General features: G+C 41.1%; 12 protein-coding genes across 21 annotated transcripts; 9 read left to right on the top strand and 3 right to left on the bottom strand.

Moving 5' to 3' along the window:
- Positions 1–19180: 19180 nt before the first annotated feature.
- On the top strand, positions 19181–24448 carry LOC6624411 (probable serine/threonine-protein kinase dyrk1). Its single transcript, XM_070208421.1, is given in 4 exon segments — positions 19181–19263; positions 20586–20897; positions 23063–23185; positions 23344–24448. Coding segments are annotated over 3 exon segments (1215 nt in total). The 5' UTR covers positions 19181–19263; positions 20586–20672; the 3' UTR covers positions 24211–24448.
- A 231-nt stretch (positions 24449–24679) lies between these two features.
- LOC6624416 (uncharacterized) lies at positions 24680–29068 on the top strand. Its single transcript, XM_002046890.4, has 2 exons — positions 24680–24792; positions 27842–29068. Exon 2 carries the CDS (start codon positions 28526–28528, stop codon positions 28763–28765), a length of 240 nt encoding a protein of 79 aa, XP_002046926.1. The 5' UTR covers positions 24680–24792; positions 27842–28525; the 3' UTR covers positions 28766–29068.
- A 2666-nt stretch (positions 29069–31734) lies between these two features.
- LOC6624418 (proteoglycan 4) lies at positions 31735–42719 on the top strand. Of its 4 annotated transcripts, none has more exons than XR_011416348.1 (9): positions 31735–31839; positions 38150–38240; positions 38527–38702; positions 38759–38853; positions 38917–39031; positions 39706–39839; positions 39903–41370; positions 42056–42221; positions 42296–42719. XR_011416348.1 is itself a non-coding variant. In XM_032434672.2 (9 exons), the coding sequence occupies exons 1-8, from the start codon at positions 31753–31755 to the stop codon at positions 42190–42192; spliced, it is 2790 nt and encodes a 929-aa protein (XP_032290563.2). In that variant the 5' UTR covers positions 31735–31752; the 3' UTR covers positions 42193–42221; positions 42296–42719. The 4 variants fall into 4 exon arrangements, 3 of the variants coding, with proteins under 3 accessions (XP_032290563.2, XP_015030820.2, XP_070064066.1); XM_032434672.2 differs by having other exon boundaries at positions 39903–41857; XM_070207965.1 differs by adding an exon at positions 32529–32615 and having other exon boundaries at positions 31806–31839; positions 39903–42221.
- On the bottom strand, positions 40521–46452 carry mus301 (mutagen-sensitive 301). The gene is made up of 7 exons (XM_002046888.4): positions 45575–46452; positions 45062–45514; positions 44797–45002; positions 44140–44742; positions 43205–44083; positions 43011–43145; positions 40521–42943 (listed from the first exon to the last, which is right to left on the bottom strand). Exons 1-7 carry the CDS (start codon positions 46392–46394, stop codon positions 42854–42856), a joined length of 3186 nt encoding a protein of 1061 aa, XP_002046924.2. The 5' UTR covers positions 46395–46452; the 3' UTR covers positions 40521–42853.
- A 259-nt stretch (positions 46453–46711) lies between these two features.
- On the top strand, positions 46712–53778 carry Setx (probable helicase senataxin). Its single transcript, XM_002046887.4, has 7 exons — positions 46712–47011; positions 47083–48178; positions 48232–50491; positions 50549–50694; positions 50757–50858; positions 50914–52535; positions 52594–53778. Exons 1-7 carry the CDS (start codon positions 46823–46825, stop codon positions 52753–52755), a joined length of 5577 nt encoding a protein of 1858 aa, XP_002046923.1. The 5' UTR covers positions 46712–46822; the 3' UTR covers positions 52756–53778.
- Positions 53553–57056, bottom strand: Cds (CDP-diacylglycerol synthase). The gene is made up of 8 exons (XM_002046886.4): positions 56795–57056; positions 55865–55989; positions 55425–55521; positions 55183–55359; positions 54626–55114; positions 54387–54518; positions 54187–54321; positions 53553–54123 (listed from the first exon to the last, which is right to left on the bottom strand). Exons 1-8 carry the CDS (start codon positions 56885–56887, stop codon positions 54046–54048), a joined length of 1326 nt encoding a protein of 441 aa, XP_002046922.1. The 5' UTR covers positions 56888–57056; the 3' UTR covers positions 53553–54045.
- A 136-nt stretch (positions 57057–57192) lies between these two features.
- Positions 57193–59626, top strand: Uba2 (Ubiquitin-like activating enzyme 2). The gene is made up of 4 exons (XM_002046885.4): positions 57193–57430; positions 57495–57649; positions 57708–57995; positions 58052–59626. The coding sequence occupies exons 1-4, from the start codon at positions 57287–57289 to the stop codon at positions 59556–59558; spliced, it is 2094 nt and encodes a 697-aa protein (XP_002046921.1). The 5' UTR covers positions 57193–57286; the 3' UTR covers positions 59559–59626.
- A 671-nt stretch (positions 59627–60297) lies between these two features.
- Positions 60298–71902, top strand: SCaMC (Short Calcium-binding Mitochondrial Carrier). Of its 4 annotated transcripts, none has more exons than XM_015175337.3 (9): positions 60298–60444; positions 61214–62061; positions 62566–62680; positions 62739–62826; positions 62903–63014; positions 69296–69370; positions 69546–69704; positions 69778–70351; positions 70418–71902. In XM_015175337.3, exons 2-9 carry the CDS (start codon positions 61528–61530, stop codon positions 70651–70653), a joined length of 1893 nt encoding a protein of 630 aa, XP_015030823.1. In that variant the 5' UTR covers positions 60298–60444; positions 61214–61527; the 3' UTR covers positions 70654–71902. The 4 variants fall into 4 exon arrangements, with proteins under 4 accessions (XP_015030823.1, XP_015030821.1, XP_015030824.1 ...); XM_015175335.3 differs by having other exon boundaries at positions 62554–62680; XM_015175338.3 differs by lacking the exon at positions 69296–69370 and having other exon boundaries at positions 60299–60444; positions 62554–62680.
- Positions 71903–72741: 839 nt separating this feature from the next.
- On the top strand, positions 72742–75260 carry Smyd4-2 (SET and MYND domain containing, class 4, member 2). The gene is made up of 4 exons (XM_002046883.4): positions 72742–73622; positions 73682–74024; positions 74081–74839; positions 74896–75260. The coding sequence occupies exons 1-4, from the start codon at positions 73040–73042 to the stop codon at positions 75203–75205; spliced, it is 1995 nt and encodes a 664-aa protein (XP_002046919.2). The 5' UTR covers positions 72742–73039; the 3' UTR covers positions 75206–75260.
- Positions 75261–75647: 387 nt separating this feature from the next.
- LOC6622221 (RNA polymerase II-associated protein 1) lies at positions 75648–81476 on the top strand. 2 transcript variants are annotated; one of them, XM_002046881.4, is made up of 14 exons: positions 75648–75840; positions 75900–76174; positions 76233–76470; positions 76527–76929; positions 76989–77471; positions 77527–77693; positions 77750–77916; positions 77979–78064; positions 78942–79176; positions 79234–79391; positions 79461–79998; positions 80057–80195; positions 80257–80669; positions 80732–81476. In XM_002046881.4, the coding sequence occupies exons 1-14, from the start codon at positions 75714–75716 to the stop codon at positions 80903–80905; spliced, it is 3603 nt and encodes a 1200-aa protein (XP_002046917.2). In that variant the 5' UTR covers positions 75648–75713; the 3' UTR covers positions 80906–81476. The 2 variants fall into 2 exon arrangements, with proteins under 2 accessions (XP_002046917.2, XP_015030825.1); XM_015175339.3 differs by having other exon boundaries at positions 76230–76470.
- On the bottom strand, positions 77695–78857 carry Obp69a (Odorant-binding protein 69a). The gene is made up of 5 exons (XM_002046882.4): positions 78698–78857; positions 78560–78638; positions 78409–78497; positions 78246–78348; positions 77695–78177 (listed from the first exon to the last, which is right to left on the bottom strand). Exons 1-5 carry the CDS (start codon positions 78767–78769, stop codon positions 78077–78079), a joined length of 444 nt encoding a protein of 147 aa, XP_002046918.1. The 5' UTR covers positions 78770–78857; the 3' UTR covers positions 77695–78076.
- A 1804-nt stretch (positions 81477–83280) lies between the features above and the next one.
- On the top strand, positions 83281–103128 carry Ncc69 (sodium chloride cotransporter 69). Of its 3 annotated transcripts, XM_015175340.3 has the most exons (21): positions 83281–83393; positions 83981–84150; positions 92834–93331; positions 95757–95936; positions 96002–96116; positions 97202–97460; positions 97535–97788; positions 97881–97995; positions 98052–98191; positions 98252–98417; positions 98478–98629; positions 98692–98801; positions 98875–99010; positions 99064–99657; positions 99718–99946; positions 100130–100180; positions 100349–100402; positions 101153–101250; positions 101327–101556; positions 102375–102604; positions 102669–103128. In XM_015175340.3, the coding sequence occupies exons 3-21, from the start codon at positions 93102–93104 to the stop codon at positions 102917–102919; spliced, it is 3594 nt and encodes a 1197-aa protein (XP_015030826.1). In that variant the 5' UTR covers positions 83281–83393; positions 83981–84150; positions 92834–93101; the 3' UTR covers positions 102920–103128. The 3 variants fall into 3 exon arrangements, with proteins under 3 accessions (XP_015030826.1, XP_032290583.1, XP_032290584.1); XM_032434692.2 differs by lacking the exon at positions 100349–100402 and having other exon boundaries at positions 83282–83393; XM_032434693.2 differs by lacking the exons at positions 100130–100180; positions 100349–100402 and having other exon boundaries at positions 83282–83393.
- Positions 103129–112646: the final 9518 nt, after the last annotated feature.

The following is a 112646-nucleotide window of genomic DNA, read 5'->3' as shown; positions in this document are numbered from 1 at the left end:
AGGAAATTCACAAAGGCATTTACGATTGCTAATAAATGTCATACTGGAAAATTTAATGGGCGAAGCTGACGCTCGAACTGTTTGAGAATTATAAGCATTCGATCTCCTTGGGAATTTTTCCCATAAACGTCTCGTTCTTTGCCCATTCAAAACCATTTAAAGGCTAAGGCCCAAGTTTTTGCCCTTTGACTGATTGTCATAGATCATTTGACAAAGTGACAATGAGTTTCGGGAGTTTGAAAGTGGTCAAGAATGCGGCGAGTCGCAAATCTCTGTACACTGTGCACAATTCTCATGCCCATTTCATGATGTTGCAGGCACTTGAACGGGGGCCGCCGTCTAGTGTCTAAATGTCACGTTGAAATTTATGTAGCAACAAAAATAACAATAACAAAGCTCGCAGTACACATATGAGTAGATTCTACCAACACGCTGGAAAAACAAAAAAGAAATCACAAAAAAAACGAGAAAAAAAATGCAGAATAAACAAAAAACAGTTATGACAACAATAGAAAAACAAACAGCAGAGAGTTGCGAATACAACAACATCAGAAGCAACAACAGCAAAAACAACAATTCTGACACTGCACAGAAGGCAACTTGTCGCCATGTGTGCATCGAGTGAGGGGGACAGGATAGGGGGATGCAGGGGGGGGCTTCGCTTCGCAACTGTCAACAAAACATTTTTAACAAAATGGGGCGAAAATAAAGAAACCGAAAACCAAAATTGTGATTGGAATACATTAGAAATTGTCTACGACTGAATGATGGAATGGAAATCGATGATGCAACGTAGGGCAGATTAAATGGATAGTGTGAAAAAAAAGTGAGTAAAGAAATGAATGTTGAATGAATTGCGAGGCGCTTTAGCTATTGAAGGTTGCACATGTCAGGATTGTAGTTAGTAGAACAAACATTTCAGATTTCATATACATCAACTAGAGATTGACAATTGCAAATATCCTCAATTCAATTGATAATGACACAATTGAGGTATTGACAACTGAAGCATAAAAGAGCTTCAGATAAGTACAGCAAATATTTTACAGGCTATTTTTGTTAGCCCTTCATTTGTAGTTACCTTGGCTAATAAACAATGAATAAAGTTATGCCGAATATAGGTGTTTAAGTATTCATTTGCAGCGCGGTGCTGGCTACGGCTAAAGCAAATCAGCTATGTGCAGGACAGCCAAATGAAAAGACAGCTGGACAGACAGACAGACAGACAGTTGGACAGACGGACAGGCAGAAAGCAGAGCGGCAACAAAATGAATATAGCTGCAACTGCGAGTATCTTTTAGTGCGGTGTCTGCTGGCATCAAATTGTTGTTGTTGTTGTTGCTGCTGTTGCTGCTGTTGTTGTCATTGCGTTTTACATGTGGCATGCAACAATGTTGTTGTTAGCGTTGTAGATGCTACACAACAATACAACGGGGTCTAGCCATTATTATTTTTGCTTTCAACTTTGCTGGTGCTGTTGCTGCTGCTGCGTTGTTTGTGTTTCAACTGCCATTGTTGTTGGCATATTATTTTGCACGCTCGTTGAGGCACGCTGCAGCAACGAGCAACAGCAACTCGCAGGCTAACTGCAACGAGAAAAAAGGTTTTCATATTTATTTGCCGCGTTCTGTGCGCCTCAGCCTCTCAGCCCCAACCCCAACCCCAGGCACAGCCCAAGCTCGCAGCATCTCATCCTTGACACGCCTCCGCCCACGCCCTCGCATAACTCTACTCAAGTATGCAACTTTATCATTTTGATTTAAATGTTTTGTTCTTGTTGTTGTTCCTGTTGTTGTTGCTGCCCCTGTTTGCCGCATTGTGACATGCATGCCACAGCTTCTGAGAGTGTGTGTGTGTGTGTGTGCGGGTGTGGTTCAAGAGGCTGCAACAAACAGCGCAACGCATTTTTGTTTAGGCAACAACATTGCAGTCAACGCGGCGTATGCGTGTTGTGTTTTAAAGCCTTTTGTTTTCTCCCAAAGAACTGTGCAAATTGCTAACAAAAACTTGCTGTAAAAAGTGTAGCCCAAAAAAGTAGGCAAGACAATTAATGCACAATAATAACGAAAAAACACAGCTTGGAATAAATTAGTTTTAGGATTGAGTAAATAAAGCAACTATTATAGACAGATGACGTACGTCTTGCAGTAGTCTTAAGATCTGAAGCTCTGAGTTATTACCTGCTCCCAGCCTCAATTAAGAGTCCTGTTTGGTTTAGTTCTGTTTTAAATCTTAGCCTATATTTTTTGCTGGCCAGCTAGCTCTTAGTTGGGTATCTATCAATTTGCAGCATTTTCTAGGCCAGCTTTGATTTAAATCTTTATTTTTTATTTATTACCCAGCATCCGCTAATTGGCTGCTGTTTAATTAGCTAAAGAAATTGCTCAGGCATTGACATGCCATAAATTATCCGCATTTGTCATCATTTTTTTATGTCACATCATTTGCCTCTTATTCTGTCTCGCCCACACACACTCTCACGCACACAAGCACACACAGACACACACTCGCCACACACTTTTCATGCTGTGCGCAGTCCAAAAATTAATTTAATTAAGTAATTTCACACATGTCATGCCACATATGATTTATGCGCTGCTTCTATTTGAGTTAATTTCACAATTTTTTTTTCTTTATTATTTAATGCTTGACTTTTTTTTCTGGTTTTGGTTCATTATATTATTTGTTTCATTTCTTGCTGTCACGCGTTTGTTTGTGCGTGTTTTTTGAAATTGTTTTGACGCTTCACTGATTTCCAGGGAAATGATCGGTTTTCCTTTTTATTTTTTTTTGAATTTGTATTCTGCTGATTATTTTGTTGCAAATATTTACAAAATTAATTTGCAAAAATATTCGTAAAAATTGGCTGGGAAAATAACTGACTGCACAAAATAATTTAATAATATTTTCGTTAGGAATTATACAGCGAGATTCGAATGATTGAGTAATCCAATAAAACAAATATACAAAAAGCTTATAAATATTTTGATTATTTTACCACAACTGTATTTAGTTTTCCTTTGAAATTGCAAAATTCGATTATAATTCGGGTTACAATTGAGGTTTTTATTTAATTGTTTGGACGCGAAAAATATGCCCAACACATTCCAATGATGCCGACATGAAACTGGCATCTCAATTCCCTTTCTGCACTATTCCAGCCCATCCTAAGCACGAACAGCTAACAATTAGATCCTTCGGCCAATTAGTGTATTGATCCCCACTTCGTGTTCCATCCTTCAACAGAGTTTAGTGCAGTATTTGCAGCAAGAGATTCGCACACCCACCCCCTCAGCCGCCCGCGCATTGCGTCCGTCTGGCGCCATTGCGAGACAATGTTCTTGCCAGGCAATCGCCAGGACATTTCCGGTTTGCAACGACAATAATGACATACGAACAATGCGCACATTCAAGTGATTCGACTGACAATAACAAGTTAGTTGTTAGCTGTTGGTTGTTAGCTCTTGGCCCTTGGCTGTTCGCTGTTGGCAGTTACCTCTCGGTTGTTTGTTGTTGGTCGGGTTGTTAGTTACATAGGTGCAACATGTTTGTCCGTGGTGTTGCTCGTCCCAAGTACATAAATTTCAACTCATTTATCCTGCAATGGGGCTCTTTGCCAAAGTGTGCAGAACCAGCAACACTCAAATAAAACAAGTTAAATAAGAGAAAACAATTAAATTCAAATTGCCGGAGATTAAATACTCTTTCCGACATAAAGCAGCTTTGCACTAGACTTTAATACTTAACATAAGTTTCAAATAAGATAATAATAGTACCTACATTTTATGTTTAACTATACATTTATGTACGTGTTTTACACCTCAGTTTACTTTCAACTACACTAGACAGTGCCTTACTATGCGATTCTCATGAACTCAAAAAGGCTTTGCAGATAATTTTCTTTAAATAATAGACACAATTTTCGTTTGACTCTGATCGTCAAAACGATTAAGAATCTGTATGAATGCCTCCTGCTCGACAAAGTTATAATACCCTGTACAAGTGCCTAATGACTAGTCATTTACTATAGCTTGAACAACAGCAAAGTTAGTAACTGCATGCAACTCCTCTTAACTGTCCCTCTTTACCATCCGGCCTGGCGTCACGCCTGCAGCTTGTTGGCATTGTTTATGGCCAGACTTTTTAGTGGACGCATTCGCGCTACTTTGTCAGCCAAACTGTCCGCTCTATCGGCCTGCGCTGCTTTTATGCAATTAACTAATTCGATGTGGACGCTTCTTGTTGCTCTCCTGCAGCACTTGCGCCAGTACGAAGTGCAAAAAGTTCAGGCAACACGAATTTATGTTGCCCAGGGTCAGGGTTCGGCTACGCCAGCTGCAAGTTGAAGCAAAGAGCGCGATTGACTGCAGATTGAATCAAAGAGCGCAGCAGTTGAAATCGGCAGCAGCGCAGCTCTCGCTCTTAGACGCTCTTCAGCTGAGTGGAATGCAATGGAATGGAACGGCAGAGCAAAGTGCAGCGTTCGCTCTTACTGGAAGTGTGCGGCGCAGAGTAATTGCAGTTGTTGTCGTTGTTGTTGTTATAGTTGTGTCAATCAGCACAGCTTGGCGAAAGTGAGCAACAAATGGGAAATGGCGCATAAAAAGCCGTTGCCTACTTTACGGCATTTGTCGAAATTCGTGTGTGTTGCCTACTTGCAGGCGGCGCCATTGAAGTCAAACAGCAACAAGTACAACAGAACAGCAACAGAAGCAACTAAATGGTTGTTTGGCTGTGTGTGTGTATTTGTGTGTAAATGTGTGAGTGTTTTGAGTGCTTGAATAACTGTCTGCTTGCTAACAGCAAAGACAGCCTGACAAAACACATGCAAACTCATTAAATTCCATTTTAAATGGGCCCTCAATTCGTTTTCCAACTCGGCAGCTTGCGCTACTTTCAGATAGAATTTCACTTGCGCCTCGCACACCCTCTCCCTCCATTGCCAACGCCAGAAAGTATGCAGATAATTGCATTTGCTTGGCAGCAACAGGAACAGCAGCACTTTCCTGGCTCATTGTAATTCCCAACACGTTAACGCACACAGACAATTGTGAGTTGGCTCTCGGCTAGCTTGACAAACTTGTCCACAACTGAGCCTCTGCAGCAGCTGTCAATTGTTAGTATTGATGATGACAGTTTATTATTATTAAAGCAAACCCAAATTATGTGGCCTGGCACAAGCGCAGTGGGCGTGGAACTGGCTCAGTCTGTTGCTAGCGTGTGAAATGTGCCTGCAACGGAAATGAGGTTTCAATTATGATTTATGCAGGCAACAATGCATCGAGCAAGAAGACCGACCGCACAGACGTAGACATTAACATTTGCCGACTGCCAAGGCAGTTATTAGCCAGCCGCACACCCACGCACACTTACACACGCTCATATAACACGCATAGCAAGTGCATTTAGAACTTGACACGCATATTTAGTGGCAACAACAAACCTAATTACGCATGTCCGAAAGCGACCACTGCAGTCGAGTCGAGTCGAGTAGAGCTCTTGTTCTCCCCCCTTGGGCTGCATTCATGAGTTGCACTTTGCCAAGCTTGTCTCTGTGTGTGAGAGTGTGTGTTTGCGCCTGGCAGTGCATTTCAATAAGAATAAGTGACCGATGCAGTTGCAACTGCTGTTGCAACTTGAGCTGACCCACGCCTGACCAGCTGCCAACTGCCAACTGCAATTCCAAAACAGTTGCAACATTTGTCATCAGCAAAGATTTGGCTGCGCCCCAATCCTGGCTCTTCTCTGAATGCTAACTTGGTTGTGCGGCGCACAGATTTTATGATTGCGTCTCCTGTCTCGCTGCCTCTTGCCGCATGCCACAGTAACGCCCCAAACGTTTCGTGCACATATGCTATTCCCTGTGTGTGTGTGTGTCTATGTGTGTTAGCTGAATTAGCTTTGATTAGGCCTAATAGAGCTGCTGCTGCGGTGCATTGCATCGGGTTTTAGCTTGCCCCCAAATTTTGGGACATGCGGCAGCTGAAATTGTTAAATGCCTGTTGCTGATTTACTGATGGTAACTCGTTTGCAGCTGTTTTGGAAATCTTATTTGGCAAACTGGGTTGCAAATGGAGCTCTGTAGAGTGGCCAATATGCAAAAGCGCTTTTGGATATGGTGTGTAGTTCGTCCTTTGCATTGCTCTTTACATTTTAATTATATTTTTAATATATATAACATAACTCACTCAAACCATGGTCTGCTATATTTATAAGAAGATATTCATGGGGAATAACATTTATAACAAATATTCCAAAAGCCCTTATGGTTTCAAAATCAGAGCTCTATTTTAAAATGTCTGAACTATAAAAATTATAAATAAATAAGCTTTGTTTAAAAATAAGATATATTTTCTCTTAAATGCTTGTAAAAATGTATATTTAGATCGTTATATATATTTGTATATACATATTTCTATCTATATATAATCGTTTAAGTTGTTTAAGACAGGCAGACAGGCAGAAAAAAACAGTTTTAGCGTAAAAAATGCTTATTTTGCAGTATATATGCATGTATGTGGGTGTGTATATGTATGTATGTGTGTGTAGGAATGTTTGTATGTATGTATGTGTGTGTATGTATAGTTGTGAACGCACACACACACACACACGAATGTTCTTTTTAACTCAACGCAGTCCAAGTCAAATTAAAACTAAACATTCTTTTAAGGGCCCTCCTCCTCGATTCTCAAAAATTTAAGTAGGCTCTGCTGATATTAAGCAAGGCAGGCAACGTTGGCTCCAACGACCGGTGGAGGAGCAACCTGCGGCGGTGGAGCAGAAGGCGGTGGAGCGGGTAAGTGGTGATGTATGTAGATGTAGATGTTGATGTAAATGTAGATGTTGATGTAGATGTTGATGTAGATGTTGATGTAGATGTTGATGTAAATGTAGATGTAGATGTATGTATGTATGTATGTATGTATGTATGTATGTATGTATGTATGTATGTATGTATGTATGTATGTATGTATGTATGTATGTATGTATGTATGTATGTATGTATGTATGTATGTATGTATGTATGTATGTATGTATGTATGTATGTATGTATGTATGTATGTATGTATGTATGTATGTATGTATGTATGTATGTATGTATGTATGTATGTATGTATGTATGTATGTATGTATGTATGTATGTATGTATGTATGTATGTATGTATGTATGTATGTATGTATGTATGTATGTATGTATGTATGTATGTATGTATGTATGCATGCATGCATGATGGTAGTTATATGTAAATATGTGCGCATGCGTATGCGCTTAAAAAAACATATTTTATCAAATGCTCTATTCTTCTCATAAATTCAAGTAGACCCCGCCGAAATTCAACAACGTTGGTTCCAAAGGCCGGTGAAGGAGCAACTTGTGTTGGTAGAGCAGGAGGGGGAGATGCTGGTAAGTTGATAAGTGGAGATGTATATATGTATATATGAGTGTATGTGCGTATGTATGATTATGCATATGTATGGATTTATATATATATAAGAAAATTTTAAATCAATTTTACTTATAAACTTAAATTCTTTTTTTCCAGAGATTTATACATAGAAACACTAATAGAAGGAAATAAGCTGACCTGCGTGGATGTGATTTTCAGGTAAGTACATATATTTAAATTTTATATATACACATAATAATCTATGTTCAGGCAACTGAGAGCTGGCTATTGACGAATTTTTTATAAATCAAAGGTTAAAGCTGCTACTAAGTAGTTTGATTATAAAAGCATTTTAAAGTGGTTTCCATTTACATGCTGTTATTTTGGGTCTGTTTTCTGTTACTTAAATTTGACTGAAAAACCTCTGTTACTTATGCATATATATATATATTACCTCATTAACCAATATTATTCAAAGTTACATTCCTCTTCTTGGGGTACTTGGCAAATAAATCTAATTATGTGACAGCTCTCACAGTTTGCATGACGTTGAGAGAGGCCGCAATGCATGTCAATAGGAAATTATGTTTGCAGCCTGTTTACGGCACTTACACTTGAGCACACAGTTGTCCCCATGGTGCCCATGGTTCCTACATAAAATCAAATATTGTGGTTGCAGCCACTTGAGTCACAGCTACAGTGACAGCAGTAACAGCAGTAACTTACTTTGCCCCGCTGGTCGGAGCAACTGTCAAGCTTTCAGTTTGGTCTTGCTGTCACATGCTGCCACACCCACTAAAACACTTGTCAATTTGGGGCACAATTCATACTCGCCGCATTGCTGTAGAACAAGCAAATGCATAAAATGACCATAACATGGCTAACAACGCAAACACACACCCCCGCAAACACACACACGCACACACATAGGCACGTAGAGCGTAGGTTCTGTGTCGTGTCACCAATTTCAAGGCGGCACCTACAACAATCCTCTAGCCAGATGTGGGTGGGGGGCACAGGCAGGCTGAATTCCAATTGGAATACAGCTGAATTAATTATTTAATTTAATTTATTGACTTATTTAACTCGATTTAGTACCATCTCCTTGACAATCATTTGATTTACCACAATGAAATGCAAAAATTATGACCAGCGTTGCCAGGCTGCCGCATAGAAGCTGAGTACGCAATTTCCGCTGTGTGTGTGTTTTTGGGAAAACACAAAAACAATTGCCTGGCCCGCCCAACAACAATAGTTGGCAAAATCCTATTAGCTAAGAGCCCGAATATTGACCACGCCAGGGGGGGGGGGAGGGGTGACGGCCACTTTCCACTCAACGACTGACAAAATATTGGTTTAGTTTGGCTGCCTACAGAATAATGAAATGTTTGTTTGATTGAGTGCCCAAACAAAAAAAAAAAAAACAATAACAAAAACAACAAGGCAACAAGGATCAAATTGGCAGAAATCTAGTTGGATTTTTCATATATAACCCTAATAAGTTGTATTTGTAAATTTGTTGGTTTGTGAAGGGCCGGCAGCAGGAAATTGTTGCATGGCGTTGCCATATTATGCAAATCAGAGCTATTGAGCTGAGTTAAGCACAGTCAACAACCACAACAGCAACAACAACAGCAACAACAAGTGCCACAGCAACACTGGCAAAGTGCAGTAACAAGCAAAAACCGAAAACCAAAAACCGAAAACCACTTTGCCAACTTATTTGTGGCAAGCAACATTTGCATGCATTGACGCATCATCATCGACACTGTGCATGCCTCTCGATATGTGCGTGTGTGTGTGCGCATGTGTGTGCATCTGCATGTGTGTGAGTGTGTGTTCGAGAGTGCGTGTGTGTCCTTGTGAAAAGTAGAATTACATGTGTGCTGGATTGTTGCTGCTGCTGCTGCTGTCCACTTTTTGGCTGTGGTTTTTTTTATTGTTGTGTTTGTGTGGAAATGCGGCTCTTGACACACACACACACACACACACACAAGCCGGGGATAACAGATGAACACTACATGCCAGCAAATTCATCCGCACAAATCAATTGAAGTTTGCCAAAGGGCGTGGCAGACCCCAAATGTGTCAGCTCATATGTCAATTTGCCATGCATCCTCCATCCACATGCCGCACAGTCCGCTGCACGATTGAAAAGTAATAAAAAGACTCAAATTTGCCATCGTTTAAGCGGCTCAACTAAAAGCTGAACATGGCAAGCGCACATAAATATATAGTGCAACTCACACATATATATATATATTCATATTTATCATTAGTCAAGTGGTTGTGCGTGTGTAATTTTATAAAACTGCAGCTCTAGCGTATATTCTGGTTATGCAACCATATGAAAAAGTTACTTCAATTTCATATTCGAGCTGGCTTTAATTGAAAATTGTGCTTGGCCATGGAATAGCATTGCAATAAGTGTGTAAGAATGGATATGGGCAAAATGAGTTACAAGAAATCAAGAGGTATTAATTAGAAATCTGTTGAAATTGAGCAGGCAAAAGATTACAAGAGCTTATTATTAGAAATGCATTCGATATTTTATGTATGTATATTACTGGTTGTTTTTTTTATTGAAAGAGATGTTTTCTTAAGTTGTAAGCCCCACTTTAACCTTTTTTCTAAGCAGACATCTTCTCCAGCAGCAACCAGCCGCTAGCTTCTGTTTCTCTCTCTCTCTCTTTTTCCCTCTTGCCCTTATATTAAAATATTAATGCTATGGATATATTGAGCACATGTGCCTCGATTTGGCCAACAGTTTATTAACAATTTAAGCGGCTTTTCGCCTCTTTATTTGCCCAGTTAACAAATTTGAAGCTACTTCAAAGCGCCGCTCTTAACACGGCTAACACACTCAAAGGTGCGCATACGTGTGTGTGTGTGTGTGTGAGTGTGTCTGATAATCAACGCATCCATTTTGAGCGATTATATTTCACAGTTGGCAGACAGAGACACAGAGCGAAATTTTCAGGCTATCCTTGAGTGCTTGGTGAGGATCATTTTACAATTTGTGTGCCAACACTGCGGCATGTGGTTAGGTTTTACAGGATGAGGCCGTGGCCAGTGCTCAAAGTATTGGCACATTAAGCTGCGCAACAATACACACACACACACACACACACACACACTGACAGTCACAGCAGCTGTTGTGTCGAGTAGTCGAGTATTTGGGGTCTAATTACAAAACACAAATGCTCCATAATTTCAAAATCAAACCCCTGATTGTTGGCATTCTAGTGCCTGTCATTGACATGCATGATTTCGTAATTTAAACGGCAATCAGGTTTAGCTACCCCACCCTCCCCACTCATCCCTTCCAGCACCCCATCCCCTGCACCACATGTCAACAGTCAGCAAACTTCTATGTCAGCAAAATCATGCAAAATGTCGCATTGGAGCAAACTCGTTGCGCATACGACTGGATTTCCATGGATGAATTGGCGGGGCGTGGGGTGGGGCAGCATGGCTGTCTGCCTGATTGCACCTACTGTCCGTCCGTCCGTCCGTCTGTCCGTCCGTCCGTCCGTCTGTGTGTCTGTCTATCAGTTGTTCAATGCCCCATTCAAAGTTTATTGATTTCGTTCGAAACTGACACTTGCTTTTTTGTGCGTTGCGCTTTTGTTGCCCCTTGTCACCAAATTGGCCAATTGATAATTTGGCTAATACCCAAATGCTAAACATATGCGGCCCAATTGACAGCCGCAACTTCAACAGCCGCCAAGTGCAACCAAATGATATTTCATTATCTGTGCTCTTTATGAGCACCCGAAGGGGAGCAGTGTCGAGGGGGGGAGGGTCAACTGCTAAGCGGGCATCTAACAAACGCTGCTTTTCCCTCATTTAGACAAACCACTTAACAAGCAACTGCATTGCAAAGGGACTTGAGTTTGTGAAGCTGTTGGTGCAAGATATTTCCAAATATATCGCAGCACAAATGCCAAGCGATTTACTCACAATTTATTATTCATTTGTTTTGATACCCTGTACCCACTGTCAACGACTTGGGGTTGTTATGTAACAGATGTGGACCTAAGAAAAATACATGCATGTACATCATCTCTACCAGCATCAGTGTTCGACTTGTTCTTGCCAAACCCGTCTGTCAGTCTGTCTATTTCAGAGCCTATAAGAGGTAGAAGTTAAATTATCGATAGCTCCTGCCATTTGCGTGCTATCGATAACGGTCTAAGTTCTCATATAGATACTCATATCCAAAAAATATCCTTTTCTTTTTCAAAATTCAAACGGTTTCAAAGGTTTCTGTTTATTTTTTGTAATTGAAAAAGTTTGCCAGAGTTTACAGGGTATTTGCAAATCAATCTTAACTAGATGAATCTAACTTGTTTTTGTTTATCAAATCGACAGATGTGAATTTTTCATTTGATTTGAGCTGTCAACAGCAAAAGGCCAGCTGACACATGCACACACAGACACGCACACACTTACACACACACACACACTCATGCACACAAAATTATAGGTGTCAATGGCAAGTAGAAAGAAACAAAGATATATGGTTAGCAGCGCGGGGGTGGAGGGAAACACATTGTCATACAATTTATTGCAATTGAAATCTGAGCAGCTTGTGTGACCCTTGAACTCTGCCGCAGGGCTTCGGCTGGGCGTGACAAATGCAAGCACAGGTCAAATGCCAATTGCTCTTTGGCTACGCTTGCTGTTTACATAAAAATATGAAATAACAACTATTGTAAAGTGGGCGAATATGAGATAAATATAATTTATAACTCCTGAACGGCATAATAAAAACAATTACTGGGCGGTGCATTCCTGAAAAAGTTCTACGTTTATTTTCTGATTTTAATTAAATATTCAGGTTAGTCAAAGAAAAGTGCATGAAACTTAAAAAAGAAAATCCTTTCGGTTTTTTTTTATATTTTTTGGTAATATGATATGATATTCGAGCTTTAAGTCCGGCGCTAAAAACCTACTGTTATCGATTAAATAGTAATCTGCGATAATTTGCAACACACGATAACATTAAACATCTCTAGCAGTTATCGAGGAAGCTCAGTTCGATAATGTTAAGCAGTTGATGCTGATCAACATTATAAAATATCCTTTTGCACGTCACATATTTTTCCACAAAGCAGATTTATTTTCATGGAGGACTAGGTAAATGTGTATTATATACTTTCTATTCGAAGACTCTTTATGTATTCGACGCTATTTGGTTTCTGTTTCTGCAGACAAATTTTAAAATATTTTCTGATATTTTCAAAATACCCCAATATTGTTAAATTCCCTTTACAATTCATTTGCAGTAAAATTACCCTTTTAATTTAAAATCTCAAACGGTTGTAGCAACTGGTTTAAAAATGAACTATTAAAGCTTTTCTTTAGCCAAGTTGCAAACTAAAGCTTTGAAGCAAAGTTGATGCTGCAGCAATTATGGCAACGAAACTTGGTAATTCATAGTCATCAAATTATAGCACAAGCGTTTATAATTAGCTCAGCTATAACGGACTTAAGGCTATCTAAGGACTAAATATAATTGGAGAGTTCTAAAATGGAGCTGCTGTATTAAATTTTATAGAACGGTGTTCAACAATGTTCAACAACAAATTAGCAAAGACTTTAACCTCGCAGCCATTGTTGGTGTAAATCAACTCAACAATTTATCAGCTTAATATTTAAATAAATAAATAAATATTGTTGTGCTAATTATCCCACGGCAATAAAACAAAAACAAATCGAATGCCATTGCCAAAATAAGGGGAAATACAATAATAATAAGCAGACAAATGGCAGTTCAATAAAAGGGACGCAGACCAAGCAGCAAAAGGCCGCATTCGACTGAAAGTTGTTTATGGCCAAAACAAACGCAGGCAACAAAAAATGGGCAACAACAACAATGGCCAGTTGCAACATCGCTGGCTGAGTCATGCAACAACAACAACAACAACAACAATGCGAGTGGATAAACTGAAGGTGTCATCTTCGATCAGCGCTCGTGATTGGGAGGCGTCCAAGTCCAACGTCAAAGGTCGCGTATCCATTGCACCTCGGGAAGCTGACGGCACAGCCACCAGATTCGAGCTGGCGATTCACACGAAACTCGCTGCTCATTGAAGCGTTTGCCTTATGACGGGCCGCTGCTTAGGCTGTTTAAGGTCTTTTATGAGTCTTACATAAATTTACAACCCAATTAACGAGTGCTCCGCGTTCTGAGGCATCATCGAAAATCGGGCTGCCTGGTCAGCTGACCTTGTCGGAATTTTAATGTGCTTCGAACTGGCTACGAATTTTGAATGCAGGCCACAACAAATCGTGGCTAAGACGTTGACCAACTATGCTGTGCACCACATGGCGTATGCTGTATATTTAGCAAGTGCCACAAGTGCTGCAGACACAGCTACAGCTGCCGTTCTTATACCCTTGGTTAGGGTATTACGGCTTTGTCGTGAAATATGTAAAGCAGAGATAACCACCACATTGGATAGTTTCTCATACATTCCATAATTTCGAATATTTATGATTAGTATTTATATATTTTATATATATACTTTAAATTTAACTTGCTTTTTGTGAGTTCTTAAGACCGCGGTTCTTCTATGGGAGGGATCCGCTTCAAGTCAAAACCTTGATTGAAACATATTCAAATAGCTTTTAAATATAGCCCAAAATTGAATATTGTTCACGCAAGGGTACATAATATTCGGCGCGCCGCAGTTAGCTGTTCTTATTTTTTTATTTTTGTCGCCAACAATTTATTGAGTGCCGCACTGAAGAGCTGGCCAATAGTTTTTTGGCCAACTCGTTGCTGCATTGACCCTGTTCGCGCCTCGTTATAGTTTCAGTTGACCGCCCCCCTCCCCCTCTCTCTCTCTCTGCTTGCCCCGCCGCGCTGCCCAGCTGTGGATCGGCTGGCATTTTCAATATTCCGGCTGAGCTCAATTTAAGCTGTAATCATTTTTTGTCTTCCCTGGCTTTTGGCTGGCATTTTGTGTTAAATTTCGCCGAAAGCGTTTGTCTATCATCGTCTGCTCTAAAGCGTCATGATTATCATTTGTACTTGTCCAACTTATTTTGCTTGTTTTTCAATTTCTGTTGTGCCTTCTTTTGTTGTATCTGAATCTTTTTCAATGGAATTGGTAGCCGCACGGCCCGCACAGCCTGCCTGCAATTGTTTTTCGGTACTCTTTGGCCTTCTAACTCGATGTTCGAGTCGTTTCAATCATCTTCAATCTGATTGTTGTTGTTGTTGTTGTTGCTATTGTTGTCACAGCTGTCCATCAGCGCAGCATTCATCAACTGTTGTTCAATAAATTTTTATGGCATTCTTCTTGATTTTTTGTTCGACTTGCAGTTCATAATTCATGCTTGGCTTTTACAATTTTGAAAAATTTGTCAAATTTGTTAACGAAAATAATGTTTTATTGAAAACAGTTAATGACAGCTTGAAACAGAATAGTAATTGGGCATGGATAGATCTATGAAAAGCACCAAAAAGCGGTGTGAACAAAATTAAATGTGGTAGTTGTGGCTGAATGTGAGATTGAAAGGCTTGAGGAGACTTGGCCAGATCTTTTCAGCTGTAAATGGAAACTAAGTATGAATAACCTTTCTGGGTTCAGAGCAACCTGCTCGTCATCATGTTCCATTTGCCAAAGGCACATGCTATAGAATTAATCAAGATCAATTATTTAAGTTTTGTAATATTCAATGCTATGTGATTAGGTAATAGATAGCTTGGCAAAGCTGTCAAGTCCTAACCAAGCAATCTCTTGCAGAAAAAACCCCCAGCATGACACACTCAACCCAATTTGGGAGCTTGACATAATTTAATTGTCACTTGAACTAATGACTGCAATTGTCGGCAACTGAAAATCAATCAAGGTACAAAATTGCAAGAGCTCCAGTGACCCACTCCCCCGCATCCCGACTTCCATTCCTATTGCTCGATTTGGTTTGTCAACACTTTCGCCTAATCCGCGGCAAATGGCGCAAACAAATGTGACAAATTATTTGGCAAACGCTTTAAATTCAATTCGAGCTGGCGCTCAATTTCAAGTAGAAGCAAATGAAATAGCAGAAGTTCAGTTTAGCGAAAAGTCAGCGTGTGTGAAATAGCTGGGCCGCAAAGAAGATGGGTGAAAAAAAAGAAAAAAACAATAAGCGAGTTTGATTACAAAACTTCGACAATTTGCCACAATTTGAATGAGCGAGTGAGAGGAGGAGAAGCGGCGATCCGATATAATTTGGCAACCTTTGCGATGATGTATGATATTTGGTTTGATTTCGGTTTCGGTTTTGAGCTTGGGTTTGGGCTTGGGTTTGGCGCATTGCGCAAATGGCTACCTGAGAGTTTTGGGGCTGAAGCTGATGTTGATGATGCCCCCAACTCGTTTGTTGTTTGGGGCGGATGTGGCATGTGCCACGTTTGTGGCACCATAGGATGTTCTCCGCTCGACTGTTTAGCATATTCATTGTTGATTGCAGCCCCATGATAATTATAATTCCTCGTTTCATTCTCGTTTTCTATTTAATTGCCTTCCTCTTTTTTCGGTTACTGCTGCTGCTGCTGTTGCTGTTGTTGCTTTGCATAATTGCATTGTTGTTGCCGAAATCATCATTAGAACTTTTATTTGCACAATAATCAACTAACTGCAGCTGCATTGTGTTTGTGCAACGCCAAAACCATTGAAAGGAGCAAAAAACGGCCAAAAATGGAAAAACGCAAAAACGGAAAATACAAAAATTAGCTCTAAAACCAGAACAATGAGAACTTAAAACGGCTGCTCAAGTGCGTTTATCAAGTTGCGGTCTGTTTAGGAAATGGTTTTTATTTCTTCTCGTTTTTTATAAGCAGGATTTTAGCTTGAATAATGTGCGCTCCAAGCAAATTAATGATGTGGCATGCATGAGCAACAGGAACTAGCTGAAAGTTGCAGCAACAGCGAGAAGCTTAAATAATTATATAAAGTGCTTGAAATTGGAAGAGTTGAGCTTAAGAGCTACTGTCTAAAGAGTCTTTAGTACCGTTTCTTTCTGCAGAAGTTATTCTTAATATGTATAAAATATTTGGTTTCCTTAAAGTTCCCATTTGTTTTAAGCTTGTAATTAGACTTGCCTATAAATATACTTAAATGTCTTTAGATGGCTCTTAAAAGGGAAGTACATGACACCCAAGCCTGATGAGCTCACTCGCCTGCCTAAATTAAAAAGCCATTTCATAGCTAATTTAATAAATTATTGTATTCGAATAGATGGTCGCCTCTTGGCCGCATTAGCAAATGGCCAAAACAAAAACCCAGCATAGCAAGGAAAAAACCATTTAAAATGCGCTAATGCTCCATAAAGCTGACAGCAGAATAAAAAACGACGCACACAGAAAATGGTTTTTGCGGCACAACAAGTGTCAACCACAATGAAAGTCAAACCAAGTCGGCCCCATATATACATATATACATATATATTTGTATGCATGTGTGTAGATAATTACTTTATTATTGTTTTCGTCACGTATTTGAAACAATTTTCAAGAAGCAGCTGCCGCTGTTGGTGCCACCTCCGCTTGGTTAAAAGTCAAGGTTAATGCGGCCAGCCAAATTATCCGGACGTTCGAGATGATGGCACATGTTGTGTCGGCTACAGTCCATGCCCCATTCAAGGGCAGCCCCCCGTCAATTATCAACGGGTATTCAAGAGAAAAAATAACACACAAATATAATCTGCGGCAGCGTGTGAAACAAGTGTTAAACTCCAATAAAATATGGCCACAAGTCATCAGGCCTATAGAGCTATATTAATTACAGCTCACATCAGCTCAGTTGAGTCGAGTTGAGTTCAGTTCAGTTCAGTCCGTTTGGGGTCCATTATGAAATGACAGCAACCAACGCCTAATGATAATAGGTATTTGAAATCAAGCCAGACGTACCTGCTGCCATTTTCAGCTGCCAGTCGCAGCAAATTTAGACTTTTCTTGTTTGCAACCGCTGTGGCAGTTGCAATGACTGCGCTGATTAAGGGAATTTCTCACAGACATATAAAAAAATATATAAATAACTGGAAAACTAAGCCAACAGCAGCAGCAGCAGCAGCAGCCGAAGCAGCAGCCGCATTGCCAAACGTTTCTTGTTGCTGTTATTAGTTGTAGCTGCCGCAATGCTTTTCTCGAAGGTGAACCAGAATGAGTCTCAGTCTCAGACTCCGGTCGCACTCTCAGTCTGCATCTCAGTCACAAGATTCGTCTCTGCATGAGCTTCAATTGAAGCGCACTGAAAGCCATCTGCAGTCGGCAGTGGCCGTCGATATATTCCTTGGCTCAATTGCCTCAACCGGATTGCCACTGCACATCTTTTGAAAGTGAGCGGCTGTCGCTGGCTGACGCTGCTGGCTGCTGGCGGCTGGCTGCATCAATTCTAGAGCGAATGTCTGCTGTAAATTTATTGCCGCGATTTGATTTTAATTAGTTTAATTTATGGTAATTTAAAATGGAAATTGCGCTGCGGCGTGGGTTTTTAACATCAGGGATTTGCGTAATTAAAACGCTTAGCAGCATTAAACGGCATCCGGTCGATGGTTAAGTTGCTCAAGATCTTACATGGAATTAAATCCGAGAACACGTTAAAAATTGCAAACTCTTTGGTGGCTTTAATATTGTCTTTTTCACTAATTTAAGTACATTTAATACATGAGAGCGCTTGCCATGATTTCCTTTATCAAGTTCGTGCCTGCGTCTTTTCTTTTCTTAATAATATCCTGTTTGCCAACTATCCAATTTTATCTCCTGTTCTTATTCTCATATTTACTCGATAACAGATAAGAAATAAACTAACATGTTTCCTTCAATGAGAAATTGATATGATATCCCCATATTCATATTATATTCGTTTTCTTATCAAACTGCATGTTCGTTGCCTAAGTCTTTTGTTTTCATCATTACTTCTGCTGTTTTCCAAGAATCTCATGTAATCATGGGTTCTATTTATACATTAAGTCATTTACAGATAAGAAATCAGCAACTATATTCGAAATTCATATTATATCCGTTTGCCTATCAGCTTGCAAGTTCGTTGCCTAAGTCTTTTATTTTTCCCTATTAATTCCGAATATCGCGCTGTAAGCCTTTTGTATGTTTTAGTTGCTAATCATTCATTTAACTAGCAATTAATAATGTCAATTTTCTAATAGCTATCAACTGGCCAGTTCGTTGCCTAAGTCTTTCGTTTTTATCACATTTAAATGCTGCTAATTGCAATCATTTCGGTGCAATGCCGCAATTAAACACTGTTACAGTCTTACAAGTTCGTTGCCTAAGTCTTTTGTTTGGCTTTCATCAATGGCTCACAGGCCGAAATGAAAAATTTGCACTAATTTTATTTATTTATTTAATTTTTTTTTTGCGACACAAAATATGCCAAAAACATAAACAAACAAAAGCCGCAAGCAAAACAAAACCCCCCAACAATGCTGCAATGCGGCGAGGCCGCGAGGCTGCGGCATCTGCCACAGCGCCAACTATTTAGCGATGAATGAGACGAACGAGCCAAGAGGCGAACCAACTCGAGAGCCGAATAAGCGCCAATTGCACGATGATTTAGTTTCAGTTTCGGCTGCTGCTCGCAGAGCTGACGATGACGATGACGACGCCGATGTCGACGATGACGATGAGTTTGCTCTTTGGCAATTGCGGCGGCGGCGACGGCGGCACCAGCAATGACGATGACGCTGTGCATTTTCTGTGTGGAGCTGCGCTCATCTATTGGCCCCCAGCCGATGGTAACGGCGCCGCGCTCGACCTGCTCTTGAGTATAAAACTAAAATTGATGCGAAATTTTTTCTAACTTTTGCATCAACTCCAAACGCGGCAACACGTGCAGCTAGCAGCTCGCGACCCAAAAACGTACGAACAGCAAAAAAAAACCTAAAAATAATAACAACAACTATCAACAAACATATCAAGAGTTTTTTAAGTGTGCGGTTAAGTGCGTGGCTCTTAAGTTGAGAGATTAATTACGTAAAATTTAAATGAAAATATTTATAAACCTATAAAAACGAACGGCAGAGAATTATTAAATAAATAATATAAATAATTAAACACTAATACATTGATTACGAAGAAATTCCCTCACAATTTTTAATTGAACTATAATGATAAATAATTCAATTTGGTTTAGTTTGATTAACAATGTTTATCAATTGAATCTGGTTTAATTGAAAAACAATACCTATTGAATTGTACTTGGATGAGTTTAATTTGAAAAGATTTAAGAGACACAAGTAATAAATCCATTCATAATATAGCTTAAAGATTAATGTTGTTGTATGAAAACGTAGGAATACTAAAGCAACAAAAACGAAACGGAGTATATTCGGTTTCAAGAACATGATCGAAACGCTTTTAGATAACTAATATATGAATTTATACAACTAAAGTAAAGTATTTATGATGAGCTGCGAATATAGCTGAAGGATACTTACATATATGCTTCTTATATATATATAGAAATGCCCACTCATCACTCCAGTCTTTTTGAGATCAAAACTGAACTGCTATTAGGACTACGAAAAGAATAGTTATCTTTTCATTAACTTCATAGTTAAAACAAGTCATCTGACCTTATTTCAAGATACTTAGACACTGCTAAATGCATCTTCAAATGAACATCTTTTCAATTTGTCTATTTCTTAACGAATACAATCTCTCCATTAAATAAAATTGACTCTGTGTAATTATCACCCACAATCGCTGCGCATGCCAAGTTAATCAACCATTAAACGTAATCAAAAAACTATACAAACTGTATTCAAAAGGCTAACGCCAAGTGGCAAGAAGTGAATGTTGTTGTCTTCAACGGCAGCTCCTGGCAATTCAACCACAAAAACAACAAAAAAAAAAAAAAACACCGCAACCACAAATGCCCATTACCATTTGCGGCAAGCATAAAATTCCAAAAGAGCCGTGCCATGCCATGCATCAGAAAATAATAAAAATATAAAAATGAAATCTAATTACATGCCAAACCAAAGAAATAACACTACTGAAGACATCGCTTCTGCCTGGGCCGAATGCAATTTTCCAATTGCAGCTTCCTTTCTAAAAATGCGCGCACACACACACACACACACACACACACACACAAAGTGGATGTTGTGCATGTATATAAGATCTAATAGCACTTAGCTTAGCTCGTCTTTTTTCTCTCTTTCGATTTTGTATTTTAGATAGCAACAACAACAGCGAAACAAACACAAAATCACATTTAAATTACGTATACGCCGCGTAGCCGTAAACCCAAAATCACAGACATCATGGCAGCCGCAACAACAGCGAACAAATCACCACAACAACAACAACAGCAACATCGGCAACAACAACAACAACTACAACTAGATAGCAGTCAGCAGCATCTTCATCTGGCTGCCAGCAACGGCAGCAACTACGCCGCCTCCTCCAGCAACATCTTTGCCTCCTGCATGTCCATCGCTTTTGTTGTCGTGTTCGCTGTGCTGCTGGCAGGAAACTGTGTCAATGGGGTAAGTTCGGGTGAACCCGGAGCTGCAACTACCTTAGCCCTAGCCAGACTAGCCCGTCCGTCTGGCTTTGTCGATTTGTCTATTTATTGCGCTTTGTCAATTATCTTTGCATTTATCGCCGAAATATTTTCCCGCTCATAAAACTTTATAAGCCTGGGAATGAAGGCGCATTGCAATTGAAATTTGATCGCTTCATTAGCTCTATATACACACGATATCAGCCCAGAACAGACATATCATGAGCAGCAGTAGCAGCAGCATTAGCAGCAGCTGCAATTGCTGTGGCAAAAAAAAAAGTGTCATCTTAGATAATTTCTATACTCATTCAAAGTAAAAGATTGCGCACACCATTTGTCTCTTGTCTGATAGCGATCTACACACAGTTAACAACAACAACAACAACAACAACAACAAACTCCCACGCAAAGTTGCAGCCGCAGTCGCCTCAGTGGCAACAGCAACAACAACAATGCAATTGTTGCCGCAAACCCAAAAAAAAAGTGGACCAAAAAGTCACCTTTTTTTCTAGACATGGCTGCATGCGATTTTGCAAGTGCAACGACAACGACGCCGACGTCGACGTCGACCTGTCTGCAAAGTGTTAGACATCTTCTCACGTCCGCAAACGCCACACCAGCAACAACATACACGAGCCCGCGGCTCTTAACTCCCCCTAAATCCCCATTGCCCAGGCCACATTTCCCATTGCTCAAGGTGTCGTCATCGTTTGCTTTTTACCGTCTTCTTCTGCTGCTGCTGCTGCGGCTGCTGCGTTTGCCTTGTTGCCTCTTTTCTTGTTGTTGTCTTTTATCAATTAGCCTTGGTGCCCTGCTCTAGACAGCAACAACGACAACAACGAGGGCAATAACAAAAGCACAAAAACAACAACAACAACACAAAAGAAAGGAAAATTGCCCGCTTTGCTGTTGTTGCTTTGGAGTCTTCGTCGTCTGGTATTTAAAGAGTCCAAGTACTTGCTGCCTGTCGGCTGAGGGGGTTGTGGGGTCGGTTGCCCATTGCAGCTGGGTTACTGAGGCACTAGGCGCTTGTTGTTGTTGTTGCAGTTGAAAATGTTAAGAGCTCATGAAAGTTATTAGCGTGCTGCAGGAAATCGCAGAGGTAATACAAAAAGCGCTGTTGAATTGTTTGGTAAGAGCAGAAAATAGTTATCGAATAGTTAGCAACTAGCAAATGAATAGTTATCGAAAAGTAAGTGTAATCGTACAGTTATCGATCGTTTATGAGACAATATTTAACTATTTGATTATCTTAAAACCGAATTCTCGTTTTCGTGCCTCCCTTTTGTTAAAAAAAGAGATCCATTCCAAACGATTTTCGTCACACGCCCTGCAAATAAATTTATTTAAGCGTAACAAACAACAACAAAAAAAAAAAACAACAATGAAATGTTGGTGTGGAAAAATCGTATTTAGATTGGAATTGACGCAAGATCAAGATAAGTGAAAGACGGACCTGTGACATGCAACATGCAACATGCGACTGCGACAGGAATGGATATGAAAATGGAATGGCATCATTTTGCCGCGAGATATGGAATGTTCACCTGGTTAAACAAAAGAACACAGTGCCTAGCTCGGCTGTCGAATGTCGAGTCATGGGAATGTCATCATGTGTCTGTGTGCGATGTGGCTGCCACTTGGCCACGCTTTGTGACTGTGTCGGCTTTTCATGGTTTCATACGCATGAGATTGACAGTTCTCTGTTGTTTTTTAAAGAGGTTTTATTGTCGCACACACACACACACACACACGCACACGAAGGCAGCCACCCACAATTGCACATTTTCAACACTCAATGATTCTTTTGTTGATCTCTACCCAGATTTTTTTCTAAATATATTTTGCTGGCTTTTCGACAGATTTTTCGGTTGATGCATTTGCATTTCAAATTTCGGTTGTGTTTTTCGCGTGTACCAAAATTGTGTGTGGCAATTGTTTCAGGCTCGTAATTTGTTATTGTTTAGACAACATTTTGCTTGTTGTTTTGCCATGATTTAAATGTGCCCTGCTTGAGCAATCAGCGGTTTCCAAATGAGACACCCAAACGAAGGTCACATGCAGCTCGGTTGCACTCGATGAGATAATTCACATTCCCATGCAATATTTGTACTTGAAAGCCGCATCTCATTTTTGTTTCGATTGCAGCAAATTGATGGCTACATAGCTGGCGAGGATTATCCAATCTACGATGCGGTGCCCAAGGGCCTGTCATTCAACTGCCAAGGACGTCAGCCGGGCTACTATGCGGATACCGAGACCAGGTGCCAGGTGAGTTAAAGAGGAAAGCCAACCCTTACAAGAGGCAGAAAGTATTCAAGGGATCCTTAGATGAATGTCTTGATTATTCGTTAAGAAACCCGACTTGGATTATGTACTAAACATAAAGCAAAAGAATTACGAATCATGTTGATATACACTTTTCTAAGGTCTGGCATTGGTGTTTGCACTCTGGACATCAGTACTCCTTTCTCTGTCCCAATGGAACCGTCTTTAATCAGGCCGTACGCGTCTGCGATTGGTGGTCAAACGTCAACTGCGCCGGCTCCGAGCAGCTGTATCAGAACAACGATGAGCTGTATCGCATACCAGAGCGCAGCCAGCAGCTGCAGCAGCAGGATGAGGTATGATATAAGGCTGATGATGAGTATAAGATTGGGACAGCACACACAACGGCGCCGGCAGCGGAGGCAGTGAATCGGCAACGAGGCGGCAGACAGCGACAGTTTCTGGCACAAAACAAAAGCAACATCAACAGCAGCAGCAGCAGCAGCAGCAACATAGATAAAAGCAAGCACATCAACAACAACAACAGAATCGTAGATAGCACCGCACCAACCAATTACAATAAAATGACCAAAAATAGTTTTAGAGGCAGCATGAGATACACAAACAATCAATCTCAATCGTCATACTCATCATCACAGCAGCAACAGCAACAGCAACAGCAGCAGCAACAGCAACAATATAATTCTAGTAAAAATAGCGAATATCAAAGTAGACACAATAGTAGCAGTAGCCGTAAGCAGAGCAATAGAAATAAAAGTAAACAATTTAGGATAGGCAACACGTCCTCTAGGCATAGCAATCGCACCTCAAGCACCCAACCCAGCGGCAACAGCAGCAGCAGCAACAACTACAACAGCAAGCAACGCGGCGCAATGCGCTATAATTTGAATAAATTTGAAAACGACGAAGAGCTCAAGGATTATAAAAGTAAAATCAAAAATAAATACAACATCGATTATGATCATTCTTTGGATGAAGAATATGAAATAATTGAGGCCATTGAGTGAGTCCGCAGAGACGTTAGAAATTCAAAAAATCTTAAACCAATTAAGAGCATCTCTCAAAAGCTTTGTAGTTGTTGTTGTTGTTGTCAAGTGAATGTGCTGAAAATTGGCGCTACTTGGTTTAATCCTCCACACAGTTGGCAACTTTCCCAAATTCACTTTTGTATATATATTATTTCTTGCACATTTCATTTTTTAAATCGTATGTACCTGCAACAAAATTGTAAAATAAAATGTATATAAAATAATTGTGCGCCTCTGTGGCATACTCTTAAGCGTTCGACTAAGATATTTTATGTAAAAGTTTCGACTTTGTGAGCCGCCTTAAGGCTTGCTGCTATGTAACTCTAGCTTTCCGCTGCTCATGCACCAGGCGCACACTAGTGCCATCTCGTTCGCGCACACGTTGCTGTCGCTGTTTACTTTCAAAGCTCTGCTTGTTGATCAGCTGCTGATCATATGGCTATAAGCTTTGGAATTGTATACGCTTCCAGTTTCCAGTTGTCAAAGTTAGCTGCTGGTATTTGGTCTTTGCTTTTTTTTGTTTACGCCTCAGCAAAATGTGCACGAATAGATAACAATAAGGTAAATATTAAATTTAGATTAAGCGTGCGCAAAAAGATGCTTAAATAGTTATAATTTGGAAATAATATTTCACCATGATGGATCTTTGTCTTTGGACAACAAATTTCAATGGTAAAAGGTTTTGTATGAAACAGCAAGAAGAAGCAGGCCGTAAATGTGTTCAGAATTTTTTAAGTAGCTAACTGAAACAAAATCTACAGAGAGCATCGATAGTAAAGTAGTAGGAATCAGAAATCAAAGATTCCATTGAGAAAAAACATGAGTGCGAATCAAGTTCTTTCAAGAACATATATTTATTTGTTGACAAAGATTAAGTATTTTCTATCAGTTATTAACTAACAATTTATACAACCTCCCAACAACAAACAGCTATCAGCATGCGGAAACACATAGATTAAGACCAGGAGAAAAAACTGTTTATGTACTCAAACCTCAGGCCTACCTAATTATAAGTCAATTGTCAAGTTTTGGTCATTAGGCGGCCAGGTGACACAATTTGTGCAATTAGCGAGTAGAAATGCGTGTCAGCCTGCCCCCGATTCGCCCCACACTCCACACTCCACACTCTATAATCCAAGCAGACCCTAGACAAGCCCCGACCTATCTATACCAAAATATCTATGGTCGTGTCTACTTAAATGTTGGCACTGTCCGCGTGCGTTTCGGATTTATTTTTATTTTTTATTTTTACACGTTTTCGACTCGTTTGCCTGGCCCCTGCTCGCTCGTTGGTCACCCACATTTTAATGGGTTACTGTCAAGTAGCCAAAGCAAATAAAATAACAACAAATTTATGCCTCGTACATTATATAAGTGCGTATTATTTATAAAACAAAAGCCGAATAATGTTATGGAACTGCTCACTAATTAATATGCAGGCAAATAATTTACTATGTGACGCAAATGTCATGTAGCGCAGAAAAAAAGGAAATAATTATATTACTATATAAGTATGAGATACAAGCAACATTTCAAGTATCAAACGCGTAAGAATTTTATAGGCAAAAGAGCTGAACTAAAAGATACCCTGTAGCCAAAAAACGAATAAGAAAAATGCTGTATTCTAATTGTTTTACAGAATATATATATACATATATATTATATAGTAGGATATATTTGGAATGTGTCTTAGAATTATATGCAGAAAAGAAGTCGCTGGTTCAGTGCAAAGTTCGAACTAACTTCCTGCCTTTAGGCTCGGCTTGTGATAGTAATTCTCCACATTCTTAACTCCAGGTTTTGGAATAAACCTTTGTTCCTCATATGTGTACAATATTTTTGTAAAGAATTTATTTTGTATTTTGTGTTTGGTGTATTTGCCCGTTGCACTGAAAATATGGCAAGTCCTACATATTTTCTTATGCAAAATACGGGCTATATTTGTTTTACACCCAAAATAGGCACTTACCAAATATGGTACAGATGCATTGATTGGGTCTTAAGTTATTTTTGCTTTAAGCCAGGGTCTTACTCAAAAGAGTTTTATGTTAAGATAGCCAAGCGAATCTACATTTGATAATAGTTCCCAACATCTACCTGCTTTCCACATCAATATGCCCCTTTTAAACATTTCTATGACTGCAGGGTATTGAAAAGTAAACCAAAACTGAGTATTTTTTCGAATAAGGTGAGAATGTCAGAGGGTCTACAAGCTGGCGCAGAAACCGGTAAGCGCAGATATATAGACGCGTACTCGAACTTATCAGAGACTGAAGCAACTGCCTTCGCGAACAAGATACAAAATACAGTGCCTGCGTTTCTGCGAATCTTGAATGTCTGAAGTCTCAGGTTTTTCAGTTTCACATCTTGAATCTAGTGTCTAGTTTGGCTCGGGTCTGCCGGTTGACAAGTTGACAGCTTGAACTGGGGGCTGGGATGCGTCTTTGCCTCAGCGACTGTGGCTCAGTTTATGAGACAGTTCAACTTCAGCATTTGCATATTTTGTTTATTTTTTTGTGCACAGTCAGGAAGAATTCGAATTGCCAGTCGATGCACAACAGTCCGCCAAGTGCCAAGTCCCAAGGCAATGAAGGCAATCCACCTTTGTCCATTTGTGAGACTGGTTTCTGTTTTTTTCAAAATTGTCTTTATTTTTTTATTTTTTGCTTAGTGCATTGCAGCAACTGCGGGTTTTTTTGCGCGTGCATTTTTAAATTAATGTAATATACTTTGTTTGGCTTTTTTTTACGCCGCTTTTTCGTAACTGCCAAAGACGACTGCCTCACCGGTCAGCCGTAGACCCATCCAAGTTGAAGTTGATTTGTGTGCTTTAAATAATTGCTGCATTTATCAACCCAGCTCAGATGCAACTCAAGTTGGAGGCGCTGTCCGGCAAAAGATACAAATCGTAGGTTAAGCTGATTTTGTGTAAGCGCTTGTCAAGTGTATTGAAGATGCAATCGAGTTTTTGACTCGCACTTTGTGACTCTCAACACGCTTTGATTTGTCAAACTTGGCCAAGAGCCATCGGTGTGGCTCAAAGGGGGCGGGGGCACTGAATGCCAATTGGTCTAGGAAGGTTGCTGTCAAGGTCAATCGAGGAGTTTAAGTGTGCCCTCTGTTGACTATAAATAAATAGCCAAAGAGATTACTTACGCTCAATCAAAAGTTTATAGACTTTTATGATCAATTGATATTTCTTGTATTCAAATATATAGATCACATAAAAGTCAAGTTTTTTAAAGCTCAATTATGTTTTTATTAAAAGCTTACTTGGCTGCTTACAAAAAGCCAATTTATCTTTAACAGCTCCATTTATCACACATATTAATCAAAACTTTTACAACATTACGGCCTGCTATCATAATTTTTGTTGTCGAAAAACCTGCCCCCACACGCCCTCTGCTCCAGTTTTGCTAATAAACAAATAACACAGCCTCATTTTCGCAATCCAATTTGTTTATTGATGCCGTTATTTATGGCCCGAATCATTTAGCTTCATCGATATTAGTTGCCCGGCTCGAAACAAATTAATTTACAATCGCATTAAAAGGCGCTGAATATTTCTTTGTTGTCATTTTTGTTGTTTGTTTCTAATATTTTTTTACAGGGCGCGCAAATAAAAGCAAGTTTAATGCAACAGCAGCCACAATGGAGCTTAGCCTTAACGAAAACTGACGAAAATATAAAAGAAAATTGTCACACAAATTAACATAATTAAGGTGCGCGCATAATGTTCAAATGACAACGTGAGAGATACCGAAAAGAAAAGAAACAAAAACAAGACTCTTTAAAAACTGAAAGCGGCTGCCGAGCAACAACAACAATTATTACGAGTGTAACAGGCCGAAATAGCGACAGACGAAAAATCGAAGCGAGGGATCATCAACACTATAAAATTTAAATGAGGCGACAACAACAACAACTGGGACGGAGGCAACAGTGAGGCACAAAAGCGAAATGTGCATCTTTAACGCTATACTAATGCGCTGCTCCACACAATCAATACAAGGCAACAACAACAACAACAACAACAACAAGACGACAGCTACAACAACAATAACCACAAGAATTGCATAAGCAACAAAGCGACTCCAAAGCGACGCCTCAAGCGACCTCATTTCAGCAAATCGCAATCTTTGCCCAGCTTGTCGACCCTACGCGCAGTCACTCGACCGGCACGGGGGTTGCGGGTGTGCTGAGACCATTTTCTTCTTCTGTTTTTTTTTTTTTTTTTGGTATTTTTTCGCCACAGACATATTTGCATTGCGCATACGCAACGTTGGCCAACGGCATGGATGCAATGGAGCTACTGCATCAGCTATGCGTCAATATTGTTTGGATATTCAAGATCTATCTGAAATTTGCGTTCATCACAGTGATCATATATTTAGTAGCCGAATGGTATATTGTGCGCTATGGCATCGAACTGGAGGATCAGCTGGATGGGAATGTGGCGGCCAACGATCGTCCGGCCTCGAATAGCACGCTGAGTAAGGTGTTTCGTTTCGTATTGAACTTCTTTATCATTTGAGAACTAGATTAACCACCTGATACACGCCTTAGCCATAGCCAAGCAAGGTCAAATCACAGCTCGTAATTCGAACTCGAATTCGTATTCGAATTCGGATTCGCGTTCGAAGTGATTGCGGAATTGCAAATTCGCTTCGCGCGCTTTGTTTTGTTTTCGCCGCAACCGTCAAGGCCTGCAAGAGAATGTAAAGCCCAACCAGTTAGCATTATTAAAAAACAACAAAAAAAAAAATAATCACAAAAATCAAGAAAAATAAAAACAACAAATACATTCTTTTCCATGTAATTACGTAGCAACAACAAACAAACGGGTTGAACGACTTTTCGCTTCTAAAAATAACAATAAAAAACCTTTATGCATGCATTTTGTTCTTTCAGCTCCTTACAAATGAAGTAAAACGTTCAGTTTTTTGGGTGGGGTTTTTTGTAATTCCACGAAAATTGGGTCTTAACACAAACATAACGGTACTTCTCTCATTGTTTTTATTTGATGTGCTCAGATATAGGTTAATTGAAAATCGAATGAATTATCTCTTGCAGGCAGTCAGTTCTGTCAATTTCCTTTACATATTGCAAGAGGCCTTAATTTGTCATATATATTTTTAATTCATAGTATTATCTGTTGGCTTAATAAATTAGTTTTGATTGCCTAACAGCTAAGCCAAAAAATTAGCTGATTAAAAAGCTGCCGACAATTGCCACACAAAATTTGACTTGCAAACGCGGTGCCGAAAATACAACAAAAAAAATCTATAAAAAAATAAAATAAATAAACTAAGTTTTTAGGAGTTGGCGAAAACTAAAATAAGTTATTAAGTAAATCTGCCATAAACGTGCTCGACTAACACGTACCCTACAAAACAGTTCGCAAATGTCTTACCAACTGTTTGATGATTAAACAAATTTAATTGGCAAGTTGCAACTGCAAGATACAGATCTAATCTAATGAAAATAACATAATTTAAAGAAAACAATCCAGCACTTAGTTAAAATAAACAGTAAAGTTAGCAACAGCTTCTTGATATTAGCCATAAAACAAGTGAGCTTGAGTTTCCTATTAAACCTGCTATCGCATCAAATGTGATTTGCAACTATTTTTTTTTCTTGCACGCCAAAATGCTACACATTTTTATCAGACCAAATAAAACAGCTGGCAATTGGCAGCTGGCAACTGGCGACCAGTTGAGAGCTGCCTAACAGTTACAACATGTACTAAAAGCTGCAACTTGGATAGTATGCGGCATACCGGTTCGGCTAGGCGACCCACACACTCACACACGCACACGCGCACACACAGAGGCGCCTCGACACATTGCTCCCGTTCTCAGCAGCAGGCCCACAAGCACACAAATACATAGATGGATAATGGAGCATAGGAAACAATTGTATGAATATGAGTGGGTGCTATTAATGTAGCTCAGATGTGAGGCACACGCCGTTTGCGATAAACACTCGACGATTTGTGGCTGTGTGTGAATGCATGTGTGTGTGTGTGTGTGTGTGTGTGTGTTAACTGTGAATGTGCCTGCTGTTGCTGCTGCTGCTGCTGTTGCTCCAATTTGAATACAGGCAACGACAGTCGCCGTCAAATTCAACTTTCACATGCGCAGATGCAGTGCAACACACTCCAAGTACTTTAGCTCTGTGACGTAATAAAAACACACACACACGCACGCACACACACACAAACAGACAAGCAAGCTGCAGACACAGCCTCAAGTCGCATATGCCATAATCCGCAGCAGGCGCAACAACAACAACAACAATAATAATGGGGAGCATTTGCTTTGACCGCTGATTGATTTCATTACGAGCCGCTTGAAATGCTTCACATTATTTTGCATTCAGTTGATTTTAGATTTAGTCATTTAATGTGCATCTGTATGTGTGCGTGCAACTTGTATGGAAAATGCCTAACTAAAATTTAATTGTGATCCGCACCACGCGGCGTATGCGCAATAATTCATGAGCCGTTTAAGCAATTTATGTGTCTTCGGACAACGTCCACAGCTTATTGTGTTACGGTTGTTTTGCTCTGTGTGTGTGCGTGTGTGCCTCTGTGTGTGTGTGTGTGTGATTGTGACTAATGGCAGATGGTTTTGGCCTACGTTGGTTCATTAATTGAAATGCGATGTTTTTGTTGTTGCTGCAGCAATTTGTTGTGTTATTGTTATTATGTCATTGCGGTCAGTCAGCAAATCAAGCGCTAAATATTCAAAACAAATTAACGAGCACATGAATATCAATTGTGAATCGATAATAGATCAGTCACAATGATATAAATGCATAGAAAACGTATAGAGCAATGCGGAAATGGGGTATATTGAATGAAAGTAAGTAAGTGAAATAAATTTAACAAAATAATTTAAAATAAAAATAAAATATATATGTATAAGTCGTAAAGCTCTTCTCATTTTCTAAGTAATTTTCTAGTAAAATTAATCACAGGTAGTAGAATAACCGATTATAAAATCAAGAAAAACTTGAGCAACTTTTATATGAAACAGTATACTTTGAGCACAGCATACACCTTATATATTTTTCAATTTTGTTTAAAACATTTTGCAAGAAATTCATTAAATAAATTGAAAATAAAAGTCTAAAATAATCAGCAAACCTGTTAAGCTACTTTATAAGATTGAAGCCAGCGACTAAACAGCAAATGCGGCAAAGTCAGAGCAAAAGCAAAATGCAACAATAACAAAACACACAAAAAACCAAAAACAAAGTCAAACTATTGCAGAATGTTGACGGCGGAAAAACTGTAACAAAAAGTGCTACACAAAGAAAAGCTCAAGCTTAAGCTCGCAAAGACAACTGCTCTTCCTCTCTCTCTGTCTCTCTCGCAACTCTCTTGCGCTCTTTATGTCAGAGCGCAAGCGCAAAGCCGTTTGCGGCGAAGCGGCAAGAAACCAGTTTCCAAGACATGCGACTGGAAACCAAATTAGCGAGCTAAAGCTTCGAGATACGTTACCAAAAGACGATTTTATGCCAACGCAAAGTTGGCCAACAATCTGCAATTTCAGTCTGCAAACGGTCAGCCAGGTGAACGGCAGCCAAGACAGGTTGGCAACAGTAAGTGGGTGTGGTTATATTCCACGAACGAAAAACAAAAAAAAAAAATTAAACGCTGCGCATGCGCTGCGTTCGCACAAGTGTATATACACATATATATATATATATACATCTATGTATATGTAATGTGTGTGCGTGTGTGTGTGTGCGCGCGTTTGGCATTGTGTTGTAAAAAAATTATATAAAATTTATAAGGCAAACAAAAATTTTGCATGCAAATTGTTTATGTTAATGTTAATTTGTGGCCAAAAATCAAGCGCAATCGAAAATCTTGCCAAATTGCCTGGCCAAAAGGTGTTGAATGCGCCAATCTGTGCAGCTGTATTTGTGTGAAAAACTAATGCTCAAGTGTCGTAATAGCCCCAAAGAGTTTCCAATCAATGCTTCGTTTAAGCTTTGCAAGCTGTGCAAATTATGCTTAAATAAAGCACATAAGCAAACGCGTGTGCTAGACATTAAGCATAAGAAAAAAGTAAAAACATACAAAGTACATAAAAACAACAATACAAATTTTCACAAGTGCACGCACACAATGCAACAAGCTGCAACACACACGCACACATAGGCAGCATATTATGCCTCTCTCTCTCTCTCTCTCTCGCTCGCTCTGGCCTGTCTGCGCATGTGTGCGCGTGTGTGTGTGTGTGCAGTTTATTGTATTCATTTTGCTTTTGCTAATGCATTTTCAGCTGCATTTAAGCAAAATATTGAAAAATATATTGAACAACTTTTGAGGATTATTCAAAAAATATAGAAATTTGATTGCTGCTTTTAAGGTAAGCCATGTTTTTCTTTTGTTTGCTTTTTTGAATACGCTGCAAAGTTATCTTTGTTGCAGCATCTGACACTGTTAACTCTTCAAAACTCAGGGCCAAAACTCTTGGCAAAACTTTGCAAAATTATCTCAAGCGTTGCTAATTATTTGCCATGTACTACATGTTGTTGCTGAAATCAGTTGTTGTTTTTCTTGTTGCCTGGCATTACTTGCTGAAAAAAAAAAAAAAACAAACAAACAATTGCCATAATTTGTTTATACATAATTTGTTGCTTTGTATCTTTGTATCTTGTATCTTTTGGCGTGCGCATCTTTGCAAGGCGCCCAAAACAAAACAGCAAGCTGCGCCATTTTACTTTCATCACCAGCCACAGTAAACACAACAACAACAGTAACAACAACAACAACAACGGTTACAGCAAAATTTTTCAAATTTTACTTTCATTCATCTGCGACGAACGTATGTGCATTTTATTTTTACTTTAGTTTTATTATTTTTTAATTTCTTCGAAACATTTTACTGCTCATTTCTTCATTTTGGCCGTTTACGTTGAGTTTTCCTCACGCCCAAAGAAAACATTTAAATTTGTTAATTACTGGGAAACACCAAAAAAAAAACCTATTTGATGCGTGTGAAACAGAGATTTCTCACACAGATGCTGCTCTCCTTTTGCATATTAGCTGTGACTACTCACGGCTTGCCAAAGCGAGCCGAACTCAAATGAATCGCAACCGGAATCGGCGATTAACTTATTTGCCGCACTGTAAACGGCTATAACAAAAAGTAAAAACAGCAACTAACAAGCACACAAATTGAAACTGAAAACGATTTTCCAAAAGGAAACTTAGTTTTCACTTGCCATTCAAGCGATGCCTCAGAAAAAGGCAGCCAAAGCTGTGAAGATGCGAGCTGTGGAAAATTTATAAAATAAATGCAAGCAATGAAAATGAAAATGAATACGAAGATGTATAGGAGTAGTTATAAGGGATAAAATTTTAAATATATTTTTAGCTCAATTTATTTTAAATATTAGATGACAAAAGATGCAGAAAAGTACATAAAAGGGTAGACATAGACAGACATAAACATAAGACGATATCGTAAGTACTTTAACTATCTCAATTTGGAACGTTTGAAATAGAGCCAAAGATACTTAATTTCCCTATTAAGTGCTTAAGAAAAAACATAGAAATAGTTAATACATAGGAAGAAAATTATGACAAGAATGCCCAGCAATGAGCATTAGTCACGCTACAAGTGCTTAAGGCCAGAGTTCTATAAGCGACAAGGTCAAGAAAACTCTTGGCTAGGCATATTATAATATGTGCTCTATTGTGCAGATGACTTCATTAATAACAATCAAGATAGCAATTTTTTTTATAATTTATGGAATTATTACTCGTTCTGCGCCCACGCAGCAGCAACAACAAACAGAAATAAAACAAATGACAGCTGAGCGACTTTAATAATTGGCAACATAATCTGCAAAATCTCACAAAATCAATTAAAAACTGACAAATGACACTACAAAGGGCAATTAGCTAAGCCCACATTAGATTGTATAATAACATGCTAAACACAACAGACATAAAATTTAAAAAAAAAACTGCACCATAAAATTCAGCAGAAACTCAAAACCACAACAGCTGGGGCGACCTTGAAAGAGCACCGAAAAAATATAATAAAAAATCGGAAAAAATATCTAAAAAAGAAGCGAAAGAAAAGTCCAAAATCGAACGGCTGTGCCCCAGAGATGCTAATTTTTTGTGACAACGGAGCTAGTCGAGTCTTGGAACCGGCATCTGCATATTGAAGATCGGCAACGGTCCTCGGCCGGGCCGGGCCACAGAGGCAACCGGTTGATGCTTCGCTTCGTGTATAAATTAAAATATTATCAAGTCAAAATAAAAAGGAAAAACTATCCGGCGTAACCAGTTGCTGACGTCGGTGCGACGACACATTTCACAGAAATTCGACTGCTCGCATTTGAAATGTAAATGAAATCGAGAGTTTTAATATCGTATTTTATTTATTTATTTTTTTTTCGAATATAGCATCAATTTAAACTGGTTACCAAGTGTGCACTCGAGACACGACGACCTTTTCGAATGAAATGCAAAATTTAATCAAAACGTTTTCAAACTTTATTCGAATTGTGCATTGTCTAGAGTTCTATGACTGTCGGCTGCCGTCGACCTTAGGCTACAGCCAACTGATTCTAAATGCTTACTGCTCATTGTCTGGGGCTGGCTAATTTTATTTTAATTAGCCAACGTCATTTGACAAAATCAACTTGGAAAAAAAAAACACAAAACCATACACAACGATTTTATCGCAAAATTATGTGAAAAATTCAACAAATTTGTGATTCGCGTTGTTTTTTTTTTGCTTCTACTACAAATTTGCACAATTTCAAGGCACTTGAGCTCATAAAACGCATAGAGAACTATTAAATTTGCAAATGAACTTAACATGAGAATCGAAAACTTCCTTTTATAAATTTTTGAAAGATTTTTAACAGAACTGTGACTGCGACTGCGATAAAAACTGTGACTGTGACTCGCTTGCCCATCATTGATAGTAATTTTTATAAAGACGACAACAAACAAATACAAAAACAAAACCAACTCGAACAGCAACAACAATTTACCGGTATTCGTGTGCTTGTAAGCCGTCGTGCTTAGCCTTGAATTTGAACTTGGCTAAAAGGCAATTTAACATCGAAACTTCGAGGCACATCGATACGTGTCAGCGACATGTAGACAGCCAGACAGACAGCCAGCACATCTCCGGCTCCGGATAATGGTGGGCCGTAAAAAATTAGATGCTTTTATTATTATATGGTCATATGGGCGAACGAGCAACAGCAAAATTAATATTAATATTATGAATATTATTGCTTATGACAATGCAAAATGCACCAAAATAAGCGAAACAATACATAAAGCTCAGCCATAAATTTCAACTGTTTAGCATAGTCATATGTCATAAAAGCCAAAAACAAAACAATAGGCGACCTTAGATATTTAAAAAAAAAAGGCTAAGAAATGGAGAAGAATAAGCACCAAGAGCACTTATTACATATATGGAACATTGTGTGCTAGATTTATGGCAGAGGGCATTAATCATAAATGATATTCAAGAGAGGGTAAGGAAGAAGATATGCTCAACTAAATATTTATATTCCCATTTATTATGTTTATTGCCTAATATATCTATCAGCTGCGCAGTAGTTAGAACCCTTTGACATTTGAGAGCCTGCATTTGAGGCCGCATGAATAGAACCAGTTGGCTGCAGCTCAACAAACTATCATCATATATTTTGTCACATATTTTATCCAAAGCCAGGCACTCAAATGTCAGAAACCGCACACAGCTTGAGACAAGCTACATCACATAAGCGCACACGCTTTATAACATTTATAAATTTCAAAAAAAAAATGAAGTTAAATATCCACTTAAAATGCGCGACACACATTTTTGCTTTGTGGAGCGGGGTGTGAACGGCGAATCTTTGAACTCCGTCAGATTGGTAAAGCCCACAAAGACGAGACGCCTTCGTCATACAAAATGCAGCTAACAGAGTCTAACAGAGGCAACAAAAATTGTGCCATGAATAAATGAAAGGCAGACGAACAGCTGCTCGGCGCTGGGCATAAATTTGAGCCCAAAATCCATTACCAAGAGCCAATCAATTGAAGCTTCCTCTTTGGCAAAATACGAATAAAAATAAGAAAAGACCAAACAACGAGACGTCGCGCCGTCTGACATTTCGAAATGCGCATACGCCCCGTTGTACGAGTGAAGTGTGTGGATGGATGGCTGGATGGATGGATAATCGAATTGAAGGCAAACCAATAAACAATGCATAATAAAACTGTTATCTGATGTATATATTGATGTATCCATAAACAATGCCAAGCTGCCGAATTACAATGCTCCAATGAACCTTTTGCATTTGCATCTTTCAACTTTGTTCAATCAACACAACTTAAGCGCTTCTCAAAGCTCTCTCTAAATCTATCTCTCTCCCTGTCTCTCAATCTCCCCCTCTCTCTCTCTCTCTCTCTCTCTCTCTTTCGCTGTCTGTCTTTGTTTTGCAATAAATCAACTGCAAGTGTTTGGCAGCTTGGAATTTGCAGCCACGCCAATATCGTATACTATATGCTTAAATGATATCAATATAAATAATTAAAGCACTTACTTTTTATGGCAGCTGCCGCTTTTGAAATTTGATTTTGTTTTTTTGATTTTGTGTTTGGTTTTTGCTTTTGCGTTTGCCTTCGCTTTTCATATATTTGCACAGCCAATTAAAACGCATTGAAAATGAAAGTGTTGCCGCAATGTAATTGTAATCTATTGTTCACTTTTCAATTTGATATAGTTATGCATTCGGACCGACCGCCTCTCTGTATGTGTGTGTGTGTGTGTGTGTGTGTGTGTATAAGTATGCTTTTGTTGTTGCCCTTTCGCTGCGCTTTACGCTTTACGTAAGTGACATTGAAGGCAGCGGCTAATTATGCAATTACCGCTTCAACTGAATCAAGTCTTTAAATTAACGGAAACTCAACGGAAATTGTACAAAACTGTTGCACATACATTAAAACATGGCACAACATTAAAAGCTTTTATCATTATCATTTTCTATATTAATATATCGAGCTGCAAATTATGCACACATTCATTTTTTATTTATTCAACATCAATTTCATATAGGAAGCGCATTTTTTGTCAAAAAATTGCCCATTGTTACAAATGGTACAAATAGTTTATTTTTTAACAAAAATAACTAACAACTGAGCTATTATCAATTATGGAAAGAAAGAGAAAACTTCCATTATTCAAGCCCAGCTTTTCGAACAAGAATATTGTAGAATAAAATCGCCCTCTTCTAATATCATATCATTATGATAATCTTCTTGCACACAAGTTAAACCCATATTTGAAAAAGAACTACAATTTTTATGATATATTAGCCAAAGTTTTATTATTATTTAGTGACACTAAAATAAGGCCTAACTTAACTTGGCAAAAGTTTCAGTTTCACTTTTTCCATATTTATGAATAAGTCATAGCAAATCAGACGAATCTATGTCTAGAACACTTTCTACGACCATAACTAGATATAGTACACTCACACACACACTCACACACACACAAACACACACACACCTGTTGTGCATTTCTTTTCCGCCACAAACTGTCAGCTAAAAAAAAAATAACGTTAATCGAGACATGTGCGAGTTGCAGTTAGGTGTAGCTCCAAAAAACAGAAAAGACAAAAAAATACTTGTGGATTGCGTGCCGAAAATGTTAAGTGAAGAACTCAACGGAACGGACACCAGAGACATTTCTTTGGAGCGTTCGTTCAGTGACTTCTTCACTTGGCACAAGGAGCATTAATCTTGGCCTGTGCTCGTCGGGGTGTGTTTATTGGCGAATTCTTGCATTTCTTACAACATTTTTGTTTGGTTTCTTTCTTTTGTGAAATTTACATAATTTTGTTATTATTTCTTTGTTTTTTTTCCTTCAAGCAAACCAAAACGGGAAATAAAATATTCAACAGCAACTGCAGAGACGTCATAATGAAAAGAGCCAAACGCTGGCTGTTCATGACAGCGACAGGTGAGTTTACTCCCCCCCGCCCTCTCTCCCGATCTACCCACGTATATGAGGAAAGGTTATTCAGGTGCTGCAATAACTTAATCGCTGCTTTGCACTTGCAACGAACTGGATTATGCTGTACAGCGAAAACTCCCGAAAAATAAATGCTACCAGTCGCTGCATGTGCTGTGATATAATGCGGGCAGTCGAGCGCAAAAACTGCTCCGATTATGCAATTAAACAAAAACCAGCTACAGTTTTTAAACATTTTTATATAAATACCTTCCCTCCTTTTTCAACCAAACAGTGCTGTTGTTGGGTCTGATTGGCTCCGCGGATGCTGCGCTGCCCTTCAAGAAGGTATCCATCGCCAAAACACCTGCCTCTACAACCAGCACAAGCACAACGACTACCGAAAGCTCAGAACCTGCCACAGAAAAACCTGAGTTGCCACAGCCCACCGGCGAGGGGGAGGAGAGCAAGGTGAGTGCTTAATTAGTTTTAGTTGGAGTTAGGATTTCCAATCTCTGCTTTTATAGTCGGACAATGTGACGCTGTCGAAAAATTCCAAATTGACGGGCATACCGCAAATTGATTATATCTGGGATCCGAATTTGCCACGAGAGCTGAGAGGGTAAGTCGAACTTCGAACTTCGTTTAACACCTCCTTATCAATTGTCTCTTATCTTCTTTGCAGCTACAATCTCTCGAGCTATCCTTTCTTGTCTACCGTTCCACCCATGGATGAGATTCACTTCAAGTGCGAGGGTCTCCACGACGGTTTTTATGCATCCATTGAGTACAAATGCCAGGTGAGTAAATAAGTGAAAAACAGACCAGAGGGCTTTGACTCCTACTAATGCGATTTTCAAGGAATACTTAAGCTATATAAAGAATAGTTCCTCTGCTGTAGCTATCGTTTTTATCTTCCCTTCCGTCTCGCTGACATAAAAAACCTAAAGGGTTGTACTTCAGTTAATGCAAATCGCTAAGAAAGGATTATTCCCTACTTGTATTTATGAAAATCGCATAGAAAGGCTTTTTTCTGATGATGCTTTCAAACGGTGTTACCTCCCTCCCTGTTGCATGATCAAAGGGAGCGTCACTAGAGCCAGACAAATTATATGTTTTACCTTTTGTATGTTGACCTTGTGCCCAACAGCGCAACGGGAATATTGTGGGTGGGAGAGGCGAAGGGGTCGTTATCCAATTGGTCAAGTTGAACAGCGCGCAATATGAGCTACCACGTAATTCATGTCCAGTAATTTCTCTTTTTGCCGCCGTCTTGCGGCTTACGTGCCCAAAGGCGAAGCCAAAACGAAAAACATTAAAAAAAAAACTTGTCTGCGTGTCGATCTTGACCTCAAATTGGATTTTGTTTGCCTGGCGAAGAGACGTTAAACAGACGATATTCACACCTCCGTCTGGCCAAGACTTTAGTTAGTTATTTACGAATTTTACTAACTGCCGCTTTTATCATTTGCAGATCTATCATCATTGCGTCTACGGCATACGACACGATTTCCTCTGCGCCAATTTCACGGCCTTCGATCAGCGCACCTTCATCTGTCACTTTGCCTCCGATGTGGACTGTGAGGGCTCACAAAAGTACTGGAACAGGTGAGAGCAAGTCGAACCTGACCTAGATAATTGAATGTAACTCACTTAAATTCTTGCCCATAGAAATGATGAGCTATACATGGCCACTACGACGTCGTCGACAAGCACGACCACAACGGAACCACCCCCAACCCCGCCCAGACGTCGAGCGCAGCGACCCTATCATCGACCCTATAACCGCCGCCCCGTGGATGACTACTATTATGATGAGTCGGAGGATGAGTATTATGAGGACCGCTACAGTCGTCGCAATCCACGTCCGCGTCCCCGCAAACCGCAACTGCAACTGGACTACGACGATGAGTACGAGGATAAACAAGTGGCGGAAAAGCCGCTGCGACGCAACCGAAATCGCTACAGGGACGAGGATGAGCTCGTCGACGAGGACTACGATGATAGGCGCAATCGACCTGGCGCCCGTCGTGGCAAGCCCCAGCCGACAGCTGGCGGTCGTGGTAAGGCATCACCCCGCAAGCCGGGACGCGTTGAGGAGCGTCGCAGCTTCAATGAGGAACGCGTTGCTGACGAACCACGTCGTGCGGGTGGCAGACGGCGCAGCAGCGAGAAGCGCACCACACCATCTACAGTTGCGGTGCTGGACGAGCTCGATGAGTATGAGAAGCCCTACGGGCTGGACCAGGAGGAGGCAGCCGAAGAGCAAACACCGCAGAAAGTAAAAACAACGCCCAAGCCATTGACTGAGTTTATTACGCCCAAAGCTGCGGCTGCCTCCGTCTATGCCCGTCCCCGTGCTCCGCCGCGCATAGCTCGTCCCGTGCCCGTCAACGAGAAGAAAAAGTATTCCTATCCTGTGCAGAAGAACACGGCTACCACACACGCACCGGCAGGTGGCGAGCAGGAGGATGACGATTACTACCAAGACCGTGAGCAGCAGGAGGAGGACTACGAGCAGCCGGCACAGCCAGCACGCAATGCGCCACGCAGACGCACTGCAGCCCCCAAAGAACAGAAGCCCACGCGCTCAACTCTGCGCAAGCCAGTGACAGACAAGAAGGCGCTGCTGGACGAGGAGGATGACTATGAGGCCGAGCGACAGGAAACGCCACGCCGCAAGCGTCCACAGGCCAGCAGAGCTCGTGCGCCGGCTGCCGATGTGGACTTCGTGGACGATGTGGATTACGAGGAGCGGCCAGCGCCTGCACGAGCGCAGCGTGTGCGCCCCAAGCCAGCTGCTCCCGCACCACGTAAGCCTGCAGCACGCCCCAGACAACCCATTGTGCAAGAGGATGAAGAGGAGCATGTCGAGCCCGCCAGTGAAGAGCAGCCGGCGCAGCCGCGTGTGCCACCGGCGCGCACGAAATCCAACTCCTTGGTGGGCATAACCCCGGCGCGACGCAATCAAAAACTGGCGCTGGCCAATCGGCAACGTGCGCTGCCCACGTCCAAGACAACAGCAGCGCCCGCACTGGAAGAGGAACTGCCCGAAGAGGAGCCAGAGCACGCCGAGCCAGATGAGGTGGATGAGCCGCTGGCGCCAGCTGCACCAGCCAAACCGCTACGACCCGCTTCGGTACGTGTGGTCAAGCGACCCTTCCTGCCCTCGCGTGGTGGCAGCCCATATTTGCCGCGAGGCCTTCAGCCGGTGGGCGTGGCAGTGCGGCCGCAACTGACCAGCAATACGCGCACCACAGACAGCACGCCCATCGACATGGGCTCAACCATATCGGGCGTGCGCCTGCTGGAGCATGGAGCGCCGCTGCTGCGCGGCGAACAGCCGAGCAGCGACAGTGACGGTGACAGTGAGGCTGACAGCGATGAGCTGCCGGCACCGTCGCCCAACCCACCGCGCACCACATTGCCGCCACGCAGTGCACTGCCCACATCGGTAACGCCCAGGCGGCCAGAGCCACAGCCGGTCAAGCTCAATCTGGACGAACTCTATGAGAACGACTACGATGTGACGCTGAACGATGCGCTCGATCCCACGCTTAAACCGCTTACGCCACTGCATCCACATCAGCATCAGCATGCCAACTATCAGAGCCGGGCCTATGCTAGTGCGTATGTCGCACCCGCTGCTAGCGGGGCGTACAATCCATTTGCCGGTCATGGCAATAGCAACTATCAGCAGCAGGCATCCATCTATCAGAATCATGCGCCGTCATCATCCCATGCATCCGCTTCGCAGTCACAGCCTCAGTCTCAGTCACATTCGCCACCGAACTATCATAGTGATTCCTATTTCTCATCGACAGATATACGCCGGCGAGCGATTGTCCCGGCGCAGGTCTCGCGTGCACATAGACACGAATACGCTGCCGGAGGAGCAGTGAGCAGCACCCAAACGGGCGCACGACTTGCCCAGCATTACTACGATGAGTTTGCATATTAGTCGCGGTTACAAGTCTGTGAAAAATCAAGGTAAATATTATGATACACAGATAAAATTGATTTAACGATTCCTGTTGTAATATATCCATGTTGTTTCCTTTCAGTTTATTCAGCTGTAAATAACTAGAAGGCGCACCAGGTGCCTAGGCAACTGCTATTCTACACTATCTATTTCTCTTTTATATATTTTAGTCTTCTAGCCACAAGCTAATTATAATATTTTTTTCTATAGTTAAAGTTAAAGCAGGCGGAATTTCCAACACACAATTTGCGCTTAACTTTTACGTGAAACAGAGAAGCAAAAAAAAATTATTAATATATACATTGTATAATACTCAATTGTCGTGATAGTAGCCGAGACAAAAGTAACTTTCAAGTTTTGTCTGCTAATTTTTATTTAGTACACAAACAACAACAATAACAACCATCAACAGCCGCTGCGCTTAGCAAAATACTTGAGTGCGGTAAACAAATTGAACAACAACAAAAACAAAAAACAAATTAATTTAAATTTAGTATGCAAAAACATTTTGTGTGCGCGTATTATTTAAGCTGTATTCTAGGCTCAAGTCGAGTGCTTAAACAAAATTAAAACTATGATACAAAACAACTAAAAAAGGCAAAAAACAATAACCTTAACTTATATATTGTATTATATACATTTAACATGATTGTGATTCACTTGTGCAAAGGCAGCTCTTCAGCGCCTCCGTCGCCTCCTCCAGATGATCCAGTTTTTTCATCAATATTATCTAAGACAGGCAAAAGCGAATAGATAATTAAATATAGATATAACATATAGGATATAGAGGCAAACACCTTAGCAGCTGATATAATTTCCGTGGCCACTTTGAGTGGCATGAACTCCACAGCTTTCACTAGCGCAATAGGACGCGTCTTGGCCACATCCTCAATGGTTTTGAAGCCCGCCGCATAGAGCTGCTTCGCCCGATTCTAAAAAGTACACAAACAAGTTATAAGCGATTCAATAATTAATTAATGTAAGGACTCACAATCTTAACAGCGGGCAGCTCTAACAGCGACTCCAGTTCCAACGTGCCGCAGCGATCCATTTTTTGATTGATGCGCTCGAACAGTGGCCTATAGCACCAGAACTCATCAATTTGCTCGCACAGACGCACTATGGCGCTGGCCGCCGCCGTGCACTGACTGATTAGCTGCTGCAACGTGCCGCGCTCCACATTGTACTTGCTGGCCACGCTGGGCAACGGCACGAGGGCCAGTACATCAGCTAGAATGAGGACCTTGTACAGGCGATTCAACTGCAAAGCCAACGGACCCTGCACCGACTGCGTCTTGGCTAGCCTGGCCGCATGCGCCTCCGTAAAGCCCAACTGCTTGAACAGCGCCTGTGTCTGCGTCGATAAGGAAGTATATTCGCGAAAGAGTATGTTAGCATCAGCAGGAAACATTTCATCGCCACGCTCATTGGAATTGAAGCAAACAACCAGGTACAGCAGATGCACATAACTGGTGAGTATGAGCTGCTGCTGCGCCTGCTGCAGCTCTCTGTGTATTGCAAAGGCGCGTTTGTAATCGATGCCCGCCTTGAACGCGGCGCGCCCAATGTTGGTTAGCTGAAAGCGTGTGGATTGGCTTATGAGCAGGCGACGATCGGAAGCCGAGCGATTGCTCTGATTAATATCCTGTGTAGTCATAATATCCGAGCTATTGGATTTGCCCTTAGGCACAGTTTCTCTCAGTTGCAGCACCTTGTTCTTAAACATGTCACGCAAAATGCGCAGCACCAGCTCATCAACGGCTATTTCCAAGGCGCCAGCCTGTACGGCCAGCAAAGTGCTGTTGACCAGACGATTGAGATCGCGTCGGCAATCAGCCAGGTTCAAGCCAATGACGCTCAGTATTAAAGACTGGAAAGATGTAGGAACTCAGTGCTGGAGTGGGGACCCAGAGGGCACGGGCTTACCTGTAAGCCAACGGCATCCAGCTGATCCAGCGAGCTAAGCGCTTTGTCCATGGGCGAGAATAGCATCTGCCCCACAAGAAAATTGTCCTTGCTCTGCGTTATCAGAATACTCTCGCCCGCCTCGCCTAGACCTGCGCGTCCAGCACGTCCAACCATTTGCTTGTACTTGCACAAAGTCATGAACTCTTGTCCGACATAGGGCGCACGTATAATCACACGCTTGGCGGGCAGATTTACGCCCGCCGCCAGGGTAGAAGTACAACAAATTACCGTGATGACACCGAATCGATATGCGGTCTCAATATATTTGCGTTCGTCCGTGGTCAGTCCCGAGTGATGATAGGCAATGCCGTAGGGCAACGTTTTGGCCAGCACAGGACTTAAGATGCCACACATCTTGTCGAGAGCACTCATAAGATCGGCTTTCTCACTCTGGCGATGCTCAAAGAACTTTTGCTTGGGCACAATACGACTAAGTAGCAGCGCGACATTCTCACAATTCTTGCGCGTGGGACAAAACACCAGACAGCAATGCTCCGGCGCACATTCGCTGATTAGGCCCGCTAGATGATCTGGATCGGCGCGCTCCACAGCGGGGCTGTACTGTAAAGGAGTAAACAAGGTAAATATTGTGCGCAAAATTAAAGACAGACTGACATTGTAGCTAACGGTGCGCTGAGGAACAAATATTTCTTCGAGAGTTTGCCCAGCCGAATTGATTTCCAGCAAATCATGTCCACACTTGATGTACTCCCGTAGCTCTACTGGACGAAAGCCACGCGTATAAACATCTGCATTGAGAAAAGCCGAAATTTCATTCAGATTTCCAATGGTGGCGCTCATGCCCACAATTTGAATGTTGGCTTAAATGGAGATGGAACAGTTAGCAGCTGTGAAGGAGTGTATGGCAGTATATAGATACCATTCAAAAACATGACCTTGGTCAGAAAAGCCTCCAATGTAGCGCCGCGGCCGCGCTCGCCAATCAAATGCAGCTCATCAACCACAACCAGACCGATCTCATGTGGACGTTGGGCATCAATCAAGCTGTCCATAAGCACGGCGCCCTTCTCAATGGATGCAATAAACAGGCTGCGTCGTTTGCGTTGCGGTTGTGGCGGACATTTGCCCTTGCCCGCCGTATATTCGTCCACAATGAAGTCTAGCGCAATGGCAAACGGTGACATGGCGCTCACCTTTTCCTGCACTATGGACACATAGGGCAGTATGAAGAGCACATTGCGTTGGCGGCAGAGCAGCTCGCGCAGCATTAGGATTTCGGCAACCAAAGTTTTGCCGCCGCTAGTGGGCAGCGCATAAATTAGATTTTTGCGCTTTCGTATGGCTGGCAGATTCAGACACTCATCCTGCCACTCTAAAAGCGTTCAATATTAGTAATTCGCGAAGTATGTCGAAGTATGAACGACTCGCTCACCATATAAACTTTTGATGCCCTTATGCTCGAATATTAAATTCTTCACCCTGTCCGGCAGACCGTAGAAATCGCCCTTACTGGGAAAACTGTTGTCGGGCTCGTCCTTGGCGCTTTCGAACTCGGCAAACGCCTGCGTCTGCCAGTCCAACTGATCGAGCGCCGCCAGTTCTTGTTGTGCCTGCAGCATGGAGCGATTTTGCAGAGCTTCGTATGTTTCATATTGTGTTCCGTGCACAATGCCTTCTAGAATGGACTTGGATATGAATGACATTGATGTCGACATGGTTATAGAGTCCTCTTTGGGTTGCGGAGCCAGCATTTGTGTTCTCTCTGGTGATTTTGGTACCTTAAAGGCAATTGCATCCATAAAAAGTTGCGTATTTTGTACTACTGGATCGCTGTAATCATCAGCGCCATGGAAAATATCAATTTCAGCCATGCTCAAATCCTTCAGGTCGATTTCCTTGAAACTCTGCTCCTTTGGGCTCTTCTGGTCTAGTTCAGTCCTTGGCACTGCTTCTTCTGCGCTAGGCAATGAAATATCGCCAAACAGACTGTCATCCGATTGGCTCTGATGAAATTTATTGCTGGTTTGACTGCTGAAAGGTGCCGACACCACAGCATCTTGTCCACTAAACAATTCCTCCAGCTTGGCATGGGAAAAGAAACTTGCATCGTTGTCCGGCCAAAAGATACTCTCGCTCATCTGCATGGCGCCTGCAACGCTTGGGCCTGGTTTATTGTGGTCGACACAAATTCGTTTTGCATTGACATTATATTCGGGTGTTGAACCTTTGTTTCTAAACTGTTTTCTTGACATAATGTACAAAAATCATAACTTAAATGCATCGCGCCAAAATGTGCAACACAGCTGATTTGACATATGGCAGTGTTGCCACCTAGGATTTCCATTTTCGTCAGTATTTTGTGCAAGGCTGGTATTTTATTCGACCCTTGAGATTTGTTGTGCCAATACAGTTTAAAAGCAAAAATATGACAAATAATAACGTCAATACTTTGTAGGCAAGCCTCAAAAAGCAAGCATTTTAACAATGAAAGCGCTACTAATATTTTTGCGGTATTTTTTTAATATCATGATATCAAGAATTTTTGGTATTAAAAAAGTTGTGGCTTATGGTCACATTGTCCTCTAATTTTTTGAGCGCAGCAATTTAGCATTACAATTCGGACAAGAATTTGTGTTGTGAAATAAAATTAATCAAATTTGCAGCTGAGTGCACTTCCGCAATGGATGCACGAGGAAGCTATTGGTACCTGGAGCATGTAAGCACCGGCAAAAAACTAATTCTGCAGTCTGGTGACAATTCAGTGGGCAGGCACTCCTGCTGCAAGATTGTTTTAAAGGAATATGACTTTCTGTCTCGACAACATGCGAAGTTTATCGTAAACAGTGAAAATATCAGCGTGGAGCAGTTGGTAAGCGTCTTATTTCATTAACAACGAACTGTTTACAAATATGTACATTTTCGGTGTATGTCTATCAACAGAACGCATTGAATGGCGTGTTTATAAACGAGTCCAAGCTCGAAGTAGATACGCACCAACTTAATTGCGGCGATAGAATCGGACTTGGCGTTGAAACGCCGCACGATGTTGTGCCACCAAATTATGCCATATTTCAATTGAAAAAGACGTGTCCAAATGAAGAGGACATTGTCGTCATATCGGATGATGAAGATAGTGACAAAACCCCGCCAAGACCAACAGAAGTTGCCAAGACGGGGAATAAAGAGGATCCCGTACGGACAAATGAGGAGGTCAGCAATGTTGACAATGCAGCTGATAAGAGCCCAATAAAGCCAACTTCACATCGGTCAATTCACTTGCCAAAGCTGCCAGAGATGAAGCAGGAGCTCCTGTCACAGGCAACCAAAGAGATTGAGAACATTTTCGGCGAGCCTGATGAGGATCTGCTTGAATCAGTTTTTCAAATAAATCCGTATGTTTACAAACAGCTGAACAACAATAACATTCCTACAACTGGCGAAAAAATACGTGACGGCGACGTAATTGAGCTGCCGGAGGAAGTTAACAAAGCGGACAAAGAGTTGCCCGAAAAGGAGACTGAAAACCTAGCAGGTGGCGGTGACATGCCACCTCCTGTTTCGCCAGGAGAAGATCAAATAGTTGTTGGTGACTACCAGGACGATTATGATGAAAACTTTGCCATGTCGCAAGCTGTGCTGCGCGAAATGAAAGAGGAAATGGCCGACGGGTCGGCGGATCTAAGTGATGCGGATCCTGACGACCTGCACGACGAAGAGTTTCTGCCTCCAGCTTCCTGGATTAAAAGCGAAATAGCCACTCAAATTGATGACGATGAAATCATACTCATTGAGGACGAAGACGACGAGCTCTACAGCAAAGTAGCCGATTGGTCATCAAAGCTGCTTACTCAGAATCTCATGTCCCAGGTTTATCCACTGGATGATGGGAAAAATGTTGAAGAACAGGCTAATGATCCTACTCCAGATGATGACGATGATTCTCAGCTGTCGGATAACATTTTCATGAGCCGTAAATCCAAAGCGCTGCGCATTGACAGCAGCAATAGCGAAGATGAACTGTCGGCCCTTTTATCTGGTAAATAGAATCTCGCCGCATCTTTAAAAAATATATCTAACCATTTATTTCAGTTGACAGCAGCACACCTCTAAAACCCCAGATACGCAGATGCAGCGTGCGTCTGAAATCGATTGATATGTCGCAACGACATCAAAATAGTACGGAGAACTTGGCAGCAAGTTCTGTTACTGTTGTTGAGGACAACCGGCAGGAATTGAAGGTAGTCTTAGTGCCAAGTGTTGAGCATGCCAAACCCAACGCGAAAGGAGCAAAGAAAAAGTCCACACCGCGCAAGCGTAGAAAAACTGTTTCGGGACGCTCTCAGCCCAAAGAGCTGCCAACAAAGCCAGAAGAAACTGTGCCACTTCCAGAGGCCGAAGAGCCCACCAAGAAACGCAGTTCGCGGCTACGAAGCAGGTCCAAATCTTGTTATTTAGAAAGCCCCTCGTCATCGCCTCAAAAAACTGCAGCAGTAGACAAAACGCGAGCCAAGGATCTGCCAGCTGAGATAAGTGAACCGGAGACCGAAACACCCGCCAAAACACAGAACTCGCGCATGCGAACCAGATCCAAATCTTGTTATATGGAAAGTCCTTTGTCTTCGCCAACGAGACCACAAAAAACTTCAACCGATAAACAGGTCGAAGACATTCCAGCTGAGATACCTGAACCAGAGATTGAAATACCCATCAAAAAAAGCAGCTCACGCATGCGTAACAGATCTAAATCGTGTTATATACAAAGTCCTTCGTCTTCGCCTACGCGACCAAAACAGCCCGAGGACTTGCCAGCTGCGATGCCTGTTCTAGAGACTGAAACACCCGCTAAAAATAGCAGCTCCAGCATGCGAAACAGATCCAAATCTTTTTATATAGAAAGTTCTTTGTCTTCGCCAACGCGACCAAAAAAATCCGTAACGGTAGACGACAAGCAACTCGAAGTGTCAGCTGAGATGCCTGCAACAGAACGCAAGACGCCCACAAATAGAGTCAGTCCCCGCTTGCAAGACAGATCAAAATCTTGTTATATGGAAGGTCCAATGCCGTCCCCGCTGCAGTTATCCAGCGTTACAAATAAAGAAAACGACAGGGAGTTGCCGACAACGTCTGCACCAAGGCCTGTAACGCCCATAAAGAAATGCAGCCCCCGTTTGCTAAACAGGTCCAAATCTTGTTATGTTGAAAGCCCCATGTCCTCGCCAAAGACACCAGCTGCAGACAAGAAGAAAGAAGTTCCGACAAAACCAGACGAAACAATACCTGATCCAGTCCAGGAAACACCCGTTAAGAAAGCGCCCAGCGCACGCTTATTGAACAGGTCCAAGTCTTGCTACATGGAACGCCCTTTGCCTTCGCCGGAAAAGTCTGAGGACGCGACAGGCAATATAAAATCGCTATCAACAGACAAAAGTCGGGGGCCAGAAGTGATTTCAGCACCACATTTACCCAAAAGCCGTGGCAAATTGCGTGGCGTTTCAGCTGCAAGCAAGGAAAACGAGCGCCGAAATCAAATTCTGGAGAGACAACGGTCAGCGGACTACCAAGCGGAGATGAGAACGAAATGGTATCAAAAACCAAAGGATAAAAAGCGCGAGTGTGAACAAATCAAGGAGAAGCGACGCGAGCAGCTAAAAAAAATTGCTGACAAGCCAAAGCCGGATGTTGCGTCCGACCGCGGCGATGAACGCAAACGTAAACCAACGAGTGTGCCCACGCTGGGTAATTCGAACCGTGGAGAATTTCTTACCAAAGGCGTACAGCCACCAACAGCTAAGAAGCCCAAGCTGGATAAGGCCGAGGCTCAGTCAAAGCCCGAGAAAGCAGCACACAAGCGTCGTGCCACAATAGAATCCTTCTCACAGCAGCTGAATGCCGCCGATTTAGTAAAGAGCCTGCCCACCCACTATAGTCGTCCGCCCGAACGCAAGGAGGCGGAACGGGCGCGTAGTAAAAGAACCTGCAATCGTGTTACTTTCGCAGACATGGACCGTGAGTTTGATTTGCGCCAGGAGCGCGAAAAGCGTGCTAAAAGCAATCGACATGTCCGTTTCAACGACAATATACAAATCAAATTGATTGAACGGGTTGAAGGTGCTTATAAAAAAGTGGCTGGTATTAAGGATACCAAGAAGGTAACACTTAGCACGTACGCGGAGCGTCGCGCATGGTCACAAGCACAGGGTAGATTGGAAAACTTTACCGATTTGATAATGGGCAACATTTTAAACTGGGGCAATCAGTGGTTAACATCGCGCAGCGCCGACGCAGTGGCCGAGTCTGAGGTCCTGATACCCATTCCAAATGAGTTCAAGAGCTACAAACAGTACAGAGAGTAAGTTGAGTTAAAGTAGATAAAAATGCTCTATTATAATTATATATCTTAATCTAGCATTATAATACCCCTGATGAAATTGGAGCTGATCTCTACCATAGAGCGTGACTACAAAATTTCCAAAAGCACATTTGAAGTCAATCTGGTTAACATTTCGCATGCAAACTCTCGAAATCGACCTCGCTTCGTGCTGAACACCAGATGTAAGTCAGTTTATCCATTTTACGTATGCATTTCTTGACCATATGTCCCCGATATTTTTTAGACAATCACAAGCTCGGCAAGAGATTTGACCTGTACACCCTAAGCAGTGACAATAAGCTGAAAGAGACGTTTGCATCGATTGCACGCATTCAGCGCATAGCTGGTAGGCATGTTTAATTAAAGACATACAAGGTAATATAACTTGTATACACTTACAGGCAACACTTGCGAGATATGCTTTGAGATATTGCAAGAGAACATCAGTTTTGATACGCTTAGCTCATGCAAAACTTTAACTGTGCGCCCTGTGGTGGACAATATACGTGTGGAAATGGGCGCTTTCAATGCCATTTATTTGCTGGGTCGCTCGCCGTTGTTCCAGCGCATACTGCAGCCCAGCGAGAACGTATTGTCCTATGACAACAGACTGTTGCAGCCGGCGGCATACAAAGGTTTTAAGAGACTGAATAACCATCAGATGGACATATGCCAGCGCACCTGGAGCCGTTTGATTGACGATTCGACGCCTAGCATAACGCTAATACAGGGTCCACCCGGCACAGGCAAATCAGTGGTCATTTCGAATCTCACGCTACAGTGCATGTATGGTTCCAGCAATCATACGCTTGACCGCAAGATTCTTATTTGCGCACATAGCAATGCTGCTGTGGATAATATTACGCTGTATTTGAAGCGTGCCCGCCAGGCCATGAGTCACTCGCAGTTTGAGCTCGTGCGATTTGGATTCTTTGAGAAAATGGACCCAAATGTGCGAGACGTGTCGCTGGATGCCTATCTCGGCAAGAAGCTAGCCGAGAAACGCAAGCGTCTGTCGGCCGAGCACATCGAGGCTCTTACACTTCAGCAACAGCAGCTGGAAATAGAAATTGCTGAACTTAAAAAGCTTCCTACTCAGATTAATTATATGCAGCAGCAGCTAAATTCCAAAGAGCGACAATTGCGCCTGATAATAGAGCAATTGAAGCCGCCCCTGACGCCACGCGAAGAGCACGAGTTTTCCATGGCGTGCCTACAACGAGCCAATATTGTTTGCACTACGCTTTCAAGCTGCGTTAAGCTGGCCGCCTTTATTGATTATTTTGATGCGTGCATCATTGACGAGGCAACACAGTGCACCGAGCCTTGGACCCTGCTTCCGCTGCGTTTTGGTGTACGTGGTCTAGTGCTGGTTGGTGATACCCAGCAGTTGCCTGCAACTGTGCTGTCCCAGAAGGCAATTGACTTTGGCTTAGGCAATTCCATGTTTGATCGCATTCAGCGCAACTTGAAACAACAGCTGGAACAACCGCGTGGCAACCATTTTGTGCACACCAAAGTATTTAAGTTAAGCATGCAATACCGCATGCATCCAGAGATTTGCAGATGGCCCAATAGTTACTTTTACGATAATCAGCTGGTCAATGCCAGCTGCACCGAGCGACTGATCTCACCCTTGATTCCCTACTGTGTCATCAATTTGAGCTATACCCGGGACACTAATGATGCGAGCAGCCGAAGCATAAGCAACGATGAGGAGGCACGTTTTGTGGCAAAGCTGCTCATTGAGATGGACAAGCTGATGCCCGCCAAACGCTTTAGCTATGGACTAATTACTCCTTATAGCAATCATTGCTATACGCTTAGTCAGGTGATACCCGCCCACATGAAGATTACACCGCAAACCGTTGACGCGTATCAGGGCCAGGAACGGGATGTCGTCATCCTATCGAATGCACGCACGCGAGGCGTCGGCTTCCTTACCAACTACCAGCGACTTAATGTGGCTATCACTAGACCGCAACGCTGCCTAGTTATCTGTGGTAATTTTGATGATCTGCAGGTAAGTATTAAAAGCATTAACTTGATGGTAATTGGCTATAACTTGTCTGCTTTAACAGTCTGTAAAGATATGGCGTCATTTGCTTGACGATGCGCGCAAACGTGGAGTATACTTTGATCTGGAGCGCAGCGATGTTGAAAACTTGCCTCGATCTCTAATAAGCAAAATGCTAGTAAAGCCAATCGAAATTGTTGATGACACTGCACCGCCGTCCAAATGATAGCAATTATAATTTGCTATTGCCATAAGTTAACCACCAAAGTGCCAAAGCATATTTCTAAAATTAGAAATATAATTATCCAATAGCTTATAAATAAGTTGCCCCGTTTCTAACAGCTTCTTCACCCTGAGACAGGATTTGTTAATCGTTACACAAAAAGTTTATTTATATTTTGTTTTTTTTAATATTAATTTGTTTTTATAACATCAATAGAGACTTGGCTTATATCTAAAACAGTTGCTCAACTCTAATTTGGATTGAATGAGTCAACGGAATTTTTTCTCGTTTAAATGATATTTCATTTCCGAAAGGAACTAAGTATATATTTATATAAATAAATATGTGTATGCACATAAATATATATATATATAAATATATACATATACATATATGCAAAAATCTGGACATAAGAAGTTTATGTTCTGATCACTGGAAAATAAAACAATATTTGACTAATAATTATTGCACTAGAAAGAATAAGCATAACATAAATTGAAAGTCTTTAGATACTTGATCGTACGTATATTGTTTTGTTTTGTTAACAAACTCAAATGCTCATCCAAAAATTATGTTTTAAGTTAAAATATTTGCTAACGAACATTTCACAATCTAAACTGCGCGTCTCTCTGGCATGACTAATCTCGGCTCGGAGGCGTAGATCCTTTTCAATTTATAGTAAGTAATGTAGCACACATACATGTATGTATATACACTAGATATACGTGTATATATATATATATATATATATATATATATTGTAAATTCACACACAGACACAAACATTAAATTCTTCATCATTCTTATTGTTGCTTTGCCTTTCAAGGGCTTCCGCAAGCATTTTTTTCCAGTTTTTAATTCGATTTGGTAAAAGGTCAATCTCATAACGCGATCGTAGGGCTCGTTAAAATTAATGGAATCGCTTAACAAATCACCGGTAAACGGATTGTAATTGCACTATATAATGCCATTATCGTAATTGTAATCGTAAGTGAAATAACTTAAAATTGTAATAACAACAAAAATCTAAACTATAACTAAAAACATAACAAAAATTATGTTAAAAAAATTATAACTATTCATATAGTGTTCGATTCAATTGAATCATTTTTGGGGGCCCTTACAACATCTGTATGGCGCTCGCCATATTTTCATATACAGATATAAATATATATGTATATATATAGATATATATAAATATATATATAAATTTCTTTTTATAATGAATATATATATGTATATATATATGTAGAGACGTACGACTAAAGCAAACAGTTGTTGTTGTCTAATATTTTAATTAAGCATGTCGCCAAGTGAGTCCTTAAGCGATTGATAAATTTGGTATTGTTGATCCGGTTTTAAATTGTAAATCTGTAAAAGATGTCTTATTTAAGTAATGGCCATACATATGAATCTTCAAAACGTGTAACAAACCTGCGTCAAGAGTTTTGACGGCGATGGAGTTCTAATGAAACTTGAGATGTAAACGTTGACAAAGGTGGCCATCAAAAACTGACAGTCGAAACGATCCATAATGCCGCCATGGCCAGGAATCATGTCACCAAAGTCCTGAACACACAATACACATATTTAAAAGAAAAAAACAAATGCGCTGAAAAGAAATGTTGACTCACCTTAATTTTAAATGCGCGTTTGAAGCCAGAGGCAAAGAAGCCGCCAAAGGGTCCAATTATGGAGCTGAACATGCTCAGCGAGATTGAGTGCCATATGAATGGATAAATATTCAATGTTTTTCCAAGGCCAAACTGAAATTGCAAATGATTAGTATACAAATCAATACTCATTAGAGAAGCCATATTGGAGGTGTGTGTCTGTGTGTGTGTGTGCGCGCGTATTTGTGAGGGTGTCTTACCAATTTCAGGCTGTACTCCTGTGGTGTAAACAGATAGCTTGGCACACAGGACATTGTCATTCGACCCAGTTCCTCGGAATATTGGATGGGGCAGATAAAGTATTGGTAGTTGCACAAAATATATGAGAATAGTATGCCAAAGAGAACGGTGGCAAACCCACCACCGATGAAGCCCTCCCAGGTCTTCTTGGGGCTAAGCTTGATGAGAGGCGTGCGTCCAAAGAAGAAACCAAAAACATATGCCATGACATCATTGCAAACAATCATCGAAACGGGCACTATAAACCAAATAAGCCCCTCGAATATATTCTGTATAATCAGATAGCTCTGTGTGACGACAATTAGCAGCGAGACGTGCGTCCAGGCAAATAGGCTGAACTGCTTGATATAATATTTCTTCACCAGCGAGAGCACGAACCAAACAAAGCCAACGATATACAGTGCGAACGATAGAAAACGATGATAGGTGACTAAGAACTTCAGGTATTCCTGCATAACAAAGAAAATAATTATATCAATTGAGAATCGCAATTAATAAGAAGTGCAGCAGCACTTACCACACGGTTGATGACTACGCCAAAGTAATCAACTAGATGTTCGCCATAAAAGAAATAGTTGGAGGTAAGCAAGAAGTACCAGGACAGACTGCGAAACCAGGGCAGGCCGTGTATGCGATACACTTGATAGCCAATTGAGATAATCTCCTGAAAGCACTTCACCTGCACGAGCAGCGTCTATAAATGTGGGTAAGTGGTTAATTGTGTGTCAAGCTTGTGAACCCATCCATTCGCAAACGAACCGTAATCATCAAGGCCAAGGGGCCGCCGTAGATGATTAATGCAAATCCACAAATCATAATCCATGTGAATATGCCGCGAATGACCCAGTTCTTCCATCTAAAATAAAAGCATACGAAAAAAAGAAATATAAATAAATAAACAGAATGCATACGAATACAATTTACACTGTGCTACAACGTTCGTACAAATTTACGGACGTGCTTCCCAAATGTGCTAAACTATTTGCTCATTTTTTATGGCCAATTGTCTTGACCTAACTTAACTTCTAAAAGTTATAAAAGCTCGCCAAACAATTTGTGGCTTCTTATTCTATTTTGGTTATTTTGCGTTTTGTTTGTGCGCCGCATGCAAACAGCTGTATTGGAATATTTTTGGAATTTCATTTGTGCTCTCGCCTTATTAATCATATACGTAAATATGAATCAATTTTTGCACATACCGATCGGGCAAATCCTTGAGAGCCGAATCCAATAGCTCGGGCGTTTTGTCGGTGCCTTGGGGCAAATTCTTGGCCAGCTCCTCAACGAACTTCTCCTCTGGTATTTTCTCCTCCTCCGAATCGACCTGCAAGTAACATTTTATCAAATAAACCAAATGCCACTCAATCATCAAAGGCGATAAACAAACATTAAGAAATAAAAAAAAAAAATTAAATATGTGCCAATTCAAAGTCCAATGCCGTCTGCTGCTATACAGCGCACAGTATAAGCGGCCGACAAGATACGAAACATTTCGCTAATTTATCCAAGTTTTCACGCTGTTTGCTTGTGGTTGGTTGTTTGGGGTGGCGTGTTAAATCGGTTTGCCAAATATTGGCGGGGTCTGATAAGAAAGTCGCAAGTGGGAATTATTTTTGGCTGGAGACACTGGGGCCTTGTCATTGCCATAGAGACGGTGGGGGGGCGCGTCCTCACAGAGGAAGCATTTTGTTAAGCAGGCTGAGGCTGTAATGGATAGTTCCTTCGTACGCTTCCGTAATGGTCGCCTAATTGGATTTGTTTCCCACAAGCCGGGGTCTTATTATTGTCACATGTGCATGTGTGTGTATTTGTGTGTGTATGCTGTACATTGTTATTGGTATTTCTCTCTAGCGCTCTCACTCGCTCTCTGTGTGGCTCTCTGGTGGGCGCTCTTTTACCACCTGCTTGTGCGTCAGAGAATAACAAAAACACTGCACACTGTGTGGAAGGCACACGTACAACTATACGTGTATAGTAGATATCTTGTTGTGTTGGTATACATACAATTCGCTTCTTTTTTGCGCTTCAATGAATTATGAAAATGTTGGAGAAGATGCACGAGAGTGCAGCTATATGTGCATATGTATAATTTTAGTTTATTTCCAGTCTTATTGGCCTGGATAACTTACATGATCAGAAGAATCAGCTGCGCTGCTTGCGGCTGCAGCAGCAGCAGCATCGTCAGCCTCGTTTTCTGCCTTTCTGCGTCGCACTTCGGCCATGACTATTACAGCAAGAACTACAATTTATTTGAATACCAAGTGTTTTTTTTTTTTTTGTTCTTAAATTGCAGTTGACGCGCAATTGTCGTGCTGCATAAACAAGCACTTAAAATATAAAACGTCCGTTTTCTGCTTCTACACAACACACACACAAGCTACAACTATAATCAATTAAAGCGGTGTGACCGGGTGTTGAAATATTTGAAATCTGATATTTTATCAACAGCTGTATCGATAGAATAGAATGAAATTCGATAACAGCTTGGCTGCGATAGTTGTTGGCGTTTTGCAGCACTGTTTTTAACAAATGTATGTGTGTTTGTGTGACTGCCGGCGTCATTTGCGAATTAAATTTTTTGCATAGCATTAAGTGAGAAAGAATTAAATAAAATATAAACAATGGCTGCAGCAATTGATGGCGTACTGCCCGCAACATTACAAGAATTGGTTAAAAAGTCCAAAGTGTTGGTTGTGGGCGCAGGTGGCATAGGCTGTGAAGTGCTCAAAAACCTTGTGCTTAGCGGCTTTACTGAAATCGAAATTGTAAGTTGATTTTCGACACTCAATTCATCATACACTAATTCATTATTTGTTTTTTTTTATACAGATCGATTTGGATACCATTGACCTGAGTAACCTGAACCGGCAGTTCCTCTTCCATCGCGAGCATGTGGGCAAGTCAAAAGCACGCGTTGCCCGTGAAAGCGCCCTCAGCTTTAATCCCGATGCAAACATAACAGCCTATCATGACAGCGTTACGTCGTAAGGAAATTGTTTATTAAATCTTTACCATGAGCTAATTCCTTCTTTTAATTTGCAGCACTGACTACGGCGTTAATTTCTTCAAGAAATTCGACGTGGTGCTCAGCGCCTTGGACAACAGAGCGGCGCGAAATCATGTGAATCGCATGTGTCTGAATGCAGATGTGCCGCTGATTGAAAGCGGCACCTCTGGCTACAATGGACAAGTTGAGCTGATCAAGCGCGGACTAACCCAGTGCTACGAATGCACACCCAAGGAAAAACAACGAAGCTTTCCCGGCTGCACCATACGCAACACGCCCTCGGAACCTATTCACTGCATTGTTTGGGCCAAGCATCTGTTCAAGTAAGCGTCGTCTACTCTCTTTATTAAATCCAATATTATTTACACTTGTTAAATAGTCAGCTGTTTGGTGAATCGGTTGAGGACGAGGATATTTCCCCCGATGCTGCTGATCCGGAGGCACAGGAAGCCGCAGCTGAAGTGAAGGATGCAGACGCCGCCGGTGATGCTGCAGACGTGAACGAGAATAAGAAGGAGACAGACTCTCCACCCAACGCCAATGGTAACGTGGTGCGCATCAATACGCGACAATGGGCCAAGGATTGCAACTACGATGCAGCCAAATTGTTCAACAAGTTCTTCAACGAGGACATCAACTATTTGCTGCGCATGTCGAATCTCTGGAAGTCGCGCAAGGCACCCGTGCCTGTGCAGTGGGATACACTGCTGCCCGACGGTGTCAGCTCTGATGCGCAAGAGCTTGCGCGTCAGCATCACAAGATTTGGACCGTAGAGGAATGCGCCCATGTCTTTGCCAAAGCGCTCAAAGAACTAAGCGCTGCCTTTCTCAAACTGGAGGGCAATGACACATTAGTGTGGGATAAGGATGATCAGCCGGCCATGGATTTTGTGGCCGCCTGTGCCAATGTTCGATCCCACATCTTTGAGATCGAGCGCAAGTCACGCTTTGAAATCAAATCCATGGCTGGCAACATAATTCCTGCCATTGCCACCACCAATGCAATAACAGCCGGCATCTCGGTGCTTCGTGCTTTCAGCGTGCTGCAGGCCAAATGGGAGCAATGCAAGGCGGTCTACGCCCGACTGCGTCTCAATGGACGCAATCAATTTCTGGTGCCGGATGCCTTTTTCCCGGAGCCCAATCCGAATTGTTATGTGTGCGCTAGTGATCCAGCCATCACTTTGCGCATTGATACTAAACGTGTCCAAATTAAAGCATTCCGTGATGAGGTGCTCATCAAAACTTTGAACATGGTCAATCCAGACGTGACACTGGAGTCCACTGGCTCCATTGTCATATCCTCGGAGGAGGGAGAAACCGAATGCAATGAGCAAAAGTTGCTAAGCGACATGAACATCGTGGATGGTGTTATTCTCAAATGCGACGACTTCTTCCAGAGTTATGAGCTGAGCATTATTATAGCGCACTTTGATGCCGATCGAGAGGATGTCCTGTTTGAGGTGATTGCCGACAAAAATCAACTCCAACCGAAGGAGGAGCCTAAAGAGGCGGAAGCCGAGACGGAGCCCAGCTCTCGAAAGCGCGCGGCTAATGGGGATGATGCAACCGACGATGGTCCCTCCACCTCAAAACGTAGCCGACCAACGGAAGTCGAGGACGACGACGACGATGATGATTGCCTGGTAGTTGAAGAGGATGACGATGATGACGTTGAAGAGGTTGTTACGGAGGCAACAGACAAACTTACCGAGGTTAGCCTACAGAAAACGGCGGCCAAACGAAAGCCCAGCAAAGTATTGGATGATGATGAGGATATTACCGAAATATTAGATTCTTCGGACGAGGAGGATGCGGGTCCAACTAAACGCAAACGCACAAAACTGGAGGAGACAAAAGCAGGCGAGGTAATTAGTATCGACTAATATTGCATTCGTTTAACAATTCTATGCAATTCTCACAAGTGAAATAAACAAATGAATTTATTAAAAAACGTATGTTTTTTACGCGTCAAAGTTAGCATCGGTTACTCGATATTTTGAACTAAGTTCCGGAACAGGAATCATATATAAATTTATGCATTTTGTTTTTAAGCACATAATCAAATCAATTTTTATTTGAGAATTCTTCAAACTAAATTATTGTGAATATCAGGTTTTAATATGGCAAAAAAAATTATTTAAAAGGTTTGTTTTTACCTTTCCTTAGATGTTTTATAATTTCACATAGCCAACCATAAACGTTTGTTTGGTTCAAATTGACCGAAACGTTTTTGAGCTATTTTGAAATTAATTTAAAGCCAACCGCATGTGGTTCATTCAAAAGATCTATCGAACTGCCAGCTCCTACGCGATTTGAACCACTGCTCGGATTCAGTGTTGAAAAATTTCATATATCATTGGGCGGGATCAAAGCAATTCGAAAAAGTAAATATATTCGGTTCCCTTTGACAAATTATGGAAAATATAAATTTGTGGTAAGCTGTTCAATAATTATTACTTTGCTGAAAGTCAAGGCATCTACGTTCACGTTCCTAAATATATAACTAAATGAATATATTATGAATGATTCCGGTTCCGGAACCAAGTTCGAATAATCGACGCTAAGTGACCTATGATAACGCGACGCACGTCTCTAGCACAAAATCTGCAAATGCCTTTTATCGTTTTATCGTTTGCACGACATACGAGTTGGCAGTGCGCGCAGTTTATTCGTATAATTAAGATCCAAAGTGAATTAATGCAGTAAATTTTAAAGTTTTCAATATATATACATATATTTATATCGATTTAAAAAAAGTCGAGATACTAGGTAACAAACTGCAAGCCGTTTTTGGTCTTTGCGGCCGCTGAGTATTTTATTCAGCGTGTGTATGTATGTGTGTGCCTCGGGTTTGTGTGTGTGTGTGTGGATAAAAACGCGTACGCAAAAATTTAATTTTGCCAATTTGGCAAAAAACGTACAAAAGAGCAGAGCGTGAAATTTGAGACTTTGAATGTACAACACCAAAGCGAAGGCAATTTAAATTAAATTAATGCAATTGAATACACAACTAAATGCAAATAGAGAAAGAAAAAATAAAAGAAAGTTCCAGCATCGTCCTGCCTCTGCCTGCACCCTCTGCTGCTGCTGCTGCTGCTGGCAGCAAACGTGCGTGGGGAGTTGTCAATTTTCAAGGCTTCAGCCATTTCCGGGCGAGCCGCAGCCTTTTATAACACAAAAGCGAGAAAAAAAAAATCAATGATTCACACGTATTCGCCGCTGCCCAGCTGGCAGCAGAGCAGTGTGAAATTGTTTAAAAAATTAGTGAAAGTGCGCTCTTTCTCGCTCGGCAATGACTTCATTTTCATGGCAACGACTTGGTGCGGGCTTCGCAGCTGACTCGAAGCTGTCTGGGGCTTGAGGGCTATCGCCACAGTTTTAATGAATTTATGCTTGGTTGTCTTGGGTCTTTTTTTTTTCTTTCTATATTTTGTTTACTTTAGAATAAATGCCTTTTAAAATACATTCATACACATACGTAGCTGTATATTGTGTATATTATGTGAATAAGCAAAAAATTCAATTTCTTTATTTATAGACATTATAGAAAGTGCGAAGCGACGCCACGCCACGCCACGCCCCGCCTCGCACCGCATCAGCTGGGCTCACCTCAACACATTTAGTTCAGTTCAGTTTTAGATAGAAAACGTTACCGAGCCCGAAATCAAAATGTTTCAGCCATAGGAACAGACGGCCGTTCGAATATATTATCGAAACTGAAACGTTTGCCGGGCATTCCTAGGATCAGAAACAGAAATAAATAAATAAAGGAGACAACACTCACACTGCATTTGAGAAGAGCGTCGCCAACAGCAAGTAATACTTGAAACAACGTTAAGACGAGTCTGGAGAATGGTTAAAAAGCAAGTCGGTTTAGAAAACAGCGCGTCCTTAGTAGTAAGTCAGCAGTCTGAGCAGCAGCCGGATCAGCAGCAAAAGCAACAACAACAGCAGCAACATCATCATCATCATCGTCAACCCGAGCAAGCGCAACGCATCGACATAGATATCGACTTGACGCCGGAGGATCCGAAGAACGGTTACAACTACGCTCGGCAGGCAAATGCCATCTACGCGCCATTGAGGTCAGCCAATAGCACAAGTCATGAGAGTGAATTGCCGCCGCATAAGCTGCAACTGCAGCATGCGCATCTTGCCACAACGCCCTACAATCTCAACACTGTGTCGCCACAGAATACTGTGTCCATGGCAGTGGCCGTCTCGAGCGTGCCGCTGTCCATCATGCCCACTGAGATACCTGCCGAGGACGAGGAGCGGCTCGAGCGCATCTTCAATCAATTGGACCGCGACGGCGATGGCAAAATCGACATACACGATTTGTCCGCGGCCCTGCACGAGTTCGGCATGTCCAGTGTCTATGCGGTGGTGAGTGAGGGCCCCATTATGTGGGTGTCCATCTATCTATTCAATCGAGCGTTGATTCTCAAACGGGGTTTGCGTCACATAATTTGCATAAATTATTCGCTGACAAAGCAAAACACATTTTTGAATAAGCCAAATGTAAATTATTCTCTTGTCTGCCACAACAATCTGATCTGTGCACACCTCGTTGTCTGTCTGGCGCTGTCAAAAGACAAGATATGCGATGTGCATAAACGTGTATTTAGATTTTTGCATAATTGGCCTTTGGGTGGCAATTTTTATGGTTTCAGCTGCAAGAAATATGCATAACGTCTCACATGATCACACATTGTTTAATTCTATTGATTTTGGCAAACGGGCTGCTGTTATTTTTGACAATTGAGGGGCCAAGGCTAAGGTTGGGCAATGCAACTGCCAACAAACTGGGTTACATGTGCAGCATTTGGCTCGGCCCTATGAATTTATTGTTAATATGATTTGTTTAATTTAACACAGAAATTCCTGCAGCAGTCGGACAAGAATCAAAGCGGCAACGTGGGGTTCGCCGAATTTCTGCACTATGTGCGAGAGCATGAGAAGAATTTGTGCCTGCAGTTCTCGCACTTGGACAAAAATCGGGATGGTAAGTTGGCCTGTCTATATACACATACATGCCTATAACAATGCTTGTCAAATTGCAGGGAAAGTGGACCTGGAGGAGTTAATATCTGCATTCAAGGATTTGGGCCTGGACATTGACATCGATGAGGCTAGAAAACTGCTTAGCAGGTTATTGCTTTTGTTTCTAAAAACGTTTGACATGAATGTTAATGGTTATTTTCTTTAAAAATAATCCCCCTACCAGAATGGACAAGGACGGCAGCCTAAACATAAGCTTTAATGAGTGGCGCGACTTTATGCTTCTAGCGCCCTCAACGGACATTCATGATCTGATCAAATTTTGGCGGCACTCTACTGTAAGTCGAGGCAATCGGCCATCTCTTAGTTTGTATTGTAGCTGCTAGTAATTGAATAGTGTAAGCATTTTATCGCTTTATATGGATTTGTTTTGGCTTTGGATAAAGGAAAAGTATGCACAGGCAGCTGCCCATGTTTACACTGTAAGCGAAACCTGTGCAAACTTGGCTCAATTTCCATTTACAGCCAATACCAATTTGTACTTTGCTGCGCTCGTTTGTCTAGACATTTATTTAGCTGTTTATTTTTATCGTATCGCATTTGAAACTAATCGTTAAACCTTTTTACCCTCCTCGTTTCGTTAATATGCGCCCATCAAACAAACAAACAAAAAAAAAAAACATTCTTCCTATATACTTAACATACCTGTGTACTATATTGCTTAAAAATGTAGTTCCAGTCCTGACTAGCTGAGGAAGACTTGAAGGTACATATCGTCAAAGTTATCTAATTACAATAATCATAAAAAAAAAAAACAAAAATATTTCTATAGTCCTATCTAGTAGTTAAAGGGCACACACATGTATATCCTCATTCCCATGCTCGTACACACACACACACACACATACACACACACCTCACCTTATCAGCAACACTTGACATTCAAAATTGAATCATGGCATTTCCCTATCGCCCAAGCCTGACCCAATAAACACTTCTACTTTTGGGGGCCAGTACGCTTAAGAGCAAAAAGCTTTGCAGTTTCATATCATACTCTCTTATTGCCCGTTACACTCTCTCGCTCTCCCACTCTCGCACTCACTCTCTCTTTATTTTGCTGACGTAAGTCGGCGGGGTATTTCATCACGGTTTGAATTGATGCTTTTGACTAGCTTTTAATGATAATGTCTGGGCTGGGCTGTCAGAGGTAGTCAACTGATCTTTTATCATGCGCTTATCAGTCGAATTTTACTCTCTAATGATGCGCTGGCCCTGGCTGTTGTGCTTGTTTATGAGTCGAATGGATCTATTTCAATGGCTTTGTGGTCTGCATAATCATTTTGTTTACATATATTCTGTTGTTTTTATAGCTGGGTATTTTTTTTTGTTTTTTCGTTTGTTTTTGCTCTTGATAATATATAAATTATTTAATGCAATTGGTTATGATTTTCCATTTGCTGAGCTGATTTCATTCCGCCTTTACATTTCGCTTGAACGGGCTTTTTCTTCCATATACCAGATTTATGTAAGTACATATGTACATAAAAGTGAACGTGGAAGATAACCCCCTAGAGTCTGTTTATTCCGACAACGCGCTGCAGTTTGTTGCCCGCGGCTTAATGATAATTCTTAAGGTCAACCAGTTCGAGCTGTCTGCCCTGGTACCTGTCTGGCAACTGACAATGGGAACTCAGCGATAGCAGGCCGGTTCTTTAGTTGCTACGCAGACAACTTGCTTGATTTAATGGTATGCCAGAATTTGGCCAGTCTAGACGTTAACATTTAACAGAAAGTTAAGCGAATCAACCCAAATGTTTGTAGCTCAATTATGATGTTGAGATTTAAAGCTTTAGATACTCATTGCAACTGCAAGTCAATTGTGGGTATTCGTTTGTCAGCATATTGAGTTAGTTTCCGATAAGAGTATTTACTGTGTCGTAGGCTTCACAAATATTTACCCTGCAAAATTGTTTATTATAAATAGTTGAGCTGTTGATTAAAGTCCAGGTCCTCAAAAGTCGTCGCGTGTCTGAAAATGACAAAAACAAAATATTTCCGTCAAATTGTTTTCCATGCGGCTCATAATCTCTCTATAAAGCCTTTTATTTGTTGCACAACAAAATGGCATACGTTTTTCCTAAAGAGCAGCTATTATTACACAATTTATTAACAGTTGCAAGTGCTTTTGCTGTAAAAATCAATTGTTTGTTCTCCACCCACGTTACTTGATCCGTTTCCTTAGCTGCCAATTGCAATTGTTGTTTATTGTTTTCCCTGGAAACATATGCTCCAGTTTTGTAGCTGTTTCTACTCTAAACACATAAACATTGCAATTGTATACTAATTTATGGGGATATTATAAATTAATTGAAAAGCCTCGCTACTTATTGCAGCTTTCAGTGAAGTTGACTGAGCAACGTCAGTCAAAATATTTATTAAATCAAATTTATTTTATCAAATTTTTAGTAAATGATTTTCTCGTTTGTAATTATTCCCAGCTGGGCGTTTTTAAGACAATTGTAACTAAGACTATGACTTGCTGCTGATTGACTAAGGGTTTTTTTTTCGGTGAGCAAATGTGCTAGACTATTAAAACTAAACCAACCACTTTTTTTTTGCGAATACTTGACCAAACTAGTTTGAATGTCTTGTAAGTCCCTTCTGAGTAAAATTGATTTTGAATATTTGGTTCTAACTGCAACACTTTGCACTTGGTTATTAACTTTCGTGTAAACATTTGCAGCTTACATCTGCTTTTTTAGATCACAAGTACCAATGACGTACTGTTGCAATCTGTAAAATTTCCATTGCAGTAGATAAATCAGAGGCGTGCCTAATTTTTGCCGTAAACATTAGGTCCACTGAGACGCAGTAGCCGGGGTTGACAGACCGTCATATGCCCGTCATGTGGCTATCAGCAAAAGCACCCACCGCCCGTCTGATTGCCCCAATCATGCTCTCGCGAACGCCCTTGATTAAGTGTGAAATCGGCGTAAACTGGTTTAGCATGCGAATATTCCGACAAAGAAAAGAAACCCGTAAACAACCCAATAAATCGGTTGCATATAGTCTGGCCCAGTCAATGAAGGTGTTATAAATGCGTTCTTTCAATACATTTACATACTCTCTTTCGCTCGCTCTCTCTCCCTCTCTCACTCTCTGGGCACGCATTTAAGCGGCAAATTGAAATTAGTTGCTGTGCTGTAGCCAGAGAGGGTGACACTTGGGGGCTTCGTACACTGATGCGTGGAGGCCTTTTGCGCGCTCAGTTCAATGAGAGTGAGAGCGCTCAGGAGTGGTGGAGAGAGCGGGACGAGAGCCACGCGCCACAGCTGTTTGATTAGAGCGACAACGAAAACGAACTTTGTGCGACGCTGGCAGCGCTGATTGCGAACTACGATCGCTGTTGTGAGCGCCACAGCTCTCAGTCTTGTGGCAGCTGGCTCACGCGTAGGTTGTGCGCGCGTTAAATTCGATTCGCTTTGCTAAAGCGATTATTATATAACAGTACTGAAGCGAGTAACTGCTTTGCGTTCTTCGTTGCAACAGTAAACGTGAATTTTGATCAAGCGTCGCGTTCTGTGTGCGAATCAAGCAAAGTCTGCGTATCGCTATACTCATTCTAGCTAATTAGTTAATTATAAATATATAAGATTTTGTAATCGTATTACAAGTGAAAGTTTGCAATTATTTGTAACGGTTTGCAACAAATTAGTGAAAGCAAACCCAACCAAGCCGCAATTGCAGAGCGGAAGTTGGCTAACGGAAACGCTGCAAATAGTTATACATACATAACTGTGCACACACCCACATTGGGTGTCGTTGATGAACAGAGTGATAAATATATAAATATCTGGTCAAAATGTTTCGCAATCACACATACCAATACAATTTGCCAGTCGATTACCACAATATACAACAAATGGCTGTCGCTGGCGACATGATGGAGGATTTTGTTGTCATATTCCGTGACATGATGGGACGGGTAGGTCTCCAAATGACTATTTAACGCCTAATTTGTTTAATTAGCAATTATTGATAAGGGAGAAATGTATATCCCCAAATGCGACGCAGCAGTTTATGTTTTTTCCCCAAGTGTTAACAATGTTAAATCGCTGGAATTGTGCGCTGACTCATCTATTAAGAGTTTTGCCATTTATCTAATCGATTCCAGCGAATTGCTGTTAAATCTTTTATAACATATATACGAGAAAATGCCAGCACATGCTGTACTTTGTCTGCTTCTGCTACAACTGAGTTGCATTATCGCAGCTGCTGTTGCAAGTGCCTGTGCTGCACTTGTGCTTCGTCTGTATGTGTTGTGGCATCTCAATTCAACTCGACATTTCGATTCGACTCGCTTCGCTTTCCGTTACACGCAGCACGTACGGCGCCTGGCAACAGCGCGTCGAAACAATAAACAAGCGAAGCCAAGCAGAGCTGATATGAAACCGGTTCGACACCCCGCTCCCCTCCCTCGTACGCCGCTTACCATTGGCGTCGCGACCGCATTGCCCATGTCTTCGTCTTTGACGATCGCCAAAGCGTGTCGACGACATACTTCACACACACTAACAGACGCGCGCGCGCACACACACACACACACACACACACACACACTCGCACAGGGACACACGCACTGCGAGCTGATTTGCGTCCCTTGCGGGGTTTCGTTAGGCAGCAGCAGCTGCTGTTGCCAAGTGCCGCCGCGACGTCATGATGATTTGCTCTTGGCCAACTTTCAGCTAGTTATGGAGGCTGAGTCATGGCTGTCTGGGCGGCTGTGGGGGTGTGTTTGCTGATGACGTCAAATGTGCAAACAGCAATTTGTTTGTAAACTTGTTGATCTCTCATTGCGTTGTTTACACTTGAGCTTTGCTGACGTCTGCGGTTGGCGTCACGAGCCAAGTTCGTTGAATTACCCTTCGATCGCATTCCAAAAGTAACCTGTGAGTCAACTGATCCAACGTACTTATCCGGTTTCAAGCTGCACCTTCATTTGGCCCAGTTTGCCTTCATGCCTTGCATTAGTTACTGCTTGAGCCTTGGCTGTGGGTTTTCCACGGTATTAACCTGGCCCATTGTGTTGAGTTGTAAATTTTTGTTCGGGCCCTCGGGGCCAGCAACTTTTATGAATTAACCAACTTTGGCTGCCTCTATTCACCTTTCATATATATTTATTTATACACAGACATACGTGTACTTCATTGAGACCTCAAAATTTGATAGCGATAAAAATTCGGCGTTGATATAAATAGACGTAATTTCTAGAAAGCTTTTCACTGTCATGTGCTCGCAATATCTATATCTACGATTCCGTTGGCCAAAAAAAAAAATTAATGAAAATACGTTTGGGAATATATATATATATTGAGTTTTCTAAGAGTCAAGTCAATGTCCACCTTGTGCATATATGAATTTAATATTTTCCGCATGACCAACCAATTAAAAAAATATATATAAATATTATTTATTCTGGTTACCAAATCAAGAAAATCATTTTCAAAGGTAAACAAACCAAAAAAAATAAATTATAAGTCCAGTTCCGAAAAATGTAAAAAAAATATTCCATTGGGGTGAGAATATGTTAAACATGAAAAATGAAATTTTTGAATTTGTTGTGCAAACATCCTCCTCGGTTGGCATTCATTCGCACATATATAATAACTAAATGTACATGCAAAAAAAATTAAATTTTATATATAAGCGCTATATAGTTGAGCTTGCCCGCGCAGCGCGGAATTTAAGTACTCTTAGCTTTTGTTTTGGATGTTGGCCTTTTGTGATATTTGAACTAGATGTCATTCAAAATATGTCATTGAAGTCATGTTTTTAGCGCTGAAAAGGCAAATGAACTTTACTTAAATTGTTTTATCCTTGAATTGGCTTTGCTTTGGGAGGGGAAAATTGTCAAAATATTGTTTCCAAGCATTCCTTTGTTTTTTTTAATTTTTATATTCATTTCGAAAAGCTCTTAAAGATCACAAGACTTGCCAATGTTTATCACCTTCAGACGGCTTTGCTGACATTTCGCTCAACTCTGGCGGCTTATCAGGCAATTGTTATCAGCGCTACGCAGCAAATACAAAAGCTAGGGAATCTTTGCAAATATTAGGAAATATTCCGAAATGAATGTTCTATATGGTACACACAAAACAAAATTAGCTCATTACGTAAGCCCTCTCGTAACCGAAGAGGGCACGTCTCAGACTCACGACTCTCACAAATCTCGCAAATTGCTATTACATACAATTACACAAATGTCTACACACATATATATATATATATATATATATATATATATAACATATATGTATGGTTGGCAAAATAAAACGCATAGGGGTTGTTGGGGAGTGCTTGGCGCGTGTTTGTATTTTTTTCTTGCTGCTTTTGCAAAAATTTTCTTATTTTAGAACTAGTTGCGTATTCGTATTGAGATTCTCTTCCGCATTGTGTGTGTTTATTTCTTGTTTGGCTTTTGGCTTGGTTTTTGTCTTTTGCTGCATACGAAGAGAAGATGCGCGTGGGTAACAGCTTATTTGGATTATCTTGTGTGCCAGCCATATGTTGCATTACATATAATTCCGGTCATGATCCAAAACTAATGCAATACTTACAGGCGGGCGTGCAAGGATGGCTGATGTCGTTGATGTTACTGTTGGGCGGAAAAGTAAACCCCTCGGAAGCGCAATTGGTCTGACTTGAATCATAGTTTGGTTAATTTGTATGCCTGTAGCTAGACAAATTCAGTATCTTTCATAATCCTCCATGTCCAATAATAAATAGTTTATATATATTTGTTAAGGCTTAGACTAAGCATTATGTTTATTTTCGTTTTATTAATTTCTTGTTGTTTTGATCCGTTACAGTACCTCGACATTGGCGAGGATATGAATGTACCTGATGACTTTACGCAGAAGGAAATGCAAACAGGTCTCTGGTGGCGGCACCTTGTTGCCGGTGGCATCGCTGGAGCAGTTTCGCGTACGTGCACAGCTCCGCTGGACAGAGTTAAAGTGTTTTTGCAGGTAATGAACGCACTGCAAACCTCTCCCTTCCAATGGTTATTAATTCCATGAATTCTTTCGCTTCTGCCCGCAGGTGCAAACGTGTAAAATGGGAATCTCAGAGTGTATGAAGATATTGCTTAAAGAAGGTGGCTCGCGCAGCATGTGGCGCGGTAATGGTATCAATGTCCTGAAGATTGCACCAGAAACGGCGCTGAAATTTGCCGCCTATGAGCAAATGAAGCGTCTGATACGTGGCAATGACTCGACACGCCAAATGACCATTGTCGAGCGCTTCTACGCGGGTGCCGCGGCTGGAGGCATTTCGCAGACCATCATCTATCCCATGGAAGTATTAAAAACGCGGTTAGCCCTTCGCAAGACCGGTCAGTACGCAGGCATAGCCGATGCGGCGACCAAAATCTACAAACACGAAGGCGCGCGCAGCTTTTATCGTGGATACGTGCCCAACATTTTGGGCATATTGCCATACGCCGGCATCGATCTGGCCGTATACGAGACGCTCAAACGCCGATACATAGCTAGCCATGATAACAATGAGCAGCCCAGCTTCTTGGTGCTGTTGGCCTGCGGCAGTACATCGAGCGCGCTTGGTCAACTGTGCTCCTACCCGCTGGCCCTAGTGCGCACGCGGCTACAGGCACAAGGTGAGTTTCCAACATTTGTTTATTGTGTGCTTCGGGTTCTAATTAAAAATTATTCTGCTTGTTTAGCCGCCGAGACGATTTCTAGCCAGACGCGAAAAACACAGATTCCATTGAAAAGCAGCGATGCGCACAGCGGCGAGGAGACAATGACGGGATTGTTCCGCAAGATTGTGAGACAGGAGGGCCTAACGGGACTGTATCGTGGCATAACGCCAAATTTCCTGAAGGTGCTGCCCGCCGTTTCCATTAGTTACGTTGTCTACGAATATACAAGTCGAGCGCTGGGCATCAAGATGTCGTGATTTGTTTACCCCCTCCTCATCTCCTGCGTGGCCGTCTGCAGTGCGGATGGTGCTATGCCGTGCGAGTGCGGATGGCTCTAGTGCAGTGCTCCATTTTGTATAGTAGTAGTGGTAGATGTAAGATATGGCGTGCCCGCCATTCGCTCTCTGCTGCATTGACAGACTCTTCTTTTTAAGACAAATGATTAGATGCTTTCCTTAAGTGTAGAACAAGCCTCTTCCATGCTCTTGGTGTATATTTCTATATAATTTATAGTTAAATTAGTTTTGGTTACTTTCTAAAAATACAAAATAAGTGATACTATGGCTAATTTATTTATAAATATGGAATATGTGAAATTTTAGGCATGTGGAGCAGGGCGCGATCAAATACCCAAGTTTCTTAACTTATCCTACAATCGCAGTAGGCTCAAGCCGTTGTAACTTTAAGTGCTAATTTATTGAAACAAACACAAAAGCAGGTAGATTATGTCAGAGCAGTATGTTTTAAATAAGTCGCGTGGTCGCAGTGCTATGTCTATAAATACCAAAAAAGAATAATGAAAACGAATCGTGCAGCTGCAAGAGATGCTGATGAAACTAACCGCAACGCAACAAAATGGTTAAATTCAACTTCAAGCATTTTATCTCTGCAAACTCTGAAATTGTGGAGTGTCTAGACAACTATAATAAGCTACAAGGTTTTACCGCGTCCAAGTGCTTAAGCTGGGACAGGCGATATAACTAAAAGAAAATAAAGTGAGCGATAAAAATATAACAAAAAAAAAAAAAGAGTGTGGAAAATCAAATGAATGAATACTTAGGAGCGTTTTAAGCTTGTACACAAAAGACATAAACTACTCGTATTTGTTTAGCATAAAATTACAGAAATAACAATTAATACTTAACGTTTGAAATGTGATGATAATAGTTAATAATATACATACCTACATACATACATACATATAATAATACAAGTACCAACCTATGCGCTTCTAATCGGTCGCAGTTTTGTTCGACGGCGAGGCTGAAATTTTGTAGCATTTTATTTGTTAAGTTTAGTGACATTTTTTCTTAGATTGTATTTTGTGAAGAGCAAGTGAAGCCAACGAGATTAATTGTGACTAAAGCTAACAAACAAAATTATATTTATTTTATATATATATATATTATGTGTATCACAAACCTCAACAAAAAAAAAATGAGTTTAACTTTTGAAATTTGTAAAAAGCAAAAAGTAACTGTTAAAAACGAAAACTAAAAGTTACAACATTTCTGTCTTATTTTTTTTACCTTACACTTAATTAGTCAATTGAACCTTTTTTTTTGTACATTTTTAGTGAAAATAGTACTACATATTGTGCATTATCTTTTTTAATTGCGCATTTTTGTGAAATGTAACTGGAAAATCATGTTCTACAAAATCCCAACATTTTCATCTATTTAATTAACACTCACCCTTGGAAATCAAGGACAAGTTCATATGCATTATTTAAAACAAACAAATAAATACAAACTTTAAACTACAAAAGCAATTTTTTTTGGTTATCGATCAGCATGCATATAAATATTTATCCAATTGGTATTAGAACAATAAATACCGATCTAGTCATTTTAAAAGGTTAAATTTTGATTCTCTTTAAAAAATATAATCAAAGTAATATGCTCAATACGGTTTTTTTTTCGTTAGATAGCAAATGTTAGACATAATTCCAAAAAATATCTATCGTAACGCCTTTTTGTCTTTCCAAATATATAGTTGCAGATTAAACGCTTAGAAACATAAATCTATGTATGTTTGAAATTTTATAAATACAAGTAAATTGATATTCCATTAAATAACTTAATTGAATGTTTCAAGTCAAGAAATTCAACATAAACAATTAAATATACGTATATAGCTGCATATATGGTACATGCCTGCATATATAAACATATATTTATATATTGTTATATTTTTGTACGTTTAGCTAATTTTTAAAACAAACATTATTTAATGTGATTTACATGCTCTACTCAAGTTACAAATATAAACGATATATAATAAATGCAAAGCATAATCCCTAGCGTAATAATTTCTGCAATATTAGAGACTATGTGGCGTATGCGCAACATCTGAATAGCATCATCAGCACAATGTGGCGATCTCTGGCGGCGAACTGGCGCAACTGAGGCGGACCGCATTCAAACGAGGTGAAAATGAACTACGACTAGTTCAAATGCGAATCGGACGCAATTATTTATAACGCGCCGAACTGAAAGTTCGGGGCTATTTTTGGAGGGTATCCGCCCGCCAGCTGTTTCCAATACTCAACTAAACGGAAAACGAGACGTGTCGTCGATTTTCAGCGGCCATTGCAACGAAAAAAATCATATTGCATTTTTATATAATTCAAGTTGGAAAGTTATGTTAAATATGGAGTACGATCCGGACTATCAGAAGATCTGCTCTACGCGCACCGTGCAGTCCGATAAGAAGGGTTTCTTTAACGAGTTCTATTTGGATGTGCGAGATGCATGTGGCGACAAGTGGCTGCAAAACTATTTTGGAAAACTGAAATCAAATGCAGCTCGCATTCTCTCCATATTCAGTGATCGCGAGATCTGTGATCCGGTGCTCGGCGTCTTGGAGCATGTGCAGCCGGTATATAAGCAGAAAGACGTACTCCTCTCGACACAGCGCCGTGCTCAGGCCGATAAGTTTTATCTGATGAGCAGCACCGCTGAGGTTGAGCAGGATCGCACAGAATTGCTGCAGCAGGCTTTGATGCATGCCAATCTGGCCGTAATGCGGGCACCTGCTCCACATTTGGACACGAGCGTTGACAATGGCCTTACCCTGGCCATGGCCTATCTGACGCGTGCCAACATTCTGATTGGTCTGGGCGAAGGCGAGGCAGCGTTAAGTGATCTCAAGCTGGCGGCTAATTTTGGACTGGAGTCGAAGCAAAACGTGGACTACTACTGCAAAATGGCCAAGGCTTACGCAGGCAAGTTACTGGGGCACATAATTAAATGAATTTATTTATTTATTTATTTATTTCCACAGCTATGGCCGAAAGCGCACGCGCTGAGATCTCTCTGAAGATTGCTGAAAAGCTGGCGGGGCCGAACACAGCCATAATCGCAGCCTCCCGCAAGGAGATTGCTCAGATCAAGCCAGCCAAGCGGGAGCAGGCCAACGAGCTGGCGCCGGCATTGGCGCATGGCGAGAATCCAGCGCTAAGCGGTGCTGCGAATGTGGTTAAGCTCGTGGAGACAAAGGAGAAGGGACGCTTTGTGGTGGCCAACGAGGGTTTGAAGACCGGCGATGTGGTGCTCTGTGAGAATCCCGTGGCGGCGTGTCTATTGCCCAACTTTTTCGGCACCAATTGCCACCATTGCTTCAAGCGGTGAGTTTATTGTTGATATAATTGGATCATTCGATTAATCCGGCTGATTTCTCCAGGCTGCACATCCCAGTTCCGTGTCTGCATTGCTCGGGCATTGCCTTCTGCTCCGCCCAATGCATGGGCGAGGCTTGCGAGACTTATCATCGTTTCGAGTGCCAGTTTATGGATCTGTTCATTGGCTCTGGCATGTCTATACTGTGCTTTGTGGCTTTGCGAGTCTTTACCCAGGCAGCCAGCTTGGAGGATGGTCTGACAACGGCTAATTTGCTGTTCGAGCATTTGTGCTCTCATCAGGATGTTCGCGAGGCGGACGACTATCTGCAGCGTTCCCTAATGGCCGGCTTTCTAATGCGCATTCTACAGAAGGCTTTGTACTTTGGGCGACGCAAGACCGAAGGCGTAAATCCCACCGCTGTGGAGTTGCAGGTGGCCACAGCCCTGCTCGGACTACTGCAAGTTCTGCAATACAATGCACACGAGATCTATCACACCATGGTGACCGATGAGCACTGCTTTGACGGCTGCAAGGTGGTTTATGTAGGCGCAGGATTATATGGCACCGGTTCCTACTTCAATCACGAATGCTGGCCCAGCGTAGCTGGCTATTATGTGGGCAAAAAGTTGGTCATGTCTGCTACCAAGCCACATCGACCCAACGAGATAGTCGCTGTAAATTATGGGCCCATATTTACCAAGATGAATCTAAAGGAGCGTCAGCGAACATTGCGCGGTCGCTACGCCTTCAGTTGTAATTGTCTGACTTGCCAGGAAAATTGGCCCTTGCTGCAGAAGATCGACAAGCAAGTCCGATTCTGGTGTGTTTTTTTAACTATACATCCATCAAGGTGTTATAACTCCTTGTTAATTTTAGGTGCACCTCGGCAAATTGCGTAAATTTGCTTAAGTTTCCCAAGGATCTGGCAAAGGACGTGCGCTGTCCTCGCTGTCGCAAGAATGTTTCGTTAAAGGAGAGTGTCGCAAAGCTTATTAAAATAGAGGAACTTTACCGAGAGGCTGCAGAGGCCATGCAAGCACAGAAGACAAATGAGGCAATTGAGCTTTTCAAGGAGGGCATCGATGCATTCTTCCAAATTGCTGCACTTCCACACAAGGATACCCTGATTGCACAGCAGGCTCTGCTTAAGTGTATGGCCAATACGGGTACTACGTTCAAGAAGTAATTTTTGTATTGCTTTTTATTTACTGTTTGAAATCTATAAGTTTAATTTGCGAGTATTTAGATAAATTTATTATTTTCACAAATTTGCAGCAATTTTGGTCAATGGAAATCACTTGAAAGTGAACATTTAACGGATAAAATATTAAATATTAAATTTGAGCGCAGGAGTGAGAATCAGTGTTGGAAAACGTTCCAGCTTATGGTCTCCGATTAATTGCTTATCGATATAACAAACTTAAAATTGAATACAATGTTATTTACAGCTGAAATCGTATAAAATGGTAATACTAATTCCAAATGTTAAAGTTCTTAGCAGTATTTTTAAAATGCTATGTTAATATGTTAATGTTATTTATCAGCCACATGTTCTGAGGCGATGTTATCGATTATTTTGTAGTACTTTGCTCACTGCTAGCTGGCTATCGCCCATCTCTATTGTCTTTCCAGCCAGCTGATTTATTTCGGCTTTTCGGCTTGCGCGGTGTTTGTGGATTGATAAAAGGCGGAAAATGTTTAAAAAACTAAAACCTGGAGAAAGCGAAGAGGATGTTCTGCGTATGGCCGCAGAATTCAATGCTGAGCGTCAGAAAAACCCGAGTTTCCAACCTGCGGCCACAGTTGTACGAGTGGAAAAGCGTGAGTCTGCAATGTGCTCTAAGTAAAATATATATGAACACATTTTAATTCAATAAAAGCGGCCGGAAAATCATTGTTTGCACAAAAGCGAGAGCTTAATAAACTCAAGACCCAAGGGGTTTCAACAATCGCCCCGGAAAGTGTAGCACATGATAAAAAACTGGAAGATGTTAAAAGTAAACAAATACTGCTCGATGAAATACACGAGAATATGCTGGGTGATGTGCGCGGTAGCAAAGTAGATTTCGATCTGATAAATAATGTAGTTGGTGACATTGTTGAAAGAAGAGAAGGACTGCCGCGGCAAGCGGTTAAGGAACAGCAGCTAAATCAAGTAAGCGCTAATTTAAACAACTTGTATGCTTAAATTTAATCAAACTCCTTTGTAGCAGAAAGGCAACAGGTCGAAAAGTATTTTTGCACAAAAATTCAATGCAAATCAAAAGTTGAATGTAAGCAGCCAAAATGATTTACAAAGTAATAATCATGATAAGACACTGCCAGTAGCCAGCGCTATTGTCCAAGATGCGAAACTGTCCAACGAAATTCACGCCGAAAACCTGAATATACTCAGCCAAATGCGCGAGGAGGAAATCCTGGCAGAGCGGCAAAAGTTGCTGAGCTCTTTGGGTAAATATGAATAAAACGATAATAGATTTTATGAATGAAATGTGTTTCTCCAAAAGATCCTGCTTTGGTTGAGCTGCTGGTCAAAAAACGTCAAAGCCAAAAGGCTAATCCAACTACGCCTAAGCCCTTGCCCACCAAGCACCAGCTTTCGCCAGCGTCAACTACTTTAACCGAGTCGAATCCAGCACACGAGCTGCTACAGCAAAGTGATGAGGGCAATTGGTTAAATTTCAATTTGATTGAGGAGCACAAGTTGGCCTGGATGCGTGATATACCCGCGAGAATAGCACAGCTTAAGCCTGGACAACAGTTTAATGCTCGCTTCGATTGGAAGGGCGTTTTGTTGCCACACTCACTTGAGGAACTGCCACAGAATGTGGATGATCGTGAATTGTATTTGCATGGTGAGGAACCCGAGCGGCCGGGCTACACGTTGCAGGAGCTCTTTCGTTTGGCACGGCAAGTTTGGCATGTCCGCACCAACTGTACATAATATAAAACAAATTATTCAATTACAGCTCAACGGTCTTGCAACAACGCATTTCTGCATTTGGCGCGATTGCTGGCATATTCAGCATTTATAATCAGGGCTTCTATGACCAGGTGCTTACGCTGCCCATTTCCAAAATATTCTTTCTGCTGCGCTTTGGACTGGATGACAATACACCCGCTCAACTAGAAGTGGTGAGCAGGGCTTTGGCTCGACTGTTCTACAATGAAACGGATGAAGTTCTACTGGATCATATCCATGAGAATGCCTATTGCCATTGGCAGCCAACGCTGCAGGTGCTGACCGATGGCGACGACACAAGCGATTCAACATCGGTAGCCTTTCTGCAACGTTACATGACACTGTTGCGCACAAATTCTAAAGCTGTAAGAGCCGATGTTGATGAGGATCAGGCGGAAAGCGATGGCCGTATGTCCATGGATGATTTTCAGCTGGCCGAAACGGATCTGATGAGTTGCCTGATGCGAACGAATATTTTACAACGTATTAGGTATGTCTCATTTAGAGTGTGTTCCAATTTCTAAAGCCTCTTTGACTAATTACAGCTTTATATTGAGCTCAGTGCGTCCTGAAAACAGCACAGTCGAGTCCTGTCTAAAGCTGCTCATTCGCATCGCACGCACTAATTTGGAAGTGGCCCGGCAATTGGTTCAGGAAAAACAACTTATGAATGTAATTTTGCTCAACTTCATGCCCAATATAACGCAGTCAGGTAAGTGCATAAACAATAAGTTTTATTAGAAATGTAAATATACATTTATTTTTCAGCGTCTTCCAGCACAGCACAGCCTTCATTCTACGGCCATCCTCAGTATCTGTGCTTGAAGCTGCTGCGTGTGTTGATCTGCCAGCACTTGGACATAGCTAAGCAGTTGGCGGATGGTACGCTTATCCAGAGATTAAAAGACTTTTTATACTATCGTGACAATATAAGGGTAGGGTTTTCAATATGCTAGTTTTTAAACGGTTTATTCGTAATGTTTCATTTTTGTTGCAGGGTAAATTAATTCGTGTTCAAATTGAAGCGCTGCGCATTTTACGCTGTCTGCTGCTGCTGGGAATTATAGATCGTGAATTGTTCAAGTGAGTTTTATATTAACCGAGCAAATCATCAACAGCGGCTTTGATGAAAGGTCCATCCGTTTTGATGTAGCATTGAACCGATTGATATGCGGTGTCGCAGCCGTCAACACCCTCTGCAGTCAAGTAGATAATAGATGTGTGCTATAAATTGACTGGTGGGCTAATATGCTACCATACTCACTTTTCGTGCCACAGGCATCTACTAAATTCAAAATCTTTGAATGAATTTCCACTGGCAAGACATCAACCAGAGATTCCAAGTGCATAACGTTGTCACTGTCGATCTGTGAGAATTGGCAGATCAAATGACATTTTCGAAAAGTATGTGTGTGTTTTGTACATACCAATCCAACCATTTCAAACATGCAGTGCAGAAAGCATTTAAAGGTTTGATCGTTTGGCAAATCACCCTTATGCGCCTGGCTCACTAATTCTGCAAAGTCAAAAATGCTTTATAGGAGACTTTTTGTAGTTAGTATTTCACCTGTAGCCCACCTTCGGAGACGCCAGTTGTGGTTATGCAGCGCGCATGCAATTTTTTCACCTGCTTCCTCACCACATCGGGTATTTCCCACTGTATGAAAGTTTTTATTAAAAAAATAGGCGATAAACTTGATGTCAACAGGAACTTACTGCCTGATGTGGCGTTATGGCACTGCATAAGACGAGTAATGCCAATGTTAGGCCTAAGGTCTTGGAGTACATTGTTAAATCCCGAATGCTTATTGCTGTTTAACTTATCCGCGTCGGACTGCAACCCAGTAGCTGTTGCGCTCAATACTAACTAAGCCCTGTCTGGACAGTTGCTTACTTATATAGCTAATTATTTTGGCGGTGCCAAATGCCGGAAATAATTCCTATTATTCTGCTTTTACAGGCAATTCCTACCTGCTCTGCGTCAGACGCTTGACTGGCACTATAATCATTGCGTATTCGAAGTGGGCGGTCCGGCGCTTATACGACAGCACGCAGCTGCCCTGGTGGTTGCCATTGTGGCCAGTGGCGAGTGCGGTGTATGCGACATAGAAGCGCAACAACTATTACTAGAGCCATTGCATAACTGCTGCTGCAGTTGGCTGCACAAGGCGACGCGTGGTGAGGGACTCAAGGATGTGAGTGAAGTATTATTGATGCCCTCAAGTACCTTTATAATATAATTACCATTCCAGTACACACAACTGACCCTTTTAAGTGCTTTGCTCTATGCTGTGGGTTGGTTCTCACGCCATGGCTACCTCGGGGTAGCGTCCTTTCAACAGTTCCTGCGCAAAATTCTGCCGGAATTCGTTTGCTCCGCTGGATTTATTGCATGTGTGCAACAGTTGGCGTGAGTATACTTGACAGGCTTTCTTAATTAGTTAATCAGTTTTAATGAATACCTCTCAACCTTTCACAGCCTGAGCTCTATAATTTTGCGCAACATCAGTGATCGGCGCAATGTGCATGGCCCGCTGCCAAACGTGGGGGCGGTCTTGATGAACGACTACGGGCCGCAGCTTATTGTAAGCGATACATATTCAGTGCAGTTGTTGAGCAATATCTGGGCTTTGCTTGAACCGCCGCTGGAGGATGGTATGAAGCCACTCTTTGAAGCTCTGCTACAACCTGCCGTGCTTGAGCCCTTGGCAGAGTATTTAAAGCAGTTGAGCACCCGGCTAAATCGCTTTCTGGCCAGCAACTTTTTTGCTCGCAGCGAACTGAAGCTTGTCCATCAATTACTCAGTACCGATGGCTTTGAAACCTACTTGACACGCACTCAACTGCTGCAGGTGGTCTATAACTATTTGTGCTCCTTAAGTACTGCGCAGGCCAAGCAAATGAAAAGCATATTCGATCGGTACATTTTTAGCGGACAGTACGTGGAGTTGGACTCAAAGTCGTTGCAGCTGCTACAAGAAACTTGTATGGAAATTGTTTACTCACATTTTATAGCTGTACGTTACGATTTTGTGAATGTGAATGCTTCACTAACCCTTAATTATATTTATGCAGGACAACAAGGATCCTACGCTGACGCTCTGCTATACTCAAGCGCCTGTGCTGATGCCAGATTGGCCGTATTTTCAACTGCGGCTGCTACTTAACAATTACTTGCAAAATGTGCAGCAGGCTCCTGCGGTTATATATTCAGGTAAGTGGTCTCACAAGTCTCTATTCTTTTACTTTTATCAAATTTAATATAATACCCACAGAGAATCAGCTGGTGCGCATGACCTTCAGCTTTGTAGAGCAGCTAGAGCAGCAGGGCTTACAAATTGTCAGCCCACTCGAGAAGTTAATGTATCTGATGATAGCTTTTATGGGTCCCGACAGTCAGTTTCTGGAGCCAGAGCTACACAAGCTGCTTCACAAGCAACTGCTAGATTTCAACTCGCGGAATAAAAACCACTTTTTCGACTTTGAGGCTACGTTTGAGGACAAAGCCAATTTCGAGCCACTCTACTATCTGTTTGTGAACCACTTTGAAGCGGCCAGCTATGGCGACGAGCTGTTTAGCTCATTAGTGCTGCTCCCGCTGGCGCAAAAGTATGATAATAAGTGGCGTCGCCGAATCTGGTCCGAGCATGTACAGGCAATGCGCTTTTTAAACTGTGACGAAAGTTTGGTATGTGCAAAGAAAAAATGTTTCACTTTAAATGTTGTCCTAAATGCTGTTGTATTTTTCAGTTAATTGGCGGGCTTAATGCTTATCTAGAGCCCGTAGAAGATGAACCATCGCTGGTTAAACTCTATGGAGATGCACTGCAGCGTCAGCTGGTGCGGCCTGGCAGCATTGCGCACAAAATTGCCAAGCATCATTTCAACAATTCACAAGCAATACAAAAAACAAAGATATTTTGAACAGCTGCATAAGAGTTGAATATCTTTATGAATATTAATGTTACTGTATGAAACGTCTCCTTGGGCTAACTTTGTTGCCGTGATATAGCTTGTAAATTATTCAAAATGAAAAGCATATGTATAATTGAATCATTAGCTTATATGTTGCCAGGCGACCGTGCTTGGATTCCGATTATAGGGTCTGTAGGCCAAGGCCCAAATAGATTACGCAGAAAACAATTAATATTGTGGCATAGATTTTTTCTGCACACTAGCTTGCGCTGGGATTGTTATTTAATTATGTGCTTGAGTGGAATTAATGCTGCATTATATAAGAACGTATGTATGTGAGTAGAGATATATGTCATTCTTAATTGTAAGCGCGTTAACTATTAACTGTTTCTAGCAGGTTGACTTTGGAACGCAGTGAAAGAGAGAGAGAGAGACAGTTTCACTATCACCCTCAATTAATTAACATCACTTGACTTATTGACAACCGACAAACGCCGCACATGAGCCACATCTTGGCCGCTGCGGCTGTCGTCTATAGTTGCCCGCGACTGCTGATAAAATATATGTAATTATAATGAAAGCAATTGAAAGGCCACCAGCTAATTAAATTATACGCCATACGTTTGTTGATGCGTGTGTGTGTCCACAACACAAATGCGCCTACAGACCCACAGTCAAATGTCAAGTCATAAGGTCTTTCGTGTGGCATGCAGCGTATGTGTAATATATAATATGATTTATGATCCCAATAATCAACATCTTAAAAGCTTGTTGACGCTCTTCCAAACTTAAGCAAATGCTGTTCCTAGCACATTTAAGATTTTCGGGGTCCTTAAGGTCATTAACATTTAATTAGCATTTTTCAAATTGAAGTCCTGAAAGAGCTTGCTTTAGTGACATACGGAAATTCTGTTCCTTTGTACAAACACAACAAACTCAAGCATTTGCATGATGTATGTTTACATATGTATTCCGGTCCCTTTTGTTGGCCACAGTGAATTGCAAAATAACCTCAGGAGTTTTGAAAATTATATTACCTAAAATGTATAAAGGCATAACGGATTTTTCTTATCCTTAGCCTGTTCCGCTGGCGCATAGCCAAGCTTTGTAGTTGCTCCACTTTGAACTCACGTATGATGGATGTTATCGCATATCTCTTGAGTTGAATGCGTACAGAAATGCGTGCACCAGTTGGGCCTTGTGCTCAACATTAAATGTATATGTGTAATGTGTGTAGATATGTGTAAATAATTTCAGTTTGATTTATTACCAATTTTTTCTGCTGATTTATTTATTTTTTTAAGAATCTTGAGTAAACGTTTTTTTTTGACGTCATGCGCTTGCCTAAAGGGATGTGAGCTCGGAGGCACCTCAATAATAAATATTGTATTTATTTATTGATAAGTGTTGAAAGTAATTACAAATTACGTTGGACTAAAACGAAAGCTAAAGCAAACAAGGCCTTAAGCAATTTGTATTTTATTGTATAGTTTAATTAGATTCGGAATGTCTGTCTCTTGTATAAACAATATTTTATGCTTATCTATTTAATAGGGGCATTGGGCAAGCTTTGAGCCACTTCAGTTAACAAATTGCAACAATTTCCAACAATTTCCAGATACTTTTCCGTACTGCACAGGCCGAGCACTTGAAGTTCTATTGCATATTTATTTGCATTAAATGCCGCAATAAAATTGCGTACAATTTTAGTTAATGAAAATAGTTTAGGCCTTATCGGCAACGAGCTAGTCAATTATTTGTTTAAATATTTAAACGAACACTTTGTGTTCGCTATTCGAAGCTGTTCGGTGCTATTAAAACAGGACTCAAGTGATTTACATACATTTTCAATGGTTGTGTTTGTATGCAAGGACATAATATACTCGTATATTTAGTTTTATGTACATTAAGGCATATTTACATGCCACTTATATAACGCTGCACACGGAACGACAATGCAAACGAATCCTCGCAAGAGTATAAAAGTATGCTAACCACCCTAAAGAGCAGTCACAAAAAACATATGAATCAAAGTGCTGGCAGAGACGGGTAGACAGAGAGCAGATACTCACATAAGTACATGCATATGTATATATGTGTATATATCCTTATATATTTTGTATAGAAAGCTGTAGAGCGAGACTTGCCACTCATGTGTCCACCACGGATTGAGTGAAATTTTCTGTGCTGCACGCTTCAGCGATTTGTCATCGATCACGTCACAGCTTTGCCCGCGGGCGATTGCCTGTTAAAGCTAGTTTTTGTTGCTGTTGTTGTATTTGTTTTACTTTTCTGGGTTCGTCGATTGGTCGCGGGTTCGTCTGTTCGGATGGTACCGTCCGCCGCTTTCATCAGTTGTTGCCGCCGATCGCGCGAACATTTCGTTTCAGTTGCTCTTTGGCTCTCTGCACGTGCGGTGCGGCGGTTGGATTGGCTTCGCTGTTGCGACCATCTGAAATACTTAGCTTGTGGCCACGCTGGCTCGTATGTACTTGAGGTACATTTGAATATCTTTCAGTGAATAAGAAATCATATAAATATAGCGTTTTATTTTCGGTTTGCTGCATAAAAAGCAGCCATTTCCATTGTTGTGTACGCGTTCAAAAAAAACACCAAATGTACAGATGTACTTAGATATTTATATTCGAAACGAGCACCACAGACTGGCTGGTGTCGTTTCGTTTGTGTTTCTTAAGTGTGCTTTATGCAGTCCAGCCAACTGCTATCTTAAAAAAAAAAACAAATATTCGTAATTAGTGTAAAATGCATTTGCCAAAAGGGAAGGCGATACCTAAAACAAAAGTGCAATGCCATAAAGCCTCACAATGCATGACTTAAATTTTAAGTGCGGCCGCGGCATTTTCAAAGTTTGTGGCGTTTCTTTTTGCTGTTTCGTATTTCAAAGATTCACGTGTACAAAAAACTTATATACTGGCACATACATACAATATATAATAAGATTATGTACAATTTTGTATTGTACAAATACATAATTATTTTGTTAGTCATTATGTTTGTGCCGTCGTGTCTTGCCTTCTGCTGATAATGGCAATTTCTTGGTATTGAATTGTGTTTTGTTTACAGATTTTGTGCTTTGTCTCATCGTGTTGTTTGCATAATTCTCTGTCTCTGTCTTTAGCCGAGTGATACAACAAATATTACATGAACTGCATGGAAAGGTACAATTAGCCGTCCTCGAATCAACTACACAAAAACATCTCTCTCAATTGGATTTAAAACACAGTCAACAATTGGTAAGTTTCTGAATTGAAGCAATATTAAAATAAAATTAGCTGGTATCGATTTATATTATGTTTACTTTCGAACACTTTGGTCATGTGTCTGGCATCCGGCGCGAAGAATGAACTGAGAATGTTTATCTATTGAATGCTTAAGCTTTTTCAGATTAGTCTGAAAGGAAAACAAACAAAATCTTTATTTACTCAAACAAAACACTTTTTTTTTTGCATACAACCCCGACCCGAAAAAGTTCGTTTAGTTCAGCATTGTTATCAAAAGCAACATTCTGTGAGCATTTAAAAGAAAGTCTGCGCATGAAAATGTGCATACTTATGCATGTGTTTATTCATGTACTTAGTCCGTGCACAGTTGATATACTTATACGTATTCTATAGTAGATAGGCGAATTTTCTATTCTGCTTTAAGTGTCTCTTAGTTTAAATGCACTTGAACTTGAGAGCTGTAATTGTTCTCTTGTGGATCTGGTTTTTGAGCCGTTTCACAAGTCACAGTCTCTTTCGTTTTGCATTTTTTAGTTTCGGATCATCTTTTGACTCAAGTCGATTTGTGGCATAAATCAGGGCAATGTGTGATGACCGTGGTTCTCTTTGTTCATGACAGAGTATTTACTAATCGGCGTGAATTTAAGTGCTTCTAATGTCTAGAATAACACGAGCATTCGGGCACAGTTTACGGTCACTTGCTGCATACTGGCATATATATATATACATATATATATATCTATTATGATCTAGTGTCCACTTACTTTCGACTCAGACTCGCATGTGCCTCTGTGCACTTTTAAAAAGTAATGTAAACAGCCACATGCGGTCGCGTGTCTGGTTACATTCCGACACTACCCGAAAACCTAGTGTCATATCTTTTAACGTACTGCATATAAGATATGGTTGTAGGTAAATTAACTAAAAGGCTTCCAGTACCATTATGGCTCATAAAATAATTCTGATATAGATAAAAAAAAAATGTTGTGTAGATAAAACAATTTCGTTTGATATCAACTGATATGAACGTTCGATAAATTAACTTGTCTGTGCACTATGTTTCCTATGTTCTCTATAAGTATTGTGTTATTGCTTTATTAGCTATGAAAATCAAGGCCGAGACTAAAACTTGGTCAATGATTATGTTCAAGGTTCGAGCCAATTGCCTGCTTATTTCATTTCGCACCAGGTTTTGATTCTAACCTTGATTTTCAAAAAATCCATTGCCCAATCTAATTGAGCTGAAAATATTGCAAGTCGTACATATTTTCACATACAAGATGCGGGCTAAATACGATCTACACCCAAAACTGGCATTCACCAAATATGGTATAAATGCATCGATCGGTTTGGGTTTGAACTAGTTTGCTGCTCTGAAAAAAATAAAATTCATTATTTTTTTCGATGCAGTTCTTATGTAAGGCAATAATGTATTGTGTATGTATATATGTCAATTTTACAAAATCACCCCTAATTTCTGTCAGTGTATATAATTTAAAGAACAAACAAGCTTCCAAATATCAGATGACGCCAAGCCATACACCTGCCACGGGGAAGAGTACACAAAAAGTTCGATTCCAGACAATCAGCTTTCCGGCAACGACCGCATCTGCTGTCCAAGGAGCTGCGCATGCGCTGTTTACTTAATCAACCCCTGTGATATTGAATATGCTCTAAAAAGACGCCGGCATGTGTATGATTGACTTTTTTAAGGGGTTGCATTTAAGGGTGGCACCCTACACACATCAGTAAAAATTTGTTTACCTATGAAACGCTGGGTAGGCTCACTGTGGAAGAAGCCAGACCAAGAATCAATAGAAAGATCTCGAAACATTTTGAAAGGAATTTTTATTTTCATGCAGAAATTTATATATACTTATATGATCTGTTACTTGTATGTAACATTTAACAGCTGGAGATTTTTGCAAGCAATACGTGGCAAGCTATCCATTGTGCGATGTGGCGACGCGTTAAATTCAACTGGAAGCCTGGATTTCACATTCTCAGCGCCAGTCGGAATTCGTTTGGTGGTGCATTCGACGACCCATTGACAGAATAATCCAACTGCATCCTGATAGCTTGTGACTTTTGACTCTGAGTAACCGGCTGGAGACATAGGCGACATAGCTGAGAATTCGCAAGGCAAGTGGCGCTAGCGTTGGGGCGCACCAAAGGCTTTTCATGTCAGCAACAGATAATAAATAATATATATATATGAAATGACAGTGTATGACACGGGCAAAGCACACACAAAGAAAAGTCATAGGAATGTTGATGCTCGGAGACAATGCATAGCCGACGACTAAACTATTAAATCATTGACCTTGCGAACTTTGACAGAACGCAGAATACACGACAGTCGGGGCGCAAAAAGCAGATTGCAATCGCCAAATAATGGGCTGGGCGCGTTGTGGGCGGTGGGCGGTGGGGGGATGGGGTCACAACGGAAATGCTCGGAAAGCGACTTGAAAATTATGCAAAGCAAAGCTTTCAAGCAACGAAAATAGCAATCGCGCCCGCCTACTGAAACGCGCACAATTTTCACCTTTTCGCCGCATTTTCCGCTTTTAATCAAGATTTATGGCAATTGACGGAACATACAGAGCCCAAAGGCGTGGGCTGGGATAGAATGGTCCACCGTAAAGAAACCCGCAAAAACTGTGCTCGTGTTTCGCTAATCAAAGCCGCGGCTCGACGTTCTAAAGCAAATCTTCTGGTAGCGGCTATTAATTGAATACGACTTTAATTAATATACGCGTAATTTTCGTAGAATTAGGGAACCGCTCAACCCAAGACCTGACCACAAAGATTTGCACATCCCATTTCAAGATTAGAGCTTGGTGCTTTGATGTATGTTTTTTGTGCGGGTTCAACTTGTGTTTCATTAAGGGGGCAAGTTTCTTTTTTTAACAAGGTCAGCGGCCAAAAATGTTTAGCTTTATTAAAAACACGCCCTCACACAACCCGAACAAAATTTGCCAGCTCTTTTTCCACTCATAAGTAGTTCAAATGAGCGCATTCAAAATTAATAATGAGTTTGTGCAGTGGACCCAACATTGGGCCAACGTACACGATTCTTGAAGATGTGGGTCACAAATTGTGCACTGAGCTGTACAATTTTAAATTTATGTGACCTATGACTCTTTAATTAACAAAGCCTGAATGCCTGAATATTTCCATAAGAGAAGAGCAGTTCAATTTGTCAGAACTAGCTTGAAAGTATTAACTAATAATTCTTGGTAATTATTTTTGAATTTTCCGAATTTGTTAAAGCTTTCAATATTTTATATAAATTCTTCCTTTGGTAGATGCTGTCGCCATGTGCCTTAGACAAATATCTTTTCAATATTAGAAAAGTTGTTGATTAGATCTCTTAATACTAAGCTTTTATTTAGGCAAAATTCGTTGAAAAGACTAACAAGAAATTCGGAGCGCGTGCAAATGACCCAGCTAACATTTAATGTTGGCCTTTGGCCTGAGCATGATTATGAATAAGTTCTTAACTGTTGCACGCTCGAAATTATGTTTGTTGCGTGCCTCAAATAGGTTCCCATTTACCATTATTGGCCAAATTTGTAGCCAAAGTATTTAGCAAGTAATTAGTATATAATGTTATGTTCTAATTACGTTAAGAAAATTGATCGTGAACTTGCAATAAGTCGAAGAATTTAACTTGGTGTATCTGATAAATATATATCTGGACTGCAAGCCTAGATATTGATTTATCATATATTTGAAAAATTTTAAATTAAATTTTAAACAAATATTAATAAAATTGCTGGAGTACAGCTTATTGTGTACATGATTCAATTCAAGTTGAGTTTCGTGGAAAAAAAAAAACAATCAATTAAATAAATATAATTTACTCGATTGTTCCAACTTATTGTTCATGGAAAAATGCATATATGTTGTGTTACGTGCGCCGCACAAATGTAAATACTCTAAAGAATTCGGAAAATACATAAATGTAGCTTTTTGCTACCATTTGCGGGAGAATTGTTTAAAGTGCTTCTGGGCTTGAAATGACTTTTAAACTTAACTTTTTTTGGGTTCTCACATGATTGACTTTCCTGTTAGTTGCAAAAAAAAAAAAAAAACTGTCATAAAAATATTGTCGATAGCATTTGCTACATTAACATTCGCATACCTCGGCTCAGCCTTAAGTCAATCGGCACGAATATGAATTGTCGAACGACGAGCCACACGTGGCGTATACACAATTTATTTGGTTTTAGTTTTATTTGTAACAATTTTAGTTTCTTAAATTATGTAATGCTTGGGCCGCAGCTTAATCGCTTCTCTTTTATGATGATTTCGGCTCAGCAACTTTATTTATTGCCAAGCATTGAAAGTGATCATAAAAGGGAACAGTCCGAATGGCGTTCGCATTGATTTCGTCAAAACAATTTTTCTTATGCTCCTTTCTGTTTTATTGAGATTTTAATGCTGCCAAGCGGCATTGTTTCGTTCGTTCGTGTTGCTTATGTGTGGCTACACATATTTGTTTTTGTAGATTTTTGCACTTAATTTATGCTGCCGCAAATGAAGCAAATAAAAGCTGCAGTCACAGCAAACACCCACACAGCGGCACAGGCCGTATCCGGGGACATCCGGCTCCCGGGTACTTACCAAATGGCATTCGAGTCGTAAATATATGCTGCCACAAATTTACGACTTTAAATCATAAAAAAATATACATCGCTTATTGGAATCCAGCTTTCCCAAAAGACCTACACAATACCTATATATACTTATATATAAATATTTGGATGTGCATATACTTGAAATTCCACAGGCTGGCCTCAGTCGGAGTTGCTGTTCGCAGGTTTCCTGTTGGCGACATAAAAACTCGCGAAATAATATTTATGGCACTTTTCAATGCAAATTTACAGCCGAAAAATAATATGAAATACTCGTACTTAAGCAAACAAATGTGCGGCATAAAAAAGGGGCGAAACTTTGTTGACTTGTTGGCAACGAACAAGATATGGGCCAAAATGTTGCTAGCTTTTATGGCTTTGCGCTTATTGAAAGAGCTAAAACTAATTTTACTACTATCCGACATTAGTTAGCCATTCTTTCAATTCTACTCAGAAATCGTCTAAGACAATAATTGCCCAAAACTTGTTATTTATTCGTTTTTTTTTTCGCTTTTAAGAAAAATTCCACTTAAAACAAAAATAGAACTCTTTTTATGTATTTCCCTCCGCTCATATTTATTCATTGTGTTTGAACTGACGAAGCAGAAATTTTGAGACCTTTGATGGCCATAAAAAAGGTTAATAAACTGAATAAAATCTGTGAAACCTTTATTTGATTGCTGCTTATACATAAATAATAAATAATGTATACTTAAAGTGCGATAGGAATTTTTCCAAAATTTGATTTCAGCAAAGAATTTGAGCTTGGCGCTGATGGTATGCAATTAAATATTTGTTGCGGCTCAGGTTCGGACCGAAACCTGTTTAATTAAAACTGTTTTCCATTCTTCAATAAAAACCTGCTCAACTTTACTCATTATGTTCGATTGGATACAGATTGATGAAATTAAATGATTATGTTACGCTAAGACTTAACTTAGTTGAGCGAAGAGTTTGAATTTGTTGATGGGGAAGTCAATAAGGGTATACTTGAATAATATTGATATATTCTGTTACAATTAACGAAGTTTACAGGGTATTTTTTTGCGTTACCCAAGATTTTACGAAAGTTTCTTAAGATTTGCAGGAGTCTCTAAGTGAGTTCCTCAAACATTCGCCATGCACTGATATGACAATTAAGCAGTTTTTGAGTACGGCAATCAATATTCATCATTCTGGCTTAGATAGGGTAAATGTGGAGATTTACTTATAAGGCCCTTAAATTATCTTTTAAGCATATTCAACTGTTTAACTCGTATTTTCTTAAGGAACTCTTCTCCTTGTATTCATTAGCGTATTGTATTTCAAATGATCCTCTTATTTTATAAGTTTAACTTTAGCCTTGTGCATTAGTTTGGGTTTTTGCTAGCTCTATTTAATATTAAAGTTTTCCACTTGTACGCATTACGTTTATTGGACAACGCCTTGACCCTGCTAATAATACCGTCCAAGTTAGCACACGCTTGACTTGTTTAACTTTTGTTGTATGTTTTTGTCACTTTTTTTTGGGCATGCTGCCAGCTTGTCATTGCGTATGTAGGTTCGCAGGATTCGGCCTTCTAATCAGCTTTGATGTGCATCGGGGCAACACACACACTTGCTTTCCTTATAACGTGGCTTATGTGGCCACATTGCCGCATGTGTTGATGAACGACATACATGCAACATATAGCTGGGGTGGGCGTGGCATTGGATAACATGCTCCTGTCCGAAAGTTTTCTTTTTGTGCGTGCCATATTACTGATTACCATTTGTACATGTATCGCTTCTCATCTAGTATAAAAACGATTGATATCAATATTAGGGCATAAACTTTGGCCATCGCAAATTTGCCGCTCGACACGGAAGGCACGTTCAAACGGAATCACAATACACGTTTACCCATGGCCCATGGTCCGTATTTTGCCATTGTGATGATGTTTTGTCATTAAGAGCTGCTGCCTCAGCAATGGCAGCTCTTAAATTCGGCGTCACCATATTTCATTGTTGCCTTACTTTTTGTATCGTCTTGTAATTGAGGTCAGGTAATAAAATTTATATATATGTATTTGCTTAATATATGAACATGTACGGCTGCTTCTCGGTCAAGGTAGAAATATGCAATTGCAATTTAAGAGCTTTTGTTGACTGTTTTGATGGTGCGAATGTACTGCTGAGCGCCAAGAATCAAATGCCTTAAAAGTTAGGACATGTAAGAACAATTTTTAGCTCCGCAGAAATATTCGTTGACAGGCAATTCTGATGCTGGTAGCCTCGAGAAAATCGCAACTCTTTACGAGCAAAGTTAAATTTATCTCATGCCCATTAAGCAGGCAGCTTTGGGGCGTACATTCCAGTCGGCTAGAGAGGGGTTTCATTGTGACGCAGAGACCACCAGAGTAGTAAAAATCTTGTTTTATTGAGGCAATTGAAATGCGAATGGGCGTTGAATTAGGCAATGAAAAGAAAGCGTAGCAGCGCTTAAATACGCATAGGCATATAGTCCAATCAGAAAATAAAAAAAAAAAAAATGTTAAAAGCTTGAGAAGAACAACAAGAACAAGAACAGTAATAATACAATCGTGAAATCGTAACAAGGCAACGCGAAATGAGCATCGGAAGCAATTGGTTCATTGTAGGGTCATTAAAAAGGGGCCTAGCTGGTGGGCCTCAGCCGTCTCTTCGTGGCTCGGACAATGGCAACAATTACTCAGATAAGTTTTTTACAACTTTTACTTTGTTGTTTATGTTATGCCTTTTAGCAGCTGTCAAGCGATTCCAGCTTGGCGTCTATAACATCTCCACTTCAGACTGGAAAAATATCAATGGCATGCCAAACACGGCACCTGGAATGCGGTGACAGAATGCAAATGAATTTGTTTATGGCGCAATTAATCAAAACTTAGTCGGAGCCATCATAAATCATGAATCTCCTTTTAATGCCATCATTATAAAATATTTTCATTTCAAAAAGTGGCCGCCATCCGTGCTGCCACGCCTCCGAGCTCATTACTAGGCAACGCTGTTTGACAAGCTGCTGCGAAAACCTTTAACCCCATAGCTTGGCGCTTATCAAGTTCCACCTGGCTCCTTTGAAGGCTGTAGGTCAAGGTATAGGTATTCTTAACGTGTGTCTGTCGCTGGCCGATAAGCGTTAGCAAAGTTTCTGATCTTTGGCGGCCTTGTTGGATGCGTGGACATCTGATTGCTGGCTGCCAGCTGTCGTTTGTCGCCCCGTCTGCCCCCGCCTAGGCTCAGTTGTGTGTCGTTGGGCTCATTGAATTAAGCGCTTAATTGCTTCAATAAATTTGTGCAAATTCCACATGGCTCGAGTGCAAAGTTCCCACATATTTCATCAAAAAATTGCATAATTGGCGTAATTATCTCGCGCTCTCATTCAGGCCTTGTTTCAGTTTGACTCTTCTATTGTGGATTTTTCGTAATTGCGCGTTCTGTTTACCTCCTGCATTGACCCATAAATGCCAACTGCTGCTCACGAGTCTCAGGACTGTGAGAAATTGCCGCCGCTTGGCAATCAATTGCTGTAATTCCTTTCTTTTTTGTTTGCTTATGGGCCTGGCACTTCATATCCTGCTTGCGAATTCATCGCGCATACGCCAGGTGTGCCACGGTGAGCTAACTCACATGGCAACCATTTCCCTTGGGATCACAGAGACCGCTAATCATGATTAATTTGCATCAATTTGCTCGATGCTATATTTAGCAACCGATTTGTACACGAACCCACAGCGCACTCGTTAAAAAAAAAAGTAATAATAACCATTTACATAGCAGAAAAAGTATTTATCCATGGTTTCAGTTTTGACAAGGGTATATGAATTGAAAGTCTATAAGAGGATTTATTTGCGACTTCAACTGTATTTCTAAAGCTGTATTTGAATAGTTTGTCATTTAAAAAATATTTAAATTGTGTGTATTTCAAAGATACTATTTCATGCATACATATATATTTAGATAAGGATATATTTTGCTTGTCAATATACATTTAAAATACCAATTGTCATGTCAGCAGCAAATCACATACACTTTCTATTTTTTTATGGAATTATTTGTAGCATATTTGCAGGAAAATATTCGCGCTACAGCTGGAAAATATTTCTCGCACATAAATTGGATGAATACAGACAACGAAGCCCAATTGCCTTCCTTGGTATAAAGCACACAACGAAGGAATTCATTTAGCTGAGGTGGAGTGAGTTAAGACAAAGGACCCGCCCAAAAAAAAAAACTTGTGGCATTAGCTAACCACAGAAACCCAAAACAGACCGCCCAAACTTTTTTCAAGAGTCGCAGCGACCCAAGCGGCACACACAGACAAGAGACATGTCGGACACAATATCGTTTGAGATGGGCTCGGTCGATCGACCTAACCGCTTCCAAGTGAATCCTGTTAACCATCACAAGAACAACAACGACAATGAGGACCGCAAATCACACGCACCTCCGGCCGACGAGGTCTACCGTCGGCTGACCAACATTGATGGAGAGCTCCTCGAGGACGACACTTTCGATGCGACACAGTTGCTCAACAAACAACAGCCCAGGCAGCAGAGGTAAGCCACCCTCGCCCCACCTTATCCCCCTCCCTCTTCAGCCACCATCTAACATTTTTGAATGGCTGCAAACTTTTTAAATTTGTCCATTTTCTGCTTAACGTTGTGCTTTTACTTATTCGCCGTTTGTTTTCCGTGCTGCCTTCTTGTTTTGACCTTATTATCAATTCCATGAATGGGATATTTTGTCATACTTATGTCCGTTTAATCACATGGTACATATGGGCAAAAGGATATGGCGTAATTGTGCAAATGCGAGTTACCGAATAAATGGACGGTAAGATGCATTTAAGACTCGGTAATTACCATCAATTGCTAAACATTTATTCGAGTAGCAGGAGCATTAGGCATGAGCATATGAATTTATGATATAAGTTGGTTTAAAGATCTTTCTGAATATTTATTGGAACTAAATGTATACTAAAAGTATTTCGTATCCTGTTTTCTTGCGCGACACGAAATACGAACATTTTCGAAAGAAATAGAATTCCTTACATCTCAGCTGCTTGCAATTATTTCGAGTAAAAGTATTAGCGAAATTCCAAAATTTAAAAACCTACTTGTAAAAGGGTCGCATCAATGTTTAGTCAATTGAACTTGATTTTCTTTAGACTGCACGTAAATTGATAAAAAAAAAAACAAAAACAAATATTCAGCTTAGTCGCCTGGCCATTGGCTTTCTTTTGAACTTGATGCATCTATCAAATTACTTGAAAGTTTGTCGACCTGGCTTGTTGCCCCTAAATTGGCAAGTTCAACAAACATTCCTTGTCTTAACGTGCTCGCAGCTCCGAATGAAGGAACCCCAATTGAAAAGGGACTTAGTGCAACAGCAGGCAGGAGTAGAACCAATCACAGCAAAAGAAATAAACAATCATTTGTGTTGGCATGCGATGAATGCAGTCGGGAGAACGAGCAACTGGAACCCCATTTGCATAGCCCACAGCTAGTTCAATTGGAGTTTTTGTTGGCCCTTTGCAGAGGTCACAACTGTTAATCACAACCACGGACCAGTGCCGACATTTCCATTTTATTAGTCTGCTCTTGGTTTGCTGTTCGGGCCGTAAATTATCAAATGTAACCAAAATTCCATAAAATGAGCCTACTTTTGCCCATTTGCATTATTTATTGCCAATTTTATGTGCGAATGAATTTAAAAGAGTAAACATTATTTCTCTAATTGCCACTTGACATTACATTATAAGGGTTCTTTAGCAATCATTTCAAATGCCAACTTAACTGTATAAATTAAATATTAATTAATTAATTTATGCTTAAGCTCAAGCTCGTTTAAATCATGTAATGCCGCTAGAGCACATTTTATACAAATTGAGCTTTTAAACTAATTATTAAATTTTGGAATTTCGAAAAATTGGCTAAAATTTATTTTCAGCTGCAAATAGAAATAGATGCTGAAATACGATGAGCTGGTAAACTAGTCAACAATAAAATTTTTGCATGGACGTACACATGCCTTGCTTGCGGCTTTCAATAGACTCATCCATACCCTGTACTCAAAGCAAATTTATGTTATGTAAAACAGACAGCAGTAGAAATAATATCCTGTTTGCCCCTTTTAATTTCTTTCTCTTAATCTCTTAAACGACATCAAAGGCTTAAGGAATTAATTGAATTCATGAGGATCACATAGAAAGGTACAATTGAAGGGGCTTGCTCTCTTTTCGTTTCTTTGCCCTCACTTCCTACTATAAATATGTTTGATTAAGTGCGAATGTACAGCAGGACACGGCATATCTGCTGGTCAGGCACTTTTTATTAAGGCACTCTCGTATACAAGTTTGAGTATACAGATGAAGGCAGCATTCGGATCTAGAATACCTCCAGGCGGCTGGTTAAAGTCAATTGTTCAAGCCACATGAGTGCACAACAAGCAAAATTCATCAGGGGTTTAGTCAGCCAGTCATGCATCGCATCATCACACGCAAACAACAACAACAACAACCAATGAGCATAATAATCTACTAAGCCAGCTTGAACTTGTGTCTGCTTGTGTGGCTATGTCCTGCGGCTGTGTGTAGCCCACCCACACACACATCCACACACACGCATACTAATATATACATCCTGCACACCTTAGCACAGCTCAGCACAAAGAACCGCAAATACAACAATTGGTCTTTTGTCCAACGAGTTAAAATGGCATGTAATAAAATGTATTTGGCTTAAATTTGAAAATTGAGCTGTAAATGAAGTAAAACTCAGCAAACGTAAGGAATATGCTGCTCGTCAAATTGGATTCAATTTCCCATTCTAATTGGAATGGGGCAACTGGCAGACCTCCTCTTGTTGCTCGAAATTATTTTGTTTTTGGTTAAATGATAGCTGCTGTACATTAGTCATGGCGAGATGAACAGAGACCCTTTTGAATCTTTTTTAAAGCTGACTTTTTTTTCTCGTCTTGCAGGCAATCCATCAAGAGTAGTTTTCGCGATAAGGACAAGCCCTCCCGCTTTAAGGATTTACAGACAACGACGCGTTTTCAAGTTGAACCACAAAATGAGGAATCGGACGGCTCAAATGATTCGCTGGAGGAACGCGAATTACTGGACAATGAGTACGATACAAAATATGGCAAAAGTTTTCGGTTAGTTAACGCTGTTAATAGCTCGTATGGCCAATTCAACTTAAGTTAATGCGATAATTTCACAGGCACTTTACACGTGAGGCCTTGCCACGCCTGGATAATTATCGCAACATGATGTCCATACAGGCCGCCTACCGTCCAACGCTCGACGAGCTGCACAATGCAACGCTGGTGGGCAAAGTGAGTATCCTCTGAAGTCTCTTCCGCTTGACATATCAATTAATATTATTGGTAAAGGGTCGCACATAAATCGATTGCCATCACTTACGTGTGCCTGGGCCCAGTTTAAATTTAAATCAATTCGTGGGAAATTCAAGACCAGCCAACGGCCTGGCAACCAGACGGAAAAGTCACAGTCATTGTCAGCTCCTGTATTTGACACTGCAAATTGACGCTGGCTTGGTGAAGTGTCAAGTAGCTTGTGGCACTGTGTTCGCTTCTTCTTACACTACGTCTTTTAACAGTTCAAATTGAAAACTCAGTCGCAGCGAGGCATTTGCGAAGTCAACAGTTGGGGTCATTAGCATAGCGCCAGAGTTCGAGGAACGTTCAGCTCTGGCGCGTGCTCGTTAAACAGTTGAAAATTGGCGATAATATTGTAAAATACCGCTGCAGCCACTGAAAATCATTTAAGCCACCTCAAATGCAGCAATGTTTGCTTTAATTAAATGCAAGCCAAATGAAGCTTGGCTTGCTTTTTTCTTCCTTTATTTATTTATAATTTTCATTTTGGCTCTGACATTTTCACCCACGCTTGCGTTACTTTCGGGGCCGCTGACTTTTCAATTGACTTTCACGTTGCCTTTATGAGTTTCCCATTGTGCGAGTGTGTGGGCAAGCGCAGGCAACGCAAACACAATTTCTAATGCAATCAATTGCCACTAATTGATTTTGCACTCGCGTTGTGGTGGGTGTCAATTGATTTAAGAAAGAAAGAAAACACAATTGTCAATAGGCTAGAAATTTGTGCAATTGTTTTCGATTCCATGGACTTTGATAGAAGCGTGTTACATCAAAGGTTATAAATATATCCTTGAAAGGCTTTCAAAGGGCATTAAATGCTCAGTCAGAGATTAAATGTTAAATTATGCATCACATGCTGCTGCAGTTGCGCTGGCGTATGATTAATTTGTTGAGCAGCTTTGTATCTTTGTACCTTTGGAGCTTTTAAAGTATAACCCTGGCGTATTCATATTGGGGCCGTGGGGCATCATCTATCAATCGTAGATAGCTTTATTGAAAATGACTTTGGTTTTCACTTGCAGAACCCGCACAGCCTGCAACGTAATCGGGATCTGGAGTCGGGCAACACGAATGGCGTTCTAAAATTTGGTTGGATCAAAGGTGTACTCATACGCTGCCTGCTAAACATATGGGGTGTGATGCTATTTTTGCGCCTCAGCTGGGTGGTGGGGCAGGCGGGCATCATCGAGGGATTCGTATTAATATTGACAACGACCGCTGTCACGACCATTACGGCGTTGTCAATGTCAGCGATAAGCACCAACGGCGTCATCAAAGGAGGTGAGTCCTATGTCAGTGCCAGGCGGTTACTTGGCTGTTGTTTTAAATGGTTTTTAATACGCCCGCCTGTTTAGGTGGCACCTACTACATGATATCCCGCTCCTTGGGCCCCGAGTTTGGTGGCTCGATTGGCCTCATTTTTTCGCTGGCTAACGTTGTCGCCTGCGCCATGTACGTGGTGGGCTTTTGTGAGTCCTTGCAGGCCATGATGACAGGCATGGATGTGCAAATCGTTGATGGTGGTGTCACGGATGTGCGCATCGTGGGTGGCACCACCATACTACTGCTACTCATTATCGTTTGTGTCGGCATGGAGTGGGAGGCCAAGGTGCGTATGATTAATTTTTTGATGCTTTATGAATTCCGCCTCAGTTGCGCTGCTGTTAACCACACCTCCTCCAACCCATGTATCTTTGACAGGCGCAAATCGGCCTGCTTTTCATTCTGCTGGCAGCTATCGCTGACTTCATCATTGGCAGCTTCATTGGACCCAAGAGCGAGGGTGAGCGGGCCAAGGGCTTTATCGGCTATAATGGTGAGTGCCAGCCAATGCGGCGCCATTGAACAGGCTTTTAATCAAATTGAATGCAGCCACGCTATTCCATACAAATCTGTTTCCGAACTACCGCCAGGAGGGCTATGTCAGTCACGACTTCTTCTCAGTTTTTGCCATCTTCTTCCCCGCTGCCACGGGCATTTTGGCGGGCGCCAACATTTCGGGCGACTTGAAGGTGCGTCACAGTTGCGTCCTAAACAATTTATTAGCCATTTACGATTGCTTTGTCTTTTAGGACCCTCAAAAGTCTATACCCAAGGGCACAATTCTGGCCATTGCTATCACAACAGGCACATATCTGCTGATGGTGCTGATCTGTGGCGGCACTGTGGCTCGAGATGCCACCGGCTACGTGGTGGATGCGATAAACGGCTCCTTCGAATTTCTAAACTGCTCGTCAAGTAGGCAACACTGCATTTGCACTTCCGTTTGAATATGCCTTCTAATTAAATGTTGTTCAGCATCCACTGGTACATGCCTGTATGGACTGCAAAACTCGTTTCAGGTAATTGAATTGGTGTCTGGCTTTGGTCCACTCATCTATGCCGGCTGCTTTGCTGCGACATTGTCATCGGCTTTGGCCAGCTTGGTGTCCGCCCCCAAGGTTTTTCAGGTAAGCCAAATTCCAAATTCGGAAGATCAGTGATACCTTTGACATTTTGCAACCGTTGATAGGCTTTGTGCAAGGATGAGCTCTACCCGAAAATTGTTTGGTTTGCTAAGGGCTACGGCAAGAACAATGAGCCAGTGCGTGGCTATGTACTGACCTTCTTCATATCCATGTTGTAAGTTATTCATTTGCCAGAGAAAGCATAGGCGAGTATAATGCATATGCAAATATATTCTTGATTGTTGTAGCTTTATACTTGTGGGGGACCTCAACTCGATTGCACCGCTCATCTCGAATTTCTTCCTGGCCGCATATATGTTAATCAACTTTAGCACATTCCATGCTAGCCTGGCCAAGCCTGTGGGCTGGCGGCCCACGTTCAAGGTAAGCATCCTCCCTCTCCTTCCTTTAACTGGAATAATTCCTTTCATCTTCAGTATTATAACATGTGGCTGAGTCTTGTGGGCGCCATACTCTGCGTTGCGGTCATGTTTTTGATTTCGTGGGCCACTGCACTCATCACCTTCTGCGTGGTGTTGGCACTGTACTTAATTGTCGCCTATCGCAAGCCGGACGTCAACTGGGGCTCCACCACACAGGCGCAGACCTACAAGAACGCGCTGATGTCCGTGCAGCAGCTGAACAATGTGGAGGATCATGTCAAGAACTATCGCCCGCAGATACTTGTCCTGTCTGGGCTGCCCAATACGCGTCCCGTTTTGGTCGATTTCGCCTATATGTTGACAAAGAATCTCTCGCTGCTTGTTTGTGGCCATGTGCTGCGTGGTTCCGGTTCGCAGAAGTATCGTAATTACCTCAAGGAACGTGCCTCTATCTGGTTCCAGAAGCATCACGTTAGGGGCTTCTATGCACTGGTCGATGGCGAGGACTTTGAGGCAGGTACGCGTGCCCTTATGCAGGCTACGGGGATTGGCAAGCTAAAGCCCAACATCATACTTATGGGCTACAAAACCGACTGGCAGACGTGCGAGCGCAAGGAGCTGGTGCAATATTTCAATGTTATGCACAAGGTGGGTGGCAGCTGGCAATGTTGGAGCTTGCAATAAATTCTTCTGCCATTTCTCTAACAGGCCCTAGATATGTATCTCTCCGTGGCCATATTGCGTGTGCCCCAGGGCCTGGACTGCTCGCAGCTGCTGGGCTCACCGGAAGGCGGTTGGACCACAGCCAACTGCACTCTGGATGTGCCGCGCACGCTGCAGCCCAACGAAAGCTCCAACGATCTGCAGGCTAGCGAGCATATTCCGCGACATGGCCTCAGTGGCAGCGTGGACTCATTGAGTCGCAATGTATCGCAAGGTAAGTTGTTTACGGTGCGGTCCAGCTAGAAGTGGGCCACTTATTAATGCTGAAACTTTTAATTATTTTTGCATGGACTTCAACAAACACACAAAAACCAAATGCGCACCTGTGCACACTAATTAATTTTATATAAAACCACAATTTATCAATGCACCACAAACTGTAACCACAAACTTTTAGATGCCGCCAACAAATTGGCACCCACTGACAATGGCCTGAAGTATGTCAAAAGTAAGTATCAGCTGCGTGAGTCTTTTAAGGATCAAAATTTCTTCTTAGTTTTGTTTTCTTCTGGTTTTTGAATACTATAACAACTCACGTTGATTTGCGTGTGCCTTTCCTGTTCCCATTCCAATTTCCGTTTCCGTTTCCGTTTCTGTTTCTGTTTCTTTTTCGTAGTGCGTTTCAAGCAAAGTCTAAGTAGAATACGCTCTTGGCCAGGTGAAGTTGAGTGTAAGATCAATTTTACGTGTCTTAAGGTAATTGATTGGAATGTGAAGTTAAGTTATTGTAGGGTCACTGCCACTAGGTAAATATGTATATGTTCGAGCCAACTTTACCTCTACCCCTCTATTCCGCATTCCGCACCGTGCATGCATAAAACCATAACTTTTGGCCTTGCCCTTAATTAGGCCACGTTTTATTGCCAGCTAATTAATTGCCATTGTCGCATGCAACTAATTCATAACTAACTGAAAACTACTCTATATCAAGATTGAGCAAGTGGCGACTAATTCAAGCAAGGTGGAGGACTTTAGAGGCTGCCAGCTGTGACAAAACCCTTTCGGCAATTTGTTGCTCCCAAATTAAGAAAAACCCGTAAATTTGAATTTAAATTTATACAATGTTCCCTAAAAGCACGAACCCGAAAATGTGCAGACTACATGTGGAGTCGTTACAAGGCCGCAGGTTCCGTAGGGGCCAGGGCGGGTCAGCGGAGCTGGGCGGCAGAGCACGTGCATGTTTTAAGCATTGTTTTGCATACCATTTCCCAATTTGAAAATAAATTGTGCAAATTCGAGAATGGGCAACAGCAAATAGCATAAAACTGTGTTCTTTATGATATTGTTTATGATTTAATGATTGACAATGCTGCTTGGCTTGCCATTAACTGTGCATGGGTTTTGTCTTGAATTAAATTCAAATTCATATTTAAGTATATCTATCTCTATATATATCTATATGTATGTATACCGTCCACAGCATCCAGCACCAGCGACTTATCGTTCATAGCCGGTAATCAGGTGAAGGATGTCTCTGTGCTGCCCGATCCCCTCGACGCCAAGGCCACAAATGAGCAGGTAAGTGGGCAGATCATCTTTTCAATAAATAAATTGTACTCAATTTGCCGTCATGCAACAACAACAATAATAACAGCCCAGCACACTAAGCAAATCGAAGGCGAAACACGACGATCCCGTTTCTCTCTACAGAGGACCAGGTGGCGTCGAGCTATCCAAGGATGTGCTGGCTGACTTGACGCAATTTACGAGAAAGCGCAGCCACGCCATCATCGATGTCTGGTGGTTATACGACGACGGCGGCCTCACATTGTTGCTGCCCTACATCATCAGCACTCGACGCACCTGGCAATCATGTAAATTGAGGTAAGCAGCAAGCCAGCCCGGGCCATTTTCAGCAGAAAGCTATGTATGTGGCTCACATCCCAAGGCATTTAAAAAGCCCCCGGATATGCCTGTGCGGATTTATTTGGCATGAATTGAATTTTATTCAAATATGCCAACCCGTGGCACCAGCCACTGCTGCGACTTCTTCTCCTGACAAGATACTTTTTGGCTGAATTCCGTGCGAGCTGATACATTGCAGGAAACAGGCAGTCAAACCAAGTAGCTTCAGCAGTCTCCTTAGGCGGGACTCGGCTCGACTGACTAACTGACGCATTGATTGCTTGACAGATGCGTGTGCCTGGCAAACAGGTCATCCCGACAGCTCTGAGACTGACACACCGACACTTGGGGAACCTATCGGAACTGCAGTGACGCACTGACTCGTTAAGTATAACATTTGGTATGCGAAACGAAGCGAGTGATTTGAGTTTTCGTTCTGTGCTTTTTATACTCAGTTCTTAACTAGCGAATTGGGCCTATTGAGATTGTGTTGGCTCCGTATGCCTGTAAACAAAAAGTTGTTACCAAAATGTTTTTATCTTTGACAGTAGTTCATAATAAATTTATTTTTAGCCTTTTTAGTGTTAAGGGTATCTCTCAGTCGTTGCCTCCATTTGCATTGAACTTACTTTCTTATTGGCTTTCGAAAAGCGCGAAAGAGTTTTTACAAATGGAAGCTCTTCGGGCAACATCTGTAAATTGGATTCAGTCACTGTCGATACATAGTATCCTCAATATGTAATTGCACTTGCACAAAGGGAGAATTCACACTTGGCTTTTAAATATTCACTGCGCAGGGTCTATGCACTGGCCAACAAGAAAGCGGAATTGGAGTATGAGCAACGCTCGATGGCCAGTTTGCTGTCCAAGTTTCGCATTGACTACTCCGACCTGACGTTGATACCGGATATTACCAAGAAGCCGTTGGAAACATCCAAACAGTTCTTCACTGAACTGATTAAGGAATTTCTTGTGAGCGACAAGGACAATGGTCACAGCAGCAAGGGAACCCTCAACGAGGACGAAGGTGAGAATCCTTGACCAACTGCCAGTCACTTCTAGGTCTCATTTCTTCCATTTGTATGCTCTAGCTCTAGCTCACATAAGCGAAGATGATCTGCTGGCCGTTGTGGACAAGACGAATCGTTATCTGCGACTGCGTGAGTATCTACGCGAGCAGTCAACCAAATCGGATCTTGTGGTGATGACGCTGCCAATGCCGCGTAAAAACATCGTTTCGGCACCCCTCTACATGGCCTGGCTGGAGAGTCTCAGTCGTGATATGCCACCGTTTCTATTTGTGCGAGGCAATCAGACAAGCGTGCTCACATTCTACTCGTAGGCGCGGAGCGCGCCTTTCAATTGCGTTCTGCTTTTAACCGAACTCTCACTCTTGTTAGTTGTACGAGTACAGGAATTTTATGTTATTCTAGTTGTACCATAAATGTATTTATATTTATATATAGACATATACGCTCAATCGCAGCCTTCCCCCAAAAAAAAAACCCAACCATGACGCACACAGACGATTAAATTTTATGCAGACTTGGATTCATGCCTCCTTTTGTATTACATTTCTGAAGAATTTCGTGAAAAGATATTTTCGTGTTTCCTTTTTGTTTTGGCCCGTTACGTGCATGTCCTTGCGGCTATTAAATATTACCCTGGTTTTAACTGACTCAAGGAGTGATCCGGGTTGCTTCGAGTTGGGCTTATCCAAAAACTGTGGACTTTCACGCAGCTCACGTTTGGCTCTCAATTGCATTGGCATGTAATTGAAATAATGTTGACCTCAAGTCGCGCTCAAGTAATGTTATTCCGAGCAATGCTTAAGGCTTTGGACTTGCCACTCGGCATATTAATTTGTTCATTTTGTATTTAAGTGTTATGGGCTGTTCTGGTGACCCGTGTCCCTTGACCCGGCACACCAAATGCGGATTGCGAATGCGATTGCGATTCAATGAGCATGAAGACGCGCTGCCAGACCCCCAAAGGGCAGTTTGGTTACGTCTCGTAAACTCGCAATTCAATTTATTGCATTGTAACTTTGTTTTAATTTTGAATGGCAACGTCCCTTTCAAAATACAATATAAAATATACAGCAAGTGGAAGACAATACGAGATGATTTAACAGCCTTTTATTAAGAGTCTTTCTTCCAACTTCAGCCATCATTCTCCCCATGGGAGCATTTGCCGGAATTCCAATTTTTATATGCAGGGCTCTCAAATGAGTTCGCAGCCTTAAACAAACTTTTGTACACATCTCTCAACCGTAGTGTGAGTTTTTCAAAACTATCAGAACAGGTTGGTGGCGATTGGAATGAAAAACCAGCACTGTTTGCTTTATCCTTTCAAACATTTTATTTACACTGGCGCCCACATGGCAACGCAGCACTGGGATGTCCGTTTGTGGTCGAGCTTTTGGCATGACATGTCATCAACGTCAACTATTAAACACTCTTACCAATAATTACTTTTCACTCGTTTGGCTGTCTTTCTTTCATGTTTATTCGTTTGGCTTGCTAAAGAGATTATTCAGTTGGAAGGAATTATCATTTTGCTGATTGGCTTTTTGAGTATTACAGTTTGGCAACGCTGATGGATATTGTGTTTAATATATGCGGCGTTTATTTTTGTCATAGCGGCACTTAAAGCACTTGCTTGGCTTGCTTGTACTAGCTCAAAATTTGAAATTTAATCTATGCTAGTTTATTGACTAAAATAAACAGCAATTTTCTAAAATAAATACAATTTACACACACCATTCACGATTGAATAAACAATGAATTCGATTGACATTTGAAATATCAAATTTTATCTTATTTATATATCGCCCTGCTATGTTATTCTCATTAATTCAAGTAACGCTGCCAAGTCCTAATACTTTGACTTAGTGTTATGTCAACTAGTTTTCGTGTCAATCTAATAAATTAAATTAACTCTCACTTATGCTTACTTATCTTTAATTCTTTCAATAAGGCTATTTGATAAGTGCTTGTTAACATATTGAGTCATTTTATATATATTCTTATTTAAGAAGTCCAGAACTAGGCAACTGGTGTCTCCTAGTACCTCATATTTTTACTTTACACCAGTCGCACACTCCTCCACCGTTGACAATTGTTGGAATTTCGTCTGCTGGGACATGAGCCGTGCTGTGGTGTGTAGTATTATTTATGTGACAACATTTCCTTTTTATCAGTTTTCCGTATAGGAGTCAAGCAGCGAGCACACTCAAACATGCACCCTTAAGAACACTGTCATTTGTATTTACATCAAAGTGGAATAAGTATTTTATCTCACTTCGTAGGGCGCAACGCGGCGTATGAGTAACATATCGTTTGCATTGCGAGTGACGTTGAAAAATTATAGTCATTGCTTGGCACCTCAAGTGGTAATTAACTGCCGCTGTGTGAATTGCTAAAATACATACATGCAAACACACAAGTAAATTGTGTTTAATGGCAGCTATGCGCCTGAAAGTATGCAGCAAATAATACATTTACCCACCGAAGCTTTATTACTGCATGTTTAAGCTTGTATATCTGTGTGTGTGTGTGTGTGTGCTTGTATGTTGGTTTTGGTGTGTGTTTTGACGTCTAATGAGCTAAGTTTCACATGTGAGCTGGCGTCTCTTAAATCAATTAAGTTTTTCTAAGGACCACAACGAACACAAAGTGAACTCGTGCGTGCCAAAGTGTGTGCGAGCGGATGATGCACAAGAACTAAAGCCACTCGCCAAACAATTTGGACAGCCGTTTAAACACTAGACGTGATGTATTTGTCGCATACTCTTAAAGTTGCCGCAAGTTTGTTATTTGATTTCGAACGCCCGGCGGCCACTTGAGCCCCTCCCATCAAGCAACTTACACTGCTGGTTGCTTGTGAAATTTGATTCACAAAGCAAGCAAAGCTTTGGTAACTAACAAGTGCTAAAGTGAAGAGTTTTCTTAATCCTACAGCAGAATCCTTTTATTAACAAACAATTCTATTATTGTGGTGCGAGCAAACGAAGCTGAGCATAACTTCAGACTCAAACTGTGTATGTGCTAGTACCTGTAATTGTACGCAAAAAAGCTTGTTGTTATTCCTGTTTAGGTATTTCCGCGTGTGCGCGCCTTGAAGTTGCTTCATAAATCGCATCGAATTGTTTCCGTTGCGTAATTTAAATGTGTAGTACACATGTCTATGGCTGAACGACAGTGTGTTGTGTGTCAGCAAGTGCTTTGGCTTTATGGCTTTTACGAAACAAAGCATATGTGCCCGGAGCAAGTGTTCGTTTAAATTATATGCGAAAAGTTTCTTTCTGAGCAGGCATAGCGAAATAAGCGTAACTGCTGTGGGGCTGGGCTAATTGCTCTTTCCCATCTGCCCGATGTTATAGACTTTTAATGATTTGCCTATCGTCTAAGTAGAAATATTTAGCTGGGAAAGCAGCTTAGTTCGATCTCTTATATAAGCACCTAACTTGTCTGTGTTTTTGACTTTTTTCTTATCAACATTTTAATCTTTTTATTGTCACAAAATTGTTTTGTAAGCCGCTTTCAGTGACTTGCCAATGCCGAAACAACAAATTTTTTACGCATCGGAATCATCAGGCCAACGCAATAACAATTGCCACTCATCCTCATACTCATGCATACTTGAGAATTTCGATTGTATTCATTGGCCAAAACCAGTGTCATAAGCCTTTATGTGCAGCCAGCGCAATTGGTTGGGCGGCAGCTTTAAATGGGGATTTAAATGTTGAGAGGCCAAATCGATCCAAAAGTTAATCCAATTAGTCAGTTATTATTGTTATCGAATGGACGTTATTCGTGGAAAGTGCAAGGCGGAGCACTTTTCTATGGGCTTAGGTGAATTTACATCATTTTCGAGAATAGAACTGCTAAAAAATGTTGACTACACAGAAAACAGCCTCCCTACTTTTATCTCTTTTACTTTTATTTAGGCCAGAGATAGGCTGCGGTTGAAAATCAATTTTCGGCTCTTCCAGGATTTTACGCACGATTGCCCGATAAGTTTGATAAATGCTGTACGAACTAAAGTTCAACGGCTTGAGTTCATTTCACTTCATGCATGTGCCCTGACCTACATCAATAACTCAGTTTTGCGTTAGACACGGTAATTAAAAATTGAAGGCACGCGTTGCCTGCGCACTTACAGGCCGAAATCGTAGAACATAAATCAAACGGATTCGCCAAAAAACACGTGCAGCTCGTAAAAGCTACCGACACATTAAGCTGTCAGCACGACGCGACCACGGCCATAATTACAAATTCCAGGCCACACATTCTAGTCCTAAATCAAACGCAATGCGGAAACCTTTAATGTGACCACAATCGCGCAGAATTATCACGCACAACCATGGCGAGTTGCTGCTGACATGGGACATTGCGTGGCTTTAGCTTGCAGCACAACACGGCGTATGCGTAACGCTTAAGTGCCAAAGAAAGGCGGCCAGCAGTCTGCAAAGTTAGGCACTGCAAATTTGACCAATGACTTATGCAAAAATTTCGAACCTTCGCATAGACTTTTAAATACTTTGAGCCGCAATTAATTGGTTGGCTCTGACTTGGCCTATTTCGATATCAGTGATTTGGCAAACTTTGCGCGGCGCATTAAAGTACGTGGGCGGCAGCTAAGTAGCAAAATGCTTTTAAGAAAATAAATAGACATCCAGCTTCTTTTCCTCTATATTTTTCCAACAATTTGTTTACACCAAACGCTATAGATGGTGTGAGTAGGGGTATTCATGAGCACGAAATCTCTAGCCCACGTCATCCCCAATGACTGCCAACTTTCTACAGCAGCCAATCTGACCCTGCGCACCTCCTCGTAGACTCGTACAACATTTTATATTCCTTTGCGTAGCATTATGTTTTTAAAATTATATTTGACACGCGTTTATCGTATAAATACTGCGCGTGCATCTGTACATACATGTACATGTGTATATGTATGGTATACATGCCTGCAGTCGTGTGTACCAAATGTCGGAGCATGACCACGTCTCCTGCTAGCATACCCTGTCCAGTCAAGTGACTGTCCATAAACGTGCTTTTATTTACTGCCGACATCATCGAAGCGCACTCGCCCCCCTAACCTTTTGTATCTGCGCTACAGCAGGACCTATGTCCTGCAGGCGGTTCGGTCGATAGCGCGTATTTGCGACGCATCGTCATTTGCTGCCTCATAAAGCGGCAACGTAGTTTGCTTGCTAAGCTTTAAGCGTGGCCGGAACAAGACGGGATAAATTATTAACTAAGCAGTTACATTTTGCTGTGTTGTGGCCATAAGAAACATGGGGCGCCCTGCTTGCCACATGGCACATGCCATGCTGCAGGACTCGCGGCCGCCAACGTTATAAAGCACTAAACATTTTTAATGAAGCTCGAGAATCGAAAGTTAACGTTTGGCTGCTGCGGACAACACGACACGGCGGCTACGGGGACTCTCGCATTGAACAATTTTCAAAGACAGCGACAATTGCAAAATTGTGTGTCACGTGTACACAATAAAATGTCGTCACTTTTAAAGAGGGGGCGGCTGGCAGATGTGGGCACGAAAATTGTAGAGTTTACTTTTCAAAGCAGCAATTTGCGTAGCTCGCATGGGACGTGTAATGAAAAAGTTAAAGGGGATGCAGGCTAGGCCTTCTAAAAGAGAAGGGGGCTAGGATCTGGTATTAGCCCAAAGTTATGGTAAATTAGAAAGAGGAAGACACAACTCTCTTGTCTTACTGTTTGTTTGTATCTACTTAGCTATGTATGTGGTTTCAGCCCATTCTCTGGGGTAGGTACGAGTTATGTCTACAGCCTAACTGCGACGCCTACTTCCGTTTGCAACGCTCATTTATTACATTCGCCTTAAAGATTCACTTGCTTTGCTATTTTTGTGGAACTTAAAGGTGGCGCAGCTTACGCGCAGAGTCGTCCAGTGTGACTTGGAGAACGAATGAACCACACTTATTTAATTTACTACGATAAAACTCAATTACTGCCCATTTACACAGAGTTCGTGACAGATAGTTAATGAAGGACGGCAGCTGTTGAACAAATTGTGTTAATATAAAAAGTCTTCAGGGAATTTTTAATTTTCTCAAAATTAAATTTGTAGACCTTGAGCAAATATTATGTTTTTGAAAATGTTAGTTTTAAATTTATATTTCAATAGTTTTTAAAAACTTTGCAAAATAATTGCGAAATGGTTTATTGAAATTTCTTTACTTTAATGTACCTAAATAAAATTGGTGTGGGGGTATGGAGGATGGAATTGTTTCGATTACTGAACAAATCAAAATTTGTTTATTTTCGAGCAATTCAAGCAGCTCACATACTTCCGGTCCCTTAAAAATGACCAAGTATCCTCTGGTTAGCTTCAGCACAAATGTGTTTGGAGTGAGCTAAATGTGAGAAGGCGAATTTATCAATCTAGCTTATAATGTTATGATATAATTAGTTTATATTGATATGATATATTTAGATATAAGATATGTATAATTTTGGCTGCTTACGTCTTATTTATTTGGGCTATATTTAGCTATGCAATTAATGCTCTTTCGGGTCTTAGTAAGAAGCTTAACTATCAAATTGTGTAAAGCAAATCTGACTATGCAAATACTTACAGACCATTATAACACCCACATATTTGTGACTGATACTGTGTTAGCAGCAGTTAAAGTAGCCCAGCAACAAAGCCAAAGATTTGGGTAAAACGAAAACCCAAAGTAAAGTGGCCAAAAATAAATTTGCATGGGGTGCTTTCTGGGTGAAATAGTTTAAATGCCAACTAATTACTAGTTGACACGTGAAGCCCTACCGTTTGCCAAATATTCGCCGTAAACGTTGTGCTCAACAACAAGCACATTAACAGCAGCATGAACAACCACAACGACAACACGTAACAATGGCTGTGTGCTTGTTTCATTTAATTTAATTTAATTGTTTGCCGTAAATGAAGACGCTTCCGAGTGGTAGTTAAGGCGCGCTCAAAACCACAGGCCTGCCTTTGAGTGTTCAAATAAAATTATTGCGCATACGCCGTGTATGCAACTGTTTAGCCAAGAAGCGGCCACCGATAGCTGCCCTTGGACAATGTATTATAAAAATAATGTAAATTAACTGCCATTTGACGAAAATGGACAGGATTTCATGGCACAGGCTAGATGAGCCTGTCTTTTGTGGCAAACAAACCATAACGATAATCGTAATTTTCTCCAGAATCAAGATTGAAATTAGGTCCTGTACACATACTGTTGCATACTTAAAAAGCCCAAGCGTAAGAAATTGTTGTATAATAAGGCAAGTATCGAGTGGGTACTTAAGATTGAATTATTTAAATAATTTTCATTAAGGCCAAACATGAAAATGCGGCCAAAGTTTAAAAGTCGCGTGCTGAAGCGGAAAAATATTTGCAAGCAAGTCACGTGGCCCCGAAAAGTTCCTTCATGGCATTTTATTTATTTTAATTTCTCATTTGAGCTTCTACCAAAAAGCTTTCTATCAAACGTATATAACTAAGTATATGTTGGAGCTGTTCCTCTGGGCTTTCCTTTGTTGTTCACATTTGAAGGGCCGCCAGGCCAAGGGTCTTTCCGTTGATGTTTCCTGGCACAGCTAATAACTATTATTAGTTATTTGTCGTCGGCGCATTTAATTACCAATTAGCATTGTCTTTGACATTAAATGATTGGCCCGCACATAAATCTCACGCCCACAAAGTTTGCAGACAGCCGCAATGTATTTATTAGCTTTTTAACTAAATGCCACTAATTACCACAAGTGGCCTTAACCCTCCGGCTTGGCTGCGCATTGCCTACTTTTTTATAACACATAAAATATTTATGACCGGCCAGGCTAATAAAATGCCCGATGTCGTAGCGCCACACTTGTCCAAATACCGCAACACTCGCCAAAAACTCGTAAAACCCCAAGTTCCATGTCCAATGGGTAAACAGCTAGGGGGCGTGGTCAACCATCGGTAACCTTTTGTTGTTGTTGTTGTTGCTGCTGCTGCTGATACTTAGTATGCGTCACGTTGTCGCCGTTCTGTTTGCAATAAATGTTTAAATTCTGCATAACTTCTTAATAATTAAGCAATGCCCATAAATCAGAAGCTTAACCGCAGGCAAAGCGACAAAGTCCGCATTCCATTAATTAAATCACAGCATTAAATATATTATCATGCTCATTTTGTTTCTCTTATATTTCTGTCGTTTTACATTTGTGCACATTTGTTGGCTTATTTATGTGTTCGCCTAATTGGCTTTGAGGTGCTAATCAAAATGGTTTGCGGTGAGCGTCCGGTAGCCAGCTTCTGCCCATACCTCATATTTATGCAGGAACATACATATATATATATGTAAATACTAACAGCTGCCAGGACTTAAAATGCGCATTGTAAAAGGACTCGACTTTATCCTACCCACAATTTCCTTTGAATAATCTGATTCGCATGTGCAAACGGAGTATCCGACCCTTTGACAAACCGCGAACCTGCTCCCGTTTGTCTGGAGCTTCGCGTCCCTTGTCCTTGAAGGAACCGAAATATAAACACAACAAATTGTTTAAGTAAAGCCTCAAGTTCAACAGCACACCAAGAATCCGCCAATGAACAACATAAACAACAACAAAACAGCAGCATAAACAACATGCTTTACGTGGCCTTGTGTCGTGCACCTGAGCACCTTAAATCCTAACCAGTCAGAGAGAGAAATGATTTCGGCTTGTTGTTTTGTCAGCTGACGAATGTGTTTTTGTAGCCCTTTCAGTAACAATTATTTATTTTGACGTGGCATATATATTTTTTATGTTGCATACTTTTCAGAGCCCGAAATGTGCTTGCTCGAATTTTTCATAATTTGTCTATTGAACTATGTTTTTATACAAATACAAATTGTATTTTATTGACATATAATTAATATATATTAATTTATACAAATATTTATTTTTTATTGAATATCATATTGAAGTCCAGCCGATATATGTTCTTCTTCATGCAAATTGAATTAAGTACTTGTTTGCGTTTTTCAAGCTTCACCACACGCCAGACATATGAGCAATAGTTATTGTTGATTTTATTACTAGCATTACCATGCTCATTTATTCTCTGACTAAGACATTACAGCGTCCATACCCTCCGAAGCTGTATTCTAGATACTTAGACATTTCATCTACCGCGCACGACTATTTACATAATAACAGATAATATCTCGAAAGATATGCACACATTTGAATATAAGTAGCTTATAGTTATAGCTTTGCTTTGCTCAATGTTTTGCCCTTTCTTTTAAATTCATGGCTTACTTGAACTCTGGTTCTTTGAACCGGATGATGGTTCAAGGCGCCGTTAAGCAGAAAAAAGAAATTCCAGGCACACACCTTTCACAGCAAGCCTCAAAATATAGACATTTGCTGAGCATGCAGACAAAATTGATTTCTACACACGATATATAGATACGATAATGGCACGTATATGTCTATAGCTTTGTTTATTTGCCAGCTATTCTGACTCATTTTGATTGCTAGACTTTTCCCAAGATGCGAGTCCTTTGTCTAGTGCAGTTTTCCCTCCGGTTACTCAGGCAGTTTAGCTTGTCAGATGGAACACAAATAAAGGAGCCACAATTGCAATCAATGTTAACTATTTACACACGCACGCACACACACCTACTCTAATGGCTACCCGGGCCAAGCACCGCTGCTGTTCAGCTGACCGAAAAGTGTTTTATTAGCGTGTTTATTTTCTTGGCTTGGCAGCGGGCTTTGAATTAACAGCTCTGCAGATGCTCAGGTTAGTCGAAAGCAACAGCTATCCCGTGTTTGGCCTTGCTTTGGCTTAGCTATTGTGATTTCGTGGTTTGGCACATAAACAAGCGCACTAATGAAGGCAACTAATCAAATACCCGAAATCTGATATTTATATACACGCGTAAATATCTACAATGCCTCGATTTGAATGACATGTTAGTGGCTTGCGTGTGACTAGTGACAGGTTGTCGGCTCGCCTTACGGAGTAGCCAAATGCTGATTGTGTATTGATTATAGTATAAGCCTGGCCCGGTTGTA

The sequence above is a fragment of the Drosophila virilis genome, chromosome 3 (genome assembly GCF_030788295.1).
Source record: "Drosophila virilis strain 15010-1051.87 chromosome 3, Dvir_AGI_RSII-ME, whole genome shotgun sequence".
NCBI classification, from domain to species: domain Eukaryota; kingdom Metazoa; phylum Arthropoda; class Insecta; order Diptera; family Drosophilidae; genus Drosophila; species Drosophila virilis.
This window is presented reverse-complemented; position numbering and strand designations above follow the sequence as displayed.

What these genes read in the sequence shown, in the direction of transcription:
- Obp69a (XM_002046882.4), bottom strand. Translation starts at nt 78,769, where the DNA reads ATGTACTCCAAGACCTTAGGCCTAACATTGGCATTACTCGTCTTATGC. An exon ending in CCATAACGCCACATCAGGCA is followed by an intron (nt 78,639 to 78,697) that starts GTAAGTTCCTGT and finishes ACTTTCATACAG; the next exon opens with TGGGAAATACCCGATGTGGT. An exon ending in CACAACTGGCGTCTCCGAAG is followed by an intron (nt 78,498 to 78,559) that starts GTGGGCTACAGG and finishes TTGACTTTGCAG; the next exon opens with AATTAGTGAGCCAGGCGCAT.
- Ncc69 (XM_015175340.3), top strand. Translation starts at nt 93,102, where the DNA reads ATGTCGGACACAATATCGTTTGAGATGGGCTCGGTCGATCGACCTAAC. An exon ending in ATGCAACGCTGGTGGGCAAA is followed by an intron (nt 96,117 to 97,201) that starts GTGAGTATCCTC and finishes TTTCACTTGCAG; the next exon opens with AACCCGCACAGCCTGCAACG. An exon ending in GCATGGAGTGGGAGGCCAAG is followed by an intron (nt 97,789 to 97,880) that starts GTGCGTATGATT and finishes TATCTTTGACAG; the next exon opens with GCGCAAATCGGCCTGCTTTT.
- SCaMC (XM_015175335.3), top strand. Translation starts at nt 61,528, where the DNA reads ATGGTTAAAAAGCAAGTCGGTTTAGAAAACAGCGCGTCCTTAGTAGTA. An exon ending in ACCCCTCGGAAGCGCAATTG is followed by an intron (nt 69,371 to 69,545) that starts GTCTGACTTGAA and finishes GATCCGTTACAG; the next exon opens with TACCTCGACATTGGCGAGGA. An exon ending in GAGTTAAAGTGTTTTTGCAG is followed by an intron (nt 69,705 to 69,777) that starts GTAATGAACGCA and finishes TTCTGCCCGCAG; the next exon opens with GTGCAAACGTGTAAAATGGG.
- Uba2 (XM_002046885.4), top strand. Translation starts at nt 57,287, where the DNA reads ATGGCTGCAGCAATTGATGGCGTACTGCCCGCAACATTACAAGAATTG. An exon ending in GCTTTACTGAAATCGAAATT is followed by an intron (nt 57,431 to 57,494) that starts GTAAGTTGATTT and finishes TTTTTTATACAG; the next exon opens with ATCGATTTGGATACCATTGA. An exon ending in TGGGCCAAGCATCTGTTCAA is followed by an intron (nt 57,996 to 58,051) that starts GTAAGCGTCGTC and finishes CTTGTTAAATAG; the next exon opens with TCAGCTGTTTGGTGAATCGG.
- LOC6624416 (XM_002046890.4), top strand. Translation starts at nt 28,526, where the DNA reads ATGGATGCAATGGAGCTACTGCATCAGCTATGCGTCAATATTGTTTGG.
- LOC6622221 (XM_015175339.3), top strand. Translation starts at nt 75,714, where the DNA reads ATGTTTAAAAAACTAAAACCTGGAGAAAGCGAAGAGGATGTTCTGCGT. An exon ending in AAAGTTGCTGAGCTCTTTGG is followed by an intron (nt 76,471 to 76,526) that starts GTAAATATGAAT and finishes TTTCTCCAAAAG; the next exon opens with ATCCTGCTTTGGTTGAGCTG. An exon ending in ACTATCGTGACAATATAAGG is followed by an intron (nt 77,917 to 77,978) that starts GTAGGGTTTTCA and finishes TTTTTGTTGCAG; the next exon opens with GGTAAATTAATTCGTGTTCA.
- LOC6624418 (XM_015175334.3), top strand. Translation starts at nt 31,753, where the DNA reads ATGCCAACGCAAAGTTGGCCAACAATCTGCAATTTCAGTCTGCAAACG. An exon ending in TTGCCACGAGAGCTGAGAGG is followed by an intron (nt 38,854 to 38,916) that starts GTAAGTCGAACT and finishes TCTTCTTTGCAG; the next exon opens with CTACAATCTCTCGAGCTATC. An exon ending in CCATTGAGTACAAATGCCAG is followed by an intron (nt 39,032 to 39,705) that starts GTGAGTAAATAA and finishes TATCATTTGCAG; the next exon opens with ATCTATCATCATTGCGTCTA.
- Setx (XM_002046887.4), top strand. Translation starts at nt 46,823, where the DNA reads ATGGATGCACGAGGAAGCTATTGGTACCTGGAGCATGTAAGCACCGGC. An exon ending in AGCTACAAACAGTACAGAGA is followed by an intron (nt 50,492 to 50,548) that starts GTAAGTTGAGTT and finishes ATCTTAATCTAG; the next exon opens with CATTATAATACCCCTGATGA. An exon ending in CTTCGTGCTGAACACCAGAT is followed by an intron (nt 50,695 to 50,756) that starts GTAAGTCAGTTT and finishes GATATTTTTTAG; the next exon opens with ACAATCACAAGCTCGGCAAG.
- mus301 (XM_002046888.4), bottom strand. Translation starts at nt 46,394, where the DNA reads ATGTCAAGAAAACAGTTTAGAAACAAAGGTTCAACACCCGAATATAAT. An exon ending in AGCGCACCGTTAGCTACAAT is followed by an intron (nt 44,743 to 44,796) that starts GTCAGTCTGTCT and finishes ACTCCTTTACAG; the next exon opens with TACAGCCCCGCTGTGGAGCG. An exon ending in AGCTGCCCGCTGTTAAGATT is followed by an intron (nt 43,146 to 43,204) that starts GTGAGTCCTTAC and finishes TGTACTTTTTAG; the next exon opens with AATCGGGCGAAGCAGCTCTA.
- Smyd4-2 (XM_002046883.4), top strand. Translation starts at nt 73,040, where the DNA reads ATGTTAAATATGGAGTACGATCCGGACTATCAGAAGATCTGCTCTACG. An exon ending in AATGGCCAAGGCTTACGCAG is followed by an intron (nt 73,623 to 73,681) that starts GCAAGTTACTGG and finishes TTATTTCCACAG; the next exon opens with CTATGGCCGAAAGCGCACGC. An exon ending in GACAAGCAAGTCCGATTCTG is followed by an intron (nt 74,840 to 74,895) that starts GTGTGTTTTTTT and finishes TGTTAATTTTAG; the next exon opens with GTGCACCTCGGCAAATTGCG.
- Cds (XM_002046886.4), bottom strand. Translation starts at nt 56,887, where the DNA reads ATGGCCGAAGTGCGACGCAGAAAGGCAGAAAACGAGGCTGACGATGCT. An exon ending in CTCAAGGATTTGCCCGATCG is followed by an intron (nt 55,522 to 55,864) that starts GTATGTGCAAAA and finishes CTTTTATTTTAG; the next exon opens with ATGGAAGAACTGGGTCATTC. An exon ending in CCTTGGCCTTGATGATTACG is followed by an intron (nt 55,360 to 55,424) that starts GTTCGTTTGCGA and finishes CCACATTTATAG; the next exon opens with ACGCTGCTCGTGCAGGTGAA.